At 37.8% G+C, this 144,179-nt stretch overlaps 3 protein-coding genes and 1 long non-coding RNA gene across 5 annotated transcripts; 3 read left to right on the top strand and 1 right to left on the bottom strand.

The window, feature by feature from the left end:
• The first annotated feature begins 31,132 nt into the window (after positions 1 to 31,132).
• Positions 31,133 to 68,429, top strand: KIAA1191 (KIAA1191 ortholog). Its single transcript, XM_031953720.1, has 9 exons — positions 31,133 to 31,472; positions 32,429 to 32,545; positions 34,678 to 34,756; positions 38,332 to 38,522; positions 40,481 to 40,598; positions 51,818 to 51,942; positions 64,334 to 64,440; positions 66,105 to 66,247; positions 67,495 to 68,429. The coding sequence occupies exons 3-9, from the start codon at positions 34,726 to 34,728 to the stop codon at positions 67,698 to 67,700; spliced, it is 921 nt and encodes a 306-aa protein (XP_031809580.1). The 5' UTR covers positions 31,133 to 31,472; positions 32,429 to 32,545; positions 34,678 to 34,725; the 3' UTR covers positions 67,701 to 68,429.
• SIMC1 (SUMO interacting motifs containing 1) lies at positions 68,414 to 99,366 on the bottom strand. 2 transcript variants are annotated; one of them, XM_031953718.1, is made up of 10 exons: positions 98,665 to 99,366; positions 91,838 to 92,539; positions 85,320 to 85,549; positions 84,978 to 85,047; positions 83,456 to 83,610; positions 81,027 to 81,170; positions 76,217 to 76,345; positions 74,607 to 74,763; positions 74,054 to 74,138; positions 68,414 to 70,403 (listed from the first exon to the last, which is right to left on the bottom strand). In XM_031953718.1, exons 1-10 carry the CDS (start codon positions 99,079 to 99,081, stop codon positions 70,156 to 70,158), a joined length of 2,337 nt encoding a protein of 778 aa, XP_031809578.1. In that variant the 5' UTR covers positions 99,082 to 99,366; the 3' UTR covers positions 68,414 to 70,155. The 2 variants fall into 2 exon arrangements, with proteins under 2 accessions (XP_031809578.1, XP_031809579.1); XM_031953719.1 differs by lacking the exon at positions 98,665 to 99,366 and adding an exon at positions 93,594 to 93,666.
• On the top strand, positions 92,295 to 94,266 carry LOC116421684. The gene is made up of 2 exons (XR_004232175.1): positions 92,295 to 92,491; positions 92,596 to 94,266. It is a non-coding gene; the product is annotated as an uncharacterized LOC116421684 (long non-coding RNA).
• A 27,170-nt stretch (positions 99,367 to 126,536) lies between the features above and the next one.
• THOC3 (THO complex 3) lies at positions 126,537 to 135,499 on the top strand. The gene is made up of 6 exons (XM_003756858.4): positions 126,537 to 126,929; positions 127,623 to 127,779; positions 129,171 to 129,375; positions 132,042 to 132,203; positions 132,546 to 132,646; positions 134,143 to 135,499. Exons 1-6 carry the CDS (start codon positions 126,663 to 126,665, stop codon positions 134,304 to 134,306), a joined length of 1,056 nt encoding a protein of 351 aa, XP_003756906.3. The 5' UTR covers positions 126,537 to 126,662; the 3' UTR covers positions 134,307 to 135,499.
• The last annotated feature ends 8,680 nt before the right edge of the window (positions 135,500 to 144,179 follow it).

Raw genomic sequence — 144,179 nt, 5'->3', positions numbered from 1 at the left:
CATCAAAATGACCTTGTCTTGAAGCAGCCATGAACTTGTAAAACAAAAACATTCAGTTATGAATACCTTGTAAATGTAAGTTATTCCTTCAAACAATAAAAGAAATTAAAGATAATCTTATTAACCAGCAAAAAAAGGGGATTGGGGTTAAGCTGTAGTGAGTGGAGTTTGTTCTCTTACTTTTAAGAAGCAGCCATATCCAATGCGGGGGGAGGATGAGTTAAATCTTCACAATTCCAAGCTGATAAACCTTTCCTTTTCCCCTTCCCCTATCCCATGTGGTGTCTCTCCTAATTCCACTTTGTTTTCTGACTCCACTTTTCCTTACAGTTAACTCTTTTAGGGTGCCAAGTCCCTTTCAAGATTTAGCCTGCCAGTGTGTTTCCTTTCTTCTGGCAAATGGCAAGTTCCTCCCATTAAAGAACTTGCCCTTTTTTCCCAACCTACTCCTCTTTCTGTTCTCACATCTCATCTCTCTCTCTCTTTTTAACATGCTGTCTCTCTCTCTCTCTCCCTCCTTATTTCTAAAATGCCATCTCCCCTTTTCTAATATCCCATCTCTCTCTTCTTCTGACTCCAACATAGTCTTCCTCTCTCTCTAACAACCTATCAAACCAATAATCCTTAACAATTTTAGGTTTCACTATTATGACAATAACCCCTACTCAATTATCAATTTCATGATTACCACAAACGATAGCCAAATAAACGTAATGTAGCCTATCACAAAAAATGGATAGGAATCTCATGCAATTTACTTCTCCAGTTTTAATATATATACTAATTAAAAAGTTATTTTTAAAAAATCAATACTTTACCTTGTGATATTCTAATTAGATGTTCCATTCAAACTATCAATTGTTTTTGCAAATCAGTCTTTTTTGTCCCATGTTTTTAAAATCATTTCTTTTTTTTCCTCTCTACAAAACTTAAGATTCACAATATAGCTATTATATCTAAATAACTTTGGACCAAATTTCATAAAGCATATACATATGTTCAACAGAGCTGACAAAATGTTAAAGCATCACTCATAATTTTCACAAATTACCCAATATACATTCAGAAAGCTAGACAGCATGTTAGAAAGCAACTTCATCTAATTAGGGTATTATAAACATGTGACCTCTTCAGGTAAGTTACTGGAATTTTGTTTTAACAAATATTTTTAAACTGGATCAAATCAAATACAGCTTTAAATTTCCAGTAGTAATGTGTTATGTGTTGCTTTTTAGAGCCCCCAAGATGGGGTGACGAAACATACCATTGCTTTCTAGAGCCTCCACACTGGGGTGATTAAGATAGCCCTTCCTAGTGGAGAAGTGATGAGGGGGGACTTCTGAGAATGGTGGGAAAATGGAGTCCATTTATTCCAAGGACTTTCCCCTTTTTATACTCTTATGTAACAAAAGAACAATGGGCATGCCCCAAATATATACTGCACACGTGGAACCACATGAACAACTTGTTATTGTATGTAGTTTTCCTGGTATCACTTTGCTTCAATCACAACACAGGTTGTCACTGCCCCTTGACTTCTCAGGAAGGCTGAGAGTCCTTAAGGGAGGTGGGGAGCCAAACCATACATTTTTAGCAGGTTCCCTCTGGGCTGAAGGGGTAAGATATAAAACCCAGAGTTTCCCCACTGTCTGTAGCCCTCTACAGTAATGTTTCAATATTCAAACAAGTTCAAAATAAATTTATTTATTTGTTTAAAATTTAGCACTTACCAATCCATAGTAATTATCTCCCACAATTCCAATTTAAAAATACACAGCCTCCAAAATTCAATAGTTGAGTCAATAAGCCATATCCTTTTTCCCACTTAAATAAGTTTCCCTAAATTCTAATTAAATGTTCCAGGCACACTGACTTACCATTTTCCAACACATACAAATGTGCTCCCAGAAATCTGATGCACAATAACTTAAAAGCAGGCTCAGAAGTCTGACAAAATAACTCAAAAGTAGACTTTTTATTGCCAGTGTTTTTATCAAAGCAATCTTCTCCCAATTCAGAGCTGTCTACTCTCAGGTCTCCAGACTTTTAAAATGCAAACCTGATCCAGTTAAGATTTTTGCTTTCTTTTCTATATTCATCCTAACAGGCTTGTGGATCAAGCTGTTTGCTGCCAGATTTTAAAAGCAGCCAAGTGCATTTCTGTTTTCCCCAAAGTCAGTGCAAATGGATTACAATCCAATAAAGAAGTTAACGATCATATAGCATTTATTCTATGCTAACCCCCTTTTAAATCTTTGAAATGACCAATTGCCAACCTCCTCAATCATTCTTCTTAAAACTTTTAGAATCTGCTAAGATATTATTTTAATTTTAATTAACTAATATTATTTCTGCAGCCCCTTGCTTGGCAGAGCTGAAGGAAGGGGTTTTACAGTAATTATGATGTAACAGAATTCCTTAAAGAGACAATCTAAACACATAACAAAGACAGACAAGGCACAAACAAACATGGTCTATACAAACACAATAGAATTTTTCAGTCAGACAACTTTACCATATATTAACAAGTACAAACCAGGGGTGAGCTCTTGGTATCTCAGGAGTGCTGTAAGGGAAGATTTCAGTTTGACCATCTCTCCCTCCCAGAAACAGAAATACCCAGACAGAGCTTTTTCAGAGATAAACCAGATTCCCAAGATCCAGATTAAAACTGGAGAGACCAGTTGTGACCTGTTTTCATAAGAAGGACCCAGATGTATTTTCTTGCTTTTAAACAAGAAAATACCCAAATCAAATGTTCCAAAAGGCACTCAAAAGTGTTGATTAACATTCTAACACCACCACCCATAAGTTGTATGGCTGTGTTCAGCCCAAAGTTTCAGGAAAAATGCTAGCAACCAGACCAGACAAACTTAACCTGCAGAGGTTTCAGACTAGATTCTCCACTTAGGCTGAATAGGGGTCTACAATGAGGCCAAATTTAGTCTCCCCAAGGTCCTAGAACATCTCAGGGACCAACTCCCCTAGGGGTGGATTAGGACTAGCAGATCCAAGGCTCCTCTCCAAGGCCAGTAGGTCTCTAATCTTGCTCTATATCCCTGTTGCACTTCCAAAAATTCAGTGCCAAAGTTCTCTTTGTAGTGGCAAGAAAATGGAAACTGAGTGGATGCTCATCAATTTGTAGAATGGCTGAATAAATTATGGTATATGAATGTTATAGAATATTATTGTTCTGTAAGAAACCATCAGCAGTGGAAATGGTTTGAATCATCTCATTGTTGAAGAGAGCCACTTCCATCAGAATTGATCCGCTTATGGTCTTGTTGTTGCCATGTATAATGATCTCTTGGTTCTGCTCATTTCACTTAGCATCAGTTTATGTAAATCTCTCCAGGCCTCTCTGAAATCATCCTGCTGATGGTTTCTTCCTTCTTGATCAGATTTTTCTTGTGTAGCAAGATAACTGTATAAATATGAATATGTATATTGGATTTAACATGTATTTTAACATATTTATCATGTATTGGACTACTTGCCAGCTAGGGGAGGGAAAGGAAGGAGCAGAAAATTTGGAACAAAAGGTTTCCAAGGGTCAATGTTGGAAAAATTATCCATGCATTTGTTTTGTAAATAAAAAGATTTAATTTAAAAAAAAATGTAGTGCCAAGTTACAAAAGGGAGTAGAGGCTGATTTAATTTAACGTGGAGATTTATTATCTGCCAACACGATCACCTGGGAGGGTTGCCCAAATCTAGCAATTACCCATCAGTAGGAGGTAGGGGATTTATAAAGGCTAAAACAAAGGGGAGAGGACTCTATAGTATAGGTGGGAATTACAGAAGCAAGAGGTAGAACAAAGTTTACATTCCTTAATGATAGGAAGAAACAAAAAAATGGCACACATGACTACAAATTTTGATTAATCTAAGCAAGACATGCTGAAATGTAAGGGTTAACCAGCGTAATCTTGAGCAAAAGGGGCCCAAGTTTGCAGTGTTATTTCCAGATTACAGGAATGTTTTCAGGGAGTTGCATATTCCAGGAAATACCAATCTTTCAACCATGAGAAGTCAAGGGACCCCAGCAGTTTCAAATCCCTCTCCCAGAAGCACAGAGAGTCACAGAATTCAGACTGGGAAGGTGGAGTTGGGGCCTCTGCATTCAATCCAGTATTTCCAAACCCAGTTTTTCCAAGAGATGGGTTATGGCCTATTATCCAGAGTCTAATAATATAGCCTATTTAGGTTAGTTATCAGAGAACCAAAATTTTAAACTTAAAATCAAATCAAATACAGATTTAAATTTCTAGTAACAATATTTCAATATCAATGCATACATTTCTAAAATCTTATACCAGAATAAACAAGTTCATAATTTTAGCACACACTTATAGAGGGCTGGAACTCTGGAGAAGTATACTTGAAGCAAGGTGTTAATTCAGTGGAATTGATGAGATAATGGTTCTCTAGTTCATTTATATACTTAGTACTTAATATGGTGATGTAATGGTTTTCTAAGCTCACACATAATTAGTGTGCTATAATGATATAATTACAATAAGATATATATAAGGGCTAAGGACTGGAAGAGAGACATTCTATCTTTGACCAACCTTGTGGTGGCTCTCATGCCTCCTGCATTAAGATCAAGACTGGGCCAGAATAAAGAATCTAGATTCTAGTCTTGACCATTCTCGTGGTGTCTATCCTGCTGAGACCAAGGCCCATCCAAAGGTCCTCCAGAAAGCTAGCCTGGATATTACACACACTAATTAATAATAATTATCTTATACAATTTCTGAATCAATCCCAATTTAAACACACACAAGCCCAAATTTAAGGTGGCAGAAAACTGCCCTTTCAAGTCCTTCATAGGGCTTTAAGAAATTGGCAGACTAGGACTCTGGGGGAAGAGGATCAGAGAAATTTGGACCAAGTGTCTGTCTGCAGGGTCTGTGGCACATCCTCCATGCCAGAAATTCAGGGTGGTGGTGGAGCAAGAAACATGTCAAAGATGTTGGGGCACTAAAAACCCAAGAAAAATTCAGACTAGTCAGGCACATTACTCTAGCCAAGATATATTCCACAAAAATAAGAGAAGCTTGGAAAATCCTAGAAAGGGCATTTTTTTTTCTTCTCAAGTTTTTTTTTCTGTAAGCCCCAAGTTCTGGCCCTTAGAAGATTTTTAATCATGTAAATTAGGACTACTTACAATAGATCATTTCAATTTAGCAGATGGGCAGTGTCAAGCTACTTAAAACTCAATCTCAAAAACCCCAGAATAAAATGTTTTAACAATTCTGTAACTTTTAACTAATTCTGCAGACCCAAATTGGCCAGCTCTAGGTCCACAGAAGTGTCTTTTTTTTTTTTTTTTCTTTTTGCTGTGGCAGTTAAAATCTTTCCCTATTTCAGAACTAACCCTCCCCTTTTCTAGCTAAAAGCTACTTGCATAAGTCTAAGTACAAAACAATCATTTTTAAAATTCCAAACAGCTAGATCTTTTCTTTTGTAATTTGGCTCAAACTTTTTGCAATTGGCTTTTTTCTCCTCAGCTGAATTAATCCTCTATTTTAGCTAGTCTACATCTGCTTTTCTCTGAGTGTCTCTCTTAGGGAATTTACTAGATCAGAGTGGGAATTCTCGAGTCAAGTCCAAGTGAAGGAATATAGCTTGTAGGTGAGACAGAAGGAGGGCAGCTCTCCTGACTTTGGAGTGCTTCTGTTCTAACAATCTCTCAGTGATTCTAAAGTCTTCTGACTTTGGAATCAATGATCCCAAGGTCCCCCTGACCTTGGAGTGCTATTATTCTGGCAATCTGTCTGTCAATAATTGTAAGTCTTCTGGCCTAGGTATATAATAATTTCTTCCCTTAGATTTTAGGGAAGATATATTAGTGATCCTAAGGCCCTCTGATTGTAAGATACATGATTTGCTACTCAGTGATAACCAAATTCCTGAGGCTACTCTTCAGTTCTACCTCTGAGCTATAAAATTAGTCTATCAGTGACATGAAAATCTGGATAAAAGTGTTTCCCTTTCTCTTGGTCCTTTGCTAAAATTCTTTTGGAATTTAGTTGGCTTCAATTGGTGTTACAATTACAACAAACTTTGCCCCTTGACTTGGATATGGGTTCAAGCCTTGAGGAACCTCATGACACCAGTCTGTGATCTCGAACCTTTTGGGGTCCTCTCTGAACCTCAACATAAGGACCACCAGAGAACTCTCTGGAGTTGCCTGCTCAAGGATTTGGTATAGGAGAGACCCTCAGGAACAGGAAATCTGGAACAACCTCCCAAACTGTGTGGGACATTATCGACCACAAAAACAGATTCTAAGAGTAAGTAAAAACGAAAAGGGGTTTATTACTGTTGAGTTTGGGAAGGGACCCCAGAAGGTTGGGGTTACAGACCTGCAAAGTGTCTCAAAAGAATTTGCAGACTTGAACCAATATCCAAGTGAAGGGGCAAAGTTTGTTGCAACTGTAATGTCAATTAAAGTGGGACTAAAGAACAGAAGATTCAGCTAAGAACCTCAAGAAAGGAGAAAAATTCATCCAGTTCATGACATTGACATGCTAATTTTATGGCCTATAGGTAGAACTGAGGAGTGATTTCAGGAATTTGGTTATCAGTGACCAGCAGATCTAGGACTATGCTAAAGCCAGAAGATTTTTAGAATCATTGAGAGACAAGCTTGTTAGAACAATATTCTCTTTGTAAAAAAAATTACCCTGGCATGGGTTGTCAATAAAAAGTTATTATAATAAAAAAAATTGAAAGAAAAAAAAGAAAAATTTTAGGCAGAAAAGAGATATGATAAAAAAAAATAAATTAAAAAAAAAAAAGAACAATATCCTCCTAACATTCGAGAGTCTCAGGATTACTAATGTATCTTTACTAAAGTTTAAGGGAAGAAATAGTATTATATTCCTAGGACAGAAGACTTTTACAATCATTGATAGAACAATAGCATTCTTAGGTCAGAGGGCCTCAGAATCACAGATTCCAAAGCCAGAATATTTAGAATCACTGAAAAATTGTTAGAATAGAAATCCACTAAGGTCAGGTTACCTTAAAATTATTGCTGTCTTCCCTAGAAGGTATATTACTTCATTATGATCTTGAGAGAAAGGGCGTCTCCCGTTTGACAAGGTGTTTGTCAATAAAAGGAGTGTGCAAAATAAATATTGTAAAACATAAGATTAAATAGCCTGGGAAGGAGGGGAAAAACTGGAACAAAAGGTATGGCAATTGTCAATGCTGTAAAATTACCCATGCATATAACTTGTAAATAAAAAGCTATTTTTAAAAAAAAGATTAAATAGCCTGAATGCAGAAATACCAAAATGTCACACAACTAGTCTGGCCTTTTCTCCCATTGTTTGGGGGAGAATAGGCTTACACCCTAAATTTGGAAATCTATCCCAGAAACAAAAGAGTACAAGTCAATAAAAATTAAACTCAATTTAATTTTCCCTAGAGAACAACTATATAAGCAGGTACCCTAGAATAAGAGAATTCAAAGCTGTCACCTTTAAAAGAAGTACTTAAATGCCATTTAAAAGCTGGTGGGAAACAGGAGGGGACAAACACCTGCAACTTTTGCAGCTATAGCTCTATTTGTCTCAAGTCACAATTAGGGTATAATTTAAGGCTATGTTCCCATGACAGTATCTTTCACTTGGTTAATTTCACACAGGCCTAAGGTTGTTTGTTTCTGTTCTATCCTCTTTGTTCTCCTCAGTTTCAGGTGCTGGAGGTGATCCCCACAAGCAACCATAGGAAGGTTGGAATTTGGATTGTAGGCCAGCAAACCCAGCATGGAAGCCCTGAGAATGGGGATGCCTGGGATCCAAGCCCTGGAACTAGGACTACACTCTGTGGCAAACAAACTAAGCTATGAACTTAATCATTTTCCCTTCCCCAAAGAATGAAATGGTGAAAAGGGGGAAAAATTATGCCTCTCATATGTTGAAGCTTTATCAAAGAAAGGATTAGTTAACAATACAAACCTTATGGATGTGCAAAAATAGTTATAGTTATTTTTGAAGTGGCAAAGAATCGGAATCTAAGGGGATATCCACAAGCTGGGGAAGAGCTTTAAAGTTGTATATATAAGTGGGATAGAACACTGTTGTACTATTAAGAAATGAAGGGGATGGTTTTAGAGAAACCCAGGGACATTTGAATAAATAAAGTGAACAAAACCAGGAGAACAATTTATACAGTGATAATAATATGGCAAAAATAAGCAATTTTGAAAGATTTAGGAACTTTGGTAATCTTCAGAACTAACTAACCACTTTTCCAGAGGACTAATTGATTGGAACTGATTGGAGGAAGTATTTGTCAGTATTGTCACATGATCCCTGTTTCTAGTTTCCTGGGACTTGGGGAGGTCATTTGATCTCTGGAGGAATGAACTTTGAACTTGTAGATACAGGAAGTTGCAGGAAATGACTTGATCTGTGGGAGGCAGTCGGCATTGGTGACTATTGGTCAAGGATAGTCATGTCCTTTTAATCTATCCAGTGAGAAGGATGGAATCTTTTGCTTTTAAACCCTGGACAAGATGGAAGCTGGCCAGGTTCCAGGAGCATGGTAGGAATTGGGATGGCTCTCTAGTGTGTCTGGGCCTCTCCCTGCAGGGATTAAATAAATGCTTTCTCTTTGTACCTGATGATGTCTCTGATTAGTTAATCGGGAAGGGGGTCTTGCACTCAACCTGTCCCACACATAATGATGAAATATTATGCTATTCATTTTCTGATAGAGATTATACCACCAATTGTTGAGGTGTAGACTACATGTTGAGGTCTAGATCTGGGGTACCTAAATGAAATTAGGGTTTAGTTAAGGTCTAGTGGCAGGTTTGGGGTACAGGGAGTCAAACAGTTCCCCTGCAACCCCCTTGGATTTGGCGCAAGGATAAGGCGGTATATGAGGTCTAGTAGTGGCGCGAATTCCCAATAAAAGCATTTCTTGGCCCAGAGAGCTAAATTGATAAAAGAGGTTTATTATTGAGTTTAGAAGTAGGAGATAGGTGAAGGTAGAGATAAGGAGGGCACTGGACAGAGGGTCCAGTGGACAGAGGGTCCTCACATGGCTACCATGTTTGGAATCTCTTGGGTGTAGCCCCAAAGTTAGCTCAGATCCGGGTGGGACTGGGACAGGTCCAGATCTTCTATTGGAATTCAAAGGGACCAGGATTTGTGAGTCAAAGGGTAATTTACATTAACTAGGGGGGGTTGGGAATCAAAGATTGGAATCTTTCCCACATCACAATGAGATGTGTGTGTATGTGTGTGTGTGTGTGTGTGTGTGTGTGTGTGTGTGTGTGTTTACAGGACATAGCCAATATGGAAGTTTGTTTTGTTTTAACTATATAAATTGATAAATGTGGTTTTCTTTTTCTTTGGTTCTCAATAGAGGGGGAGTGGTAAAATAAGAAGGTGGATTTTTGCTAATTGCTTATTATTAATCATTAAAACAATTTTATATGGTTATTCATTGTTTATAATTATTCTTTTTTAGAATATTTATATCCTTTGACTATCCATTGCCAGACCCCTCATTTTAGGGATGAGAAATCAAAGCCCAGAGAAATTAATCAATTTGCCCACTCAGATAGTAACAAACTCAGAGACTTCAAATCTAAATCAGAGCTTATTTTTATTTTTGGATTGCAAATTTAATGTTTTTTTCTTCATTCCTTTTTACTAAGATTAACTTTAATTATGTTGAATTTCAGGTAAAGGGCCACCTAAATGAAAGAAGTGAAATGGCCATAGAATTTAGCTGAATAAGGAAACAGGAGAGGTAAAAAGAGATGGAGATGGGAAGATAAAGATGGAAATATGAGCAAGTAGACAAAAAATTTATTTTAAAAATATAGCTAATGTTGAAGGGAGTGAGGTAGGAGAGTCAAAATATCAACCTATTTTTCATTTTCAAATTTAAACTTAGCAAAAATGTGAATATTTCAAAATATGAATAAGAAGATTATATTGCTGACTGTAAATTGTAATCAAGTACAGTCTGTTTTTTAAAGAATATGTTAAATTTAATTTGTCATCGTAGTACTGCTGGTAGTGGTGATAATGATTCTAACAGTGATGTTGAAATTCAAAAGGAGACCTAGAGAGGTTATTTCAAAAGAATCTGTAGGCTTGAATCCATCTCTAAGCTAAGGGGCAAAGTTTATTCTAATATTAAAACAATTTTATATGGTTATTCATATAACCTGGGATAAGTTTCAAAAGGATTTGGCAAAGAACCTGGAGGAAGAAGATAAGTTTATAGGAAAAAAAAAGAGACCAGGTGTGTTTCATCTCACTGATATGCTAATTGTATGACTTAGAAGTAAAATTGAGGAGCCATCTTACAGGTGGGATTGAGGAATGGTTTGTTATGCAACTCATTATTATCTCAGAAACTTTGTGATTACTGACCAACAAATTGTTATCTGACAACCAAAATTGTTTGTGGAACTGGAAACTGGTCAGGCCCTGTGGTCTCAGGGCCTTATTTCCCTGTATCCCATCAATGTTATTTTTGGTCCTCTTCAAAAATGAAAGACAACAACCAAAACTAACCACTTGGTGGTGGTAGTGATAGAAGTAGTTGCTAAATTTTCCTGTACACTTCTGAACTTGTATTTTCTTCTGCAGCTCCCACTGGCACAGACAAATCAAGTACCTCAAAGCAAAAGCAAGATTAGCTACATATCCTCTTAGGTTTCTTTGGGAGGAAGACCCCTGAGCAATTGTAAGAGTCTTTTTAATGCTATTAGATGGAGTCTTCCTTCTTTTCTCTACAATATCAATCACCAATTGCAGTTAATATCTCTCCTAATTGACCCAAGGATTAGCATCCCAATATCATTTAATTAATACTGATTAGCTCTCACAAAAGGACTTTTATATAGCCTTTTATTTTAATATTTGTGAAAAATAGATGGACATTTGTTTTCCACAGTTATGAAAATTAAATTGGAGAAATGAAACTTAAAATTAGAAAACTGAAATTCACAAGGACATAAAGGACTAATGAAGAGTGGAATTTATCTTCTCCCCAAAAGAATGTAAGCTCCTTGGGGGTAGGGACTGACTTTTGTAATCAGGAGTGGTGACCTGAGATTTGAAAAGAATCTTTTGATTTTTGCCCTTAGCCCTATTGGTACTTTTCCTCTTCTAGAAGGAAAGTTCCTTGGGAGCAGGGACTGGCTATGTAATGAGGGGTGGAAATTCATGATCTGTAACTTCTGTAACTTCCAATTAATACGGTAACTTCTGTAACTTCCAATTAATATGGAATCAGGGGAGGGACTTGTACTTCTGGATAGGAAATAAAACGCTTGCTGCCTTTGGAGTCCCAAAGGTGTGTCTATTCATCTAGGCACCCATTCTTGCAAGAATGTGAAATAAATCTTTCCTGCATTCATTAGTGAGTCATTGGAGTTCTTGGCAAGATATTTTGTTTCCTATAATACTTATATTCATATAGATTATATATATTTATATAGCATTCATATAAAGATATAGTAAGAAGAGAAATAAAAACACATTTATCATTGAAGAGAATGAGCTCAAACATAAAGAAATTGTTACAAAGTATTTATTCCACTGAATTGAATTCAAAATGCTTCATTGGGGTCAAACCCTGATAACAAATAACCAAAAAACCATAGCAGCTCTGCAACTGCTGTTAAATAAGAAAAACCTAGAAAACTCACAAAGATTATCAAAAGCACAATTAATTCTAAAAAACAAAACAAAACACAACACAATACATCCAAAGAGAGAACAATGGTTATAAGCAAAAGGTTTTCTTTATTTTATTGGAGGGAAACTAATTCTCTCTAGTGATGGGGGAATCCTGAAACTGTCCTTGACTTTTTGGGTGAGTCCTGAAACTCTCCTGACAGGAACCCATCCTTGGGGCAATTTACTAGTTTCATTAAAATTGGCCCAGGACCACTCTCTACTTAGCTCAAACTTAAATGGTCTCATTTAGCTGGAGATCTGGACCTGATATTTCTATTGAGTGGCTGGCTATATCCTCTATTGAGATGAAAATTAGTCCAGGATCACTCCTACTTAGCTGGAACTTAAGTGATCTAATTCAATTAAAAATCTAGGCCTGGAGGCTGTGGCAACATTGAAGTAATTTCATTCAGTTGAAACTTCAGTCTCAGATTTCCTATTTAAAGGGGAATTTGGGGGCTTATTTCTTTGCAGAGGTCTAAAAGCAGGACCATGCCATGCCAAGGGACCTCTCTTTGGCATAGCCGCCTGCCAGGACCCCTGCTTGCTATGAAGACATTCTTTTCTCAGCATCTATCTCTCTGCCAGGATTTCTCTGCTAGGACCTTTATCTCTGTCAGGACCTTGCCACTAAGAAAGCTGACTTTCTCAGTGCCAATAAACTTCCTTTTGTCAGTCTAATATTTCAGGTTTGTGAATTCTTTCATGTTGGAACTGCGCTGACCAAAGAGGGATTCCCACAACTCTGCACTGCCACTAACGGCATCATTTGGTTTCCTGACCGGGAATAACCTCATCATTGGGAGATCTGCTTTAGTGTGGGCAAATCTTGGTATAACAATGGCTACATAGTGAGCTGTAGCCCTGACAATGAGGGGTAACAGTAACAATGTGACAAGTTTGATTCATAGCAGGACTTCATGACCAGAACAGGAGTACTACAAGCGCTTGTCTGAGCTCCAGGACCACATGGAGCTGGTGAGAAACAGTTCTGGAGTTTTTCAGTTGCTAAGATCATCCAGAGGGTGAAAGCAAAGCTTGTTGTGTCAAATTCAAGGCACAGCTTCTTTGCTGGATCTTTGCTCTGGAAAACATTGTGTTTTCCTAATAGTAAAAAGAGAGCAAAAAAGTCTTGGTGATGTGAGTATGTGAGTGATGTAGACACCAGACAATGGAAGGCACCAAAAGTAGTTGGGGTTTGATTATGTGAAGAATTCACAAAGACCATTCTCTTTTTTTTTTTTTTTTTTTTTTTTTTATTTACAGGATTTATACATGGGTAACTTTACAGCATTAACAATTGCCAACCTTTTGTTCCAATTTTTCACCTCTTACCCCCCCACCCCCTCCCCTAGATGGCAGGATGACCAGCAGATGTTAAACACATTAAAATATAACTTAGATGCACAATAAGTATACATGACCAAAACATTATTTTGCTGTACAAAAAGAATCAGACTCTGAATTATTGTACAATTAGCTTGTGAAGGAAATCAAAAATGCATGTGTGCATAAATATAGGGATTGGGAATTTAATGTAATGGTTTTTAGTCATCTCCCAGAGTTATTTTTCTGGGCATAGCTAGCTCAGTTCATTACTGCTCCATTAGAAATAATTTGGTTGATCTCGTTGCTGAGGATGGCCTGATCCATCAGAACTGGTCATCATCTAGTATTGTTGTTGAAGTATATAATGATCTCCTGGTCCTGCTCAATTCACTCAGCATCAGTTCGTGTAAGTCTCTCCAGGCCACAAAGACCATTCTCTTTGGCAAAAGGTAGATTTATTTAGGGAAGAGGTTACAGACAAAATGAAGGGATAGAACAGACACCAGGAATGGTGAATATGAAACAAAAGTGGGAGAACACATGAAACCACAAATTCCTCAATGGAACTCACAATTACCCAGTAGAAAGAGAACACCCCATGAGGTTGGAGAGTGTTCTTAGCTGGTAGGCTAAATTCTGAAAGGGACGTAGCACCCTAAAAGAGTTATTTATAAGGGGAGGCAAAGTGGGGTCAGAAGAGACACGAGTTATGGTGGGATTAGGAGAGACATCATGTGACATAGGGGAGGGTTAAGGAGAAAGACATTGTCACCCAAAGGAAGGCAGCAGCCATGGGATGGCCCATAAGTAGATTTTATAGGGAAAATTTAACCTCAGGGCCATGACTGTGATTTCTGATAGGACATGGCAAGGTAAGGCTGTCCAAGACCCTTTTAGAGAATAGACCTCATGGGTTTGACATAACTTAGATTTCTGAATGGATGACTTCCCCAGAGAATGGAACCATGGAGCTAAACTGATCTCTCAGTACCTTCTCCCTGCCTGCCTTGGGGATTAATTTTTATCAATTTCTCTGCTAATCACACCCAAAAATGAAGACCTCATCTTTGGCACGGGGATCCTGACATTGCCAATGGTTGGGAACTCCCTCTTAGCTGCTATAAATTCAGTGAAGATCAAGTATGTAATTAAGATATTATTAATATCTTTATAGAGAACAATTTCAATTCAGTGAAAAAATCAAAGATATGGAAGAATTTGAGAATTTGAGAAGGTTGGCAGTGTTTTAGCCCATTATGTCAATGTATGAGATAAACTTAGGGAAGACCTCACATGGGGCTATGGCCTTGAGCCTTTACAATAACAAGTTGTGCTATAGCTAAAAAGATGCAAGTATTCAATTGTCCTAAATAAATATTCTCCTTCCTGTTTCCCACTAACTCTTAATTGGCATTTAAGTACTTCTTTTAAAGGCTTTGATAGCTTTGGGAATTTGGAAAAGAATTCTCTCATCTGCTGTAGTTCTAGGGGAATTTGAATTAAGAGTTTGCTATTTATTCTTTTATTTCTGAAATAGACTTCCGTGTTTAGAGAGTAAGCCTGGGGAGTTCTCCCCAATGGGAGAAAAGTTGGGGGAGTGGGGCCTCCTGCATTCAAGGGCTGTTTAATCTTGTGTTTTGCAGTTTGTGCTTTGTACTCCTTTACTGACACCTTGTCTGTTGGGAGCTGCCCTTTCTCATGAAATCAAAATAAATCCTTTTTTGCCTTTTTACCTAGAGAGTCTCTGATTGTTTTTATGGTCATAACTGCCCCACACAGATAACTTGCTAATAAACTGAAGTTTCTGGTGTTCTACTGACCTTTCTATTTCATAAGGTGGAGGCCTAATCAGTTTTACCCAATCCTTTGAATCAAGAAAAAACAGACACAACATAAATAGAAGCAGCAGTAGGACCTAGTATTGTGGCTTAAAGTAAATTAGGGTGGGCAGATAGAGTTGCCTCACCTGGAGATTTAGGATAACTATTTCCTTTTCACCCACATGCAGTCAGCAAAGAAAGAGGACTTACTTTGGCTAGTCAGTTAAAAGATGTAGGTATAAGGCCTACTCCCAGGATCGGCCCTCAGTTTTCTTCCATGCCCATGGGGTAATTACAGTACAGTGAACTAGTGTTCATCCCTGTTTTGCAGCTGCTGAATAACCCTGGGAACAAATATAGTTTAAAGAACACTGTCTGGGGTGGATTCTGGCCAAATCCACCAAGGACACATTATCTATATACTGGAACTTGCCACTACAGGAGTAAAGCTTCATTCTTGACAGACTCTGGCAGGCCTGGTCCCTCTTCTGGATTCACTCAAGAAAGTGAAGTCAGTATTGCTGGCATTTAACCATTTTTGTTCCCTGGACTATTTAAGTCATGATAGATCAATACCCAAATTGGAATCTTAGTCATGGAGAGGACTCTCTGCCTGGGACCCTCCCAGTTGGGACTTGCAGAACTGTAATCTGGGATTCCCCAGCCTGATGTCTGCAAAGCTGGTGCTTCCCCGAATTAGTGATATATTCTTTCTTCTCTCCTCCTCTTGATGCAGTACAAATGATGAAATGCGAGAATAGAGAGAAAGAAATCCCCTAACAGCAATGGGATCCCCTTAGCTAGTGGTAGGCTTTGTGAAAGAATTTGCAAACCCCGTGAATACAGGTATGAGGTTTGTGGCAGAGAGTCTGATTTAATTACACTAAGAAGCCAGCTTGCTAGGAAAACAGACTTTTTAGTGAACAAGGAATATAGCAAAGGTGGGTTACACTGAGAAGAAAATATCTTCAGTAGTGGGCAAGGTCCCATTAGGATGTCTGCAAGATAGGTTTGACCAACTCTTGATTATATCAGGTACATCTTGGCCTGGGCATTTGGGAGCAATTTGAGCAACTCAACAGAGGACTATTGACTATGAGATCTCCAATTGAATGAGATCACTTAACTGGGAGTTTGAGCTACTAAGTGTTGATTATGCCCCAGGCCTAGATTTCCAATTGAAAAGAAATTACTTATCTTGGGAGTTTCCTTTATGGACAGAAGCGAGTGTCCCTCCCAGGGGAGAGCTTGGAATCCCCTGTGATGACTTAGTGCCCCAGAGTCCCCAGAATCAGCTGGACTCAGGATAAGCAAAAGTCCTTAGTCCTTATTCTTGGTCTTTAGATATAGGATTGAACAGAGTGGAAGCAGAATCTCCTAGACCACCTTCTTCCTCATCTATGGCAAAGAATGACCCTGGCTAGTCTTACTCCACCCCTTAGTCTTTCTACAATCCTCTGTATACACCAATCATTGAGCCAGCACAGGATAGTGGGAAGGACCATTTTCTAAGCATTTGCCCATAGAGTATTGTCCAATCAGTAATTAGCCCTAAATGCTTGAACCTACCTCAGTGCAAGGACTCGAGTTTCAGCCCTTTACAATCCCTAATCACCCTTCTCTCACAGATTAAAGGGTACATAGCTTCAGGGCCCCTTCAAAGGTTAAAGAGGACACAGTTTATATCACTCTAGTCTATGTATCTCTTTCTATTATATTAGTTATCTTAATCATAATATGTATTAAGTGCTTTTGCTGTAAGAACTGCACTGGCAATTCTTGTTTTTTTTTTTTTTAATAATTCATTGTTATTATATTAATTTATTATTAAACATTTTCATACAACCTGGTATCTTAGGTCTTGTTGTAGGAGCAAGCCATTCCATAGGACAAATCATGAATCTTAACCTAACATAATTGGTGTCACAAACAGGATTACTGTACAGGATGTCACTCTTTAAAAAAATGAGCTCAAGAGAAAAGGAGATGTATATTCATAGTTAGGAAGATTTACCTTATTCGTCCCTGGCCAAAGTTTGGGTATGGGGCACTATGATATATGAGGATTGGAGGTCTCATGTAAAGCAAGGATCCCCCCACTGGTAACAAAATGTTTACAACAAATTCCTATTGAAAAAGGGAAACAAATGATAAGTAGTTGTAGGAGAGGTTGGGCTTTGTTAACTGCCTACTGTACTGTGATGATAGAGGCTGGAAAATATTAGAAAAAGTGGAACTGGAAAAAGAACTTGCTGAATTACAAGGAAAGTCATCTATGTTAAAGTGTCAAAACTTTATGTTGGGAGTTCAAACTAGAAATTATTGGAACATAGCAGAAAAGACTGCAGTAAGGGTGGTACAATATAAATATAAGAAAAGGAAGGGGAAGGTTAATTAGAAGAAAGTGCATACTGTGATAGCTTTGGCCCCAATTGACTAGACTCCAGATAAATGGGATGGTACTGTAATGGATGAAAGTGAGGAGGATGATTTAGAAAAGGAGGCATGAAAAGAGCGTGAGGAAAAATATCCAGATAATTTGACTACATGCCCAGTATATAGGAGGTTAGAAGAGGGCCCAAATGGGGCTTCAAGGATTTTACACAACAAATGTTACTGACATTATTGCCAGCTTCTCCAAAAAGTCAGGAGAGCACTTAATTACCTGGGTAGTCTGTCTTAGTGATGGAGGAGCAGGAGAAACTTGGCTACGTTCCAAAATTGTATCAAATTTATTAGTATATGTTCCAATCCCTTTGTAAAATAAGCTTTTAGAGACTGTCCTAATATAATGATGCTGCCTGCGCTCTCATAAACACCTCCCTTTTGGAGATAGTATGTGAGGTCTGAAGAACCAATATCCTAATACTATAATATGGCCAAACGAAGAGAGAGCTTGACACCCTGAAAGATGGTATTCAGAGGTTAATAAGAAGTGGTCATGAAAACTGCTATAATGAAGAGAGACACTGATACATACACTAACAAGTCTGGTAATAGCTCTCCATCACTACCCAATAATTAAAACTGCACCTCCTGCTTACAAACATGTTAACTTTGCTGTTAGTAGGTGCGGGAGAAAATTTAGGGGCAGTAATAGATAAAATATCCCAGTTAGGAGATCTGGGGAAATTCTGTCTTGCTCCTACAGGCAGTGGTGATCAGTCCAAGCCAACTAACAACACTTAAAACATATTATCTAGGTGAGAATTATTTTCTGCCTTATTAAAAGCAGGAGTAAAATGGGAAGAGATTGATAGAATTCCAGCCTCTGAAATAGATGTAATATATAATTGGCATAGATATGAGAGGAATGACCATTTGACTACCAGAGTTTGCTGTAAGAAAATTATGAGCTATGCTTTAAAGTTGTCAGCTCTGCTGGACATGTATATAAGCTTTATGAAATTATTTAGTTAACTATATTGTGGATCTTAAAAGTTTTGAAGAAAAAGAAAATAAAGGAAGGAATAAAGGTGATTTTACATACATGGGACAAAAAAAGATTGACTTGCAAAAACAACAGTTTGAACAGAACATGTAGTTAGAATATCACATGAAAAAGTGATTTTTAAAATAATTTTAATTAGTGTGTATGTTAAAAGAATTTGAGACAACTGTAAATTACATGGGATTCCTATGCATTTTTGTGATAGGTTATGTTATGTTTATTTGGCTGCCATGTGTAAAAATTGTGAAACTGATAATTTTGTAGGGGTTATTGTCAAAATATTGAAACCTGAAATTGTTAAGAGTTATTGATTTGGAAGTATGTTAGAGGGAGGGAGAGAGAAAAGAACAGCATGTTGAAAAAGGGGGGTGGTGAAGAACAGAAAGCTTTTGAGAAGGCGAAAATAACAATATAAACAGCCTTGATTTATGGCTCTTGAAGGAAGGGCCACTGGAATTACAAGTTTCTTTATTAAATGACTATACAAATTGGAACTTGTGGCAAAAACAGGGAAATAAAAATGTTCCATTAGGATTTTGGTTCAGAAAACTGCCCAGTGCAGGTTTGCACTACACACCTTTTGAGCAACAGTTGCTAGCCACATATTGAGCTTTAGTGTAAATAGAACAATTGACTATTAATCACAAAGTGATATTGAGACCACAAATTTCTATTATGAGTTGGATTATGGGCACCTCTATTTAAACATACAAGGTTTACTGATGGAACTGATAAATATATAGGACAGAAACATCCCTGGAAAGCTCATAATCCTGTCACAAAAGTTACACTTGAAACTACTGGAAAAGGGAGAAGCAGCCAGTGGACTGAATTAGTTACGATATATCAGGTGATTAAACAAGAGAAAGGACAATGTCACCTATTTACAAATTCTTGGGCAGTAGCAAATGGGTTAACTACATGGATGTCTGTATGGCATACAAAAAAATTGGGACTCATATAAGAAACAATTTTGGGGATATGAAATGTGGAAAGACATATGGAGCTGGGCTCAGAATACTAACATTTCAGTTTTTCATGTAGATTCACATACCAACGTGAACATTCCTAAACATGAGTATAATGCATATGTAGATGAGTTGGCCAAAATTGGAATTATGCAAATAAATCCTGAAATGTCTGAAGAACTATTGCCCTTGGCCAATTGGCTCCATGTAACCGCAGGACATTTGGGACGCAAGTTTCCTACAGGCTGGCCCTTCCCAGGTGAATATCTATCCCTATTTCTATATTGAGACAGATTACTGATCAATGTGTGCAGTGTCAACTATATAGAAAAAAACCTATTCCCAATACTCTACTAGGGGAAACAGGGAGAGGAAGTCTGCCTGCACAGATTTGACAAACTGATTATATTGCACCATTACCTTTGAGCCAGCGATGTCACTATGATTGCACTTGCATGGACACATATTCTGATTTATTAATAGCCTGCTCTTATAAAAGGGCAACCCAAAAGAACACATGTAAAACTTTGGATATTATTACTTTGTATTATGGTTACCCAGGGCAGATTCAATGTGACAGTGGTTCCCATTAAGGGGAAAGAAATTGATCAATATTATCAGGCCCATAATATAGAATGGCTATATCATACACCATACTATCTATAAGCTGCTGGCTTGATTGAGAGAATGAATGGCTTACTGAAAGAAAAACTGAAAAAGTTAGGTAATAATACATTGTTTAAGTGGAAAGATAACTTATTTGAAGCTTTACAACAGTTAAATAATTGCCCTATGGGTGATGGTACTCCACTTTCTAGAATGATGACCTCCAATTTGCAAATAAGAATTGCATGAACATATTTTAAGACTTTGAAATGATGGATATATGATAATTTCTTTACTTTGGCTCCCTATCAAGGGATGCCAGGATCATCTGGATATGACCTGGCTATTGTAGAAAACAGGGGAGACTGGCCTATATCATGCTGGTGTAGGAATAGAGATTTCCTTGGGATACTATGGTCAGCTCCTCATCCATTCCAATATGGTTATTAAATAAGTTCAAATAGTGGATGGAATTATTGACAGTGATTACAGAGGAGAAATTAAAGTGTGTCTCCATAATTTCAGCACCACTGAAGTATGTATGGCCTTTAAAGGCACCAGAATGTGTCAGTTAATTATAATACCTTACATGACTGTTTAGTGGGAAAAATATAATAGACCAACTACTAGCACTGTCCAAACTGGTGATTTTGGCTCAATCAATATGAAGGTCAGAGCAAAAATATAGGTAAAGAGACACCTTACTGATGCTCTAAAGGCCAACAAAATCATAGCAGAAGGAAGAGACAACACTGTCATAATTTGTTATTCAGGGAAGGACACATGGCATTCCTCAATCACAAGAATATTTACAGGAACAATTAGTGTTTTGTAGTGTTCCTGGGAATTGGTGGATTGACGAGGCATGCTCATGGGAAACTGCTGGAAAGTTGCTGGGACCGTGGTGGACTCATTTTGTTGCAGGATGGAGAAACTCTACACTACCCTGGACACATGGCAACTTTACTTACCCTCCTTATTCATGTTCCATCATAAATTGGACAGTGGACCCGATGCTGAACTGTGGGGAGCACCAATACCAACATTTTTGGCCTATTTGGTAATAACTCAGAATTGCTTAACACCACTGTGACTGTGTCCTCAGAAAAAGATATACATGTGACATGGTGTATCACACCCTTGGCATTCACTACACCACAAACATAACCATGGGTTCAACGAGCAGCATATGATAATTGTACCCAGTGGAATGTCAAGTGCCCACCTCTTAACCCATAAACAAGGCAGATGAGGGGAAATATTCTATGTGTGTTAATGCTACTCCTGTAATTAATATGACTGCCTGGGTTACTCACTATGCTCAAATAACACAGGTAACTGAACCAGCTGCAACCCCACCATCCATTGTTAGGATGCTATCTACTTGTAAAAATGTGGCTCAAAGAACCAACAAGCATATCCTACATTACCATGTTAGCTTTCCTTCTCTCGTGTTCTAGAGTAAAAAGAGGATGATTTGATACATTACTTGGTGGCGCAGGAACAGGTTTGAGTCTAGTAAATTCAATAGTTCTTGAGACCTTGGCCAGCAGACAGTGCAGTGCTAGACAAGATGTATCTCAAGATTTGACAGTTAATGCCTAATGGTTACCACAACCATCCTGACTCACCGACTTACTCTTGATTATCAGAAACAATTCCTTGTGGTATTTCATTCCTCTGTTATAGCCAATATTAAGATGGGTATTAACATAAGTCAGCTTATGACATTATGTTCTTTTCAAAACACATATACTCTCATACAAATGGAAAATCTGCACAGCAGTTATTGATGGATAGTATTGTTGATTTGTGGCATAATATTTTTGGAAAACATCTTCCTGAGGATCATTGGATTTCCTCTTCAGTGAAAGCCCCCCGGTGCACTGACGTCTCACACACCAGCACTATTATACATTTTATGGTTCAACATTGGGCTGTACTGTGCCAATTTCATGTTATTTCTTGTCTTATATACTTATTTTGATTTACCACATATTAAAGGGCAATGTATAGACTTGGATAATGTAGCCCATTCTTTAGATGATTGTGTTAGTTGCTATCAAGGACTTGCTGTGGAATGATCACCAAGCAGATGGAGCCCGGTCTGTTAAACCATTCATCAAATCTATGTGATTTCACTTTGTAGCCATTGTCTAACTTTTCTATGTTGTATGAAGTTTCCTCACAGCATATGTGTATATCCTCTAATGATATGGTTGATCTGTCTTCAATAGGGCAAAGTGTCCCTTTTTCTGGTTGCTTAGTGAATATTTTGTGTCTCCACTGGCAGGATGATGATTGGTACTTTTCCCTTGACACAGTGGATGAAGTTACTTTGGATTGGGTACCCAGAACTCTACCTCTACCTTATACTTATCTATCCTTGAGTCCTCTACTCTCTGTTCTCAAATCTTCTAGAATGGTATATCAACAATTACAAAAGAATCAGAAAGCTCTCAATGAACATTGCTAACAAACACACATAGTGGTCGGCGAACTAATTGAAGCTTCATGTTTAGTAACTTCTGATTGCAGTCATCCTTGGTATGATTTCATTTTGATATCTGCTACTGCTCAGCGACATTTCTCTATTATAGGCCATCCCCTGTTGCCAGTTGCTATATTGTTAGCACTGTTATCAATATGCAATATATATACATATATATCAGAATTAGAAGAATTTATACTCACTTTATATCACAAGTGGGGACAGCCTTTGCCACTATAATTGGAAATGGCCTAGAGCCTACATAATCTTAAGGCCAAATGAAAGAGTAGGTATAAGGATAAGATTCTGTAGGCCTTGGCTCTCAGTTTCCTTCCATGTCCATGGGGTAATTACAGTACAGTGAACTATTATTCATCCCTGTTTTGCAGCTGCTGAATAACTCTGGGAACAAATATAGTTTAAAGAACACCTCCCGGATGGATTCTAGCCAAATCTACCAAGGACATGTTATCTATATACTGGAACTAGCCACTGCAGGAATAAAGCTTCACTCGTGACAGACTCTGGCAGGACTGACCCCTCTTCTGGATTCACTCAAGAAAGTGAAGTCAGTATTGCTGGCATTTAGCTACCTTTGTTCCCTGGGCTATTTAAATCATGATAGATCAATACCCAAATTAGAATTTCACCCATTGAGAGGACTCTCTGCCTGGGATCCTCCCAATTGGGACTTGCAGGGCTGTGATCTGGGATTCCTCAGCCTGGGGTGTGCAAAGTTGATGCTTCCCCAAATCAGTGATGTATTCTTTCTTCTCTCCTCCTCTAGTCTATCTCTTTGTATTGTACTAGTTATATTAATCATAGGATTCATTAAGTGCTTTTACTGAAGAACTGCATTGTCAATTCTTGTTTTCCTTTTTTATAATTCACTGTTATTAAACATTTTCATACATCCTGGTAACTTAGGTCTTGTTGTGGGAGTGAGCCATGCTGTAGGAGCAAATCATAAATCTTAACACAAAGTGACAAGACTATTGGATTTGGCAACTTTGGAGAGATCAATTTTGCTGGGTTGATAAGGTTGGAAACTGGATTGTAGGGGGTTAAGAAAAGAATGAGAGTAAAGAAAATGGAAGCACTTAATATTTAGCCACAAAAGGCAGAAGATAATAGGATGATAATTAGCAGAGACAGCAGAATTAAATGAGGATTTTTTGAGATTGGAAAAGTAGGAAAGGACTAGATTGTAGAGGATTTTAATGCCAAAGAGAGAATTTTATATTTGGTTCTGGAGGTAATAGAGAGCCACTACATTTTGCTGAATAGTAAAGGGTAGTGACATAGTCATATCTGACTTTAGGAAGTTGATGGAGATTAGACTGAAATGGAAAGGGAAAGAGAACTGTTTAGAAGAAGTGAGGAATTGGAGGTAAAAATGAGTCCTGTTTGGACAAAATCAGATTGAGATGCTTATTAGACATGTAGTTTGAAATTTATTTTTTAATTGATGTTCTCTTAATTATCTTTATTTATTTTATAACACATTGCTTTATGAATCATGTTGGGAGAGAAAAATCAGAAAAGGGAAAAACCATGAGAAAGAAAAAAAATGGAAAAAAAGAAATGAACATAACATTGATTTACATTCAGTTTCCACAGTTGTTTTTCTGGTTGCAGACAGCATCTTCTATCCAAAGTCTATTGGGATTGACTTGGGGTTGAAATTTCTTTAAGGAGCTTATGGATAGTTTGTTCAATTTCTTTTTCTAAAATGTGGTTATTTAGGTGTTTTATTTAATTTTCTGTTAATCTGGGCAATTAATATTTTTGTAAATATTTATTTCAAAATATATTGTCAGATTTATTGGCATGCGATTAAGCAAAAATTATTGTTTTAATTTCCTCTTCATTGGTGGTAAGTTCATTTCCATTTTTGATACTGGTTATTAAGTTTTCTTCTTTTCTTTTCCTAATCAAATTAACCAAAGGTTTATCTAGTTCATATTTTTTGCCTCTCTTGGCTATCCATCCACTCAGCTCAGCTACCTCTGGATAATAAGAGCAACTTGTCTGCAGTGGACTTAAAAAGTGTCTGTGAGGTCACATACACATACAGCCAATCAGAGGGAGAGCTATCTCCCTTTACGAAGCTATCTCAATATGGTCAGGATCCCGCCCAAGAGGCAGTTCTTACCCACAGAAATTACTTCCAGGTCACTCAGATCTCCTGTTGCATTGTGGCTGCCCATTTAAAGGACCCTTACAATATATATGTGCAGAGCCATACAATTCTCTTGTTGCACAAGAAGATCAATTCTAATTTTTAAGGAGTTATATTCTTCAGTTAACTTTTTTTACCTCCTATTCCATTTGACTGATTCTACTGTTTAGAAAATTATCTTCTCCACCCCAAGTCTTTTATTCTTTCTTCATGTTTGAGTAATATCCTTAATCTAGCTTTCTTCAAGGCTTAAGTTTATAAGAAGTGATAGTTGAATGCAATGGAATTGTATTCTTGAGATGGAAAATGTGACAAATTGTCCTTTGCCTCTTTTTGTATCCTCAGCACATAGCACAATGCTTAGCACATAGTGAAGAGGGGATCCCCAAAACTCTTAAAAATCTTGAAGGATTTGCCTCAGTGAGAGACCACCCCAGGGAATCAGATAAAGTGGTTTACCTAGGTTGGGCTGGTTGAGTCTTGAGCTAGAGAATTCCAATCCTATTCAAATGTAGATCTTGCATTCAATTTAACTCAAGCTGTCCTCAGCCCCATCAAGAACAACCCCCAGCTCATAGATAGACAACTTGAGCTGTCCAAGCCCCCACTAAGACATTCAATACAAAGGAGCCAAACTAAAATCCTCTCTTGGCAGAGGTTCCAAACATGCCAATTATGCCATGCTTGGGACACCAAGGGCCTCTGTCCACTGGAATATTCTTTTCCAGTGCCAGCCTCTTTTTACCCTCACCTATTTCCCTAACCAGACTTTATGCCTCTCTGTCAGGATTTCTAACCTTACTTCCAATCCCAATAATAAGCCTTTTTATCAATCTAGGTTTTGGGGTCTGTAAATTCCTTTATAGAGAACCTCTGTGCGGCCAGAAGAAAGTCCCCAAAACTCCCTACCCTTGTGCTGAATTCTAAGGGGGTACAGGGGAGCCAAACCTCTCTGTTTGGTTCCTTGAACCCCAAACCTGCCACTAGATCTTATCATTTAACTCCCTGACCACCAGAAACCCTAATCTCATTTTGGTTCCCTAAATATAGACCTTATCATTTTGGTTCCCTAATTGGGAACCCCCGCAAAACTAGACATTATTTGGTGACTGAACAGAACCCCAAAACTCTCGACACTCAGAACCACGTTGGGTTTTGAGCTGTTGGAGCAGTATTCTCCCAGAGAGAATACCTGCATTAAGTCTGGACAAGGTAAGAGACCTTCTTTTTTCTTTCCCTATTCTGTAGCTAATCTAGACACAAGAGATGCTACAAGAATTTGGGAAAACTAAAAGTTTTTAACCTTTCCACAATCTAGAAACACCTCTGCCTCTAAAAATCCTTCCTTGAGCAGAAATACTTGGCTTGAGGAAGCTTCCTCAGCTCAGCCCCTCCAGAGACAAAGAACCTTCCTTTGCATCTTAAGGATTAATAATTAATAAATAAATAATAACAAAGATTAATAAATTCCTTTTTCTCTCACCAGAAAGCCCTGCCTCAAGCAGGAACTACAAGACACAAGAAGTGTCTCTTTAACTTCCCCCCCAGACCAAGGAGATACATGACTTTTCTGGGGCCCCCTCTCAGGGATCCCAGGCCAGCACTCTCTTTGATCTGCTTTGGGGAGATAAACGGAGAAACTTAAGAGAAGTCATGCTTGAGTCCTTCTCCCACTCCACTGTTACATCCAGCTCCTGGGGCCTTCAGTGATCAGGCTATAGCCACGAGGAGAAAGATCACTGAATTGGGGCAAGCTTGGAGACATCTCTCTCTACTCCTGGGAACTACAGGGGGTTGAGCCGTCTTCCATAATGCCCTGTCCTCCGACAGGAGCTTGGGGTTTGTTCAGCTCCCCCACCCTCAAGTTCCAATGTGGAATTGACAGAGGAACCCCTGGGTAAGGACATTGCATTTCTTTCTCTGCACCTCTGGTCTTTCTTCCCTCTTCCCCATAGAATGGGGATCACAGAGGAATCAAGGCCTTTTTCATACCTTTTTCAACCTCTCACATATGGCCTGATAACCTGTCATTTAAATGCTCTATCCTGTCCCCTTATTGGGGTACTATACAGTGGGGAGATTGGAGACTCAATCTTATCTTCTCAAATCTCCGGGAAAGTTTTCCACCAACTTTTAAATTAATAGAAGTTTACCTGCAATCTGGACAAGTCAGCCATGCCCCTCCCAGAAACTCTGTCTGGCTCTTAAAGGAGCCACAGCTTCCAGCTCTCTCAGGAAGCATGCTTGTCCCATACATTTTAAAACGGGATTGGTTTCCCTGATTTCTATCTATTCTGGCTTAGAGCAGTGCCCCCGTCACAGCCTTTTACAAAGACAGGGGATTCCAAACTGCTCTTGTTTTATTTTCCTTGTTTCAGGGGACAAGTGCCACTTCCTCAGCTCCTTGTGGAGAGATGAATAGCCTAGCTGTGGAAAGCAGTCTACATGTCCTTTCTCTCTCTCTCCTACCCAACTTTACAGGTGGGAACTTTTCAATCCTAACTCCTTATTTTCTCAGTCCCAAGAACTTTTGTTCTCAGCATATTCTCTCCTATTTTTTCTGAATTGGCATTCTATGCCCAGGCCAGCAATGAAAGGGTTCTTTCCTGTACAGTTCAACCCTGGCCAGGTTGCAGCTTCAAGTAAGACCTTGGGAATGATGGTTGGGGAATAAAATTCCAAACAAAATTTAATTAAATTGTTAAGAGAGTGAAGACAGCTTCTTTCTTTCTTTTCTCTTCTCATTCCCTGACTGCAGCAAGAAATGAGCAGTTAGAGGGAGAGACTGAAACTATCTGAAAATTCCTTAACTACTTTCAATTTGGTGAACACCTTTAAAGGAAAGAGACCTTTCATGTTGCTTTTTCTCTAGCTTGCAGAATTCCCTTGTGGGGATTCCTGTGGTGTCTCTCTCTAGACTTGTTCTCTATTCTATAGCTGATCCCTGACAAATTCTCCCTTGCTCTGGTGTGCCACAGTTCTCCTTTACTGTCTCAGTTTCCTTAAACTTATCTCTAGCTTGCCTCAGTTTCTCTGGCATTACAGCTCAAGGAGCATTTTGTTGCTCTTCTTTAGGGAAGGACGAGGGGCTATAGAATCTGTCTAGAGTCAGGTGAGGAGCTATTGAATGAAGAACACTAAAGCCTTTTTATCCTCTAGAAGTCAAGGATTTCAGTCTTTCTAGTGATGCCTGATTTCCCATTTAGTGACTGTTCAGGAGTTGTTGTTGTTGTTGTTGTTTTTTCCGTTAAGCCACTCCGCCCCCCCCTTTCTATAGCTTGACACCTGGGGGCATGGCTGACGCTGTCGGGAGCTTCTATGCCCAGCTGAGTTTTTTCATAAGGCCTCTTATGGCAAAAACTCCTGAGAATTGACAAAAATTAAGGTTTTTGTCATATCTTTTTCTCTCTTAGGGATGCCTATAGAGAACTGAAAAAGCTGTAGAACTGGGTAAGTTTGAGACCTGTTTCCCTATCACTAGAGACTCACCTTTAGGCTGACTCTTAATACAAAGACACTTTGGCTTGAAAAATACTTCAACCTCAAAATTTGAACACTGATTAGGTTAGCTGAAAGGATTCCAATCTCCCTCCACCCACCAACTCTCTGGAACCCTGGAAAGGAGCCTTTTTTGCATCTTAAAAGTGCACTCTTAAAATGCCTTCTTTTTCTTTCAAATCCTGGGACCGATTCTGACTTCTACCATCAGCCAGAAGTGGGTAGCCAAAATAGTCCCAGTTGAATTGTCTCTTTTAAAACTGAAAAAACTTCCAGCCTAAGGAGAAACCTGGGTACCAACCCCCAACTTTTTCAGGTGTCTTGTAATGCTGAAGAAACTGAGCAATAAAAGAGATTAGAGACCAATTCAATAGTTTATTAAATGGAGAGAAATACTGGGACCAATGGATCCATGTTGATCCCAGGATTAGATGAGACTATCATCTCAGAGTCTAGCCCCGTGTATTGGGGCAGCAAGCTTTTTATGGAATAACAAGAACAATGACATAGTGGAGGGACCTAGGTGGGGATAATCTAAAGGAGGGAGGTTACTGGTATTCTAATGACATCTAAAATGGATAAACCTTTATCTTGCCAAACATTAAGGAATGTCTATAAAACCTTTATCTCAAACATTAAGAGGGAAAGGTCATAACCTAAGGCAGAATAACGAAATAGGACAATTGGAGAAACTGGGTCACAACATTAAAAGGGAACTTTGGCATAACATTCCCCACTTTTTCTCTTGGAACTAATCAAATCTTTGAATTACCTTCCTCTAGAAGGTCTTAGCACCATAATTTTGACCAACCCTATGTGAAGTAAATAGACCAAATAAAAATCAAAATAAAGCTAGAAGAATGCAAGGACTTATGGCAAGGTCAAGTCTCTCCCTGATAACCCCAGAGTTAATCAGCAATACAAAAAGTTCCTTATTTCAATTATTTCTGACAATCAATTGTCAGATCCTTTGCAGTTGGGGAGTACATGGACATCTGTGCATGACTCAGCCTCTGCTTACAGAGCAGCAGGGCTCAAGGCAGTTGTGCTGCCCATTCAGAGGGTAACCCGCTTCAGGGGAGAAGGGTGAGGCTTGGAGTAGCTCCACCTGTCCTGCCCTGAGGAACAAACAGGGCTGCAGAAAGGATCAGATTTCTGAGCAGATTATGCACAGTTAGACCAAGGCAGGCAAACCCCAAACTTTTAGTGGCCTCGATATCAACAAGGTTCTTTTAAGTATGCTGAAATACTAATTAAGGAGCTGGGGTAACAGGAGTGGAGAAACAGCTCAGAGAGGCTGCCAGTCCCAAGACAGGTATCCAATTTCTGGTTGTTTTTAAAAAATAATCCCAAAAACTGAGTCTGCCAGGGCAATTCCAACAGAATAAGGGATTTCCAAGTTAAAGCACAACCAGCAAATCATAGTCTAGTAAATTTAAGCAAGGAGTAAAGGACTTCCAATTAAATTTGAACTGGCAAGATAGGAGGTAGGGCAGAAGTGCCTAAGAAAATACACCAGTTTCCCTAATTTCCTATTTGTTCTTCTCCCTTTTTTCTTTTGGAAAGGAATTATCAAATGACCATCTCACATATAAATCATATACATATGCATATACATAACAGACTAAAAGTCCCTCAAACATAACAATAGTTACACAAGTTTAACAATTTCCATCCCAAGTCTTAAACACACAGTAATAGAGTGAAATTCTAACAAGCCAACCACTTTCCCACTCCCCCATATCAGTCCAAATCCCTGCCACCGTGACCCAACCCCAAAAGAGCTGATTTCTCTTTTGGAAATTGGAGTGAAAGGGCTAAACTCTAGGCTACTTAACACTTTTACTATAGACAAAGAACTTTTTACTCGTAGCAGTTTCTCTTACACTTTCCTTTGGCATTCGATATTGTTGGGTGGGCCATCAGCATTCTTAAAAGCAGCCCACAGAAGGGACCTGATGTATTTCCTGCAAAACGGCCCCATTCCTAAACGTCCTCATTTCCATCCTGGACGACACCCCACTTTTAATCTGCTCCTGAGATCTGTTTTCTCTAGGCTTCAAACTTTGGGTTCTCAACTGCCTTTTAGCCGGGAGAACACGGCACGGCTGACTGGAGAAGACTGACCGGGACAAACACCCCTTAGATCCCTGCTGCCCCACACCTCACATTTCACCTCCTGGCGGGGACCCCCAAAATCTTACGGCCCTTACCAGCTCAGAGCAGTCACATGAAGAGATCTTTGCCCCTTTATCCCCAATGCCTTTGGAGGTGACTGCTTGAGTGGGGAATGAAGATGGGAACTTCTAAAAATCCTTGAAGGAGAAAATCCCCTTCTACCCTGCCTCAGTGAGAGACCACCCCAGGGAATCAGATAAAGTGGTTTATCCAGTGGGGCTGGTTGAGTCTTGAGCTGGAGAATTCCAACCCTATTCAAATGTAGATCTTCCATTCAATACAACTCAAGCTGTCCAGGGCCCCATCCAGAGCAACCCCCGGCTCGTAGACAACGTGAGCTGCCCCAGCTCACTAAGACATTCAGTACAAAGGAGCCAAACTAAAACCCTCTCTTGGCAGAGGTTCCCAACGTGCCAGCTATGCCATGCTTGGGATGCCAAGGGCCTCTGCCCGCTGAATATTCTTTCCAGTGCCAGCCTCGCTTTACCCTCCCCTGTGGGCCGGAAGGGAGCCCCCCAGCTCCCCGCCTCGCGCCGAATCCCAAGGGGGCGCAGGGGAGCCAAGCCCCTCCCTTTGGTTCCCAGAACCCCGAACCTGCCACGAGACCTTGTCATTTACCTCCCTGACCACCAGAAACCCTCATCTCATTTTGGCTCCCCAAATGTAGAGCTCATCCACAGTAGGCACTTAATACATGTTTACTGAATGACGGATAAGTGAAAATGAACGATGGCACATGCGGGAAGAGAGCCATGACTTGAGGGTTTTCCATAGCAGCCAGGTGCTCTGACCCCGCCACAATAGATGCTCAATAGCTAGCTTAAGGCCGGGTTTCTCATTTGGAACTACATTTCCCAGAAGGCCTCGGAGCGGCGTCCATACGTTTCTTCCGTCTCTTCCCTTCCCTCTTCCTCTCCTTCCCGAGAGCAGCCGGCAATTTCACTTGGCGCCCCAAGTCTCGCGATCTCCACGGCTTTTATAAGTCTGGGTTGTGGTCCCTGACCCACTTTGCTCTGCTTCTCCTAGCTGGGGTCCGTTTGGGTCTTGGCGCTACTTGCGTCATGGCCTCGGTTCGCCCCGTGCTTCGGCGCCTAGCGAGTGACGGGGGCCTAGAGCCTTGTTAGTCTCCGCTTTCTGTCCGTGGCGGAGCCTCGGGCTGCGGACGGCCTCTTTCCTCTTCCCTTTCCTCCATCCCGCCCCCTCCTCGGGAGACCCTGCTGGTAAGAGATGGGGGAGCGGGGGGAGGGGGAGGGAGGGGTGGGGGTGGGGGGATAGTTGGGGGAGGTGTCAGCGGGACAATACGGTGTGTACGGCGCGGCTAGGGACGCGATGCCGGGGGTTTGGGAAAAGGTGCGGAGGCCTGGAGTGGGGATGGGTGCCTGGCTATGTGTGGGGCTGCCTGCTGGGGGCTGCTGCCGCGAGCTGGGACGAGATGAGGGGCTTCCCGGGGTGTGAATGGGGGAGACACCGGCGTCCGAGTCATTTTGGTGGCTTCCTTGTGCTTAAGGGTAGTAAAGTTTATGAATGGGGGACCGAAGTTTTGCGCATATGTAGCTACATGGGGGGAGGTGCTGTGGATAGAGGGATGCGCAGGGGTTACAGTAGAGTGGGTCGCAGAGGGTGTAGGGGCCATAGGCCTGAGAGTCTGTAGGTGTTGTGGGATGGGGGAAAACAGATGGTCTCTGTCATCTTGTCCAGTTTATCCTTCTTGCCAGGGGAGTGGGGAAGTGGGGTACTTTGAGCTGGGAAGGGTCTTAGGTTTGGAAAATGGAATTGAAAGCTTTTTAATGTGAAGACTCTGGGCTTTCAGTGGCAAAGACCAGGCCCGAGTCTTTCTTTTAAAGATACCTCTGTACTGTCAGGAACCAATACCTATGGGACTTTGACTTTAGAGTGTATTGATTACTGGTGTTTCATATGGCAGGAGGTAATGTGACTATATTGTGATTCTTGAACTATAGCTGTCCAAAGTCGGTGTGTTTTTGGGAACTGTTTTAATGGGTTCTGTGGTAGAACCGAGTTAGAGCAGTTTTTCATAGAACTGTTATAACTCTAGGGAAACAAACTCTGATGTTGTCATTGAATCTGAGGTTTTTTGGGGTATAAATGGGGCTTTTTTTTTTTTTTTTTTTTGACGGGGAGAGAAATTAGTAAAAGTTTTCTTTCTTAATTCTAGCTGGAGAGCCTCTGCATGAGAACTTCTTGGGACTCTTTGCTAGTGCCACACTAGCTGCATAATGTTCCCTTTTGACATCTTTGTCTTATCTGCATAACTTCCATAGACCTCACCGTGGTAAGCAGATTAAACTATTTACACTACTGTTTAATGTGGAGGGGAACCAATAAGGTTAGGCCTTAGACTTGGTTTAAGGGTCCATAGTTTCCTCTGGAAGATAGTCTTTATGAATGTACCTTGGCTAAAAACTTAAACCTTTACTGCCAACTAGTGATAAGCCTCTCTGAACTTAATCTGGGCAAGACAACAGATGTCAATTGCTGGATTCTCACAAGGTACTAAGTCAGTGGAATTGATAGGCAATAATTTAGCATGGTTCCGGATGATTGATTTAATCCTTTTTTTTTTTTTTTTTTTAATAGCCTTTTATTTACAGGATATATACATGTAACTTTACAGCATTAACAATTGCCAAACCTCTTGTTCCAATTTTTCACCTCTTACCCCCCCCACCCCCTCCCCTAAATGGCAGGATGACCAGTAGATGTTAAATATATTAAAATATAACTTAGATACACAATAAGTATACATGACCAAAGTTATTTTGCTGTACAAAAAGAATCAGACTCTGAAATATTGTACAATTAGCTTGTGAAGGAAATCAAAAATGCAGGTGTGCATAAATATAGGGATTGGGAATTCAATGTAATGGTTTTTAGTCATCTCCCAGAGTTCTTTTTCTGGGCATAGCTAGTTCAGTTCATTACTGCTCCATTAGAAATGATTTGGTTGATCTCGTTGCTGAGGATGGCCTGGTCCATCAGAACTGGTCATCATATAGTATTGTTGTTGAAGTATATAATGATCTCCTGGTCCTGCTCATTTCACTCAGCATCAGTTCGTGTAAGTCTCTCCAGGCCTTTCTGAAATCATCCTGTTGGTCATTTCTTACAGAACAGTAATATTCCATAATTTTCATATACCACAATTTATTCAGCCATTCTCCAACTGATGGACATCCATTCAGTTTCCAGTTTCTAGCCACTACAAAAAGGGCTGCCACAAACATTCGTGCACATACAGGTCCCTTTCCCTTCTTTATAATCTCTTTGGGATATAATCCCAGTAGTAACACTGCTGGATCAAAGGGTATGCACAGTTTGATAACTTTTTGAGCATAGTTCCAAACTACTCTCCAAAATGGTTGGATTCGTTCACAACTCCACCAACAATGAATCAATGTCCCAGTTTTCCCACATCCCCTCCAACAATCATCATTATTTTTTCCTGTCATCTTAGCCAATCTGACAGGTGTGTAATGGTATCTTAGAGTTGTCTTAATTTGCATTTCTCTGATTAATAATGACTTGGAGCATCTTTTCATATGACTAGAAATAGTTTCCATTTCTTCATCTGAGAATTGTCTGTTCATATCCTTTGACCATTTTTCAATTGGAGAATGGCTTGATTTTTTATAAATTAGAGTTAATTCTCTATATATTTTGGAAATGAGGCCTTTATCAGAACCTTTGACTGTAAAAATATTTTCCCAGTTTATTGCTTCCCTCTAATCTTGTCTGCATTAGTTTTGTTTGTGCAAAAACTTTTCAGTTTGGTATAATCGAAATTTTCTATTTTGTGATCAGTAATGATCTCTAATTCTGCTTTGGTCATAAAGAGATTGATTTAATCCTACAGGGAGATGTTATGAGCCAGAATTTGAAACAAGGTACTGAGTGGAATTGAGGAGACAATGGTTACATCTAGTTTAGCATTGATTTAATCCTATAACAAGGTTTCCCAGTGATATAACGATTGGTGTATACTCAGTGTGGGGTATATAAGCTAGAAGCTCTCTGAGGCTGAGACAGATTCATTCCATTATCCACCTTTGTGGTGGCTGGAGGCTGAAGCACAAACCTTTGAATTGGGACAGATTCAGAGGGCAGAGAAGGAGGCAGGAGTTCAAGAACCTAGTCTTAGATTATAGGCTGAGAAAGAGATGACCTTTCAGAATGTATACATTGCATTTGTTAGCTTAAATCAATTTTACATAGTTTGTGTTATTTAAGAACTCTTTAGCATGATTAGATATCATTTTTTTGGCAATTAATCCATAATTGATGTGTTTACATTGTGCTACTCTCAAATTCACTTAAATTTGTTGAAGCATCAATGATAATTTTTGTAGTATGTTTTATATTCTCAATTCAGCACATGAATATATGCTTTATTAATTTATTTGACAGGAATCACCTGGATATCTATCTACAGAAACATCTGGATCACAGTCTTTCATGGAATCATCCAGAGAGCCAGACGTGCCTGGTAAACTCAGTTCTTTTTAGTAAAGTCATACTTTATCTGTTCATTTGTTTAAGTTATTATGGAAGGAATCACTTCATTTGAAGGTAACATTCCATTTGTAAATTATTTTGAGATTTAACAGGTTAGTATTTTTTAAAATGAGAAAAGTGATTATCCTAGTTTATATTCTTTCATGGACTCACATTGTTACAGCAAGAAGATAACTTGGAGGAAGCTAGTCCAAATCCCTCGTTTTTTAAATGGGGAAATTGAGGCCCAGACAGGGGCATTACCTGCCTAAGAATTAGAGCTGGTAATTTAGCAGAAGCTGTTTAGAACCTACATTATTGATTTTCATTTATTTTCCACCAAATTACCAAACCTCTCTTCCTTAATATATATTTACCTTTACATTAGATGCTATAGAAAAGTGTAGCCTATGCCAGTCCCTGCCCTCAGCGCTTCTTTACTCTTTCAAAATAGAGGGAAACCCAGCCTCTGAGAGCTTGCACTTTACTAGTCTACTATGAGTTTCTGACCATAGAATAAGTAGTTAGGACTGAGATCAGATATGAGGGAAAACTGACAGGTTATGAAGCATAGGGAACATTAGAACAAGTCAGTCCTGTCAATTGGGGATAATCTGGATTTGGTCAGAAGGTATGAAAAAGTACTCCTATTCATAGGAAGATGGATGAGATGAACTCCTTGTAGTGATTAGTAGAAAGATTTTAATGATTTATCCTGACATGGGAAAAAGGGAAGACAAGATTTTTTTTTTTTTTTTGTTCAGTTAAAGATTTGTGGGTTTCAAAACCTGATCCACCAAGATTCATTTAGAAGAACAATATTTGCTAATTTCAAAATGAGTATTAATAAACATAATCATTCATAATAAAATTCACAAATTCATTTTTTTGACCTACGTGGCAGGAATAAAAAAAAGTCTATTCAGATTGGTTATGAATTAGCTACTTTGGTTGAGATGATTGGATTTTTTATTGTTGTGATTTCTGGATATATCTTAGACTAGTAATTAAATTCTTAGTCCCTAGAGTCAACATATTTCCCTTTGTTATCTAATCTGCAAGCAGTATTAAATGTTTACTCTATGATAGGCACTGTGTTAAGTACTGGTAATACAAAGAAAGGTTAAAAAATGGTCTCTTTTCTCCAGGATCTCACAAATAGCAATAGGAGAGATACCATGGAAATAACCATCTGTCCAAACAAGTTATATACAAAATAAATTGCCAATAATAAACAGGAAAAGCATAGCTTTAAGGGGGATTGGGGAAGTCTTCTTGTAGGAAGTAGGAATGTAGGTAGGAGTTTAAGGAGGTAGAGATGAAGAAAGAACATTCCAGTAATGGAAGACAACTAGTGAAAAATGCACAGATTTGGGAAATGAAGTAAGTGTCTTGTGAGAGGAACAGAAACAAGTCCAGTGTCAAAAAAGAGAAAAGTTTGCGTGTGGTGGGGAGGAGGTATGTATGCATGTATGTATGTATGTTTTGCGGCTTTTAGGTTTAAAAAGACTGGAATTATGGGTGGACAAAATTAAAGGTTTTAAATGCCAAACAGGATTTTATATTTGATCTTGGAGGCTATAGGGAGCCACTAGAATTAATAAAGGGTTATTTATTTTGCTTTGTCTACTAAATTTAATTATTCTTGACTATAAGATAATGTGGAGAAGCTAGGTGACACAATGAGTAGAGTGCTTGCTGAGCCTGGAGCAGGAAGACTCGTCTTCCTTAGTTCAGTTTTGGCCATAGATACCAGTAATCCTGGGCAAATCATTTACTTTCTGTTTGCTTCAGTTTCCTCATCTGTAAAATGAACTGGAAAAGGAAATGGCAAGCTACTTCAATATCTTTTCCAATTGGATTCAATTCTTTTCCAAGAATGCCTCAAAATGGGGTCATGGAGAGTCAGACAACAGGAAAAGACTGAACAATGACTAAGATAGTGTTGTCTAGTATCAAAGGGTGTTAAACATTTAAATTATAGAGTAGTATCTTTTACAATTCACTCCCAAGCTTATCCAACAAAGTATCAGTATCATAGTGCTAGAAGGTCCCTTAGATGCCATCTAGTCCAAAGATTGTTTTACAGGAGCATTATTTTCCTAGTATGGAATCAACTCAAAATCCTAGATGACATCAACTTAGACTGATTTTTCACTCATTGACCACTTCCTCTGGGGTCAATCACCCTTGTTTATATTGTTTCATAGGATTGAAGTTTATTAGAACTAAAGTAATTTTTTGTTATTTTTATTTTTTTTTGCAAGACATTAGGGCTAGATGGTCTCTTCAGGGTCACATAGCTAGAAGTCTGAAGCCTTATTTGAACTTGGATCCTTCTGACTCTAGGACCATTGCTGTATCCCCTGTGCCACCCAGCTGCTCCAGCACTGAAGGAATTTTAAAAATCAATTGGTTGAACCTCTTAATCCTAGATATAGAGAAATTGAGGCATTGATTGATAATTGCTATAGTTATTATTATGTATAGACTGAAAAATATTTTTCAAATTGTGCCTTACTGTTAACTGTTTGGCCACCTGACAAAACAAAATGGAATCTGATGGCATCCTATATTTGGAAGTCTGTTCGTTTTCTAAGTGCTTTTTGTTGGGTATCTAGATGTCTTACTCAGTATAAGGTTAGAGTTAAACAGGCATTAAGCAGATTCATCTTTTAATCTAGAATTTAAACAAACAATCTTAATTTGAAGAGCAAACTAATTAAATGAACCTTGTATATCCCTGGTTAGAAAACATTTAAAACCCTGCCCACAGCATGAAAGGGGGAGCTGTCAACTGAGAATAACTTTTGGAATTAGGTAACAGTATTGTTGTTGCCTTGTTTCTCAGCCTTCAAAGGTTGAATCTAATAAAAGATTCCACCTTTATTTTGGATCAGTTTGGAATGTGACAGCTTTTACCAATGGAAGTGAACTTCGAATGGTTTTGAGATGTGTTCTCCTGCCTGGATAATACTGAATACTTAAAACAAGAAAATATACTGTTATAATTGAAGAAGGTTCTGATACAGATCATGCTGGGGTACTTTGCAGATGTCAATTTTTTGTAATTAATGTGGCTTTGAGAGCCCTAGGGAGTACTTATGGTGGAGTTGAAAAATAACTTGCATTTGGGTACAGTGATGTTTGATGAGGACATTTTATGTCACCTGCCATAGAATGATTCTTAATAAGTTTTTCTTGTGGACAACCTCTTATATAAGGCCATAGGATGTAGAGTTGGAAGGAACCTTGGTGATTGCCTAGTCCAAATCTCATTTTATGGTTGATGAATTGGGGATCCCGAGAGGGGAAGATAACTTGTGTTAGAATATTGCAAGTAGTAAGTATCAAAGCTGCTGTAATGTGAATCCTTGGAAGTACCCCTGGTCTTTACATTTGGGTGCTGCTGTTTTGATGTAGTAGCATTTGGATTTTCCATTTTTCTTTCCTCTACTTTGACTTTAGAAAGAATTGATATATTAAACTTGTTCAAAATGGATATGACTGTACATTAGCTAATGTATTACTACCTGTGTTCCTCATTATGGACATCTTTGTTCTTAGCTATTGAGCACAGTACAGGTGGGCTTCTAGGCAAGATGTCTTTGCCAATTGGAATGCATCGTCGGGCATTCAGTTATGATGATGTCCTGGAGGATCCCACACCGATGACTCCACCTTCATCTGACATGTGCAGTAAGGTTCTGTGGAAAAAGCCGGTCATCCCAGATCGGAAGTACCAACAGCTTTCCAAGGTATTTAATAGCTGTTGTTTTATGTAGAAATTAGTACATCTCTATCCTCTTAAGAATGGGAGAAATTTGAGGGTTAGAACAATTGGGAAGTGACATCATAACATTTAGGACAAACATTAATCATCTGTTGTATACAAAACACAGCCCGGCACAGGAGATAGATTCCTTAAGAAGCACTAAGAGTACTAGTCTGTTTGGTGACTGTGGCTCATCTATATCATTATAATACACAGTGTCAGGTCATGAATACATTAGAGAGGTGCAAAACAAAATTCTTTAGGCTTTGGGTGGAGATCGGTCTCAATTATGGGGAAGCCTTCATGGAAGTGGCATTGAAGTAAATTTTATATAAAGTTGGCTAGGAACTTAACAGGTTAAAAGTAGTTCATTATAGACTTATGACACAGCTCAAATAAAGGCATAAAGGGCAGTAGAGGACGGGTAATGTTCGGGGAATAAAGTAGTAGAACTTAATGGAAAGAGGTAAGAGTAATTTGAGAAGGTTGAGAAAGGTGAGTTGGTTCCAGTTGTGAATAACCTTGAAGGCCAGGCAGGAGTTTGGACTTTGCTTGGTAAGCCATGAAAAGGTGCTGAATGAGTAGGGCCAGACTCATTTTCCTAAGTTCAGTTGGTGAAGCTAGGGTTTTACCATCTTCACCAGGTTAGCTTTTTTCTTATTGTTTCTTACTTGCTATGTTCCATGCCAAGTCTAAAAAGGTAACTTTCAACCTGGGCAATTGTTACATCTGCATTTTAAAGATGAATAATTAGACCTAAGAGGTATCTGATCAGAAGGGAGTTATTTTGTATTAAATGAGTTTTGTGCCAAAGACATCAGAAGTACAAGAAACCCTTTCTACTTGTGGGGTCAGCTGCTGTTATGGTTCTTGGTAGCTTTTCCTGACTCTTAAAAAGAGAGATAAGGAAACAGAACAGAAAACCATGTCTGAGGATAATTTACCCATTTGTTTCTTGAGTAGATATGGAACATTTTTAAGCATGGTCAGGGATTCATGGGCAAATGAAGGGAAACATAAAATGAAGTGGACAGTTATCCAGTTTGGTGACATCTTTAACTTCACTCTTTTGAGATTGAGAAATGCTTTAGAATACCTTCTATCTCTTTTTCTATCTTTCCTCTTTCCTTCTCTTATCTTTGTCTTCTGAATCAACCTATTATTCCCTTCCTACTACTCTCCCCAAGATTTGAGCATTGTTAGGCATTTAGAACATGGACATCAATCTGTATTAAGGATGAAAAAAATCATAAAATTAAGAGCCAGAAGGAATTTTAGGTCTCACTTTGTGTGACTCTCTTTATAAAGTTTAGCATAGGTGCTTTTGCCCAGTGTCATACAGAGAGACAGACACTTTTGAGTCCCATTTTAGGCTTTTAATTGAGTCCTTCACTTAAAAATTACAAATTAGTGTTCTTAATGGTTTATGATATTTGATTCTACAAGTTATCTACGCCTATAGTATTTTTCCCTAATTATATCTCAATGGTTCTCTCAGAATTCCTTAATCACTGAATATGGACAAATTAGCCGATTTTCTTTTCTGTTTCTTCCCACATGCTTACAATATCCATTGTTATAATTTCCTCAGTAACTTCTCTCACCCTTCTTTCAATTCATTTCTAAAAATCTAGAAATTATATATAGAATTTAAGATAGAATTTATGTGTATTTACAATTTACAATCTAAAATAGTAATATTCCAATTAGGTATTCCAAATTTGTAAATAAAGATTTAAAATTAAAACTACTTTTTGGGAAAAAAAAATACACATCTTAACAAAATAAAAACTAACAATACATTTGTTCAAAACCCTATCATGGTTCTGTTTTTCTACTTATAAAGAACAGGTACATTTTAGTAGACCTTGCAAACAGAATTTGTGAATAATTTTCTTCCCTGTCCATTTCAAAAATGTTTCCTCACCCTTCCCTGCACAGGTTGAGGAAGGAGAAAATAGTTTCTCCATAACCCCCTCAGCTTCCAGTGATCAAATGAACAAGGTCCCAGTGGTGAAGGCCAAGGCTACGCACGTCATCATGAATTCTCTAATTACAAGTAAGCATGTGCTCTTAACCTTTTCTAAGAGTTGAGCTGGGAATATGGGGATGTTAGTTGGAGGTCAAAATACCTCAAATGACCCTTCAGGTGCAACTCCTCAAAGTACAAACTGTTTATTCTATAGAAGGTTAGCTTTGAGTTAGCTTCTCCTAAACTGAGTTTTTAAGCACCTTAGTTGATAAAATCAAATATCTATGTTTCTTTTTGCAGTTTAGCCAGCCTGTCTATTTTTAGAAAATATTTATTTGAATTTAATTTTTCTTTTAGGAGAAAGAAAACTATTATAAAATTGTGCTGCCTTATTTGTCCATTATGCATAGATAGTTGAGTCCATGGGATTTAAAGTAAGAAGGAATTCTAATCCTTTCATTATAATTTAGGAAACTAAGGCACAGGGAGATGGAGTAATTTGCCTGACATCACAGAGGAAATAAGTAGTAAGCCTGGAATTGAATCCAATTTTTCTGCTTTCAAATTTAGTTCTCATGTTTGTGGTTGGGGAGGTGGGTTTATAACAAAAATAATTAATAAATATACAAGTAATTAGTATTAGTAATTATTATATATTAATAATTAGCCTATTAATAATGAATATGTATTGATTTATCTGTGGTTTGAAGTTGTGATCTAGTTGGAGATCTTAGCTTTTTAAGAAATTCACACCTAGGCTTGCTTTTTATATTTTTTTATTAAGATAGTTATAAAGGGCAGTCTGAAAGTTAATAATTATTGGAATGGAATTTCACTCTTCTGTTTTTGATGTTTATTTATTGGCATAGACTTGACTTAGAGTTTGGTCAGCTGCTTTTTTGAAGCCAGGAATAAGGTACAAAGGAATGCTTCCTACTCACTGATTTGCACAATGTCATTTCTCTGATTTCTTTCCAAGGTCAGAAATATTTGTTTAAGCAGTTTTAGGAAACCAATATTGGAATAATAGCAGGACTCAACAGTGATTGAAAATCAGTGAAATCAAGTATTCAGAGGCCATGTTAGCTTTTTTACTTTATGCACATTGACACCAAAATCCTTGCTAATCAATGATTACTTCATTTTACAGAACTTGTAAAGATGTTCCAATGTTGATGGAAGAATAGCAGCAAACTAGCACAATGTATTTTATGTATCTAGTAGATAATGTTCTAATGTGGGAATTATGAAGTGTTTTAGTAACGGAGTACAGTGCAATGATTGCTAACATAGATCTTGCTAATTATTACTGATAAACTTTCTGAAGTTTAATGTCATAGAATTTTGAGCTGAAAGTAGCTTTGGAACTTATCCAGTTTAACCCTGGCAGACCCTACCCCCAGAGAGTAAACCCTACCCCCAGAGAGTAAACAGCTTAGACTTGAACCTAGATCTTGTGACTCCAATATTCTTTTTACTGTACCATGATGCTGTGATGAGAATTTTTTGCATTTCTAAAACTGTTTCACAGAACCTTTGTGTGCTCTGCAGCATGAATAATAATTTAGACGCAGGGGTCCTCAAACTATGGCCCGTGGACCAGATGCGGCAACTGAGGACATTTATCCCCCTCACCCAAGGCTATGAAGTTTCTTTATTTAAAGGCTCACAAAACAAAGTTTTTGTTTTTACTATAGTCTGGCTCTCCAACAGTCTGAGGAACAGTGAACTGGCCCCCTATTTAAAAAGTTTGAGGACCCCTGATTTAGAGCTTGCTTCTCCTTCCAGCCTAACCGGCAGAGCCCACTTATTTGGAGTGTTTTGTACTAGGCATTTAGTCTCCCTCATATTGTTAGCTTCCGCCCTAACTTTTGCATCCAGTCCCTTAGTATCTATTGTTTTTAGATAAGCAGTAAGTTTATACCTTCCTGCCCTTGCAGGAGCAGACAACCATGAAAAAAATCCAACTCTGTACATATGCATGTACACAGACAACTCAAACCCCTGAAATGTGAGGTTGTTTTTGGACCACAGCATATTAATAAGGTTATCTTTCCCTCCCCCATCCCACAGTCCCCCCATCCCACAGTCCCCCCAAATCAGAGGCTAATTTGCCCAGTGTCACACAACTAAATAAGTGGAACCAGGCTAAGTAATCTGAACCAGGGTCTTCCTGATTACAGGTCCAACTCCATCCCTTGAGCCACCTAGCTATACCTTAAAAACATGATGTATTAAAAGTACTACAACCCTACCTCTTCCTTATGATTTTCTTTTGCAAACAACCATCAGTGGGAGCCACAGTTAGACTATAGACACGTGTACCAGCTTCTTGGATGGTCCATGGATTTGACTGTGGACCTGTGCTAGCTTTCCATTGCTGTATTTCAAGCACAAAAATGCTTTGTGACCAAATGATGTTGGAAAGCATTGATCTAATCCATTGCCCTCATTCAACAAAGTAGAAAGCTGAGACCCAAAGAAATAAAGTGACTTGCTGAAGATCAAAGAAGACATTAGATTGATGCTCTAGATACTATAGAAGGATTTACATTTTTAGAAAGGTAGTCCAGTTTTAGTCTTTACATTACTATGAATATGGCAGTTTCCTAGGTTTAAAATATCAGTCACAGTATTTCACAAATTAAAAGGACATCTCTTGGTTGTTAACTGACTAGGAACTTATGTGAAAAGAAAGTCACATTTAGTGGGTTTTATTTGCAAGTCGAGATTAGTCAGTACTTTAGCAGCCTTAATTGTGTGTTTTTCCAAGTCTGGGAATGCTGACTATATTCATAGCTTATGTTATGGAAGATTTGATCTAATAGAGAATGCAGATATTGAACCTGGTTGAAAATGTTGAGTTGTCTTGCTAAATTATGGCTAGGTTATCTTGGTGCTTTTGGGGAAAGTGCGTTTCAGGATATTTCAGGAAGACCTGGACTTAAATAAAGTTAAATAAATATTATAAATAAATATTATTGAATATAACAACTAACATGCATATTATACTTTGGAATATACTTTGGAATGCAACCGAAATCTTTAGTACTTGAAATATTAAAATGCTTGTCTTTAGTGAGAACTGTTTGTATGTTAGATTCTTTTGCTGCACTTCTAAAATTGCTCTTGTTTTTATATACACTTAACACTATTTTGTGTACCTGGCTTTTGGGGGAAGGTTTTGTTTTGTGACCATATATTGTAATTCCATCCAGGAATTGCTGGTGTGGAAACTTCTTCTACTAACTCTTCCATATCTCAAAGTCTTAAAGAATTGCTTGGTCAGAGGCTTGGTGACTTGTTCACAATGACTTGGCCAGTGTCTATTATAGAGAAGAGTTGAGCCCTGGTTGTTTGACTGGAAGTCAGTAAAAAACATGTGGATAATGGATTTATTTACATATAAGAATCATGTTTTTGAACTGAAAAGAACCTTAAAAGATAGTCTAGCTCACTCCCTTAATATTCTAGATAAGACCTTGAGGAGCGCAGCACCTGTTGTGTGCCAGGTTACTCACTTTTTTTGTTTTTTGGCAAGCCAAATAAGTGGCTTGCCCAGGGTCACACAGCTGTCTGAGGCTAGATTTGAACTCGGGTCCTCCTGATTTCAGGGCTGGTCCTCTATCCACTGCACAACCTAGCTGCCCTGGGTAGTCTCTACTCTCAAGGGGCTCACAGTCTAGTGGTACAGACAGTGGGTAAACATGTACATTCTAGGTATATGTAGGATAAACTAGAAATGATCAACAGAGGGAATGCCCTATAATTAAAGAGGATCAGAATTGGATTTTGTAGAGGGTGAGATTTTAACTTGGACTTGAAAGAAACTAGGAAAACCAAGAGATTGAGATGAGTAGAGAGAAAATTCCTGGTGTCAGGAGATGTCTTTTTTGAGGAACAGCAAAGAAGTCACTGTCGCAGATTGCAGAGTACTTGGGGGTTGTAAGGTCTAAGAAGACTGTTAGAAAGGAGCTAGGTTATAAAAGATGTTGAATACCAAAGAAAGGATTTTAAAACAATGGAGAGGAGATAGGGAGCCACTGGCTGGAGTCTATTCATTGGGATTGGGGTAAAGGGAGGTGTAGCATGCCTAGTGACACAAGTGACAAGGTTTTAGGAAGATCACTTTGGCAGATGAATGGAGGATGAACTGAAGTGGGAAGAGACTTGGGACAGGCTGACAACCAGCAGTAGTATTATGTACCATAATGATAGCATTGTTGGAAAAAAGGGGACATATTCAATATTCATATGGGGGTAAGAATGAAAAATGTATTGTAAATGTAGGGAAAGAAAAAAAAAGCAACTATTTGAACATAAGGACAACAAATCTATACAGCAGCCATGAAAACTGTCTATATCGCTTTGTAGTTCATCATCTATCAGGAAATAGCTACTATGTTTCCTTATAGATTATTTGGAAACAGATGCCTGTAAAAAAATAGTGATTGCTTTTATTTTCATATCATCTGAGTTTCTTCCAGTCTTTTCTTCCTTCCAGAGAGCCATCTTGTATAATAAATACAGCAAAAGAGGAAGAGGAAAAAAACTCCAGCAAAACTTGTTTTAAAGGCTTTTCAGTTATTTTTCTTAATCAGAAACATTGAAAAAATGTTTTCTGCTTCCCTTCCAATCTTGGCTGCAGTGGTTTTGTTTTTACAAAAACTTTTTAATTTAATATAACAAAACTTTGCATTTCATTTTCTCTAGTTCTTCTTTGGCCATAAATTCCTTCTTTCTCCACAGATCTGAGAGGTAGACTATTCCTTATTCTCCTAATTTGTTTATAGTATCACTCTTCTGGAAAGTATTTTGGAAACGTGCTCCCACAGATATTAAAATGGGCATTTTCTTTGGTTCAGTGATATGTTTACTAGAACTCTCCCCCTAAAGAGATAGCTACTGTTTATATGATGGCAAAAAACTGGAAACAAAAGTGGTGCTCACCAGTAGGGACATGGCTAAACAAATTATGTTATTATAAATGTAATAGAATAGTATTGTGTTGTAAGAAATGAAAAAGGGACTAGTTTCAGAGAAATCTGGAAATATTTGTCTGATTTGTTGCAGAGAAAAGTGAGTAAAGCCAGTGCCTACTCTGTGTCAGGTACTTTGCTAAGTACTTTGCAATTATTATCTATTTGATCTTTATAACAGCCCTGGGAGGTAGGTGCTATTATCCTACTTTACAGTTGAAGAAACTGAGGCAAACAGTTTAAGAAACTTATCTATGATCATACAGCTAGTAAATGTCTGAGACTGGATTTGAACTCAGATTTTTCTGACCAGGCCTAGCCCTGACCAACCTGGCTGCCTCTAAAAATTGTTGTAGAGGGGATAATATAATTTAATAACATTTTTTAAAATGAACAACTTTGAAAGATTTAAGAACTTGGACAACTTAAGAATAATCAACCATAATACAACAATTCCTATTAAAACTCTAAAGAATATAAGGGGAATAAATGGAGCTTACCTTAAAATGATAAATAAAATTTACTAAAACTATTAGCAAGCATTATCTGTAATGGAAATAAGCTAGAAGCTTTCTAGAGTAATTAGAGTAAAACAAGGATGCCCATTACCACTTTTATAATTCATATTGTGTTGGCAAGCTAGGTGTAGCAATAAAAGAATTTTAGAATAGGCAATAGAAACAAAACTATCACTCTTTGAAGATGATATAATGGTATACTTAGAGAATCAACTGGAAAAAATAGTGGAAATAATTAACAGTTTTAGCAGAGTTGCAAAATACAAAATAAACCCACATAAGCCGTCAGCATTTCCATATATTACCAACAAGGTTCAAAAGAGAGAAATTCCGTTTATAATACCTGTAGATAGCATAAAATATTTGCGAGTCTACCTGATAAGACAAACCCAGGAACTATATAAATAGAATTACAAAACACTTTTCACCAAAATAAAGTCAGAAGTAAACTGGAAAAATATTAATTGCTCATGGATAGACTGAGTGGATATAATAAACATGTATAATATATTTAATATCCATAATACACATACACATACATACATACACACACACACGTAATAAAAAATAAAAATAAAAATGACAATAATACTTAAATCTGGGAAAACAGGAAACAGTATGGCAGAAACTAGGTATAGACTACCATTTCACATAGTATGTCAAAATAATATCAGAATGGCTACATGATTTGTACATAAAGTAAGATCCCTAAGTGATTAGAAGAGCATGGAATGGTTATTTTTGTGTTTGGTCATAAATTCTTCCCTTCTCTATAGATCTAACAGATAACAAACAAAAAAGCATTAAAAAGCATTATAAAATGTAAACTAGATAATAGATAAATTTGATCACATAATATATGTATTCTTACATATTTACATATTCTTACATTTAAAAAATTTTGTGCACAAAACAAAACCAATGCAAAGTTCTAAGGAAAGCAGAAAACTATGGGAAAATATTTACAACAAGCATCTCTGATATAGGCCTCATTCCCCAATTCGAAATGATCAAAGGATATGAATAGGCAGTTTTCAGATAAAGAAATGAAAGCTATTTATACTCGTATGAAATACTCGTGAAAAAAATCACTGTTTAGGTGATTACAAATTAAGATCATTCTGAGGTACCACTTTATACTTGTCAGATTAAGTAATATTACAAAAAGGGAAAAAAATAATAATCCAGCAACACCATTGCTAATTCTGTATCCCAAAGAGATTTTTAAAAAGGGTGGAGGGCAAAGACTTGTATATGCAAAAATATTTTATAGCAGCTCTTTTGTGGTGGCTAAGAATTGGAAATTGAGGTAATCCCCATCAGTTGGTATTACTAAACAAGTTGTGGTATATGATTGTGATGGAATATTATTGTGTTTTAAGAATGATTTTAGAAAAACTTGGAAAGATTTCATGGACTGAACAGAATTGGGAGAATTATACACAATAATGGCAATATTGTGCAATGAACAACTATGAATAACTTATTCTCAGCAATACAGCAATATGACTGTCCTTAAAAGACTTATGATGAAATATGTTGTCCACTTCCAAAGAAAAAATTGTGTCTGAATACAGCCTGAAGCATACCATTTTTCTTTTTCTTCTTTCCTTTTCTCTCTCCTTAGCCCCTCTCCCCAAGTCTTGTATAAAATGAATAATAACATAATGTTCTCTGGACTGCCCATGAATAGCTTATGGGATTGCTTACTCTTTTGGAGAGAAGAGAGGGGAAGAAGGGAAGCGGTGTAGACGTTGGAACTCAACTTAAAAAAAATGTTAAAAATTGTTTTAACATGTAACTGGGGAAAAAAGAATAATACTTCTGCTTTCCCATCCCCTCTAACAGGGTTTTCAGAGAATTTAATTATTGATTCCTAAAAAATGCCCTTGATCTTTTTTTCCAGGCCAGTTCTTGATATCAGATTTTATATTTTATTTTTTCAATTTTTTTTATTTTCTCATCAGCCGCAATTCCAGAAGACTGATGATAAGGCATGTCCCCCCTTCCTCCCTTTCACACAGAGTATTGGACTAAATATGTAGAATTTTTGGATATGACCAGTATAGGAGATTTGTTTGCTTGACTCAGCAGGTTTGTTATTATTATTAATTTTGTTTTTCTGTTTTTCCTATTGGGGAAAAGATGTAGGAGAGAGAAAACAAATGCTTAATTGAAAAATTAATTTAAAATGTTTAAAAGTTGCTGTCCTTATATAAATTGTTCTTGTTTTGCTCTCTTTATTGTCAGTTCATACTAAGGATCGTCTGAAATCTCCTTCATAATTTCTTACAGCATGATACACTTTTTGTTCAACCATTCCTCACTTGTTTAAAAGGCAACCCAGGAGCATCTCCTAGATTTTCTTTTCTTTTCCATGTGTAGCTATTTTGCTCCTAGGGAATAGCCTCCTTCATAACTCTTCCTCGCTGCTGACTCTCCTCTCCCCCATTCTTTTTTTGATTTTATTTATTGATTGTGTTATATTTCTATATAGCTTTTTTTCTTTTTGTATATAAGTTTGGTTTTTTGTCTCAGATAACAGCGAGGTTTTGATGCTTATTTTCCCTGTTCCATCTCTTAATGTTTTCCTACCCATATATGCATTCAAATTTTGAGAAATAATATTTTACCTGCTTTTTCCTTTCTATACTGGAGTATTTTTCTATACTGGAGTATTTCCTTTCTATACTGGAGTATTCTTTTTACTTTAGCTTTTCTTTCCCTTCTTAGTTTAAGAATAGACTCAAAAATATCAACAGGATTGTTTTTTCTTATTCACTCTTTAATAAATTAAGGTTCTGAAGGGACATTTGTTTCTTTCCTTCTTAGAATGGTAGTATTATATCATAGCTTCTCATTGTTCAAGTAACTTTTCTGTGTTTTTGGATTCTTATGTTCCGTATTTCAAAGTTCCTACTTAGCTTTGGACTTTTGATCAGAATGCTTGAAAGTTCTCAATTCCATTAAAAGTTCATCCTTATCCCCCCAAAGCATCATATTCAGCTTTGCACAAGACAAGTTCTGGTTGCAATCCTTTCTCTTTTGCATTTGCAATATTGTATTCAGAGATCTCATTTTTTATTGAAACTGCTAGGTCTTGTGTGACCCTGAATATGGTCTCTTGAAACTTGAACTGTTTTCTTTCTAGCTATTTGTAGTATTTTTTCTTTGATATGGGAGCTCAGAATTTTGTCAGTGACATTCCTGGGATTTCTCCTTTTGGGCATACAGGCAGGAAGCATTTATCAGACTTGCTCTATGCCAAGGCACTGTTCTAAGCACTGAGTATACAAATACAAATGAAAGGCAGTCCCTGTCTTTTTCAAGGAACTTAAATTCTTATTTATTCAGTAAAGCTTTTTATTTTTAAAATATATGCCTAGTTTTCAACATTTCACCCTTGCAAAACCATGTGTTCCAAATTTTTCTTTCCACTCTTTCCTCCATCCCCTCCCCTAGAAGGCAAGTAATCTAATATGTGTTAAACATGTGCAGTTCTTTACGTATTTCCACAATTATTATGCTACATAACAAAAATCAGATCAAAAAGGAAAAATGAGAAATAAAGTAAAATATGAGTAAACAATAACAAGAAAAGGTGAAAATGCTATGTTGTGATCTACAGTCAGTTCACACAGTCCTCTCTTTGGGTACAGATAGCTTTCTCCATTCCATCATTGGAATTGGCCTGAATCTCTTTGCTGTTGAAAAAAGCTAAGTTCATCAGATTTGATCATTATATAATCTTGTTATTGCTGTTTATAGTGTTCTTTTTATTCTGCTCACTTCACTCAGCATCATTCATGCAAGTCTCTCTAGACCTTTCTTTTTCTTTTTCTTTCTTTCTTTTTTAATTAAAGCTTTTTATTTTTCAGAACATATCCATAGATAATTCTGCAACATTAGATCTTGCAAAACCTTGTGTTCCAGTTTGTCTCCCCTTCTCCTACCCCCTTCCCTACATGGCAAATAGTGGACTATATGTGGAAATGTGTTTAATCCAAAAATTTTTAGTCTTTTTTTTTCCCCTGAGGCAATTGGGGTTAAGTGACTTGCCCAGGATCACACAGCTAGGAAGTGTTAAGTGTCTGAGGCCACTTTTGAACTCTGGTCCTCCTGATTTCAGACCTGATACTTTACCACTGTGCCATTTAGTTGCCCCTGATTGTTTCTTATAGAATAATAATAAGGGAACTTACTTTCTAACAGAGGAAGACCACACAGAAGAGAACTGGAAAAGGGAGTGGGGCAGAAACCTTTGGGAGGATGGTATTGAAGTATAGAAAGTCAGAAGCAGAACATCAGAAGGAATGGAGGTTCTAAGAACTGAAAGAAGTTTAGGATGCAGCATTTGAGCCATGGTGCCAAAATAGATTCCTTCACTTTGACTTTTAATTGATAGTTTTCATTTGATTTCTTTAACTGCTTTCCCATCCCCTCTAACAGGGTTTTCAGAGAATTTAATTAGTGATTCCTAAAAAATGCCCTTGACCTTTTTTTCCAGGCCAGTTCTTGATATTAGATTTTATATTTTATTTTTTCAATCTTTGATTTTATTTTAATATTTTTTTATATCCCATGAAGTCATTGATGCTTGGTCCATTTTTGGGGTACTTTTTTTTTCTTTTATTTCAGTTTTTTTCTTCTAAGAGTTTTTATTTCATTTTTATGTCTTGCTTCATTTCTCCTATGTGTTTATGTAGTCCTTGTAGGAAACCCTTTTTTTTTCCCCTCTGAATTATCATTGCTTGCAGTTATTACAGAATTACTCTTTTGGGGGATCTTTAGATTTGTGATAATTTTTGATGTTGCTTGATATTTTATTTTTTCATCCGTCCAGCTTTAGTTCCTGAACTGGAACTTTGTACTCATTCTAGGCTCCCCTTCCTGTTTCTTCTGAGTAAAATTGTGGGTCCTGTTTGGTCTTGTTTTGAGATCCATGAGTCTCATACTAATCTCCTCCTCTTATGGGGTAGGTCTTCCTGGATTTTTTAATTTCCGAGTATTGGACCTTTAATGTCTCTCATACAATGTTGGGAACTTTAGGATCTCTGGCTCTTCATCCTTTCTCAGAATTCTTGGGAAAGACCTCTGTTTTTGCTACCCAGATTACAGTTCTGACTGTCTTTAAGTTTTGCTAGAAGGCTGTGCCCATTTGGTGTTGGAGGGGGCCCTTTCCTATTCTTCTGGTTGATTTTTAGGGTGGAAGAAGTCACTAAAATAGTTTCTTATTGGATTTCTTATATTTAAGATGGTCTTTAATACCCATGTGGGGATGATTAATCTGTCAAAAAAATAAAAGCGGTTCATTTCAAACTTGCATCAGTTGGTACACAAAAGCTTAGGAAAATTCAACATAAATATTTATCCCAATGTTTATACTAATAGTATTCTAAAAATCCTGCTTTTTTTGGGTATATTTACCTTTTTTCCCATTGGATTATTCAGTTTGGTGAGAATTTCATTGTTTTGCTGGGGAACCTTCTTTTTCATAGAGCCCTATTGGAAGCTGCTTGAAGAAACCGTTTAATTTCAAGTGCTCTAGAAATAGAATTGAATTGTTACTTGATAAGTAATCGTTAGGTGATTTTATTTTTTTCTCTATCTCGAAATTACCTGTTTTTGAGATTATTAGTAGTTTCAATTTTTTTATTGATAATAGTGGAAAAACTGGAGCAAGTTGACATCCTCAGTTGTAGAACTTTTTTCATTAGTCACTCTTCTTACTGCAATCACATTTTCTTGCTAATGTATGGAGCATCTTTTGCTTCTTTCTATGTGTTTGCAAACTTGTCTTCTATTTCAGAACAGACGCAAGAGAGCATCCAGCGCTTTGAGCAGCAGGCAGGGTTGAGAGATGCAGGATACACTCCCCATAAAGGCCTCACCACAGAAGAAGCCAAGTACCACCGTGTGGCAGAGGCAGTCCATGTGAGTATAAAACAGCTTGAACAATTTAAAAAGTCACTTGTAGAAGTTTAAAAAAAAACAACACAGTACATAATTTCACCTAACAAAAGCTGATTTCTAGATTCCTTAATAGTCACAACTACCCTGTGAAGAGAAAGGTGATGAAATAATCATTCTCATTTCATGTAATATAATAGTCCAGCTTTTATTCTGTAGAATGCCAATTGACTTGAGGTCAATAGATGATGATCATTTTGTTATATTTCCCCTTCAGGCTGAATTTGTTGAAGTGTCAAATCTGTTGGTGTTTTCTCATCTCTTTTTAAAATTTTTATTTTTATTAAAGCTCTTTAATTTTAAAAAGATGCATGGATAATTTTTCAACATTATTCCTTGCAAAAATTTTTCCTCCTTTTCCCCACACCCCCTTCCCTAGATAGCAATCCAATATATGTTAAACATTTCATCTCTTTCTATATGAAATTGGTTTTTAGTCTTAGGTTATGTTATAGAATTTGGTGCAAAGATTAAGTGTCCATAGCTAGCTTGATATCAGTGCAGTGTGATACAGTCACAGTACTGCTGTGATGAGCAATTCAAATAACTGGATGCATTATTAAAACCATGGGGATCAACAAATCTTAGGTAGATGAAAATACTGGACTTTTGAATACTTGATAAAGTACTTGGTAAGGGAGAGGTGTTTTTTATGGGGTTTTACAGTGGTGCTCCAGATTTGTTGGCACACTGTTTAGTAATGGGATCAAGGAAAATGGGAGATTTTCCTTTGGAAAAAGAAATACTATTAAGATAGTTTTGTTCTTCTCATGTTTGAGCTGAAAGATCTCCGTGGAAATCTTGTCTAGGAATACAAGGGTTCAAATAGTAATCTCATTATTTGATTGATCTTCATTGTGCTGTTCTTTCAACTCTTGGCCATCAAATTCTTTGCTAATGCCACCAGATTTCTGTGTAAAATGGTAGCAGTCAAGTAAAGGAGCCTGTCCTTGTTTAATTTCAACATGATTATCTAGAGGGTAGGGAATATTTTTTTTCTCATTGAGTGCTACTGATGCAGAAGAGAAATTAATTTAGAGCCACATACAAATAAAACTGTCTACCATGCCCCGTTAGAAAGCATTAGAAAGCTTTTTAAACTATCTACTTTAAAAGTACAAATTATTTAATTTCCATATTTATTATGACTATTAATCATAAAAATGATTATGGATTATATATATGATTATATGATTATGGGACATTTGATTCCTACTTTAGTGGCTCATTGTATTATGGAGTTGACTCTGGTGTCTTAAATGTAGTACCAGAGAACTACAAACTGGCAAATCAGATAAAGGTTAAAGGGCTTCAGGTACCATGTTGGTGATATTGTCTCTTGTCCAACCTTGTATTTTTAACAGAAAATACTGCATTCCTGATCTCTTTTCTTTCATTGGCTGTATCTTTTATTCCCCATATATATTAGGAGAAGAATAGTTTCCTCACTGCTCCTTAAGATTCTGCTAATTGGGGGCAGCTAGATGACAGTGGATAGAGCACCGGCTCTGAAGTCAGGAGGACCCAAGTTCAAATCTGTCCCTAACACTTCCTAGCTGTGTGACCCTTAGAATTGCCTCAAGGGGAAAAAAGATTCTTCTAACCATTACATTCTTTTAGATTATTTTGTCTATTATTAATGATCATATCCCATTCTTAACTGTCATTATCATTTCAAGATATTTTGAATCGGGGTAATGTATGAAACAATCTTTCTCTACCCCAAACAGCTTTTCTGTTTGAGGATCTTTATAGACTTGTTAACATTCCCTCAAATAACCTCTCCTCCCAATACCATCAACTACCTCAAGTTCCACAATCTACTTTTATTTTTGCTCATTACTTTACTAATCCTTTGTTAGCTCTGTAAAAATTATAACTGTACTACTGTGTGTGTCCTATCACAACATTGAAATTTTTCTCTCTGGAAATGCCTGCAATCCATAGGATTTAACCTTTTTAAATTTTGATTAATTTTCTTTTTTCTTGCAATATTTATAATCTGGACACTTTCAGCTGATAAGGAGGCCATATTTATTCCCTTCTGTTAATATCTTGTGTCTTTGATCCCATATGTTTTTGTCTTTGCACTGGCTGCCCCTCATCTCTATAATGCATTTTTTCTTCACTCCTATTAGAATTAATCCTTAGTTGTTTTTTTAAGGCTCAGGTTCTATCTTCTGCATAAAATCTCTTCTGATTCTGTTGGTTGTTAATGGATTCCTTTTCCTCCAATTACTTTGTATTTATTTATATATGTGTGAGATATATGTGATTCTCCAGGAAAATGTAAACTCATTGAAGACAAGGGTACTGTCTTTTCCTTCTTTGTGTCTCCAGTGATAGCACATGACACACATTTAAATGTTGAAACAAGGGCCAAACCAGATAAATAAGAAGAGTCACCATTAGAATTTGAGGGGAATGAATTCTTTTTGAGTACCTCAAACCCTGAAAGTAGCCTTTAAAAAAAAAATTTAATATTGATGTCAGTTTTATGTTGGTGTATTTACCATGTATCATCGCTCCCCTCCCCTGAAAAAATTAAAAAAAAAAAAGAGAGAAAAAAGTAAAAAGTAATATAGCAAGAACAACTGCATTTATTTTCTGCAAAAAGAATTAGGAGGACATATCTTTCCTTTCTGGGGGCCAAGATTTGTCCTTATATATTATATAGCATTCAGTTTTGTTACTAACTGGACCAGAACTAGCCTTTAACCTGTGGGTTGTTAGAGCCTTACAAAGCATGCAAGAGGCAGTAAAGAAAGGGCATAAAAAGTTTTCAAAGAGTTGAAATCAAGCACACTTGCAAGTGAAAGCTTCCCTCCCTGCCCTCACCAGAGCAAGGCAGTGCCTTTATATATGTGGACAATGCATGTGTCCTGGGTCCTGTGGGGACAGTCTCATAAACACAAACTGAAGCAGAGTTAGCATGGCTGGCTAGAAGGGGACTTTAGCACCTAATTTAGTTCACTTAAGGATTGTGAGCATGTCAAGAAAGGTGATGGAGGCTTTAAGCTGTAGCACATTGGCTCTTGGTTCCTGGGAAATAGGGGGCATAAATCCTTCAGTGAACACCCTGTGCTGGTCAAAGTAGTGAACTTTGCCCTGGGATGAGATCATCTAAAGCACAACGGATTGTTAAGCTCAGGGCTCAACCTGCTTGCTGGCCCTCAGCTCTGACTCCACTTATCTTGACATTACTGTTCTCTGCATTTATGTTTTTGGAATCACTGTCTGTTTTTCTGTTGGTTCTGCTTATTTCATTTTATATCACTTGTATAAATTATAGGAAAATCTTCTAAGACAGGAGATGCTGTTGTTTTGTTTGATTTAAGAATCTACACTGCCGAAATGATTTTTTTTTTTTTTAAAGAAATGAAGTAAAGCAGAGGAATAGTGAATAAAGCAGTATTTCTGGCAGGGGAAGAAGAGAAGAGAAAATAATAATAGTACTAGTAATAGAAATTAGTAATGGAAAATAGAAATGTAATAGAAAAGGAGGGAAACTTCCACTTTTGATCATTAACCCTGTTATTTGGGAGCTATAATTGTATCATTGAATACTTCTATTGCTATAAATTTCAATCCTTCAAAAACCAATACTGTTTTGATTTTTGGCTTTGTCTCTACACCTTCCATAAAACATATGTTTAGTATTTCGCCATTACCTCTAGGATCAATTATAGAATCCTCTGGCTTTTAAAGATCTTAAATAACTAGTCCTCTTTTTGCCTTCCTGGTATTCTTACACTTTATTCCTCTTTCTAGTGACTGTCTTCATGCTTATTCCTTGAACATGCATGCCATCTTCTAATTCTGTGAAATTCTAATGTCACTGGATTTCTCCCATGCCTGGAATTATCTTCCTTTGCATCTTCATCTCTTGGCTTCCCAAGTATCCCTTAAGTCCTACCTAAAATCCCAGTTCCTTTAAGAAATCTTTTTCAGTCCCCCCTTAATGGTAGTGCCTTCACTCAGTGATTACTTTTAGTTTTTCCAGCATAGATCTTGTTTGTACAGTTGTATGATGTTTCCCTCATTAAATTGTGAACCCCTTGAGGGTGGAGACTGGTTTTTTAATTGCCTTTCTGTGGATCTCTAGTGCTTGACGCAGTACCTGATATGTAGTAGGCAGTTAATAAATGCTTGTTGAAAAGGAGATCCAAGATGGCAGAATATCAAGAAAGTGTAACTATTCTCTCTAACTCTCCACAAATAACTAGAATTAGTCTGGATTGGTAAATTAAACAACTCACATTGCCATAGGGTCACAGAAAGGGGAGTGTGGACAGTTGAGGGATGGGTTCTATCCAGGAATGGTTTTGTGGAGCATTTCCAAAAATGAACTAAAAAAGGACCAAAGCTTTGCACCAAGGCAAGAAAAGATCCAGGCGGGAGGGGAAGAGAGCTGAGAGGAGAAGGAAGAAAAGAGGATGCTAAGTTCAGGATGCAGGAATACAGTACTAATTGGCAGCTCTGTCATTGACATATCTAGTTGAGACACTGATTAGGGACAGGGTGGAAGGGTTGAGGTCATTCCCAGTTAGGGAACCAAAATAATGAGGTTAGTGGCACCAAATGATGAGGTTCTAGTAGCAGTTGAGTTGTGGGAACCCCTTTTTGGTCAGCACAGTTCCAACATGAAAGAATTCACAAACTCGAAATATTAGATTGGAAGTTTATTGTCACTGAGAAGTCAGCTTCCTCAGTTGCAAGGTCCTGACAGAGATAAACGTCCTAACAGAGAAATCCTGGCAGAGATAGAGGGGTTAACACTGAGAAGAGAATGTGTTCTCAGTGGGCAGGGGTCCTGGCAGGCAGCTATGCCAAAGAGGTCCCTTGGCATGGCATGGTCCTTTTAGGCCTCAAATAAGGCCCCAAATTTCCCTTTAAATAGGAAATCTGAGAATGAAGTTTCAATTGAATGAGGTTCCTTCAATATAGTCACTCTCCCCTCTCTCCCCCACCTAGATTTCCAATTGTATAAGACCACTTAAATTCTAAGTAAGAATGGTCCTGGACTAGTTTTCAGTTCTGTCAGGTTCAGATCTCCAGCTAAATGAGACCACTTAAGTTTGAATTAATTAGGGAGTGGTCTTAATTAAACCACTTAACTGCCCCAAGGGTGGGTCCCTGTCAGAGTTTCAAGTTTCACCCCAAAAGTCAAGGACAGTTTCAGGGTTCCCCCGTCAGAAGCACCAGAGTAACACTCAATTATGGCCTTCTGGGCCATAATGGAGAAAGAAGAAAGGTCAGAAGCAAGCAGTAATGTTTCTCTGACCTTGGGAAAGAGCTGGGTCTCAATTCTGGCCTTGAACCCAATTTGAAACCTGCATCAGAATAGAGAGCAAAAATCTCAAACCAAAGGGGAGGAGCCTGCAGTTGTCATTCCAAACCAGCAGAGCAGGCTGATAGAAGCCAAGTTGAGTTATCTATAAAACTATTGTAGATGAGGAACTTTCAGAGTTCATCCTAGAAAGTGAGTGATCAGACTTTGCTTTAGATATCAGTGAGAGAGCAGTTTCAGTAGGGAAGAATTACTTTGATGCTTGGTTTCTCTATTTTTTTTTTTTTTAATTAAAACTTTTTATTTTCAAAACATGCATGGATAATTTTTCAACATTAACTCTTTGCAAAACCTTGTGTTCCAATTTTTCTCCCCCTTCCCTTTCCCTAGATGGCAAGTAATTCAATATGTTAAATATGGTAAAAATATGTTAAATCCAATAACATTATACATGGTAATAATTTCATACATATTATACAATTATCTTGCTGCACAAGAAAAATCAGCTCAAAAAGGAAAAAAATGAGAAAGGAAATAAAATATAAGCAAACACAACAAAGAGTGAAAATGCTATGTTGTGATCCACACTTAGTTCCCACAGTCCTCTCTTTAGGATTAGATGGCTCTCTTCATCACAAGATCATTGGAACTAGTTTGAATCATGTCTCGTCAACAGAGTCATTTCTTTTTTATTTTTTTTATTTTTTTATTTAATAGCCTTTTATTTACAGGTTATATGCATGGGTAACTTTACAGCATTAACAATTGCCAAACCTCTTGTTCCAATTTTACCTCTTACCCCCCCCACCCCCTCCCCTAAATGGCAAGATGACCAGTAGATGTTAAATATATTAAAATATAAATCAGATACACAATAAGTATACATGACCAAACTCTTATTTTGCTGTACAAAAAGAATCAGACTCTGAAATATTGTACAATTAGCTTGTGAAGGAAATCAAAAATGCCGGTGGGCATAAATATAGGGATTGGGAATTCAATGTAATGGTTTTTAGTCATCTCCCAGAGTTCTTTTTCTGGGTATAGCTAGTTCAGTTCATTACTGCTCCATTAGAAATGATTTGGTTGATCTCGTTGCTGAGGATGGCCTGATCCATCAGAACTGGTCATCATCTAGTATTGTTGTTGAAGTATATAATGATCTCCTGGTCCTGCTCATTTCACTCAGCATCAGTTCGTGTAAGTCTCTCCAGGCCTTTCTGAAATCAACCTGTTGGTCATTTCTTACAGAACAATAATATTCCATAATATTCATATACCACAATTTATTCAGCCATTCTCCAACTGATGGGCATCCACTCAGTTTCCAGTTTCTAGCCACTACAAAGAGGGCTGCCACAAACATTCGTGCACATACAGGTCCCTTTCCCTTCTTTATAATCTCTTAGGGATATAATCCCAGTAGTAACACTGCTGGATCAAAGGGTATGCACAGTTTGATAACTTTTTGAGCATAGATCCAAACTACTCTCCAAAATGGTTGGATTCGTTCACAACTCCACCAACAATGCATCAGTGTCCCAGTTTTCCCGGATCCCCTCCAACAATCATCATTATTTTTTCCTGTCATCTTAGCCAATCTGATAGGTGTGTAGTGATATCTTAGAGTTGTCTTAATTTGCATTTCAACAGAGAGTCATTTCAGAATTCATCATTGTATAATTGCCATGTAGAATGATCTCCTTTACTCACTTTACTTCATGTAGTCTCTCCAGGTCTTTCTGAAATCATCTTGCTTATAGAATAATAATATTCCATATTATTCATATACCATAACTTATTCAGCTATTCTCCAACTGATGGGCATCCATTCAGTTTGTTGGACTGATTTCTCAAAGGAAAAGACTTTCTTGCCGTATAAAGCAGGACAGAACTAAACAGCATAAAGAGACTGACTGGTCTGAACGGAGTATTCTAGGGGTGGGTATTTTATACAGAAAGGTAGGGGTTTAGGCGAGATGTTTACTATTTGCTCATTATTAGACTTTCTACAGAGAAATATTCATTTCTTAACCAAGGCCAAATTTTGAGAAGTTATAGAAACATGTAGTAGGTCCCAAGCTTCCTGATATCCTATCTACTAGAAACGAAGGCCTTTGCATCTGGGTGCAAACCATGTCCTGTTTACCACAAACCACTTGCACCTGTCCTAAATACAAGCAGAGGCTTTGCTGGGGCCTATTCATTATCTTTTGAGATTGGGAAGGGGGGGTCTCTGGTTGGGAAGTCCCACACTGTTGTTGCGAGGCTTGAACTTATCTAGTCAAAGGTCAAAGTAATGTGATGCTATTACTGAGCAGACTGAATTATAAGGGAATTCACTAAAAAAAACTGAAGTAAGGAGATGACCTCAAGATATGTTAATTCTACAGCCCAAGGGTAAACTAGGGAATAATCTCCAGATAAATTCGATTATCACTGACCAGATCATCAGTCTGCAGTGAACTGAGTAGTCCTCTATTCAGAATCAGATGGATTGAGTAAAGGAGTTTCCTGAATCAAGAAACTATCTGGCCTTAGCCATAAGGAGTGTTCAGAATCAGATAGATTGGGAGTTTCCTGGGGGTAGATTCCAAAGCCAGAACATCTATCTATTCATTAATGAATTAACTATCCCATTGCATGCCAGTCTAGGCAATGTGCAGTAGCATTTTTTGCTTTTCGGATTGTTGGTTATCTATTGAGTGACCATGATCTTGTTGAGGATTCTCTAGTTTATGGAATGCTTCTTTTTGGAGTTTGAATTCAGAATATCATTCATGACAGTGGTGCACACTTTTGGTCAACATTTGTTTCCCTGTTCGTGATTTGCTGGGTGCAGAGGATCATTGAGTATAACCATTAGAACAGAAGCCCTTCAAGGTCATGGGACTTAAAAATCACATTACATCAAGACTACTTTGGGAACATTGTAAGACTGTAGGTCCTAGCCTGAGTTGTTCCTAAGATCCTGGAGAATATTCATTACTCTAAGAAACTAAGACCCAAGACCATCAATCCTTTGCTCATTTATCAATTGGGGAATGACTTGGAAGCATAGTTTTAAAAATTTTATTCTTTGGAGTTTATTTTTTTATCTTTTATATTTTGCATTCTACATAATTATAACATATCAAATTGCATGCCTTCACCATGAAAAGGGGAAGGAGGGAGGGAAATTTGGAATTCAAAAATGAATGTTAATTGATTTTTCAGGTAATTAGGGGAGAAAATTTAATATATAAAAAATTAAACAAAAATGATCAGATCCTGGCCCTAATGTAAATTCCAAAGTCAAGAATCGGCCTGGAAGAATGAACCAAAAAAATGTCACCATAAAAAATTATGATGATGACAGATGATCAAGACACAAATGTAAGAGAATGACTCCAGGTATCTACAAAAAAGCCCTCAAAGAGAAACAACACAACTTAACAAGTTCAACTAGATTTCCTGGAATAGATCAAGGATAAGTATAAAAAAGTTAGAAAAAAATTTTTAATAAGTAAAATGAGAATTTTACAGTAAAAAAAAAAGTTCTACAGTATATTAATATAATGGAATACTGTTTTGCTATAAGAAATGAAGAAGGGTATTACTTCAAAAAACTGAAGAACTGATGCATAGTGAAGTAAGCAAAGTCAGGAGAATATTTATAGCAACAGTAATATAAAGCCAACTCAAAATTAGAGATTCTTTTTAGTTCAGTGATCAAATCACAATTACAGAGGACTCCTGCTATAGCACCCATCTTCTGACAGGTAATGTAGTTTGAGACATTTTTCTTTTTGGATATAGCCAATATAGGAGTTTTTCTCTTCTTTTCTCAGGAGGTGGTAGTTAATTGTTGAATAAAAAAATAACAATTTAAAAATAATGCATTGCAAGGTTTCTTTTAGATCTGTTAGGAGAGCTGAAAGATACGTTTGTGTTATTTAGGCACTTATTCTGTAACTTATTAAACTTATTAAACATTGGTATAGGGATCCTCCTATTAATGCAGTTCAGGCAGTTCTCTGCAACTTCTAGTTTTAGAAGATTATTTTGTGTCTTAAATGACTAGCCCAGGGTCATTCAGCTAATATATCAGAGGTGGAACAGGAGGTCTTTTTGGCTTTGAGGTCAGCTTTCTATGCATTATGATAAGTTGTAAAAAAAAAAAACAAAAAACAACACATTAGTTGGTGTTTTAATTCTTAGCCGATTTGTAGGGCTGGGTGAACTGGCATCTTGGCATACAATTAAGTATTTCATCTCTGTTACCCTTGACTAAGCTTAGTTGTTATGTAACTTACTTCTCTGGTCATGAATAGGAGTACTTTGTTCCCTGCAATTACCCCTTTATGTATAACCTAATACTCATACAGTAATAATAGCATTTACTTTCTTCTAGAACCAAAGGGTTCTTTTATTTCATCGTTTGATCACTTAAAGTAGGGTATTTGCTTAGAATGCATAGAATCAAATTAGAAGGGACCTTGAAGATTATTTAGCCCAACTTCCTTATTTGACATAAGAAAACTGAGATCCAGAAAGTTTTGGAACTTACTTTGAGGTTACATATTTGAAGTTACATCTGATATAGCTGCTTGAACTTCAAGTTCAGGGCCTTTGCTACTTATACATCATCAATTAGAAATTGGTGCCTTTGCTTAACTTATCATATTCATTTCTAAATATATTCAGTGAGTCTTCCCCTTTAACAAAGATTTAGAAAAATTCAGCTATTAACTTTTGACAGTATAAATAGTATTCCATACTTCAAATAAAGGGAATCCTGCATATTCTTAGCTCTTCCCTAGGACCAGAATTGGTCATCATCATTACACAGTATTCAAGTTTTGCTTTATAATTCTTCCTATTTATGTATTGTATTGTAGTCACTGTGGACTTTTCTGTTCTGAATTACTCTGTATGAATAATTCTATTAGTTTGTACATTTGTTCATGTTTCTGTGAATTCTTTATATTAATTGTTTCATGTAGTTCCATTACAATAAATCAGGTGCATATACTGTAAATGTTTGTCTCTTGTGCATTGTTTATTGTGACAGGTTATAAGAAACATTTTGATTTCTGTTTTCTCATTCTGAAGAACTAAACACATGCTTAGAGGAATAGACCCTTTCATTCAGCCACATTAGTGTATATAAATGGATCATTCAGGAATTTTGGGAGGACACATAAAAGTAAGTCTCACTTTTCTGGCTTATATATCAATTAAAAAAAAAATAACCCTGTGAGGCAGGTTCTATGAATGTTATCCTCATCTTGGAGGAAACTGAAAAAGATTTGTCTAAATATAAACAAATTACAAACAGGATTTCATTCCAGTATGAATTCAAGGCCAGGATTCTTCTTAATATATGATATTGCCCCATCTTGCAATAGTGCTCCTTAATAAATGTTTTTTGGGAAATGCTTTTCAAGAATCAAGAATTCACTTGGACTTAGATGTGTTTTCTTTTTTTCAAATATTTTCCTATTTGGAAGCATATGCTTTACTCAGTCTCCTAAACTGTGATATGTCTGAAGCTCTATTCTTGGTAACCATCTTCCTTTCTACTGTGGACACTTTTTGTTTCTGTTCAAGTTCCTTGGGCACTTTGCTCCCAGATACTTATCTTCATCTTTAGGATGTCTTGGTTGTATTTTATCAAGGTCAAATATTCTTCCATTTTGAACAGCTTCTTGTCTTACACCTTTCACCTTCTTACCCCACTTATGTCAGCACAGTACATGTATTTATCTGTAGAGTTGAGAAACTTGCTTATTTGCTTCCAGACTTCAGATAATTGCTTCCTACTAAATAGGACTTTAAAGACCTCAAATTTAACATTTCTTGTTTGTTCATTAATGCCTTTGTGAAAATGACTTGGCTGCCTCAAAGACTGGATTAAATGCATATGTAATGACAACCCTCATTTCTGTAGTGCTTTAAATACATTTTTTAAAATTAGATCTTGTTTTATATTAAATTTACCATTATATTGCTCTACCTTCTTCCGGAGAGTTATCCTATATACCAATATTTTTTTAAAAAAGGAGAAAAAAACAGAATGAGGAGATATCCTTTCTTCACTTCTGTGTTGGAGGGGAAAAAAGAAAATAAAAAGTCATCTCCACATCATTCCTTTGCAAGGATATAGAATAGTACATATATTCAGACTTTTTCAATGTATTAATTGTTTTGATGTTTCCTCTCTCCTTTTTTTTTTCCTCTTTAAGAAAATGAAATATCAGATTGGGGGAAAAGGAAGGGATGCTGGAAAAAGTTCTGGTGATGTTGAAAAATGTCAAGATAAATTTATTTTAAGAGAAAAAAGTAAATAAAACTGATCAATATATTGAAAAATAATCTGACAATACATACATTGTTCAGTACCCAAGAACATGCCTTTTTGTAAAGAAAGTGTGATGCCTTTTCATGGCTCTTTTGGGGGGGGCATTCTTATTCTTTTTAAATTTTGCAACATTAATTTTGATTAATTTGAGGTCATTCTTTCAATTATATTGTATTGATTTTGTATATTTTTATGGCTTTGCTTACTTCATTTTGTATCATCTCATTATAAATTAATACTTTACAAGAACTTGGAAGAAGATGATACAAGTATCATGATCTTTATTTTATGGATAAGGAATACTCAGATGTAGATTATATAGCATGAAAAGGATGAGGTTTGGAGTTCACTCTATATAGTTCAGTGCTTCTCATTATCTATGTGACTTTGGACAAATCATTTAAATTTTCATAGTCTCAGTTTCTCAGATGAGAAGGGAATTGAATTGGAAGACCTCTTTTAGCTATAAATGTTAGCATTCCATGGAGGGGAAAGCAGTGCAGTAAATGGCAGAACTGAGATTGGAACTCGGCTTCTATGACTTGCAGTTCAGTGTTTTTTCCTTATTTTATCAACTGAAGATGCATAGTGGGTGGGTAGTAAAAAAATGTTTTATTCCAGATCATAATTCCCCATGTGAACTTGAACCAAGAGATTAGATTATACTTCTTTAATAAGCTTATAAATCGATGTGAATTCTTTTTCCCCCCTCTTTCAAACAGAAATTGAAGTTACAAAATGGAGAAATAACAAAAGAAGATAGACTGATTGCTTCAGCCCAGTCCACTCCAAGTAGTACACCCCATTCTTCTCCAAGGCAAAAGCCCAGGTATGATGATTCACCAAGATTCCTCCCTACAAAATCATCACCAAAATTTTCAGAGCTATAGTTAGTCTCATAGACCCTAAAAACTTAGCTCTTTGGATTTTAACAATGACCTGTCAAATAGATGCTTTTATTCCACACTAGAGATGAAGAAATTCAGACTGAGATAGTAAATGAATTGTCCTGGTAAGTTTGTACTAGCCTTATTTATAAATTTATACTCGGGTCTTCCTGAGTAGTACAAGTCCAGCACTCTATCCACTGTCATCTAGTTTCATTTGATCGTTTTCTGAATTTAGCATTGTTGTTTCATCCTACTCTCATTCTCCTGTGCAGTTTCTGAATGGATTACATTTGGAATTTGAGATATGTAGCACTACAGTAAAGAATGTGTATCCTGTCACACCTTGCCTAAAGTTTTAATTAGATCTTTTGAAAAGTGAAGGTAGAAAAATGAGGTAGATTATGAGGGAAATTAGTGTCATAGGGATACTTTATATTTATTTAATTCTGGTGGGGTGTGGTTTTATATTATGTCTTCTGTTGCTTTTCATTTGTGCCTGAGTTGACTACAGGTATAGAAAGGCATAAGCTTAATTGTTGTATTCTAGATAAGTCGGGGAGGCTTCTTTCTTGGTGATTTCTTACAATAGAAGGGCCAAGAAGAATGAATATATATTTGGAGTTAGGGCAACATAAAGGGTATAACTGTTACTGAACAGTGGCAGTGAGCTGTTGGAATCTTTACAAACTGTTAGGTCATTAGAGTTGATAGAGACAATAATTATCTAATTTAGCATGGTTTAGTATGATTGATCTGATCCTACGAGGAGATGTTATGGGCCAGAACTTGAAACAAGGTACTAAGTACAACTGATAGAAACAATGCTTGTGTTCACACCTTTAGAGAGCTCATATAAGCAAGAAGTATTTAAGTACTCATTGGAGTTCACACGTTTGGGAGATTTCAGGGTTTAGTATGAGATATGCTAATTCACACCTCCCTTGAAGCTCTCAGGGCCAGAGAGCACTCTGGGAGAAACCCATAATCCCATTCTCTCAGAAGAGATCATATATAAGAAACAGAGGCTCTCTCGGGGAGTTGAGCTGAAAACTTTGAGAGGGGAATGCCAAGTCAGTTCAAGAGAAGCCCACTCTCGGAGGCGCAACCAGATTCACTCCATCTCGCACAGCTGTGGTGCTGGAATCCTGCACTTCCCCCACTGAGACCAATGCTGGTCTGAAAGGCTCTCCAGAAAGCTGCCCAGCCCCAGGCAAGGAGGTGCTGGCTAGAGGCTGAAGAAAGCAGAGGCAGAAGCAAGGGACAATCTGCAAGAGCTCTTAAAACCAAGCAGACAGATAGGCCTCTAAGAAAAACTAACCAGACTATTTTGGAGGAAGCAATAAAAGATCTGAACTTTTAACACCTGGCCGCATTTGGGTGATTATTACTTTTAACTGAAACTAAGGCTGCCTCCAGAAAACCTCCCCAAGAAACCTGCACCCAGAGAGAACCATTATTTTAAAGAAAAACACCCACAGTGAGCCATGATTTTCATTTTCCAGTTCTTCACTAGAAGTTTGATCATTGGATAGGATGCTATAGGTTTTTATGGGGCCTTTTTCTTGTGTGCCTTATGAACTTTGCGTGTGACTTTTCCTTTCAGAGGCTGGTTTACTCATGGATCTTCTACTTCCTTACCGGGCCTAGATGTCAGCAGCATGGACTCTGGAAATGGAGATAGAGACAAACCCTCATCTGAAAAATGGAGCTTTTTTGGAACAAGAACGCTTCAGAAATCCGACTCGGGTATTATTTTGGGGGCATTTTTTTGGGATAAGAAAGAGGAAACCTACATAGTTAAGATGCTTGTGTTGGCTCTCTGGATAGTTCCTTATTAGTATTGGTAATAACATTAACTGGTTCTTAATAGCTGTCATTAATGTAGCACTTAAGGTTTGCAAAACACTTTATGTACAGCATCTTATGTGATTCCTTAAGACCAAAGGGCCATAGAATTAAGGAGTAGAAGAAGGCCTTAGAGGTAATCTAAACCTTCTCACTTTATTGAGAAACTGAGGTAGTGTCACTTGTCCAAGATTGCAAAGGTCATGGTAGAAGAACTAGGATTCATGCTCAGATCTCCTAATTCAAAACTTTTTCTACTATGCCAAACTGTTTCTCAAACACTAAAGTGATGTAAAGCAAATCTTTGCTTATGAAAATAGCCGATTCTGAGTTGGAAGAATTTTGGATTGTTTAAAACAGGTTAGACTTAGGGAGGATATGAGGGATGGAAGTGAGAATTTTTTTGAAGCAATTAAGTTTGTGAAAAGGGAAACAAACAAGCATTTATATAGTGCTGACTTTGTGCCACATATTCTGGTAAACACTTTGCAAATATTGTCCCATTTGATTGTTACAATGATGCTGAGACTTGGGTGCTATAATCTCCATTTTACACTTCAGGAAACCGACGCAAATAGATTTAAGTGATTTGCTCAGTCACATAGCTAATAAATGTCTGAGATCATATTTTAAACCAATTCTGAGCCTATTGCTCCATCGATCCACCTTATCACCTAGCTATTTAGATATTCTGGGATAGTACCATTATTGCTTACATTGGTAGGCATTATATTTGTTAACTGCTTATAAGAAAGGTAATTTGATATAAACAAAAAATTAACTTGGATTTCTTGAGGGTTTTAGGTTTTTACAGCAAAATTTGTTGAGTACTATAACATACCAGTTTATTGTTGGAGAAAAGAAAATTCAAAGGTAAAATGACTTACCTTACAATCACAAAGACTCCCAAGGACCACTCTCCTCTTTATCCCCCTCCCCCCCTTAGTTCTGAGGTGCTGGGGAGTTTTTCCACTATACTGTATAAATAATCTCCAAGGATCTTTTGAACTGTTTCAATGGCAATTTTCTAAATCAAAATTGTGGGTATGTTTATAGCTTTATTTGATCTTCCTACCACAGTTGTCTTAGGCTTCCAGTCTCAGAAATGGAAATAATTTGTTTTCTCTGGTTGTAATTATTTCACTCAGGTTTCAGTGTCCAATCCTTCAGAGGTACTCAGAAACCATCACCAATGGAGCTCATTCGAGTTCAGGAAACTAGAATTGCAGAAGACCCAGCAACCTTTAAGCCACCTAAGATGGACCTCCCAGTGATGGAAGGAAAGAAACAGCCTCCACGAACCCATAACCTTAAACCAAGGGATATGAATGTGTTGACTCCTACAGGGTTCTAAATCTCCCTTTTCATATGAGCAAAGTTGCTTTCCCTGGTGAACAACTGTTATGTAGAGAGAGTATCTTAGAATTTTTTCTTCCCATCCACCTTGCACTTGATATCATCCATTCATATCCATTCACGATATTTCTGGGGAGATGTGATTGTTTCTTAAAATATTTGTAGCAAAGCTTGAATCTTTCTAATGTAGGAAGACTTATTCTGTAATGTCCCCAAATTGGTTTGAATAACTTCTCAAAGTACACAACCACAGCCAATTTCTGATCTATAGAACTAGATGGCAGAGGGAAAGGGAAATAATTAAAATCTAGTAGACTTTGTTCTGCATATTTAAGATGTTTGTTTGGTGGTACTTTTCTTTGATAAACATTTCTGCTTTCCATCTTGGGTGCTATAGCTAATAGCTTCTTATAGAACACTTAAATTAGAATCAAGGCACTGGTTCAAGAGCCCTGCTTCCTGGTTCCTAGAGAAGCACTAGCGTTAACAGGAGATTTCTATTGGAAGTAGAGACTGCTGTTGACAGTCTCCTGTGACACATGTAAAAAATAAGGATTGTGATTTGTCATGGATGGTGAAATCATAGTCTCCAATAGATAAATAAGTGATCTCCATTCATTTTAGCAATAGATGGCAAACTAAGCATAGAGACTAATTACTGATTTTGTTAAATTCTTAAGGGAGATTCTGTGCAATGTTTTGTGCTGTAGAGGACTAGTTGAAATAACATTTTAAAAAAACTTTTAAATTCTGAGATAAATCATCCTGTGAATTCATTGGTCTGAATCCTTTTCTTATTAGAAAAGGATGAGCTGCTAGGAAAATAAAAGCTTTTCTCTTTGATAAGTTTAAAAAAACCTAAATCATCCCTTTGTTCTTTCCCTTCCTCCCCAAAAAGATGATTATGATTTTAATATCCTTTTACATCTCTATGCTTCTCTTGGAAGCCTTTTTCACCACTTATCTCCCGTTTTCTGGTTTGGTTTTGTTGAGTGCTCCCTAAAATGCTGTTTGAGGGAGAAACACAATTATCTATTGGGCCCCTTGTATTTTATGTGTGTGTGTGTGTACTATTCCTTTTTAATATGATGGATGATCTTGATTTGAGAATAAAATTCTCTGCATTATAGGTTTTTGAAAGGAAAAAAAGATAGATGCAATAGGGGGAGATAATTTGTATTTTGTAATTTCTTTGTGCCCAATAATAGTAGGGAACATAGAATTTATATCTGGAGGACTTTACATTAAAAGGGGTGGGGGGGGGAAGGAAAACCCAGCCCCTTCTCATTTAATAATTTGACTATAGTCTTGTAGTCTCATATTTTCTGTGGTTCTTTGTTCTATAGCTGTCACTTCTGGGGAGATGGACAGCTACATACAATAAAGGGAACATCTAGATGTAAACTACTAGCTGATTCTGAATAAGCTCAGCACTAAAAAGAGGGGCCAAACATCAGTTCATGTGTTCACATGGAGCATGGAAGTTTGGAAGCTATATAAACAGAATAACATTATGGATCCCAGAATTAAAGGAGGCTGAAACCTAGAACTTGGGTTATTCCTCTCCTACCCACTAATATATTTATGGAGGGTCTTAATTTTTGGTATAATACTTTAAAACCTTTTAAGATTTAATCTCTATGTTTCTTCTACTGCCAGTTTCTTTGACAATTGTTGGTCTTAATGAGATCTATCAAATTTGGTGATGTAGCTTGTCTTTAAATGTCAAAATCCGATCCTGAGCCCCACATTTTAAGTCCTTTTACTTCAGGTGGTGGTTTCATAGCCTTTGTTGGGACTGAAAACAGATCTTCCAACTCCAAGCTAGAACTATGCTCATCAATTATGCCTTCTCCTTTTTTGTAGTCAGTTTGGTACAGGTTTAAAGATGAAAACAGGCAATAGGCCTGGAGAGGGGAAATGGTTTGTCTGAAGTCACAAACAGAGCAGTCATATTCCTTTGGTTTTGAAGGCAAGGAGATCACTTTCCATGTTTATCTGTCCCTTTGCTCTGGCAGATGACGAAATAAAACCAGGGAACTTCTGATTATCTGTGAAACCAAAGACAACTTGGGCCAGACCAAACTCCATAATCTAGTGAGAAGAGGCTGTTTGTGTATCGTTTTCTTTCAGTAAAAGATGTTGCCCAATGAATCAACTTGCTCACTAAATACCAAACCTAATAGGAATAATGCTAAGAAATCTTAAGTTCCTTTAAAAAAAAAAAATCCTACACTTGAGAAATTTATTATAAAATAGATATAATTTGTGTATCAAAATCACATTTTGAGGAGTAGCTATGATGAATTCATAAGGTTGAGTTTTCTGTAAAGGGTTGAAAATAGTTGACCAAAAAAAAAAAAAAACCTGGACAGAATAGATTGTAGTAACCTACTCCTTTTTCTGCAAAAACTACTATGGTTGTGTTGACTTGGGCAGTTGAGACCATTGCCCTATGGGACCTGGTTTTCTAGCATCAAGTTCCTGTTAGTTGCACAGAGGAGTAGTAGTTTGAGGAGGAATATCTTCTCCTGGAGCTGAGGCACTAGGGGCTCCCCAAGCTCTCTGGCTAGTCGGACTCCAAAAGCCTTGAACTCTATTTCCACATCCACTGAAGTGATATCATCACCTTCCTGTAGATGGGGCTTGATCCTTTTGATAAGCAGATCTTTCCTTTCAATGACTGAAGTCCTCAGGTGCTCTGGAAAGAGAAATAATTTGGAGAGTGTCAGCTAATCAGGACATCAGAGACATGGAATGTCTGTCCAGTACATAAACACTCTGATGGTTTTCAAATTTCTAGAATTTGACCTAATCTTTTTATTTTTATTTATTTGGCTGAGGCAATTGGGGTTTAAGTAACTTGTAGCTAAGAAGTGTTTGATGTTTGAGGCCAGATTTTAACTCTGGTATTCCTGATTTCAGGGCTAGTGCTCTATCCACTGCACCAACTAGATGCCTCTAAATTTGGCCTTATCTTAAAGGATCATAAAGAATGCTAGGCTGGATCATTTGAGTTTTAAGGTAACAGGTAATTGTAAATTCTGTGTGCTTCCTGTAGAACAAATTTCCTTAGACATCATTGGGTAACATTTTTTCCTGAAATAAATGACATAGAAACAAGCCTCTTCCCACCAAATTATGGAGCTTGCTTGGCCCAAGTTGTCTTTGAACATGGCATTTGTATCACTTGGATTTCATAAGAGCAAAATCATCCCAATGACCTTTTAACTAGGATTTTGTAGATCCTACCTTCTTAATCTGGTTCTTGATCCCACGTGGTGTTTCATAGCAATGTGGGAGTCACAAAATTATCAGTAGTAAGTTTTTAATTTGTATACACTAGAGGGGTCACGAGTGGGGGAAAAAGTTTACCCCAGTGTAGATGAATATAGTAAAGTAAGATTTTTTTTTTCCAGGTAGTCTAGAACAAACATGAAATACTATGTGTCTGTCTTAAATATTTATTAAGGGCCTAATATGTGCCAGGCATTGTGCTAGGAACTAGAAATACAAAAAAGAAAAGACAGTACCCTGCCCCAAATGAGCTCATGGTCTTACTACAAATATATCTAGACTCTAAATCTACATACAGAAAAAAATAGGCAGTAATTAGAGGGAAGGCATCAGAATTGAGAGAAGTTGGGGAAGGCTTCCTGCAAAAGACTTGGAGGAGGGAGATCATCTGAGCCATGGGAAATGACCAAAGAAAATGCCCAGAGATGGGGCGTCTTTTTTTATAGAAGAGTCAGGTGGTCTGTCACTGGATTGAAGAGTACACATTGGTGAGTAAAGTGTAAGAAGGCTGGAAAGGTAAGTTATAAATGATCTGGAATGCAATCGGATTTTGTTTGATCCGGTGGAAGCTATTGGGTGGGGTTGGACCTGTGCTTTAAGGAAATCACTGTAGTGGCTGAATGAAGCTTGGATTGTGGGGGTAGACGAGGTGGGGTGGCTCCCCAGCAGCCACTGCAGTCGTCTAAGCATGAAGTAATGAGGGGGCCAGTGTTAGAGCTATGGTAATGTTGGGAAGGAAAGGGGGCATATTGAAAAGATGTTACAATGGCACACATTTGGATGGATATGGGTGAGAGTGAGGAATCCAGGATGACTGGTAGGTTTGTAAGCCTGACAGACTAAGATGGTATTGCCCAGGAAAGTGTGTGTGTGTGTGTGTGTGCGCGCGCATGTTTAGTTCTAAAACTATGTCTGAAAGGCAGTTGGAGATGAGAGTCTGGAAGTCAGTGGAGAGGTTGGTTACCTTTTCCTTCCAAATTCTGTGGGTCTCTTTTATCTAAATACTTAAACTGATATTTAATACCTTGGTTCAAATTTTGAAGCTCCTTTCTGTTTCAAATAAGGAAAAGAAGAAAAAACTATGAATTAATATGTGTGTGAAATAAAAATTCAGAATTTAAGACATCACTAAATAGGTGACTGGTACAAAGTTAATTTTCCCTCAAATCAATTTAAGAATAGAGTGAACACCACGAAATACAACCAAACTGATAGGAGAGAACTCATGATGGGGTTAAAAATTTTGTCCTATACCCCATTCTTGCTCTCTGCAGACTTTGGGGAAGCATGGTCAAAGATAAACAACTGTACACTTTGAATCAGAAAATGAAGGTTTAAGCCCTATAGTTGTGTGACTGGGACAAGTGTCTCAAATGGTTCTCTTATCTGCAAAATAGGGACAGGCAACTTGTACTTTCTAAATTAAAACATCATGCTTTTAATACTTAGTAATGTCAATACAGAGGAGTAGGCATAAAGCAGAACGGTCAAACATGGAAAAACAGTTTGGAATTAAGAGTTTTGCTCTGAGTTTAGTTGAGCTAATTACATTTATGCTTCTAATTTAAGAGACTAGTTTTCCAGATCTTGAGGTTATCAGGGCTACAAACATTTAGGAATCCTTTTCCATTTGCTTTGATTTCCATCTACTGGATATCCTTTGTGAGAATGGAAAATATTTTGGGTAGCCATTTCTGTGTTTAATGCCATCTACACAGAAAGTAGTCTAGGAGCTTGAATCTAGTAAACCTTGGGATTGGACAGTGTCTCTTATCCCTTCAGCTTTTTTCAAACACAACTAGTAGTGGTACATGACCTGGCAATTGCCTTTGCAGGTGTTTACAACTTTAATCCTTGACATCTTATTAAGTGGAAATGATTCTAAAGACTGGAACCTTGCTTATTTACAGATGAAATTTACCTTTCTTTCAATTAGTCATTCATAAATTGTAGTCCTGTGGACCATACGGGCTAGAGGAGTTATAGGACCACCCCATGATGGGTTTTTGTATGTTTATAAAAAGTATGATGAAAGAGATGGGACTTGAACAAATCTTGGGAGAAAGATAGCTTAAATAAGCTTAGTAATGTGGCATTCAAAGGTTTGTAAGGTGCTTTCCAACAGTCCTGCAAAGTACAAGTGTTCTTTTCATTTTAACTGAAGAACCTAAGGCTTAGAGAGGTAAAGGGACTTCCTCAATGCCACACAACTAAAGTTTGAAAGCCAGCTCTTCCCAGTTCAAGGTGTGTTATATACCACATCAATCTTTCCTCAGAGGCCAGCTTTGATGGAGTAGAGGCATCACACTGGAAAGCAGGGACAAGTGGAAGAGGATTTTTTCAAAACAAATGAGGGTCTGAAAAATAAGGCTAAAGCATAGGAATGATTGTAAGGGAGCCATAGTGTGTGTGGAGGACAAAAGCATGTTTTGAATGACAGACACCTTGGCCAAGTCATTTAATTTTGGTTTCAGTTTCTTTATCAGTAAAATAAAAGCAGGAAAGAATAGATGACCCCTAAGATTTTTTTTTAGTACTAATTCTATCATTCTATGTCCACATTTTTTATCACTTTTGAATAGTTCTTTGTTAATGTGATGGAATTATGAAATGTGATTTTAAAGAAAGCTCTGATAGTAACTATGTGACCTTGGGCAAACTTTCTTGAGCCTTAGTTTGCTCACATGTACAATGGGAGTCCTTCCCTGATTCCCCTGCTTGGTAATAAATCATGTTAGAGTTGGAAAGGACCTTAGAGGTCACTTAGTGAACTGAATAAAGACTTCAAGCTTTCAAAGAGATAGGAACATAATTTAATGAATACCTGCCTTTCAAAATAAAACTATTAGTGCCAGCTTGCACTATGCTAAATGCTTTATATTCTCATTTGATTACAAATAGCCTAGGAGATAGGTAGGGGGTACAATTATCTCCAGTGTACAGATGAGGAAATGGGCAAACAGGTTGAGTTGCCCAGAGTATGCCACCTAGCTACCCTTATAAGCCTCTGCACCTCTCACAATCTGTTCCAAATATACAAAATGGGCTGCTTACCTGTTAATACGTGCTGATAACTAGATAAGAGAAACTGCAGATGTTCAACCAGCTCATCCCAACTCTGCCAGTTGCTTTTTTCAGACTGAAGGAAATAATTGAGAGCCATCAGTTACAATTGCTTGTGATCACTCAGCACATCTATTTTTCAAAATGCTCAAAACTTTTTGGGGATAAAGGGAACAGGATAAAGTGCGGATAGGAAATATATGAAGGACTATTAAACTGAAGAGGAATTAGTCTTACTTTGCTCCAGAGTGCAGAATCAGAACCAATGATTAAAAGTGATAGGAAGGCTGATTGTGGTTCAATGGAAGGGAATTTTTTTTTTTTTTTTTTAAACAAAGAGCTGTCCAGAGAGCTTCATTGTTAAGAGAACAGCCACGCCATGTGGTAATGATCGGGATGCCTGCTTCAGGCAGGAGTTAAATTTGATGCATTCTGAGGTTGCTCTTCAGCATTATTTCACATTATTTTAGGTAATACTCAGGCTAGTATCCAGTGTCCAGGCAATAAGTGGAATAAAGTGTTGGAAAGAAGGATCACTATGTACCTGATTCTTGAGCAGTGATGTTGAATGGTTGAGGAAATAGAGGGTCTGGGCGAGAGAAAGTGGTAGGGGAGTAGGCTTTTCACAGCTGTGAAGGAACAGAACCTCTAATACTTTGCAGCGCAAAAGATGACTCTCCATGGTTGTAAAGAAGATTTCCCTGCAAAAGGAGGATGGAAGAGAAGGGAAAGGAGAAATGGAAGAGAAAAGGGTACATGAAAGAGATTAAATTATTGAAAATGAAACAAAGTTAGGGACTGATGGTAAACTGGGTAATAGATGGGCCACCTCCCGACTATTCTGTCTCTTCCTAAGCTACCAGTATCCTAGTTCACAGGGGCTTCTTGATCTCAGAAGCTTGTGGGGATGTAAGCTCTGAGAGTACAGGAACTGTTTCATCTGTTTCTGTCCAACGCTGAAATACAGGGTCCTCCACACAGATGGCATTCAAACAAAACCAGCGTCAGTCAATAAAAGATCTGTCTTTAGTTTTATCAGAATTCAGTAAAGAGGATGACAGCACTGCATCCTCCACCCTGGACATACTGCATCTGGACTGTTGGGCTTAGTGCTGAAAGCCACTTGTAAGAAATATACTAACAAAGGGGAATGTCTTTCTAGCAATAGCTGAACAAGTGGTAAAAGGACTGGGGCATGTATCTTGTGAGAACTACTGAAGGAACTCTTAAAACTTTTCCTTTTCCTCCAAACTTCCCTATTACCATCAAGGTTGCCTCCATTCTAATCCACTGCCATCCTCAGCTCCTCACTCTCTTTCCTCCATGTGTCACAGAAGCCAAAGGTGGATGATGTTACTTCTCCGGGTCCTGTGCCCACTGCCATGTTTGTCTCCCCGTCACAAGTCTTACCCACTCTGGGCTACCCCCACACTAGCGAGAGGGGATCTTCCTGGAGTCCGGGTCTATGTAAATCTCTCTTCTCAATGTCAGTGAGTCCCTTTCATCTCCAGGTCAAATACTGTTTGGCATTCAGTGCCCTTCACAACTATGCTTGCTCTAATTTTAGTCTTCCAGCGTACCCCACCACGCGTTTGGACTCAGTGGCCGGTGTTGCTGGCTTCCTTGCTGCTTCGTGCCCATTGCCCTTGCCTGGAATATTCTTCCTCCTCATCTCTGTTCCTTGGTTTCAGGAAACCTTTCCTGATCCCTCTAAATTCTAGTGCCTGCCTTCTGTTCATTCCAATTTATCCTGTTTACATTCATGTTTGTACTTATGTACTTGTTTGCATGACTCCCTATTAAACTGAGTTCCTTGAGGGTACACTGTAAGGGGCACATTTCCTCCCAGCTTTCTTGGCAGAACAGGTCAGAAATGGCCTGGTGGACTGGGAAGAATATTGGCCTCACAGTAAGGAGACCATAGACAATCATACCCCCTTTCTACATCTCCATTTACTCATCTGTGAAATCAGAGTAATAATACTTGAGATAACTATCATACTTTTTGGGAAACAGTTTTTATGATGCATAAAAGACTACAGAAATAATCATTTTTAATATTGCTAGGTTCCCTTTTCCTTTATGGAACAGGCACAGGAAATAAATCTGAGAAAAGTGAGGTTCCAGAAATATCTAAAACCTAAATATTCTCACCTCTGGCTCCTTTCAGGAATGTTCAGCACGAATCCAAACATCATTTCTGCAATCTTATTTGAGCTGCAGGTTGGGGTCCTGTCCACCTCAACGGCCAGAGACAGCATCCTCTGGAGATATAAAATTACCCTGGATTCAAAGTACAGGGCAGTTAGGAGATATAGAGGAGAGTAAGGACACAGTTTGAGGCTTTAGGAATGGAGTCTTAAATTCAACTTATCTAACTTAGCCATCTTTGTTTCTAAATTTGCTCTTCCAGATTTCACTATTCCTGTCTGGCATCACCATTCATTTAGTCTTCCATGTTCAAAACCTTGAGGCAATAAAAACTCACATTTATATATAACATTTGATGGTTTATAGAATATTTTACCATAACCTCAGAATACAGGTAATGAAAAATTTCACACAGTTCATAGATAAGGCAACACAGACTTAAGAGTCTCATAATTAGTGTCAGAATGAGGAGCTGAACCAAATCTTTAATAGCTCTATTATGCCTTAATGAGTCTTCCCTCTTTTTCAGTTACCAAATTCTTTTAATTACATATCCATAGCATCTTTCACATTTGTCCTTTCTGCTGCCACTAGAATCTATGCTCTTATGTCTCAACTATTGCAGTAACTTCTAATAGGTCTTCCCACCACTTCTCTCTTCCTCCACCCATCTACATTTCAAAATATACTATAGATATAGATAATTCCTTATTTATAGCTCAAATCATGTATGTTCAAAGATGTTCAGCAGTTTCCTATTTCTTCCCAAGAGAGTTTCAAAACTCCTTTGTGCCTTCACAGGAAAAGCTTGGTAGTAGAAAGCGCATGAATCTGGAGTCCAGACAAACATGGGTTAAAATCCTAATTCCAACATTTTTTGCCTCTCTTGATAAACAAGAAGCAGCCTTTCTCAGTCTCAGTTTTCTAATATCTAAAATGGAGAAAACTATTGGGATGAACTACTAAAGTGGGTTATTTTGAGTAAAGAGCTTATATATCCTCTACTGAAATAGCAATTATTTTTATTGAGACTCCAATTTTCTGGCCTCATAAAGCCTTTCTAGCTCCAAATTCTATGAAATTGGCATTGTAGTCAAAATTCTAGGTTGATTCCTTGCTCTTAAAAAACAAGGCCAACCCTCTACCTTTGCTCATACAGTCCCCATTCTTAGAATGTCCTCTCCTTAATTACCGTATAATTCCTCTGCTTCTTTCTAAAATCCAATTTAAATACCATGTCATTTCCTCCAAAAAGTAATACCCCTTTGGATCTTGCATTCCATTTTGCAACTAATATCACATATGCTAGTTTTGTACTGATGTCTCATCTTTCAGCTAGATTGTTTCATGAAGACAGGGACTGTGTCTTAGCTAAATTTTGTAATTTTCCTAATGATGTCTTCCGAAGTCCTTTGCTTACTGGAAGGACCTTAATATGTTGAGTGAATAACCATGTCACTATTGTTAGCAAATAACTATCTGCCCATCTTGTGGGATGTGAAGACAAATATCATTCCTGGATACATGAGAACATTACACCCTTGTGGAATTGCTTCTTCAGGCAGGATTGCTTAGTAACTCACCAGGTCATAAGACTTATAGCTAGAATGGCCACTAGAAACTATCTAATCCAACCTCTCATTTTATAGATGAGAAAAAGAAGCCTGTTCAAGGTCACATAGCTAGTAAATAGAAAGGGGACTGAATCCTCCTTTTCTAGATCCAAATCCAGCAATCATCACACTACAAAGCTCAGATTTTTAAGTGCCAGCATATTCATTTGAGATTCTCTGCTCGATTAATATTAATATGTATGGCATGGACATGGAAAGGAATAGGGTTGGGATGAATAAGTGAAGTCTTCATGGATAACATGATTAAAAGTTTTATGTAAAATTAAAGCTATTGAGAGCAGAAAGTGAAGTGGAGCCAAGAGCCAAGCAGAGCAGCAGGAAGAAGTATAATGAACTTTACAAAGCTCCAGACCTTAAAAACGTAGCAGAATGAAGCCTGATGGGGCAATCTGGGACAAAAAGTCGCTGTGAGTCATTTGTTGTATGTTGTTATGTTAACATGGGGAGATGAGAGGTCTTCTGAGTACTGAGTACATGGGACTGTGCACCAGGACTGGAGAAGCAAGGCAAGGGACAGGAACTGGTGTTCCATACTAGCCATGGCCGAATATGCCGGCAGACCGAGGTGTCTGCAGTGCTGTCACAGCAAGCATCTACTGTTGCTCAGATGCAGACCCAGACTAGGAGTCTGAAGAGCTCAGACCACAAGGAGCAAACTAACTGTCCTTGATCACACCATTTGGGGAACACTGAAGGCTGCAGGTTGTCTGCTGGCCCAGAGCTACCAGAATAACACTCAATACCCCCAACACAGTAGCTCTGGGCCCAGCCTACACCTCTCCAGAAGTACTCAGAAATAGGCTCTCTCATACCAAGGCTAAATAAAGTCAGAAAGTAGTCTTGGAGAGAAAGAGCAAACAAAAAGAATCCCACCAATAAAAAAGCTATAAAATGACAGGAACACAATCACAAACCCACAAGAAAAGAATGACTCCAAAACATCTAAGAAAACACCTTGGACACAAATTTACTAGACTTCCTAGAAATAATGAAGCAAAAGTTAAAAGTTTTGTAAATGAAATGAGAGTGCTAGAGGAACTATCTTAGAAAAGAAAGGAGAGCCATGGAACAAAGAATCAGAAAGGGAGTTGACAGTGGCACAACATGTTTTGTTGTCTAAGCAACAAATTCCCTGAAAATCACAATGGGCTAAATAGAAGCCAATGATTCCATGAGGCGACAATTAACATTAAAACAAAGTCAAAAGATTGACTATAAGGGAAAAAAAATGTAAGGTTTCTTACAAGCAGAAAGAACTGACCTGGAAATGACAGAGAAGAAAAAATTTAAGCATTATTGGACTAAGAAATCTTAAAAGAAAACTGCCCAGATTGTTTAGAAGAAGGAACCAAAGTGGAAAGAGAAAGAATTTACTGATCACTACCTGAAAGATCCTCCAATCCAAAACACTATAACCAAAATCCAAATTCTAGGTCAAAAAAAAAGGACTGCAAGTGGCTAGAAAGAATTTAAGTATGGAGGAAACCACAATTAGGTTTCCACATAATTTAGCAGCAACCACTATGAAGGAGCCCAAAATATGGTATTCCAAAGGCAAAGGATATAGGCTTACAGCCAAGGATCAACCTATTTAGAAAAAAGAAATTAATAGTATTATACAAGGGGAAAATGAATTTTTAATGAAACAGAGGGCTTCCAAGTATTCTTGGTGAATACTTGGTGAAGCTATGGAGAAACTGTAGTTCAAGCAAAAAGAGTAAAGAGAAATTATTAAACAAGGACAAAATGCTTGGGAAGTTTGAAGGAGAGATGACAACTTTCCTCTGAATTCTATCATCAGTAGGGGTCAAAGAGTTTAATAAGACCTGGTTCTATTATGTCCTGATGACCTTAAGAAAGGAATGGAAAGGGAAAAATGAAGAGGAATGGAAAGAGGAACAGGGGAGGAAAGGAAAGAAAGGTTAGGGAAAACTCATATAATCAGGATATGCAAAACACATAAAATCAGGTATGATTGTCCATACCAAACAAAGAGAGGGTGAGGGTAGAAGCTGATAATCAAATCTCTCATCTTGCACTGATGAAAAGACACATACATAGTTGGTACAGAAATACATCTCAGGGAAACAGGAGGGAAAGGACAGAAAGGGGAGTTACAGGGAAGGATTGGTCCTAAGCAAAACAATTTTTGAGATGTCAGAGAATGAGTATCAGAGGGAGTGGCCCTCAACTAAACAAGGTATGTTATATAAATGTGATCTAAGAAATGAAAAATGGGATAGTTACAATGAAACCTAAGAAGAATGTATGACCTGATGCAGAACTGAGTGAATGGGACCAGAAAAACAATGGTACACACAGCTCTAAGAGCATTAGTTATTCTGATCCAGGTAAGGACCAGCGACTCTAAGGTACTAATGATATAACATGCTACCTACCTCCTGAGAGGGGAAAGGCCAGAGTGCAGAATAAGACAGTATGTGTTGTTTGTTCTTTTTGGGGGAAAGAAGGAAAATTAGTAAGAATGCTACTTATAGGGAAGCGAAGGTGGAAATAACAGTTGAAGTCAGAGGACCTAGGTTTTTGATGTTAGTTCTTACACATCTAAGCTATGTGACCCTGGGGAAGTCACTGCAACTCTCAGCCTCCAGTTTTTTCATTTGTACAATGAAGATAATACTGATATGAGGCAGTATCTGGTGAGACTATTACTGTGTGGCAAGGACTTTGTCAACTTTAAAAGAGGGATCAAGAGATGGTAGCTCTTTTTTTTGATTGTCCCCCCCAAACCAGGCCCAGATTATCCACAGAACTCAATGACCTTATAAAGGAAGTGCCTGGAAAGTTAATTGTACGTTTAGCCCCAATCCCATCTGGCTCACAGGCTATAGAAGGGAAGGCACCTTAGATGGTACCTAGCCCTTTTACAGAGGAGGAGAGAGAGTGCAGGTACCTCTGGTCACAAAAAGAGCTGTTATAGGGCACAGCTGGGTTTCTTGACTCTAGCTCCCAGAGTCTACACCATCTTACCTTACTGAGAACAAGCTGTGGGATAGAGACACCCTCAGACCCAAAGGCTTTCTGTCCCTGGAATGACTTGGATAATTTAAAGAATCATAAAAATAAAAAACCTTCACTAGTCTTCTTGTATGAGAGAAAGCAGCCGCTTCCAGCAAGACCTCCCCACTGCCCTAGCAAAGGAGGCGCCTTTTCCTTACAAATGATGGTTACTCCTTCCAGGGAAAGGTTGGAGAAGGTGGTCACCACTCTTGTCCTGGGGACTTCCTGAAAAGGTTTGATTATCTTCCTTCTGATCAAAGCCGAGCCTGGTCACAGCACCAACTAGCCACTGGATGATGTCCCTACAATGGAAAGAGAAGCATTCATTTAGCAAATGAGATGGCTTCTTACTGGGTTTCCTGACAATCTCTCTGGAGGACAGTTTCAAAACACACACATTAAGAGAATGGCTGGTGATGACAACTGGACTTAAGAGCCAGAAGACCTGAGTTTGAATTCTCCCGTTGTCACTTAATTGCTCTGTAACTGTAGGTAAGTTACTTTGCCCTGTAAAGGATGAGATAGCAAGCATAGAATTCTTAAACTGGAAGAGATCTCAAAAACAACCTAACTTTAAATAGTCCTTGACCAAGGATCCCTTGTACAACAATCCTAGTGAGTAGTCATCCCTCCTCTTCTGAAGGCCTCTTGTAAGGTAACCTGCCCTGGACCATTTCAGATACAATTCAATAAAGCTATGATTAGCCTTATTAAGCTTCTGGAGAGGCAGCATGGTATAAAGCAGTAATGTAAAACTCAAATAGAAACAGGCCCCTTGAGCCAATTAAAATTTTCTGTGTTGCAGTGTATTTTATTTTGTTTTGTAGAACAATTCCCAATTGGATTTAAATTTGGTTTGGTCACAATCTGGAACTTTGTAGCAAGTGACCAGTTTGACATATCCGCTGTAAAGGACAGAACCCTGGCACTAGGTTCTAGATCTGCTCCTGACATATACTAGCTAGCTAGTCATTTGATGCCTCAGTTTTGAAGGCAGCTCTATATGGTTGTAAATTGGAGAGTGGTTGCCAATCTGTATTGCTGTTGGGAGTTTCCTCATAGAAGTGCTATGCCAATAAAATTGCAGACTGAAACAGAAGCAAAACCTCCAAAAAGCTGCTAGGGGCTTGTGGAGGCTTGAAGATAAGGTATGTTTTCTCTTGTCCTCAAAAACTTCATACTCTAATAGGGAATGCTCGTGACTAGTTTTATAAAAGTAATAGCTGAAATTTATATATATTAAGGTCTGCAAAACATTTTGTGCACATTATCTTAGTTAATTCTCACAAGTGTATGAGGTGAGTTAGTGCTTAGAGATGGTATTTGTACTGATTACCAAGAGAAGTTTGGATGCTGCATGTAGGACTGTATCTTAAAGTACACCATCAGTTACTAGTAAAATTATGTTATGAAGCGTGTTAACTTCCAGGTCCTAATCTCTTTGGTCTTGCTGGATCACTATACTTTTGGCTCAGGCAGATACCTGACAAGTATGTTAATAAACAAGAGAGGAAACACATGAAGATATATTAATGCCATGGATGTCACAAACTACTGATACAGTCCTGAGTATAAGACAATGATTTCTCCTTAATTCAGACTGCTACTCTTAATCCTAGCATTCAAAGTCCTTTACAACCTCACATCTTGTTACCTTTCATTCATTGCCTTACAAAAATTAAGTTCTATAGCCAAATGGACTACTGTCTATCTCCTAACATGCTTGTATCTTTCACACAAAATAGGTGTATTTGCCTTTACTCAAGCCCATCCTTGCCCTTGTAAATGATGGGACCTGGCAAATAAAAACTATGCCTTTTGAAGTTGAGCACTGGGCTAAGAACTATGAAGGAAGATACAAAGAAAATAAGACATGATTACTGCCCATATATAAGTTTATCTAGCAGAAAAGCAGACATAAAAAAACAAAACAAAACCAGAATGATACTTAATATATTCCTGAGATCACATTTCTATTTATAAAACCCAAAGAATGAACTTAGACTCAAACTGGTCTTGTTACTAATACAGACAATTGAATTGATCCCTTACATGAAGGTCTTAGAAACTCTAGGACTCAATTCTATAGAAAGACTGCATGTCATACTCTTAACTTTCCTTTGGTTCATCCAGTAAGCCATTTTAATCCTATTTAAAATTTTTTAAAAATAGCTTTTTATTTTCAAAATACATGTAAAGATAGTTTTCAACATTCACTTCTGCAAAATCTTGTGTTCCAAATTTTTCTCCCTTCTCTCTACTATCCTAGACAGCAAGTAATCCCATATATGTTAAACATTTAACACTATTTTTTTTTTGTACTGATGGATGAAACCATATTCTAGAAAAGAACTATTTTTTCTTAGGTTATTATTCCCATTTGCAAAAAAGACAAAAGGAGATCAGACTATGTGATTCAACAATTATGGATTTATTTTGAACATCTCTAGAATGAAATCATTCCCTCTGCAAAACTAGTTTTATAAATTCAGCACCCTACACAAAATGAGTTTCCTCTCATGGCTGCTTTCCTCTAGCTTCTCCTATCTTTACAATGGCTGTACTCGATCACAATAAGGCTAATTACCTGATATTATGGGGCTGCTTATCACAGGAAAGTACATTGCATGCAATGGATTGTTGGAGGTGATGCCGTTGACGCCTCAGGACCTGTTGAAAATCATCCTCTAGGGTCTGCACTACATAGCGCAAAAAGAGTATTCGGCCAGGCAGTTCTTCCTCCTGGGGGAAAGCATGAGGTGAATTTGGGCAGACTTATTCCTTGCTTATCAGAGAAAAAGAACGAGTCATGAACCAGGACTTCCCCCTGGCTTCCAAGCTAAGGTCAGGTCAGGTGCTTGTAACAGACCAAAGAGGCTACTGGCCACACTGGCCAGAGCTGTGCCCTCAGTGGAGCTGAGTCTGTGGCCCAGTGATTACACTGGTATGAGAGATTCCAGTAAGGGGCTTCCTCCATCAAACCATACACTGATTAGGAATATTGTGAAGTGATTTGGCCAAGGTCACAGAGTCACCATGTGGCAAAAATAGGATGTGAATACAATTTTCCCTGACTGAGGATAATTCTTTATCGGCTACAATCTTATTTTTAAAAAAGAGAAAGAAAAAATGTAAAAGCTTTCTTGATTATTCAAAAAAGTCTCTGATTTTAATCAGTGTTAAACACCCCCTCCCACCACTACAGATCCTCCACGCTAGTAGATGGTTCCTTAAGTTGCTATGGCCAAAAAAATCCATCACATGATAATGTATCTCTTTTCACTTAGCTAAAGTAGTCTTCACTCGAACTAGTCTCTCTCTGTACTTGTACCTGAAGCTTTCCTGCCTTGACAAAAGGGCCAGAATCTTTCTACTAGCATAGCTTTGGAAAGGCCCTCCTTTAAGGTCTCAGCAACCATGTTCTTGATTTCAGTTTCCCTCAGTATAACTGTCCCTTCCCCTCCACTTTTCCTCCTATCACTTAGGGACATATCTTTTATTACAATTCTTGACAACTAAACTCTCTCTAATGTTATTACTAAGTTTTGGGATCCATACCAGGTCACATCCACAGAAAAGGTAAACAAAAATATGTGGAATTTGGGCAAATTCATCAGGGGCTGACTGTGTCCCCTTGTAAATGGCAAGAATGTTCTAATGGGCCACTCTGCTTTTAAGTCTTAAGGATACTTTTCTCCTTCAACCATTTGGATTCAGGGGCCTCCTGATAGGAAGTCGGTACACTCAGTGCTCAGTCTCAACATCCACAAAGGATAATAGGGACCAGAGTCCACAGGCCACAAGAAATAACTTAACTGAAATTCTGTGATTTATTTCATGGTTCTGTAGAAATCTAATAAATTTAGAGACCAGAGAATGGCTTAACTGGGCTAAGATGAAAAAATCACAGGAAACTTAAATGTCACAATAGTCCTATGTTCTAATTTTGTAGAAAAGGAAACTAAGAGAGTCTATGAGATTGTGATCTTCCCAAGGTCATAGGGCCCCCCTCCTAAGTGGGGAGGCAGGCCTTGAACCCAGGTCCTTTGACTAAGTCACATACTCTTTGTATGCGATACTTGCGCACACACATCTGTGTTATAACATACCTGTTTTCCCATCACAGAAGTGAGCAGCTTCCAGTCCCATTCCACAGAGGCAACATTGGCTGGATGAAGCCTAAAAATCACAAGTTATGTTCATTAGAGTTTTGGAGAACTTCCTTGACAGTAGAAGCCTAAAAGATAATGTGAGGAAAGGATCAGCTTCTCAGAGCTCTCTCATTAGGATCCAATAAATATGTTCCATCTTGTCTCCCCAATTTTCACCCTCCCTGGATCTAAAAGTACATCTCTATTTATGCTATTTGAATCAGCAAATGCTATGCAAAGCCAAGGATCAAATTTTGGGCCCCTGGAAAATATATTAAAATAATCTGCAAAAGTTCCTACTGTTGAATTTTCATTAGCAGCATGTAGGCCTCTTTCCTGACAGCCATACTTTCGGAACCCAGTAAGATATTCTTGATGACATGTGATACAATATCCTTGGGTGGGTAATGCTGGGGGGACACAAAGTCCATGAGGAACTGCAAAGTCTCTCGTGGAACGTTCTCTTCAATGGTGCTGAACACCATCCGTAGTCTTCGAAAGGGAATGGGTTCTTTCTTTTGTTCCTTGTTCTGTAGAGATAATGGAAAATGACAGTGTGGGTGGTTTTCAGGGCAGACAAAAACTACAGAAACAGGACGTTCTTAAGAAAGTAAAAGCCTATTTAGAAAGGTCATCTTCCAATAGATTTACAATCCTAAACTGTTAAAACCATAAAGTTTGTGCAACCCACGGGAAAACTAACTTCAGCATCTCCACTGGGGAAGTCAACAGTAGGGAACTGATTAAGGTTTGATGAATGTTCGGCAGGCTTTAAGTTTCTAGTCAGCTGAGAGCTCCTACTAAGCATTTAGGGAAGGAAGGAAATCAGCATATATAAAGTATCTATTATGTGCAGGCACTGTGCTAGGTGCTTTGGCAAATATCTCACTTGTCCCAAAGGCTTATCTATCTATAGAGACTTAGGATTCAAGTATTTACAAATTTTCATTTCTATAAGAATATGTAATTTACAAAGTGTTTTCTAAAACACTCCTGGAGAAGTAGTGTATGTATCTTTATCCCCAGTCTACAGATGAAGAAACTTAAACTGAGGGTAACTTATAACAGGGGCGAAAGGTGGTAGGTGGTGAGTGATGAAAATAAAAGAGAAGTATTGATGAAACATTAAAAATAAAAGATTAATGGGAAAAATTTTTCTCTTTCTCTGATAAAGGCTTGGTGATTATATAAGCAATTAACAGATTATCTATATAAAGACCAAAAATATTCCCCAATATTCTGATGAATTGTCAAAGGATATGAAGAAAAAAATTTCAAAAGAATTGCAAACTATTAGAAACCACATGAAAGAATACTCCAAATCACTAACAATAAAGAAAAATGCAAATAAAAATAATACTGAGGCACCTAGTATAGTGGAGAAGTCCTGTGATCCCAGAAGGGTAAGTATAGAAATAGGCAAGCGGGGGAAAAAATCGGGAAGGGCTAGTCTAATCACTTTCGTTTTTCAACCGAAATGAGGCAAATACTAAGAAAAGAGCCTCTCTCTGAGGGAAGAATGAAGCAGGCTTAGGTTAACAAAGAATCGAGGTTTGTTGGTAACTTGGAAGCGGATCACTGGTTCTCAGATGCTCTGGAGTGGTAGTCTCCGTGGCTTTGTAAGGAGAGTTTGGAGCCAGATATGTGGAAGGTAGTGGGAGAACAACTAACTGAATACAATGGATTAAAAAATCCCACTATAATCAAGAAAAGATCATAACTTGGGCAGCCAGACAAGGAAGTATGAGGAGATAAGCAAGCAGAGAGGTGGTGCCCCAGAGGGTACAGCACCTGGGCAGAGCTAAGGAAGTTTTTTTTTTTTTTTTTTTTTTAGCATTTTACCGACTTATTTTGCTGGTTATTGCTCAGCAAGGAAAGGCCATTTGGGAGAAAAGAGAGTTAAGTATCTTAAGTACTATTGCAGGTAGGGTAGAAAAGGAATTAAGTACCTTGCTGAGGAGCTTGGTTTTCACCTCCAAAGTTCATTTTCAATTCTACACCTGAGTGCATGTCCCTCCTCCCTCAACTCAACCTAAATGGGCAGGAGGAGGAGTGGGAGGGGCAGTGACACCATCAGCACCAGCAGCTGCACTCTGTGCTGCCCCTTTGGGGTGGGGATGTGGTGATGGAGCAGGGGATTTTCCTCCTTTTTTAGTGTTAAAAAAAAAAAAAAAGGTTCCCCATCAATCTATGGGAAAGAGGTATCTTACAACAGTTAGGAAACAATTAAGTACTTGGGCTTTTCAGGCAGGGCTGCCGTAGGCCCCTTGCCAGCACTCTCACCTGTTTCCATTCAATGGAAAATTAATGTGGGTGGTACAGTGTTCCTTAATCAGTGAAAAAATTCAGGCCTACTGATACACAGTTGAAATGCAATTTGGTGATATTTATCCAGATTTTGACTCCCAACAACAGAATCCAGGATCAAGACACTCCTCCAAAAACTGGAGAGGAGGAGCCACAGATAACCCTAGAGAACTTCTAAATTTAACTATGTATTAAAAATTTTTTGATTTTTGACAAAGATGAACTGGCTCCGGCAGACAGGTTTTATAACCCACCGGAAGGGCAATGTCCAGTGTGAGCATCTCCACTATCTGTAGATCTCTCCACTATCTCTAGATAATCGCCAGGTGATGTGGAGACATCCAGAAAGTGGTGAATGGAAGGGACCAGATAGATTAACTGCTTGGGGGAGAGGGTTTGCTTGTATCTCTACTGATGAAGAAGGAACCCGATGGGTGCCAACAAGCCGTGTCTGCCTTGTCCATCAGAGAGACAGAAAGGGACAGGACCCAGGGAGCTAAAGAGGGGACCGGAGGCATCAGGTAGTTCCATTGCTGACTGTGCCCACCACTGAAAGAACCTGGCAGTTAACCCTTTGTGTACTTATGAACATCAGAAATAATTCTCAATGAGACTGATGCAGGACTTCAAAACCTGCAGGAATCATTGTATTCCCTGAGACATGAAGTGATGGACAATATTGGACTATTTCTTGACTGCTGAAGGAGGCATATGTGTGGTTGTGAATTGATAGTCAATTTTTATACTTTCCTTCTGGGACTCATGGAAATCTTTATAGTATTTTGTTTATTCATATTGTTTGTTCTGTTACTACTTGCTTGTATGATATTACAACTTGCCTGTGTGATTCCTCCCATGGTTTAACGGTTATATACCTGCTTCAATTAAAACAAAAGAAAGGGCAAGATGTAGAAGGTCAGTTCGTGGGGAAACTCTGGGTAAGGTATAAGACTCTTCAGCCCAGAGGGAACCTGCTGACAATGTCCCCTAAGGGCTCTCAGCCTTCCTGAGAAATCAGGGGCAGTGACAACCTGTGTTGAGATTGAAGCAGACTGATACCAGGTGGCAAACTATGTACAATAGCCAGTTGTTTATGTGGTCCCACATGCACAGTGTTTTTGTTACATTATAAAAAGGGAAAGACCTTGAAATAAACAGACTCCATTTTCCCACTACCCTCAGGAGTCCCACCTCATCACTTCTTCACTAGGAGAAGGTATATTTTAATCACCCCAGCGTGGGGGCTCTAGAAAGCAGGACACAAGGTTCTGACAAGAACAAGAATTCCTTGATACACCAAAATATTCATAGCACATTTTGAGATACCAGAGAATTGAAAAAGTATATGATTATCAATTGGGGAATGGATAAATCAATTATGCCACCAAATGTAATAGAATATTACTGTGCTATAAGAAATGACAATTATGACAAATATAGAGAAGCAGGCAAAGATTTACATGAACCGATTTATAGTAAAGCCAAAGAAGCCAAGAAAACATACTACAACAATGTAAATGGATACGACAAACATCCCCCTCCCAAGTAAATAGTGCAGAATAAGCATAATTCAAAAGAAGATATATGAAAAGATACCCTTCATATCACTCCTTTGCAGAGGTGAGAGGTTCATAAGTTTAGATATAATGCACACTTTTTTGGTGTATGGATTATGCATACTGATTTTTCCCTTTTTCTTTGGCTTTAAAAATGTTATTTTATATATATGCACATAAAACAATGGTTTTCTGAGAAGGGTATGTATGTTAAGGATACCAGGTAAAACACTAAAAAACTTTAACAGGATTTCAAAGTTTCATATATAATCCTCCATTTCTGTTCTTTAATAAATTTTTTGATAAAATGTTTAGTCTTATTTAAAAAATAAAAAACAAAATAAGATTTAGAGAAGTACTTAGTCTAGAGTCATACCACTACTAAGTAACAGAGTTAGAATTCAAATCTAGATCTATGCCCCCAAGTTTAGCATTCTTTGCAGTATGTGAAGCTTAAGTCAGTCAAAAAATATTAATCTAGGTCCCATGTACTGTGAACAAAAATGAAATAGTATCTGCAGTCAGAAAGTTCTATTTCACTGCTTTAAAGTACTGGATTATAGTGTTGATTAAGAGACAGTTGGAAATCTTGCTCTGCTTCTGATTTTTGCTATACCTCTGGACAAGTCACCGAGTTTTCTCTCTATACTCATTTCCCATCCATAAATGGAAGTAATTATTTACAACATTCTTTGATATCTCTATACTAAAGGTAAAGGTGATTAAGAACTAAGTCAAATAGAAATTATTCAGTGCTTACTGGAAAAATTAAGACTTCCTGAAAAGATTAATAACAGCAGATGTAAAAAATATTTACAATTTGGGAAGACTTTTTTCATAGTAACTCTCTGAACGATAACAGATTTATAGCTAGGACTTAAAAGAGGTCATCTAGTGCAGCCTTTCCATTTTATATATGAAGAAACTGAGTCCCAAAGAAGAAGTAATTTATTCTAAGCCACATAGGCAATTAGCAGCAAAGTCCAAATCTGAACCCAGGTCTTTGGACGTTGGCTCTTCCCATTGTGAATTACTAAAATGTATGAATTAACAATCCCCATTTTACAGAAGAGGGACCTGGCTGATTAGAATACCAGTGGCAGGGTACCAGCAGCTACTGAATCCCAAGGTCATGATCCAAATTCAAGTATTTTAAAGCTACAGTCAGTTATTTCCCCCCATCTTGGATGCTTTTTTTACATTTATATTCACTGATAATAGTTCTTCTATAAGAGACAAGAATCAAAGAAAGGAAATATCCTAAGCTTATTAAAAATAAAATCCAAACAAAGCCCATTAATTATCTTCCTAAAATTGATTGAAGGAATAAGACCCATGATTAAAAAAAACAGCTGGGGAATAAATATCAGAAAAGCTGTGAGAGTTCTTCTCCCACAAAGTTATAATCCTTTAAAAATGTAGAATATAATCTCTCTGAGAGCAAAGACTATTTTTCATTCTAGCTTTGTATCTCTGTTGCTTAAAACAGTGCCTGGCACATAATAAGTGCTCAACAAATGCTTGCAAAGTTTGAAGATCTTGAAGATTTCTTTGGAAGCCACTCTGTGATTAGCCATATTTTTGTTTCTTAGTGCTATCAGGTCTAAATTGCTAGGAACTTCAAAATAATTTAAGAGTAAATCAATTTAAGGCTTATGGTACTTTACCTCCTACGTTCATGTTATTACTTCAAAAACCCTGGAAATGGCTCCCTCTTTTCACATCAATTTCTTGGATAGCTCCTCCCCCGCACCATGAACAATGGTAAATTTACAATGCATCATAATTATGACCTCTGAGGATTTAAGGATTCTTTTAACCTCCAATACCAGACTACCATTAAAAGATGGAGAACAAGGGACAGGTGAAGTAAGACTGAGTCAGGCCATATAAAAGATAAGACGGTATGGGATTTGAGAAGGTCAGTCAAGATAACAGGAAAGATAGCTATCTGGGATAGAACCATTATGAATTCCTTAATCTTGTTCAGTACTGGCCTGGCCATTAACTGATGAAGCGATGATAGAAGTCAATTTAAAATGTGCATCCCTCCTCTCCCCACCACTGATTTTAGTTTGCACATAAAGGTAAATAATAAACATTTGTTGAGTTGAATTTCCAGGCCATTTGATTAAGACACTTTCTAAGATTTTCTGAATGCTGGGATCGGCTGGCAGAGGGAATGGAAGCAACCTTCAGTCAATGCAACACAAGTTTTCTAGCCAACAAATTCGGGCCTTACTAAGTACCTAATCTGTGAAGAGCACCCTAGTTGGTGCAGGGCGAGAAGCAAAGATTAGACACAAGAGGGCCCAGCCTGCTCGCAGCGTATGGTTTGGAAGAGGGCAGAGAGCACATACACAATGTTCATCAGAGAGGCGCAGGCCAAGTACCAACATTTGGCACCAAGGCGGGAAAGGGGTGTTGCTAACTGATCTGTCTTGACCAGCAGAACAGAATTAGCAGCTGGACTCCTCCCAAGGGCTTTCCTTCCCGTAAGCTCATAAAGCGAGTAGTATCTCCGCTGGCAGATGACTCGCCTTCACCCATTAAAATTGCCTCCTAAAAACGCCGTCTTGTTCTAGGAGAGGCTAAAACGAGAGCTGATTCTTGCACAAAAAGGAGATGGAATCGAGGTTCGCGCGGACACAGACACTGTCAGTATGCCCAGCCCCGCCCTCCTAACTTCAGTTGGGTTGCCCATAACTCAGGGGTCCTCAGACCCTTTAAATAGGGGCCAGCTCTTGTCCCTCAGACTGCTGGAGGCCGGACTGCAGTAACAACAGAAACTCCGCTTTGCGGGCCTTCGAATAAAGCCACTTCCTAGCCCGGGGTGAGGGGGACGGCCGTCCTCAGCGGGCCGCAGTTTGAGGACCGCGGAAGCCTCGGGCCATGGCCACCCTCACCCCATTTCCCTTGGGACCAGCGGGCGATGTTGGCCGGGAGGAGGCTTACCTCGGGGACTTCTCTGTCCTGGACCAGCGCCTGGAAGAAGAGGTGGTGCACCGGCGGTCTGAGGAAGTACCTGAGTCTGTGCAGGCAGGGCTGCCTGGGCAGCTCCGCCGCCGGCCCGGGCTTCTCCGCCCCGTCCGGGCTGGCCCGCTCTGCGGGGAGCCGCTCTGCGGCGGGGGCCCCCTTCGGGAGCTGGCCCGCGGGGGCTCTCTTCTTGGGCCAGCCACCCGCGCCCCGCCCCGGGGACTCCTTCGGGCCCCCGCTGTCGCTGCAGCCGCCGCCGCCGGCCGGGGAGGCGGAGGAGGAGGAGAGCCGCGGGCTGGCCGCAGCGCCCAGGTCGCAGGGCAGGCTGGCCGTGCCGCAGCTGCGCTCCGAGCTACACCGCGAGTCCTCGCCTCCCGCAGGCAGGCCTGCGCCCGTCTCCTCCTCCCTCCGCCGCGACAGCTCGCATTTGATAGGATGGCCGGGCTCTGCCGCACAATGGGAATGCTGCTTCTGAGAACAAGGGCCGGGCTCCAGATCCAGGCTCGCACTGTTCTTGCAAGCGCTAGCAGAGCGAAAGAGGCCCCCCGCCTCCTCCTTTTCCTCCTCCTCATCCTCGTCCTCCAGCCCAGTCAGATCTATAAAGCTAAGTCCATTGGGAGTCCTCCCTACTGGGTAAGTCTTCTCTACGGGGTCAGTGTCTTCGGTCAGATCGATGAAGTCCTGTGGGGGAAGGGAGAGGAAATGAAACATCAACTAATGATTCTGAACTCTCTCAGTGAAGAAGAGACCCAAAACTACGGCCCGGGAATTTGGCCCGATAAGCCACGCAAGGAAAACCAAGCGGGAGAAGATTGTCGATCGCCCAGATTAATCGGACAGAAGGAACGGACAATGAGTTGCGCCTTGAATAAGTAGAATGAGAACAAAACAGACTGCCTTTAAGAAATTACAAAGTCTCTGTCAACAAAAAAGTTATTTAAAAAAAAGAAAGAAAGTATAAAGTCAAAAAATTTAGCAGATGAAAGGAAAGAAGGGTCAAGATTTCAAAGAAACCAATGGAAAAATGTAAAGGAAGGAAATACAGCAGTGCCAGACCTTAAACTACATTGAAAGGCAGTAAATATCAAAACCGGCTAAGAAATAGAAAGATGGGGTTAGTGGAACAGAATAGAAACATAATTCATAGCAATGAAAAATTTCAGTAATCTTGTATTTGATAAATTAGAGATTTAAGCTTTGTGGGTAAGAATTCCTTATTTGGTGAAAATTTCGGGGGAAGCTGGAAAGCTATCTGGCAGAAATTGAGCACAGACCAGTATCTTAGACCATGTACCGAGATAAAACCAAAGGGGGTACATGACAGATATGAAAGGAGATACCACAAGAAAATCTGAAGTATATGGAACATGTTGCCCAATAGACTCATAGTTAGGAGAATACTAAGAAAGAAAGAGCACCGTGAGGATAATTTCCCATTATTTTCAATTAGATGAAAAGAAAATTTATACAAATAAAACCAATGAAGCCAAGATTAGAAGGAGAGCAGAAAATTGGGAGGTAAGTTTAAGAGAATCTATTAGATAAAGGTCCTATTTCTCATACATACAAAGAACTTTGTCAAATTTATAAGAATACAAATTATTCCCCAATTGATAAATGGTTAAAGGATATAAACAGGTAGTTTTTCAATGAAGACATCAAAACTATATTGTCAAGTGAAAACATGCTCTAAATCATTACTGATGAAATACAAATTAAAACAATTTAAAGATACCATTTTATACTTATCAGAGTATCTAAAATGACAGATGCCCTTCAATTGGAGAATGGCTAAACAAGAGTAGTATATGACTGGGACAGAATACTATGGTGATGTAAGAAATGATGAGCTGCTCAACAATGAGATGATTCAAAACAGTTCCAATTGTTCAGTAATGAAAGGAGCCATCTATACCCAGAGAGAGGACTGTGGCTACTGTGTGTGGACCCAACATAGTAATCTCACTCTTAATGTTATTGTTTGCTTTTTGTTTTCCTTCTCCAGTTTTTTTTTTTTTCTTTCTAGATCTGATTTTTCTTGTGCGGCAAGATAACTATATAATTATGTATACATATATTGGATTTAACATATTTAACATGTATGGGACTACCTGCCATCTAAGGGGAGGGGGTAGTTTTGCAAAAGTCATTGTTGAAAATATTACCTATGCATATGTTTTGTAAATACAAACCTATAATAAAAAATGATTGAGTTGGATGATTTTAGAAAAACATGGAAAGTCCTGCACCTATAAAAGAAGATGCTATTCATCTTCAGAGGAAGAACTGAGAAGTAGAAATATGTATAGTATAGTATGGTCTGACATATATGCATATGTATGTATACATGTATACACATAATTGTAGCCTTCCCTAAGGCAGGCTGGGAAGGAATAAAATAAAATTGAGAAAAAAAGAAATTATAAAGTCTCTTGAGTAAATTTCTACAAAGCCTATTAATACTAATATACTAACATGTTATGTAGCTCTTAAGACATGAAACACAATATGGTCTTCAGTGAACTAAAGATGTGTATCACACAGCAAGCAAAGAAAGATATAGTAACATGTAACAAACTTCAAAGAAAAAGAGTCGAGAATGTATGTATGTGTGTGTATGTATGTATGTGTGCACATATATAGAGACAGAGATAGATAGAAATTTTTTAATCAGCAAAAGTCCACCTTCTTTCCCTCCTATTCTAATCCTACTCCCTTCCCCCCCCCCTTACTCCCCAGATAACTGAGAATAAAAGAAAACCAAAATCCCCATTATAAACATGTATAGTCAAGCAAAACAAATGCCTAGACTGGCTATATCCAAACAAAATATGTCTCATTCTCTATTCTGAGATCTTCATCTTTCTTAGGAGATAGATGGGTAGCATGCTTCATCACTGGTCTTCTGTAATCCTAGTGTTGGTCATTATGGCTGATCAGAATTCCTAATTTTTCCAAAGTTGAAACATCTTTACTATATTGCTACCACTGTATAAAATTGACCTGGTTCTATTCACTTCACAGCATCAATTCTTCAGGTCATATAAGTCTTAGCAGATTTCTCTGATCATTTCTTACAGTACAACAGTATTCTATCACATTTATATATCATATTTTGACAGTTCCCCAGCTGTTGGGCACTCCCTCAGATTCCCATTCTTTGCCATTTAAAAAAAAGTTATAATTATTTTTTATACATGTAAGAGTTGATTTTGCTTAGGACTAATCCTTCTTTGAATCTGCCTTCCCTCTAATTCTCCCTTCTTCCTTTTCCCTCCTGTTTCCCGACTGAGTGACATGAATTTCTTTATCTAACTCCATGTGTATGTATGTGTTGTTCTTTTTTGTCACTAGTAGATCATATAATCCAGTGATTCCCAGGACTGGGCAGGAATGTCCTCCATGATATATTAACAAAGGGTCGTTCAACTGTGTACTGAGGCCAAATAATAGAAATTATTGCCTGAAACGGGAGCTCATTAAAATTCCAGACAACTCAATTTCCAGGAAATTATTCTTTCTATGAACTTGGAATTTTCTATCTATCTTTGGATATTCTGAATTTGAAATAGGCTCATCTAAGAGTCATATGCATAGAGATGATAATTAAAGAGACTAATATAGAGAAGAAGGCCCAGATGTGGAGGTGTGTGTATGTGTGTGTGTGAACAAGGTCCTGTAAAAAAGATAGAGAACAACAAATAGCCACATGGATAAAGGGAGAATCAAGAGAACATAATGTCACAAAAACACAGAAAAGAATAAACCCAGAAGTTGGTCAATAGTGTCAGATGCTATAGAGAAACCAAGATTGAAAACTGCTAAAAGGTTAGCAAGAAGTAATGAGAAGGGAACTGTTTTGGTTCAGTTGATGGTATATCCAACTTTTCCTATACGTCAATTAAGAAATGGAGGAGATAGCTGTAAGACACTAATTTGAGAGGACAATTAGGTCCAATGGTTTGCTTTAAGAATGAGAAAAAATTGTCATACCAAACTATGAAAATTTTATAGACCTAGAAAAAAAATCAAAATTCATTTGGAAGAACAAAAGGTCAAGAACATCAAGGGAGTCAGTGAAGGAGGGTGACCTCATAGTACCAGTTCTCAAAGTTATAAAGCTGTAATCAAACAATCTGGTACTGGCTAAGAAATAAGAGTAATAATAGATCAGTGGAACAGATTAGGTACACAAGACACAGTAGTAAATGATCACAATAATTTAGCATTTGAGAAACACAAAAAGCCAAGGTTTTGGGACAAGAACTCATTATTTGACAAAAATTGCTGGAGAAACTGGAAAACAGTATGGCATAAACTAGGTATGGACAAATATCTCAAATTGTATAGCAAGATGAGGTCAAAAGGGATACATGATTTACATATAAAGGATGATATCATGGGCAAATTAGGAGAAGAAATAAGTTTACTTGTTAGACCCATGGAGTAGGGAAGAATTTATGACCAAACATGAAATAGGGAGTATTACACATAGTGTAAAATGGAAAATTTTAATTATATTATATATAATATGATATTATATATATTTTGCAAACTATATATTTACACAAACAAAATCAATATACATATATAGTGCAAACAATATATATTTGCACAAACAAAATCAATATATATATATATAGTGCAAACAATATATATTTGCACAAACAATGCAACCAAGATTTTAAAAAAAGGCAGAAAACTGGAGGAAAATTTTTTACACCAAGGATTTCTGATAAAAATCTCATTTCTCAATTATACACAGAACTGAGTCAAATTTATATGAATATCAGCCACTCCCCAATAAAAGTCAAAGGATATGAACAGGAAATTTTTAGAAGAAATCAAAGCAATTTATAAGTCATTTAAAAAAGTGCTCTAAACCACTCCAGATTACCGAAATGCAAATTAGAACAACTTTGAGGTAACTAACTCACACTTAACAGGTTAGCTAGCAGAAAAAAATGACAACTGTTGGTGAGGTCATTAATGCATTCGTGAATCGACCAATATTTTGAAGAACAATTTGGAACTATAAACAAAAGGTTATAAAACCATGCATATCCTTTGTTTCAGCCACACCACTGGTAGGTTTATAAGCCCCAAAGAGATTTTTAAAAAGGGGGAGGGGAAGGGAAAGGACCTGTTTGTACAAAAATTTTTATGGCAGCTCTTTTTGTGGTGGTAAAAAATTGGAAAATGAAAGGATGAGTTTCATTATTAATTGGGGAATGGCTTAACAAGTTGTAATATATGATTGTATCGAATAGTCTGATATTTATAAAATGATTAGTAGGAGGCCTTCAGAAAAATCTAGTAAGATTTACACAAACTGATACAACGTGAAGTGAAAAAAACCCAGAAAACTCTTGCACACAACAGCAATACTGTATAATGACTAGGCCATTTTCAGCAATAGTGATCCAAGATAATTCCAAAGGTCTCAAGATAATAGATATCTACAATCTAAAGAAAGAATCGAGGGAGTCTGAATGCAGATTGAGACATACAATTTTTCATTTTATTTTTTCATGTGTTTTTCTTTCTTTTATGTCTTCCTTAGTAACAGGATTAATGTGGAAGTACATTTTGCATAACTACACATGCAAACCTATATCAAACTGCTTACTATGTGTATATGGGAATGGAGGGAAAAAAATTGGAATCCAAAATTAAAAAAATAAAGAACGACAAAAACTGTCTTTACATGTAATTAGGAATAAAATATTTTTAAAAGAAACTACTGGATAGAAGACTGCAGTGGATGAAGTCAGGAGTTAAAAGATTTAGAGCAAAAGGAGTTAAAAGATTGGAAGGGATAAAGTCGGAATTAAAATATTGAGGATAAAAATTATCTTAGAAATGATCCATTTCAAACCCTTTCATTTTATAAATGAGTAAGCTGATCTTTGACCTTTTACCTTGTTACTTATAATCTGATTTATTAAGCTAGTGGTATTAGGATCAGGAAGACTGGAATTCAAATCCGACCTCAGACACTTAGTAGCTGAGCAAGTCACTTAACCCTGTCTGCCTCAGTTTCCTCATCTGGAAAAGGAACTGGCAAGCCTCTTCAGGATCTGTATCGAGAAAACCCCAAATGGGGCTATGAATCCACGACTGAAAACGACTCAACAGTTACACGATGTTTACTTGCTTCATAGAGCTAGATGGAGAAGCGATAAAGCAGATGCCGCTTAATATTTAAGGCAACGAAGTTTGGAAAAAGGAGAGCGGAGGCCCTGGCCCTTCATTTCTTCAAGCTTTACAGTAATGATGGGTAAAGGGGAGGAGCGGCAGAGGTGGTGGGCTGGTAAGAAAGGGAAGGGGAAATGGAAGGGGGAGAGAGGGAAGAAAAAGGTGAGAAAGGGGAGCAGCAAGAGGATAAGGGAGGAAAAAAGAGGAGGAGGGCGGGGAGGGGAGAAAGGTTACCCCCTAGGCTCTCAAGGAGTGCGCAATGCAATAATAAAGGGTGACAGCGCGTGCAGGCAAGAAACACAAACAGATGAGAAAGAAGCGAGGGTGATAGAGGGAGGGCGTTAGCAGGGGGAGGGAGGGGCGGGAGGGCGTTAGCAGGGGGAGGGAGGGGCGGGAGGGCGTTAGCAGGGGGAGGGAGGGGCGGGAGGGCGTTAGCAGGGGGAGGGAGGGGCGGGAGGGCGTTAGCAGGGGGAGGGAGGGCATTAGCAGGGGGCGGGAGGGGCGGGAGGGGCGGAAGGGGCGGGAGGGCATTAGCAGGGGGAGGGAGGGGCGGGAGGGCAGACGGGAGAGCTCGGAAAGCCGCGGCTGAGGAGCGAGCACGGACTCACCACCACATTGCAGGTGGAGTCGGCTTCCCGGATCCAGCGCCTGATTCTGATGCGGTGTATTCTTCTGTTCCGAGACCCGCTTTGGATCCGGCCGTGCCAGGACCCGCGGGCTCGGCCAGCGCCGGAGCTTCTACCAGGACTGCAGCGCTCGTCGTCGCTGCCATCCGAAATCACAATGGGCTCCGTCATGGGCTCGGCTTCGGAGGAGCCTAGGGCCCCCGCTCGCGGGGGCCTGGGGCTGCGGCTGCGGCTGCGGCCATCCCCGTCCAGCCCGGGCCTCGCGCTCTCCGTCGCCTCCGCCTCTTCCCGCTCGCACCCCCGTCCGAATTTCCTCTGCAGCGGGGGCCGGGGCCCAGGCGGGCTGGGAGGGGCCTGGCGAGCGCTCTGAAGCGGACAGGGCGGCCCGGCCCGAGTCATGGATCCGCGGGCAGGGCTCGGGCTCGGGCTCGGAGCGGGCCCCCGAGCCTGGGAAAAAGAGAAAGGGCGCTCGGGGCGAAGGCGGGGCCTCCCGACGCGACGCAGCCGGCTGCTTCCAGGCCTCCCGAGCGAGGATCCTCGGCTGGGCTGCGGGGTGGAAGGGCGTGAGAGGGCGGAGCCTGGGCGCGCCGTCGGTGGGCTGGGCCGCCGGAGAAAACGGCGGCTCTGGCGGCGCCGGGGCTGGCGCCCGAGCCTCGGAGCAGCCTCTCCGCTCCGCCCTGAGAGCACGCAAGGAGCGGCTTTCGCGGGCAGCGCTGCCTGGTGGAGGTGGCTTGTTTTTTAATAAATTGCTGGGGGCGCGGGAGCTCGCAAAACAGCTAATAATTCTCTTTTTCTATAAGAGCTTTTTATTTTCAGAAGCTATACGCATTGTTAATTTTAAACATTCACCCTCGCAGAACCTTGTGTTCCGAATCTCCCCCTCTCTTCTCCCCCACTCCCTTCCCTAGATGGCACATGATCCAAGACATGTTAATTAATGGGAATACATCTTTCCACAATCATGCTGCAAAGAAAAATCCTTGCGAAGGCTCTCAGAAAGTGAGTTGGGTCAAGAAGGGAGGAGCCTGGCTAGCTGGGCTGGGCTTGTTTTTCTGTTGCTAGAAGTTCCTTGCCGCTTTGAAGGACTGGGAGGGGAGAGATGCTCAGGCTGTGGACCGAAGATGTACACCTTATGAGAAAGATCAATTCCATACCTGTCGTTTTCATTTTCACCACTTGTGTCTTCTGAAACCAATTAACAACCAGTACCAAGGTACCACTGAAATTAGAAGGGGGAGAGCAGAACAACCAACCAGAGGAGCATCAGAAAAGTGACAGTTATTCTTAGCTGTCTTACAATTTAGGAGACCAAAGCTAAATGCGGAAGTCCAGCATGTGCTATTCATCCATTCAACAAAGATACAAGTACAAGAGATGTTGTGAAGGCAACATGGATAAGACAGTAGTTAGTTGATGAGATTTGGGAGATGGGGGGAGAGAAAATAGTAGGGCCGAGTCTGAGAATATAGAAGAATGATATTACCCTCTATTTATAATATGTAGTCTCTGTAGTTCAATACTCCTGTCAGTGTATTTTTCCTATTTAAGACCTTTGCAACTGTAAATGCTAGTCTCCTTCTCTAAATATAATAGAATTGTTATTGTTTTCTAGCTAACAGAACACATGTATATATAGGTAGACAGATTGGTTAAGTGAATTCTTTTTCTCTTTAGTGAAAATTCTATTCATCTCACATGTAGAATCCAAACAAAAAGCTGTAACTATTTTCTTTAGCATCTGTTTGTACTTGTTTTATGGAGCTATTAATTTTCTTTTCATAATTTTTTTTTGCATCACTCATTTCTTTCATCAATTTTTCCTTTACATTCTTAACTCTTTTTTTAGCTCCTCCAGGAATTCTTATTGGACTTATGTCCAATTTAAATTCTTTTTTCCCCTTTTAGGCTTTCCTTGTCGTTTTCATGTTATAGGCAGCAATGAGGCAGAGGACCTGGGACTCCTGGCAACCTTGAGCTCTAGGCAGCAGCCAGAGCCCTGGATGGTACAGGGTGAGGGACTATAGCTTTCACCCACATATCCTGTGGGTATGAAATGATATAGTCTGGTGTCTTAGATTAGGTAGTATAAAAGGGAGAAGTATATGGAAACTGAGTGGATGCCCATCAATTGGAGAATGGCTGAATAAATTGTGGTATATGAATGTTATGGAATATTATTGTTCTGTAAGAAATGACCAGCAGGATGATTTCAGAAAGGCCTGGAGAGACTTACACGAACTGATGCTGAGTGAAATGAGAAGGTCCAGGAGATCCTTATATACTTCAACAATACTATATGATGATCAATTCTCATGGACCTGGCCATCTTCATCAATGAGATGAACCAAATCAGTTCCAATGGAGCAGTAATGAACTGAACCAGCTATGCCCAGAGAAAGAACTCTGGGAGATGACTAAGAACCATTACATTGAATTCCCAATCCCTATATTTTTGCATGTCTGCATTTTTGATTTCCTTCACAGGCTAATTGTACAATATTTCAGAGTCCGATTCTTTTTGTATAGTGAAATAACTGTTTGGTCATGTATACTTATTGTGTATCCAATTTATACTCTAATATATTTGACATCTACTGATCACCCTGCCATCTAGAGGAGGGGATGGAGAGAAGGAGGGGAAAAATTGGAACAAAAGTTTTGGCAATTGTCAATGTTGTAAAATTACCCATACATATAACTTGTAAATAAAAAGCTATGAAATAATAATAATAATAAAAAGGGAGCAGTATAGTTTGTTCAAAACACCTATTATGAGAAAAATTAGTTCACACACTAAGTTTATGTCTTGATTATTTCTGTCACCATAGTAGTTTTTCATGGCCAACTTTTTTTTGTTTGTTCATTTTTTCTAGCTTATCTCTTGACTTATGTTAAAATTGGGCTCTGTTCCCAGCACTATCCCAAGCTTCAGGTTTTTTCCTGAATGCTATTTTCAGAGATAGTTCTGTGGGTTAATTTTCAGTGCTTCCAAGGTAGTGCAATCTGGGGATAAGAAATATGGTCACTGCTCTTCTTATCTGAGCTATAGACTTTCCCCAGCAAGGACCTCTGCTTTTCTGCAGCCACAAGAACCAGTGCTTCTGTTGAGGTCTAGATTTGGGGCACCTAAATGAAATTAGGGTTTAGTTGAGGTCTAGTGGCAGGTTTGGGGTATAGGGAGTCAAACAGAGTCCCCCCCCCTTGCAACCCCCTTGGATTCAGTGCAAGGATATGGCGGTAAATGAGGTCTATAGCGGTGCAAGTTCCCAATAAAGGCATTTATTGGCCCGAGAGCTAGATTGATAAAAGTGGTTTATTATTGGGTTTGGAAGTAAGGAGATAGGTGAAGGTAGAGATAAGGAGGGCACCGGACAGAGGGTACTCACATGGCTAGCATGTTTGGAATCTCTGCAAAGAGGGGGTTCCAGCGTCTCCCTTTTATAAAGGGAGATTTAGTTCGAGGGGCTTTTGGGTGTAGCCCCAAAGTTGGCTCAGATCCAGGTGGGGCTGGGACAGGTCTGGATCTTCTATTGGAATTCAAAGGGACCAGAATTTGTGAGTCAAAGGGTAATTACATTAACCAGAGAGGTTTGGGAATCAAAGATAGGAATCTTTCCCACATCACTTCTCTCTGCCCTGGAACTGCCTATGGACAATGCAACAGAACTCTGCATCCAATGCCAGCTCAGGGTCTGGTCTTCTTTTTCTGAGTGTTGTTCAGTGCCCTTTCTGTCTTTAGCTTCTGCTAAAGCTGGTGGCATTGTTATGTTGGGCTCTTGGCCAGCCTCTACCCCAGTGTCTTAAGTTGACTGAAGATGGAAAAAGTCTTGGCCCCAACTTTTGTTGGCTCTACCAACAAAATTCTACAGATTTTAATTTGTTATGTTATTTTAAAGTTGTTTGGAGAGAAATGTTAGAGAGTTCACTTGGGCTGTTGCCTCTCTTCCACTATCTTTCCCACTGTAACTATTTAAAACAAAGGCTTTTTTTTTTTCTTTGCAAAAATAAGCCTCAAGGCTATTCTTCTTGGCACCGGTCAAACTCATTTGAAACAACAAAAATTCCTTAGGATACTTTGTTTTCCACTTAACTACACAATTTTACTGATTTGTCTAAAAATCCTTAAACTGTTGGGAAAATCTCTCCCTATTTCTAAAATTGCAATAATGTTCAATTCAGGCGAGTGAAGTAATTTTTTGGTAGCACTCTAGTTCTTGTAGATAATAGATTTCTACTATATGATAAGATAAGAATGAGCCTTTGGCACTATTGTCTCTATCATATTCAACCAATCACTGCCTTGGGATAGCTGGGAACTACAAAACCAACATCTCTAATGTATATTGGAGATGGAATAATTCTTTTGTTTTAAAGGGGAAATTTTTGAGACATCTTGGGAAGAGGTGTTTTGAACAACTATACTGCTCCCTTTAATACTAGCTAATCAAAGACAGCAGCACTTCACACACAGCATAGAAAGCCATTTCTGTTCTTACAAGCTTTCTATAGATCCTGTGTAACTACTTTCCCACTAGTCCCTTGGGGAACTACTTTTCCCTTTATATCCTGCTCTTTATTGATCTGAAATTACAAGTCCTCTTCTTGCTCACATAACTGGAGGAAAGCCAACTCAAAACATAAATCCAAGATATGTCGCATCCAGTCTCCATCTATCCTAGTTTTTCCTCTACTGGATACAAAGATTTCCTCTTGAATTGCTAATTTTTATGCCTGAGCATGGCAGTTAATTTATCACGAATTCCTTATTTATATAGCAGTAGCCACTAAGTGGTAATCTCAAAGAACTGTTATCATTCTTCAGTTATTTTCTACAAACTCCAACTTTGACTCTTTTTTTTTCTCTCAATAGTATTTTATTTTTCCAAATACATGTAAAGATAGTTTTCAACATTCATTTTTTTTTAAGATTTTGTGTTCCAAATTTTTCTCTCTTCCTTCCTTAGCCTCTCCCCCCCCCAAGACAGAAAAGCAATCTGAAATAGATCCTTTTAAAAATATTTCAATATTTGTTATGTTGTACAAGAAAAATTAGACCAAAAGAGGAAAAAAAAAACCAAGAAAGAGAGAAAAAAAAGAGGTTAAAATATTATGTTTTGATCCACAGTTGGTCTTCATAATTTTCTTTCTGGATGTGGATGGCATTTTCCATCCCAAGTCTACTGGAATTATCTTGGATCACTTGGAATTATCATTTGGATATTGCTGAGAAGAGCCAAGTCTATCACAGTTGACCATCACGTAATCTTGTTATTGTGTACAATGATCTCCTGATTCTGCTCACTTCAGTCAGCATCAGTTCATGTAAGTCTCTCCAGGCCTTTCTGAAATCATCCTGTTGGTCATTTCTTAGAGAACAATAATATTATAAAACATTCATATACCACAACTTATTCAGCCATTCCTCAACAAATGGGCATCCACTTATTTTCCAATTTCTTGCCACCACAAAAAGAGCTGCCCCAGATTAAAATGCTTCCTTCTATCATCTCAGATTGCCTTGTATTTATTTTATGTATATTGTGAATATGTTTATATGTTGTACTCCATTACTTTTTTCTCTAGAATATAAGCTTCTTGAAGGCAGGAACTGATTTTATTTTTTTCTTTTTATCACAGACTTAATCTAGCACAGAACTTAATGCATAGTCACTTAATCTGCTTATTTATTGTTGATTGATTGATATATTCTACTACTAATGAGATAAAATAAAAAAAAAACTGCTTAGCATGGTGCCTAACATGTGGGTGATTAATAAGTGCTTATTCCCTTCCCCTTCACTTATAGTATGGAATGTCATGCATGTACTACTGCTATTTATGCATATGTTCTATTTCTGCATTGTAAAAAACTGTTCTATATGCTATGTATCACATAAGTATGAGCCATAAGACATTCTATACTATATGAATTTTAATATTAAAGTTCTTACATGCTGTAATTTTGTATTCTAATATATATGTTGCATGTCCCATGATTAGTGGTATAAAGTTCTAATGTGTCAGTCATGTACAAAATATCTGCATGTGCCCATCAACCCTGTGTTAATTATATAAACTATGTGATTTGCAAAGTTCTTTATACTATTTTTATGCTCCCATACATTTCGTTGTTCCCTCATATGATTTGCCAGAGAAGATCTCAATGTAAACTCATAAATCCTTTAGGATTTTGCTGGTGGTGTCAGACAGATAATGACTTCAAATCAGCTTCTCATATCTATGTTACTTGGAGGTGAAAAAACTGGGGAAACCACAAATCCCAGAGCTATTAGTCAAATACATAGCTTTTATATAGGAGATAATCAAATATATCCTGACTGTGAAGTGTATGCTTACAATAATTTAGGGTATAGTCTGTTACAAGGAAAATTCTTTGGGCTTTTACCTTGAATAATGAGACAAAATTCAGGAAAAAGAGAATTAAAAGGAATTTGACTAAAAAAAATACATCAAGGTAGCAACATTTTGATGGGAGAGATCAGCCAGGAATTCAAGATAGAACCAATTTTGTATTGATAACTTTTGTAATGAGATAAATTCAGATACATTCATGTTAGCAAAAAGGAATGGGCTACTGTGACTCAGCTCTTCCTCAATTGTCAGGATGAGCTGACAAATAAGTAGGGGGTGTTCTGCTACTATGCTTAATAGCAGATAATATAAAGGCTGCAGTCTAGGGGACACCTTCCTCAGCAGAGCCTACCTCAACACTGAAGAGTAGGATTGGGAACAGTCACTAGAGTCAGCATAACTTTTAAAATAAGTCATTCAAAAATTACTAAACCCAGAGAATCGGGAATTCAGGTCAAAGAAGGGAGAATAAGCCTGAGGACATTAGCTAGCTAGAAAGACTCTGTTCTGTGTCCCAAATACAAAAGCTAATAATATTCTAGAAATTATTGGATCACAGATTTGAGCAGGAAGTCACAAACCTGGAAGTCAAACATTTTTATTTTATAGTGGAGAGATCAAGGCACAGAAAACTTAAGTGACTTACTTGTCCAGGGTCATATAGCTAGTATTTAAAGGGAGATTTAAATTGAGGTTTTCCTAACTCCAGGTCTAGTGTTTCATCCATGACACCATCTTGCCTCTCTAAAGATGAAAAGCTTTCTAGAAAAGGGAAAACAAAAGGCTGAGAAAGACTTTGTCTTTTCGTTTTTTTTTTTCCTTTAACAAGGTGGTACATGATTCTATAACTGAAGCAAGAGTAATTTAAAAAACAAAACAAAAATTTCCAGTTTTTTGGTTAAAAAGTCATGGTAGAACTACACACCTGTCAGACTGACTAGAATGACAGGGAAAGATAATGATGCATGTTGGAGGGGATATGGGAAAACATGGACACTGATGCATTGCTGGTGAAATTGTGAATACATCCAGCCATTCTGGAGAACGATTTGGAACTATGCTCAAAAAGTTATCAAACTGTGCATACCCTTTGATCCAGCAGTGTTTCTACTGGGCTTATATCCCAAAGAGATACTAAAGAAGGGAAAGGGACCTGTATGTGCACGAATGTTTGTGGCAGCCCTTTTTGTAGTGGCCAGAAACTGGAAACTGAGTGGATGCCCATCAGCTGGAGAATGGCTGAATAAATTGTGGTATGTGAATGTTATGGAATATTATTGTTCTGTAAGAAATGACCAGCAGGAGGATTTCAGAGAGACCTGGAGAGACTTACACGAACTGATGCTGAGTGAAATGAGCAGGACCAGGAGATCATTATATACTTCAGCAGCAATACTATATGATGACCAGTTCTGATGGACCAGGCCATCCTCAGGAATGAGATGAACCAAATCAGTTCCAACGGAGCAGTAATGAACTGAACCAGCTACGCCCAGTGAAAGAACTCTGGGAGATAATTAAGAACCATTTCATTGAATTCCCAATCCTTATATTTTTGCCTGCCTGCATTTTTGATTTCCTTCACAGGCTAATTGTACAGTATTTCAGAGTCTGATTCTTTTTGTACAGCAGAATAATGGTTTGGTCATGTATACTTATTATGTATCTAATTTATACTTTAATATATTTAACATCTCCTGGTTATCCTGCCATCTAGGGGAGAGGGTAGGGGGGAAGGAGGGGAAAAATTGGGACAAAAAATTTGGCAACTGTCAATGCTGTAAAATTACCCATACATATAACTTGTAAATAAAAAGGTATTTTAAAAAATATTTCTTAGAGAATGTATTTCTACAAAAGTTTGAGTTATGATTTCTTTAAAAAGTCCTTTGTTTGGAATTTTTTAAAAATTACTTTTGCTTTCAGTTACTGGGCATTTAGTTTTCTTCTTCCTATCTCCCTCCCTACAGAAGGGAAAAAAAGAAAAAAAAAAAAAAAGAAAAAGCCCAATAAACATAGTCCAACAAACAAACAAAAAAATCCTGTATTGTTTATGTCCAAAAATATGTATTATGCTGTGGTTTTGGTTCATCATCTCTATCAGGAGGTAGGTAGCATGGTCCTTTGGGATCATAATAGATCATTATGTTATTCAGAGTTCTTAAGTTTTTCAAAATTGTTCATTTTTGTAATGTTGTTATAGTATAAATAGTTCTCCTGGTCTGCTCATTTTATTTTAAATCTGTTTACATAAATATTCCCAATTTTCTCTTAAACTGTCTCCAACATTTCTTGTAGCACAATTAATATTCCATTATATTAAATATACCATCATTTGCTCAACCATTCCTTAGTTGATAGGTCCCTTCTCAATTTCTAATTCTTTGCCAATATAAAAAGAGCTTTGATAAATATGTACATATAGGTTCCCCTTTTTGGGTATTTTTGGAGGTAAGTAGGCCCAGTAGAGCTATTACTGGGTGAAAAAGTATGTACCATTTAATAACTTTTGGAGCATGTTTGTACATTATTTTCCATGATTTCTAAAACGATTCATATCTTCACCAAAATATATTAATACATCTAGTTATTAACATAAACTAACACATCTTCAGAAATTCCTAAATTATTAGGTATTCTAGCATGTATTGAAATGAATAATTTTTGACCATAACATTTGATTATATCCAATATCAACTTGTTGGTACTGCCATCTAGTGTTCCTATAGTAGATTAGGCTTTCTTCTTCCTCTTATGTATGTATGTATAGGGTTTTTGTGGAGGAAGGCAGAAAAATGGGACATGGATATCCACTCAATAGATTGATGAATATTGTATCATGCCTGGAAATGTGTCTTTGGGATGTATAATTAAAATGGTTAGTCAATAAGCATTTTTAAAACACCATGTGCTAGGTACTATAAGTGCTGAAGATATATAAAGAAATGCAAAAGACACTTTGCTCAAACTACAAAACACTTTCCACACAAATAAAGTGAGATCTAAACAATTGGAAAAATATCAAGTGCTCTTGGATAGGTCGAGTGAATACAATAAAGATGACAGTACTATCTAAACTAGCCTACTTATTTAGTTCTATACCAAACTCCCAAGAAATTATTTTACTGACCTAGAAAAAAATAACAAAATTCATCTGGAAGAACAAAAGGTCAAGAATTTCAAGGGAACTAATGAAAAAAAAAATCAAATGAAGGTGGTCTGTTCTAAAACTATATTATAAAGCCGCAGTCATCAAAACCATTTGGTACTGTCTAAGAAATAGACTAGTTGATCAGTGGAATAGGTTAGGTTCAAAGGACAAAATAGTCAATAACTTTAATAATCTAGTATTTGACAAACCCAAAGACCCCAGCTTTTGGAATAAGAATTCACTGTTTAACAAAAACTGCTGGGAAAACTGGACGCTAGTATGGTAGAAACTAGGTAGAAACTGTGACCTACACTTAACACTGTATACCAAGATAAGGTCAAAATGGGTTCATAATCTAGACATAAAGAATGATGTTATAAACAAATTAGAAGGACATAGGATAGTTTAAGATAGAACATAGGAAGAACATAGGATAGATAGAAGAACATAGGAAGGAATTGTGACCAAGAAGAACTAGAGATCATTACTGATCACAAAATAATTTTGATTATATTAAGTTAAAAGGTTTTTGTACAAACAAAATTAATGCAGACAAGATTAGAAGGAAAGCAATAAACTGGGAAAACACTTTTATATTCAAAGGGTCTGAGAAAGGCTTCATTTCCAACATATATAGAAAATTGACTCAAATTTATTAGAAATCAAGCCATTCTCCAACTGATAAATGATCAAAGGAAATGAACAGACAATGTTCAGATGAAGAAATTGAAACTATTTCTAGTCATATGAAAAGGTGTTCCACATCACTATTGATCAGAGAAATGCAAATTAAGACAATTCTGAGATACCACTACACACCTGTCAGATTGTCTAAGATGACAGGAAAAAATAATGATGATTGTTGGAGGGGATGCGGGAAAACTGGGACATTGATGCATTGTTGGTGGAGTTGTGAACGAATCCAACCATTGTGGAGAGTAGTTTGGAACTAGGCTCAAAAAGTTATCAAACTGTGCATACCCTTTGATCCGGCAGTGTTACTACTGGGATTATATCCCAAAGAGATTATAAAGAAGGGAAAGGGACCTGTATGTGCACGAATGTTTGTGGCAGCCCTCTTTGTAGTGGCTAGAAACTGGAAACTGAATGGATGTCCATCAATTGGGGAATGGCTGAATAAATTATGCTGTATGAATGTTATGAAATATTACTGTTCTGTAAGAAATGACCAGCAGGATAATTTCAGAAAGGCCTGGAGAGACTTACATGAACCGATGCTAAATGAAATGAGCAGGACCAGGAGATCATTATACACAGCAACAACAAGACTATATGAAGATCAATTCTGACAGACGTGGTTCTTCAACAATGAAATGGTTCAAACCAGTTCCAATTGTTCGCAATGAAGAGAATCATTTACACCCAGAGAGAGGACCGTGTGGACCACAACATAGCATTTTGACTCTTTCTATTGTTGTTTGCTTGCATTTTTGTTTTCCTTCTCAGCTTTTTTTCTTTTTCTGGATCCAACTTTTCTTGTGCAGCAAGATAACTGTATGGATATGTATACATATGTTGGATTTAATATATATTTTAACATGTATTGGACTACTTGCTATCTAGGGGAGAGGGTAGGAGGAAGGAGGGGAAAATTTGGAGCAAGTGGCCATGTTGAAAAATTATCCAAGCATATGTTTTGTAAATAAAAAGCTATAATAATAATAAAAAAGACACTTTGCTCCCAAGTTAACAATTTAATGGGGCAGATAATACGCAAACAACCATGTACAAAACACGATGTGTTTAAACATGTTAAATTGGAGATGATCAACAGAAGGCACTAGCATTAAGGGGAACTGGGAAATAAATTTTGTAGGAGATGGGATTTTAGAAGGACTTGAAGAAATGCAGGAATGCTAGAAGTGAAATCTAGTGAAAATGCATAGGGAAATGGAGTGTCTTATGCAAAGAACAGCAAGGAGACCAGCGCTAGATCACAGAGTATGTGGAGCAAAGAGGATGTAAGGAGGACAAGACTGGAAAGATAGGAAGGTCAGCTTGTGAAGGGTTTTGAATGCCAAACAAGACTTTATATTTGATCCTGGAGGTGACAGGGAATCGCTGGAGTTTACTGAAAAGGGCGGGAGAAATGGTCAGGTCTGCAGTTTAGAAGATCATTTTGATAGCTAAATGGAAGAATGAACTGGAGTGGGGAGAGACTTGAGTTAGGGAGACCAAACAAAAGGGTATTGCCATTATTCAGGCAATTCAGGTAATTATTCAATTATTCAGGTAATGAGGTCCTGCACTAGATTGGTGGTCAGAGGAGATGTGTGGTGAAGGTAAAATGGACAAGAGTTGGAAACAGATTGTATATGGGAGATAAACAAGGATGACATCTATATTGTGATTCTGGATGACTGGGAGAATGGTAGTATCCTTTTTTCCCCCTTTCCCTTCTTTATAAAGAAAAAAAGGGAGGAGAGAAAAGAGTATGCTCAGCTCCAATGCCATCTGCTTCTGTTTTTCTGTCCTATCCCGGCTCACAGCTTGATCTATATGCCCACCTGTCGGTGGCCAGCTCACCTGCCTTTGGGCTACAACCTGGATCCCACAGAGACAGATTGACCAGGAAGTAGATGTGAGGTTGGGGAGTTTATTTTTAGCACAGTCTCTCCAGATTAGAGGATCTCTGGACAGGACCTCCCTCTAGGAGCCAGAGCGGTTGGGCCATCCAAGGATTGGTCCATGGAGAAGGAGAGAGGTGTGCAAAAGCTTCCTGAGCACTAAAGAAGGAGGGGGGCACTTGGCAGTGGCGAGTGCCGCCTCTTAGGGCTAGCCCTACCTCCACAGAGCACTCGCCTGCTCTCGAGAGCTCTTACATACCATCCCTGTGCCCTGTTCCACATTCTGCACCAGTTACACTGTCCTTTTCTTACCTTCTCCCAAAGCTTTTTCCTTCCTTTTAAATTGCTTTCTTGATCCACTCTCTGTAGAGTTTGTTTTGCTTAGGACTAATCTCTCATCTCTTTACTTTCACTTGGCTGTTTAGTCTCCTCTCTTCCATCTCTTTTTCCCCCTCTTGTTTCCTTATTGAGGGAGATTTATTTCTGTACCCAATCTTCTTTTGATTACTCCAGGTGAGATAATTCAAGTGTTGTAAATTTCCCCTTATATTTTTATCCTTGTCTTCTACTTGCATTTACTGATGATATAATTTCCCTCTTCCATGGCTTTTTCTCCTAATGTAGTCCTTTCCTTTTCCCTTTCTTTTCTTTTGAGATCATTGAAACATTACCAAAAAAAAAACTTCCAGGCACTCTTATTTGATGTCTATGAGCCCTGATGATTTAGGGTTCTAAAATTTTTTTGTATAATCTCTTAATTCAAATGTAAATATTTTGTCCTTGCTTAATTCCTTGTGATTTTTAACTTATATTTGCCTTTTTATGTTTCATTTGACTTGTGCTTATGTTTAAAAGTTTTAAATTTAGTTTTAGTCTTTTCATCAGGAATACTTGGAAGTCCTCTTTTTGATTAAAAGTCTATTATTCCCACTCCGGACTCTTTTTGAAATTATATCTAGTTTTGATGGATGTTATTCTTATTTGTAAGCCTAGATTTTTGCCTTCTGGAATATCATATTCCTAGCTCTTTGCTCTTCATGGTAGTAGCTGCTAAATTTTTTGTGATCCCGACACAGGAGCTATAGCTCCTTATGGATTAATGCATTTCTTCTCCTTCCCCCCTGATTCTTCCAGGATTTTTTCCTTTAAAGTTTTGGATTTTGGTTATAATATTCCCAACAGATTTCCTTTTGGGGTTTCTTTGAGGAGGTGACAGGTAGATTTTGTCTATTTTTACTTTCCCCTCTGGTTCTTATCAATCTTGGAAGTTTTCTTTTGTGACTTCAGGCTAGGTTTTTATGATCATAATTTTCAGCCAGTCCAGTGATTTTTAAATGATATCTTCTTAAATTATTTTCTGATCAATTGTTTCTTTTCAATCTTTTGATTTTGTTTTATTATTTTTTGTTAACTTCCTGTAGCCTGTATCTCTTCTTCTAAGCTGTTAGTTCTCTTTCCAAGTCTTTCTTCTATAGTTCTCATTTCTTTTTTACTCCTTCATCTAGTGTTTTTATTTAATTTATGAAATTTGTAAAATCAATCAAAGTTGGAGGGCAACCTATGACAAAGTGATCGTGAACTGAAAACTTCATCCTGGGCAAGTAACAAGAACAAAAATGAGCAGTAGCTGTGTGACTCTGACCCCAAGAGTGGCACAAGGTCTCATATTTATTTTCCAGCTAGTGTGAAATCTTCTTTGGAATAACTAAGGCAGGGAGCTCAGGACAAGGGGGAGTCTGTAATTCTGTTGCTCTGAACCCAGTGAGCCTTCCAAATAACTGACAATGATAAGATCCAGCAGCAGTCTATTGCAGCTCCAACCATGAACAGACCTAATTACTCAGACTCATACCTGGTTCAGGAACTTGTAAACCTTAGGATAGGTGGCAGCAATCAGATATTTCCCTGGATCCAGGAGCTTTTATCACACTGAAAACTTTCAAATGTCCAGTTTGTGTGCCTCTAAGATCCCTAAGGAATATAGCATTCCAAAAACAAAACATTAATAGGACCCAAGAGATCTAGGACACAGGGCCTTGCCCTAGTAGAAAGTCCAAATTTAGAATGTAAGGCTGGAAGAATTCTTTAAAAAAAAACAAAAAAACAAAACCTTAAAGATCTATTATGGTGATAAGCCCAGTCCAGATTCAAGAGAATGACAAAACACAGATTAAAGAAGAAAATGGCTCCAAAATATGTTCAAGAAAAACCTCAAAGAAAATTAATTTGTGCACAAGTTCAAGTCAAGAATTTATAAAATGCTGCTTAAGCTTTGATTGCAGGCTTCTTCTTTCCACATTATTAGGAACTTTCTGAAATGGGGTGACCAAATGAACACATTCCCAGAATTGATCCTTCATTGGCCAGTCCACCCTCCCCTTACTACTAACAAATGAGAAGAATGAAATTAATAACTCCCATTTTCATAGTGCTTCAAGGTTTCCACAGTGCTTTTTCTCACAACAATCCAGGAAGGTAGATTATTATGCCCATTTTACTCATGAGGAAACTCTGGCACAGGGAAGTGACCAGGCCTAGGTCACAAAGTGGAGTCAAAGCCAGGACTAAGACCTATTCATTTATTCATTCATTCCTTCATCTAACCAACATTTACTAAATGTCAATTGTGTATTAAGCATTGTAATGGATTTTTGAGGAATGTTGTTGATCCTTCATTTTTGAAGAGGGCCAGTGATATCATGGGACGATATCTTAACTTGCTCATGAATTAGTTAAGTAAGGCAGAGTCGTACAAAGTTGTCAGCCTTGCTTTCTCTTCTGGAGTCATCAAAATCCAAGGGCAAGATAAAAGGAAAGGCTATGGCCTGGGATGCAATAGTTGACCTTGCCATCTTTGATGTCTGACCAAGCTCTAAGTGCTCTATAGTGCCGCCTTCAGTCGCCTTCATGGCCATTAGAGAAAATTCTTTCATTCAGGCAGCAGATATTTATTAAGTGCCTTGTTATGGCCAGAGTACTGTGTTGGGTCCCCCAAAATATTGCATAATTATAAGACAAGGTTCCTGGTCTTAGGGAGTTTACTGCAATTTATTAAAAAAGAATAGACTTTTAACACATGAAAGCAAAGGGTGGTAAAAGATGAAATGATTAAAACATTACATTCCCCAGGAATTTAAGGGAGGAAGATTAATAATATGCCTGAAAAAGTCACATGGCAAGAAAGATAAAATGAATATCTAGGGTTTCAATTCCTTCTTTGATAGTTCTTAGCTTCAAGTAATTTCTCTTAACTTCTATAAAAAGGGGATGCTCCTAGTAGTATCCACCTCATAGATTATTGTTAAGCTAAAATAAACACATTTTAAAGTTCTAAGTAAATTCTGAGATGATGATTACAATGATGAATGAATAAATGGAAAAAGATGGATTCAAAGGATATTTCAAAGGTGGACTATTATCTTGAAATGAACACCCCATAAATATCTTGAAACTCAACATGTCCCAAATTGAGCTCATTATTTTGGCCTGTTCCCCCTTCCTCCCATTCTGTGGGCTGTGATGTGAAAGCTTGCCAAGCCCTTTTTCAGGCCTTTTCCTTCACTTTCGGTGTCCACCTTTTACTCCTCTTATTCGTGGCAGAAGCTGTAGCAGCATAGAATCATCTCATCTAAATCAGGTTTAGGGTAACCAAAGGCCTCAAACCTATCAATGAATGGGTGGATATTTTTACCCTAAACATGTGAAGACTTCCACCAACAGAATAGGCTGATGAGAACAATTTCATGAACAAGTTGAAATAAGGCAAAGTCCTTTGGGTAATATAGCACAATGTAGTTGCTAATAATAGCTACAAAGCTCTATAAGAGTTTAAAACTACACAAAAATTGTTGGGATAATACTTATAATAATAATAATAAATAATATGTATTGTATGTAATTTATGTATATTTATATATAATAATTATAATAAGAATATTCAAAGTGAAAACAAAATCTCATCTGAATTCCTAGGAGAACTCTTGTTTTGGGAGAGGAAGAAAGGTGTCATAGAGGAGGTAGTATTTGAGTTAATCTTCAAAAGATGTGTAGAATTTCAGAAAGTGAGCAGTGTATCATATGCATCATTGTGTATCATGTGAAGCCTATGGATCCCCCTTTCAGAATATCATTTTATATGCATGAAATCAAATGCATAAGATACAGAGGAAACAATTATATTGAAATAGTTATCACCACATGTTTAAAAAAAACCCAAACAAACAAGTTCATGGTCCCCAGGTAAAAAAACCCTTGGAAATGATGATCAGCTGTGAATGACAAAGTTATTCTTAGTAATACAATACTCTAAGACAACTCTAAAGGAGTTATGATGAAAAATGCCATCTGTATTCAGAGAAAGAACTGAAGGTGGTTGACTGCAAATTGAAGCATAGGGGGTTTTTCTAACTTTATTTTTCTTTAGGGTTTGAGGCTTTTTTGTTTTGTTTTGTTTTGTTTTTTTGGCCTATGTTTTCTTTTGCAACATTATTATTATGGAAATGTTTTGCATAACATGTATAATATATATTGAATTACTTACATTTTCAATGATGGGGAGGAAGGAAAGGAAAGAATTTGGAACTCAAGGTTTTAAAAATGAATGTAAAAATTATTTTTACATGTAACTGAGGAAAAATAAAATATTAAATTAAAAAAATTTTAAAAGGAAAAAAAATTTGTAATCACTGAAGAAGAGGAAGGGAAATTCTAGGGATAGAGAATTGTGTCAAAAAAGACACAGAGGTGGGAGGTTTGAAAGGTGTGTTCAAAGGTGTGGGAGTCTTATACTTAGAAAGAACATTTATCTGAGCAGCTAGATGGCCCAATTGAGTACTGTGGTAGATTTGAAGGTATATAGAGGTGAGTTCCCTTCCCCCTTGGGGCTTACAGATTGGTAATACAAGATACAAGCACAAATAAACTATATTATGTAAAGTGGATAAAGTGCTGGACCTGAAGTTAGAAGACCGGAGTTCAAATATGGTTTCAGACAATTGCTTAGCTGTGTGATTCTGGACAAATCACTTCTTGGTTCAGTTTCCTTATCCGTAAAATGGGGATGATCATTGAACTTACCTCTCCTGATTGTTGTGAGGATCAAATGAAAAGATATTTTCAAAATAGTTAGCCCAGAGCCTATCACATGATGAGCATTATATGAATGTTAACCATTATTATTGTTATTACATGGAAGGGGAATATTAAGAGATAGCAAAGGTAGGGTGGTGCCAGGTTGGAGAGGATCTTAAATGCTAAGCGACTGACTCATTTTCAGTTTTGTGACTTGGTCTCTTGAAACTCTCACTGATTCAGAATTGTTATATTATGAATTTTTATTTCCTGGAAGCTTGTTTTCCAGCAGCACAGGCATAAGTAAATGCTTTATTGACTTCTGAAGATAACATAGATACCAGCACTATGAACCAGCACAGATTTTATGGTTTTGACATGTCCAGCCACAAAAATTTATTGAATGAATAAATGAACTGAATTAAACACTGGGGATATAAGTAGAAAAATAACATAGTCTCTAGTTTTAAGGAACTTGAATTCTAATAGGAGAGATAATACTTTTAGAATATTTTAGCTATAAGGCAAATGGAAATGTCTCATGATCCTTAAGGGGTAACAGTAAAATAATGCCTCTTTTAAAAAGTACTTTTCTTTTAAAATTATTTTTTTAATTAAATTTTTTTTTAGAAATTCATTTTAAACTTCAATAAAAAACAAGAAAAGAAGAGAACATTTCTGTGTACACAGCAGAACATGGAGGATTCACGATAAAATCATGAATTTCCATTTCAGAGTGCATACTTTAAAAAAAACAAAAACAAAACTTATACTTGTTTTCAAAGCTACCCAGTTTTTCTGTGCGTCTTTCTAAGTTTCTCTGCTGTGTACTTTTTTGGTCTTTCACTGGGCCACCCCACCCTAGAGGAGGCTACAATTAAACACAAATATGTATATAATATACACACACATACATATATGAACACATATACATATATGTATAACCATACGATGCATATTTCTATTTATGAGTTCTTTCGTTGGAGGTGGATTACATTTTCTTTCATGGATCCAAGTTTTTCATTATTTTTCTAAAATCAACCAGCTTATTATTTCTTTTAGTGAAGTAGTATTGCATATCACAATCCTATATCAAAATCTGTTTAGCTATTCCCCAATTGAAGCACATCTATAATTTTAACTAATATGATAGGTTTAAGATCAAAGTTGTTTTAGTTTGCATTTCTCTCATCAATAATGATTTAGAGCATTTTTCCCACATGAATGAATATAATTTTGATTTCTTCATACTCTTTGACTATTCATAAATTAGGAATGAATTGTATTCTTATAAATTTGACAAAGTTTTTTTATATATTCGAGAAATATTTATCTGGGAAACTGAAAGACTTCTCCAAAATTTGTTTTCTTTTTAATTTTGACTATGTTTATTATATATATACATATATACATATATAATATATATGTGAAACACATATATATTATATATATATATATTACAACTTTTTAATTTAGTACAACTGACATTATTCCTTCTATGTCTGGTTTATACATAAATGCTTCTCATATCCATGAGTCTGATAGGTAATATGTTCCATGTTCTTTTAATTTTTTTTGTGATATTTCCTTTTATATATAGTCATATATTCATTTTGACTTTATCTTGATATATAGTTTATGACAATTGTCTGTGCCTAGTTTTTGTCAGACTGCTTTCCAGTTTTTTCCACAATTTTTTAAATGAAATAATGAATTCTTTTCTCCAAAATTTAAATCTTTTTCATTTATCAAATAAAGTTACTATAATCCACAGTGTATTATGTCTATTCTTTTCCACTGATCTACCTTTCAATTTCTTAGCCAGTTACTGCTTTACCAGTAGCCAGTAATAGCCAGTAATAGATATTTAGCCAGTAATAGATATTAGCCAGTAATAGATATTTTTCACATTTACTGCTTTATAATATAGTCTAAGATCTGATACTACTGAATCTCTTTCCTTTACATTTTTATCCCCATTAGTTTCTTCAAGATTCTTGACCTTTTGTTTTTCCAAATGAATTATTTTTTTTCCTAACTTAGTAAAATTATTTTTAGTAACTCAATTAGGATAGCATTGAATAGATTAGTTAGGTAAAATTGTCATTTTTATTATATTGAGTTTGCCTACCTGTATCTACCCATTACTGTTTCTCCAATCACTTAAATCTGACTTTATTTGTGTTTTATAATTATGTTCATGTATATTCTGGCTCTGTTTAGGTAAGTATACTCAGGTATTTGATACTGTCTACAATTATTTTGAGTGAAGTATTTCTTGCTATCTCTTGTAAGATTTTGCTAGTGATATATAAAATGCTCATGATTTATGTGAGTTTATTGACAGTCTTAATGACAGTCTTAAGAGTACTGATATTTTCAATTAAGAAGTAAACAGATCTTATTTTTTAAAACTTTTATTTTTTTATTTATTTGCTGAAGCAATTGGGGTTAAGTGACTTTACCAGAGTCACACAGCTAGGACAGTTAGATCTTACTAAATTTCATAATTAATCTTTAATATTTATCTTATGTTTCTCCTGATTCTCATATGTAGAATTTTCCATTGAGTTGTGATCTTTTTGCCACAAATATCTAAGAGTCTTTCAGTTCATTGAATGACCATTGTTTTTGTTTGTTTTTGTTCAGGATTAGACTCAACTTATTTTTTTTTGTTGCAATCCTAATTCTTTTTCTCTTTGAAATATAATGTTCCAAGACTTAGGATCTTATAATGAAGAAACTGATTATAGCTCTGTGTTATTTGCATTTTTTCCCCTGGTTGCTTATCATATTTTCTCCTTAACCCAGGCTCTTTAAAACTTGGCTAAGATCTTTTTGTATATTTTTATCCTAGAATATCTTTTAGGTCGCGATCAGTAGATTTTTAAAAATTTCTATTTTATCCTTTCATTCTAATATTTCAGAGCAATTTTCTGTGACTTCTTGTAATATTATATCAAGACTATGTTTCCTTGATTGAAACTCTCAGATAGTTCAAAGATTCTTATATTATCTCTCCTGAGTCTGTTCTCTAGATCAGTTGCAGAGGGATGGAACTCTGAAAAGGTGTACTTGAATCTAAGACAGCAGAGCACTTAAGGCTAAGTACCTACTCAATATGAGATAATGGTTCTATAAACAGATACTTAGAGATAGAATGATGTGATGGCTCTCCTCATGATTGGCACCTGCTGAATGTGATGGAAGGCTGAGGGAGAGGGTCAGAGTCTCTGGCTGGCTGCAGTACATTCGGCAGGGAAGACTTCAGGCTCCAGACTCCAGAGTCCAGGATTCATCTTCGCTGAACCGCATGGCAGCTTGCCTGCCTCCTTCACTTCTCCTAAAGACCAACGACTTTGATCGATCCTGAGGCTCTCTAAAGAGCTAGCTCGAACATTACAATCAGTTATTTTTTTAATAAGAGGTTCCATTTTCTCTTCTATCTTTTCATTCTTTTGATTTTGTTTAATTATTTCTTGGTGTCTTATGATATCATTAACATCCCCTTGCCCAATTCTACTTTTCAAGGAATTATTTTTCTTTAAGTTTTTGTATCTCTTTTTCCAGTTGTCTGGAATTTTTTTCAAAATTTTCTTGATTTTCTTGGTTTGTTCTTATTTTTTCCCCTAATTTTTCCTTAATCTCTCTTATTTGATTTTTGAAATCCCTTTAAAGTTCTTCCAAGAACTTTTTAGGGGCATTGTGACCATTTGGCTATGTTTTCTTGGATTAAAAGTAGATTTTTAACTTCATTATCTCTCTGTGAATATAAACCCAGATATTCTCTATCCCCACAATAGTTTTCTATGATCACGTTCTTTCCCCTTTGTTTTCTCACTTTCATTTTTGTTTTATTTTATTTTTAGTAGGTTATTATTATAATTGGCTCTACTCCTGCGTGTGAAGAATAGTGTCCCAAGTCTCAAAACCTTTTTACTACTATTTTTTCTGAGCTCTGTCTTGGGGACCAACCTTGAGCACTCCTCCCACCACCAAGCCAAGGTTAGAGCCCAAGCCATATTGTGTTGAAAATGTTCTATTTCACTGCCATCCCTCTGGAGGCTGCAAAGTTCAGCATTTCCCTCTGCCCTAGAACTGAGACCAGGAACTCAGCTTTATTGCAAGTGTCCACAACCATCAGGGTCCCTGTCCCTCTGCCACCACATTCACTGAGTATGTTCTTGCTCCTCACCCACAGCTATTATTAAGATCTTGTCTGATCACAATACTATATGATGACCAATTCTCATGGACCTGGCCATCCTCAGCAATGAGATCAACCAAATCATTTCCAATGGAGCAGTAATGAACTGAACCAGCTACCCCCAGAGAAAGAACTCTGGGAGATGACTAAGAACCATTACATTGAATTCCCAATCCCTATATTTATGCCCACCTGCATTTTTGATTTCCTTCACAGGCTAATTGTACAATATGTCAGAGTCTGATTCTTTTTGTACAGCAAAATAACGGTTGGACACGTATACTTGTGGTTTATCTAATTTATATTTTAATATATTTAACATCTACTGGTCATCCTGCCATCTGGGGGAGGGGGTGGGGGGTAAGAGGTGAAAAATCGGAACAAGAGGTTTGGCAATTGTTAATGCTGTAAAGTTACCCATACATATAACCTGTAAATAAAAGGCTATTAAAATAAAAAAAAATGATTAACAGAAAAAAAAAAAAAGATCTTGTCTGGTCAATACAGCTGGGCCTGACATCCTGTGTCCTGTGTTAGGGAAGGGTCTTCCTCTGTCCCTCCAGGGGGCTTCTTGTTTGTTGATTCAATGGAGTCTGCCTGGAGGTTTTTGCACTTCTATGCTGGAACCTCTACTCCTGGAAGTAGAGTCTTTGCTGAGGCCCTCTCAAGTTGTCTTGTAAGGAACAACTGCTTTGAGCTGTTTTATTTATTTCTGCAGCTCTATATTCACTATGAGATCATGATCTTCTGCCTTTTTTTTTGTGGAGGAAATTTGGAGAGTCTGAATTTTTAAAAATTACTCTGCCATCTTTCCAAAATGCTTTCCCTTTTAAAGTCATTTTTACTGATACTGATAATATTTTCACCAATTACATGTAAAAACAATTTTTACCATTTGTTTTCTAAAATTTTGAATTTCATATTCTCTATCCTTCCCTCACTAAGATGGTAAATAATTTGATGTTATACATGTGACATTATACAAAACATATTTCCATGTTAGTCATGTTGTGAAAAAAAACAGACAAAAACCATGATAAAAATAAAGTGAAAAAAATATGTTTTGATCTGTGTTTAGACATTTTAGAAATAATTAACATTTTTCATTTTGGACTCATAATATCCTTTGGAATTGTCTTGGATCATTGTATTTCTGAGAATAGTTAAATTATGTACAGTTGATCATTGTACAAATTACTCTTATTGTATACAATATTCTGGTTCTGCTCACTTCACTTTGCATCAGTTCATATAAGTTTTTCCAAGTTTTTCTAAAATCTTCCTGCTTATCAATTCTTATAACACAATAATATTTCATAACAATTATGTATTATTACTGGTTCAATCATTCTCCAATTGATGGCTATCCTCTCAATTTCCAATTCTTTACCACTACAAAAAGAATTTTTGTATAAATAGATCCTCTCTCTGTCTCTTTATCTGTCTATTGGGAATTGATCTATAGTTTTCCTCTTCTGTTTTGGCTCTTCCTGGTTTAGATGTCAGCATCCCATTTGTGTTGTAAAAGGAATTTGTTAGGATTTTATTTATTTTCCCAAATGATTCATATACTATTGGAATTAGTTGTTCTTTAAATCTTTGGTAGAATTCACTTGTGAATCCATTTGATCCTGGGGATTTTTTCTTAGGGAGTTCATTGATGGCTTGGTCAATTTCTTTTCTTTTCTTTTTTTTAAATGGGGTTATTCAAGTATTCGATTTCCTCTTCTGTTAATCTGGACAATTTGTATTTTTGTAAATATTTAACCATTTTACTTAGGTTGTCAGATTATTGGCATGTAATCAGGATGAAATATGCTCATTTTTTAACTAGCTTTAATCAGTGAATGAACATTGTTTTAGTCAAACTGAGATCTGAGAAAGAACTTAGCTTAAAAAAGCCAAGGTCTCCCACTGTATTTGAAGTCATCCTGACCTATCCAAATAATTGCTTAATTTCATCTTTGTGAATTCACCCTTTAAATATTTAATACTGGTTAACTTTTTTTTTCCTTTTCAAAACATCAGTTTAACCAATGACTTAACCATTTTATTGTTGTTTTGTTTTCTCCCCTCCCTCTATAAAACCAAGTCATAATTTTATTTCCTAATTCAATAGTTTTCTTACTTTCAATTTTATTCTCTCCTTTGATTTTCAGGATTTCTAATTTGGTGTTTAATTGGGAGGTTTTAATTTGTTCTTTTTCTAGTTTTTTTTAAATTTCATGCCCAATTTATTGATTTATTTAATAGTTCTTTCTCTATTTTATTGATAAAAACATTTAGAGATCCAAAATTTCTCCTAACTATTGTATTGCTGCATCTGGTACATTTTGGTATGTTGTCACAATGTTGTTTTTAAATGAAATTTATTAAAGAATTTTTAATGAAATTTATTATTTTTAAGAATATTTTTCTCTTTAATGAAATTATTCTTATGATTGTTCTTTGATCTTCTTATTCTTTAGGATTTATTTATTTAGTTTTCACTATCTTTTCTAAAATTCTATTTACTTTAATGGCTTATTTTTGGTTGAATTTATCTAGTTCAAATAGTAGAAGGTTGAGGTCCTACACTAGGAGAGTTTTACTGTCTTTCCTCTTGTAATTCATCTAACTTCTCAATTTAAAATTTGGACATTTAGCGCATATATGATTAGTAATTACTTTATTTTTGTCTATAGTACCTTTTTAGCAAGATAGTTTCCTTGTCTCTTTTAATCAGATCTTATTTGCTTTTACTTTTTCTGAGATTATGATTGCTGTTTTTTTTTTTTACTTCAGCTGAAGCATGATATATCTTCATCTTTATTCTATATTTCTCTCTCTGCTTCAAATGTGTATGTATGTAATTGTGTGAGTTTGTGTTTTGATATTCTCTGTCACCACAATAACTTTCTATAGGATTCTTTTTTTGTTATGGTTGTCCCAGCTTATTCCTTAATTTTTAACTTGATGTTAATATTGGGCTTTGTTCCTAGTATGTAAGAGACACGTGGCAAGCTTCAAATTTTATTATTATTATTATTATTTTTGGTGCTGGTCTCTTCAGAGCTAATTCTGTGGATCTATAAAGTTTTCAATTTTTCTAAGGTGGTATGATTTAAGGAGCGGTGAGCTCACTAATCTCCTGCCTCTGGTGCCTAAAGTAACCATATGCACTCTTTTTTTATCCTGGACCTGTGACTAAGACCATTGCTCCCCAGTAGCTGCAAGTTCTAACATGCTTGTGCTCCTCCTTGGGACTGTGATCTATGTTTATGATTCAGATCCCCATTTGCACCATGCAACAAAGTCCTGCATCTAGAACCAGCAAAATGTCCCCTTTATTTTTTTCTTCTTCTTCTCCCTCCATCCACATAGGATATAACACCCTTACCTGCAGGTGCTATGCCCAAAGGAATGTAAATGTTGATCACTGAAACTTTGCAAGACATGTTGGGGTTTAGGAGATTGAATCCTTTCTTGAGGACCATGCCTTAAGCCCAGATCAACCTGGGTGTCATTGATTGGCCAACAGCAGGTCCCAGGCCAAGCCTTACTTGGTCACTGTTTGGGCTATGATGATTCAGAGTTAATGTAAACAGTAATTGCTTCTCGTTTTGGCCAGAAACCCTGAGGGTCTTTCCCTCAAAGACTGATTTTTTTTTAAACCATTCTTTGCCTCATTTCTTACCTAGTCTTAATCATTGAATGGGAATTGTTTCAGTCAATCATTGAAGGGAAAGATCTTAGCTTAAAAAGTGCAAGATCCTCTATCTCATCCTGGGCCATCTCCAGTCGTTCTGATCTATATCTGGTCACTGGGCCCAAATGGCTCTGGAGGACAAAGTGAGGCAGGTGATTTTGCATGGCCCTTCTTCACTTAAATCCAATTCATTTACATGTCACGGCATCACCTTCCTGATGTCTAGTCCTCTTTGATAATGAAGGACAAACAATAACTGGGTGAAAAGCATCTGAGTCATGGTGGCAAAATACAGAGTTGAAAATACTACGGGGAGGCGATTCATCCGTTGGAACCAAGGAATCAACAAAGCACTTATTTATTAAGCACCTACATGATCCACACTGGGTTAACTGCTAGAAATCAAAGACAAGAATGATATGGTCCCTGCCTTTGAAGTGTATATATTTGTAACCTACATTTTTAGACCTGGGATGTTTTGCATGCCTTTGCATGTGCAAGAGAATATTCCAATTACTGGAATGATGACAGGATAGGAAATATCTGCAGGAGTTGTAGTAGAATTGATGCAAGAGCTTTGGGAAAGAAATATATTCTTTGAGAAACACTTTTGGATTTATAAATTCTTTGGGAACCTTCTAACTTGGAGAGAAAGACTTTGAAAAAAACTTTGAATGTAGGGGAAGCCAGCTCCTTAACATGTCATCAATTTCTACTTAAGCTTCTTAAAGATTTTGGAGAGAGAATTTCCTTTTAAGTGAGATCAGGATTTTTCTCTCTTGGTTCAAACTGAAATATCTTACTTCCATCAGAAGAAATCATTTACTTTTGTGTATTTTTCTTGTTTGTTTTAATTTTTTTTTTTTTTTTGCTTACTTGCTATTCAATATTTATAACAGTCTTTGTGTGACCAACATTTGATGGGAAGGAGCCAACCTGACAGATGTAAATTTGGAGATATCTTTTTCTATAAAGGACTAATGACCAGGAAAGTGATTTTGTTTTGAACTCCTGTACAACAACTTTTAGGCAGACACATATATGGTTGGTTCTCATCATTCATGGTAGTTAACTATTAAGTTATTGTGAACAAGGAATTGGCAAATACTGAACCATTGCTATGAGAGGCAATATAGATAAAGATAAATAAAGGGTCCTGAAAGCCTGAGAGCACTCTCCAGAGCTGCCTCACTTACAGATGAGTGAATTTTTAATTTTTCTGAATGTATCCTATTGTTGATTCATTAATGCTGAACCTATGACCAGGATCACTGAATTTGCCTGAAAGGTGTTTATCCAACACCTCTTTTCTCAATAAGACATATCATAGCTTTCTCGTGCTTAGATACATTGGGAGACATTTAAACAGTGAAATCACCAACCCCAAACCCACAAAAGTACAAAAAAAGAAAAAACATGACATTTAGCAGACCATATAAAGAGAAGTTATTTATACAGTATGAAACTGAAACAGGAAGTCGGATGGTTGCCAGAACTTTGCTGGGCCTCAGCTAGAAACGTGGCCACTCAAATTCTTGTCACTATGTTCAGGTGGAGGAATGATGATAAAAGTGTGAGTGTTGTTCTTTGGGTTACAAATACATTTTAGCAAGTTGGTGAAGTTGTAGATTATCAAATCTATACATAATGAAGATCATTTAATTCTAGCCCAGTGCTCCGCTCAGAGACTGGTGGGGAAAGTCTGTTCCAATTCCTGATCCTTTTGCTCCTTTTAAGGCAGTCATCATAGTCTCTTTCCCATAGGCATAGAAGATTCTAGAGACATCATTGGAAGCCCCTGGAAAGAACTATCCATTTTGACTAGCCATATCAATATCCGTGTCTTAAATGGGCACACACAAACATATATGAAACAAAATATTCATATTTAATTTGAATATATGCATATGTTATACATGTATTCAAATTCATATCTAATTTGAATATATGCATATATTATACATATATTCAAATTAGATATGAATTGATCTGTGAAAAGAGCTTTGGGGGTGATCAGGAATAGAAGTGAATCTTGAAGTCAGAAGGAGGGAAGAAATGCGTTTCAGGCGTGCTAGGCAATATCAAAAAAGGAGGAGAAATAAAGAAAATTTCATTGGCCTGCGGTACTGTGAAGTGGAGAAAAAATGTCATCTGTAAAATGGGAATAATACTAACAGCACTTATCTCCCTAGAGTTTTAAGGAGATTGAGGTGAGATGTTGGCAAGGCGCCTTCAAGCGCTACGCAAATATTAATTATTTATTAATGTCCCTGGAAAGCAGCCATTAAAGGTCTAGCCTAGGCTTTCTCCTCCGCACGCACTCACGCAACCACTATTGCCGCCCTACGCCTGGTTTACTGTCTCTTTCTGCTGGGTCCTGTACTCCCCAGAGCAATCAACGTCTTTTTGTTTCCAGGCTATTTCTAAGCTAATCAGTCCCGTTGGCTTAAGGCATGAGGAGATTTTAGCACTGTCAGAAGCAGAAGCTGAAGGGATCCAAAAAGATGGTTAATAGTTAATAGGGGTCATAGGAGAGAGAACGCTGAACGATGGGATTTGTAGTCTTTAATCTTTTGCCGTCCTTCCAGGGGCGATTGGGTTGGTGTGAACGCGCTTGCGCCATTTGGCCCCCGAAGCTTCCGGGACGGCTCTTGCCCGACCGGCGGACGGGCGGGATGAGTGCGCATGCGTATATTTTTGAGGCGGCGGTTCCTCGCTCCTTCCGGGCTAGGTGAGTGCGCTTGCGCGTCTTCCCCCGGAGGCAGCGGCTTTGCTTGTCTCCCCCTCTGGCGGTTGAGCGGAGGGAGTGCGCTTGCGTGTCCCCGCCCCTGCCTCCCCTGCGACGCGTGGGTGGCGGTTGGTCTCTGCTCTCCCGGGCGCGCGGCCCGGCTTTCGGTGCCCGGGATGGCTAGCGCCTCGGCCCTCGCGGGGAGCTCTGCTTTGGGGTTGGGTGCCGTCGGGGGCCCCGGGCCTTGGGGCAGCTCGGCCGGGGGCCCGTCCCGCTATGTGGCCGGCATGCAGGAGCTGTTTCGGAGCCACAGCAAGACGCGCGAGTTCCCGGCGCACAGCGCCAAGGTGCACTCGGTGGCCTGGAGCTGTGACGGGCGCCGCCTGGCCTCGGGCTCCTTCGACAAGACGGCCAGCGTCTTCTTGCTCGAGAAGGACCGCCTGGTGCGCTCGGCCCCGGGGGGCGGGCGGGAGGCTGGCGTTGAGGAATTGGGGGGCCCAGGGGGCTCCGAACGCCCCCTGGAAGGCCCGAGTGGTCTGCTTGATTTTCCTTGTACACTGCGGCGTTCCATCTCCCACCACCATGCCTTTGCCTAGGCGGCCTCCCCTCCCCCCTTCCGTTACATTGGGGCCCTGTCAGGTCCGCCTCACTGAGCTTTTCTCGACCTCCTCTCCTCACGTTCTCATTATTACAGTTCTGCTCCTTGACAAACTGCGCGCACTGGTTTGTGGACCAGAACTCCGACTCTTTGGCCCTTGCTCATGTACATTTGAGGACAGCGACTTTGTTGTTTCTGTTTCTGGTGTACATTCTTATCACAAATACCCGTTGCTTTAGTAGGCGGTTAGTAAACACATTTTCGAGCTGAATTGGAGCTTTGGGGGATTGAAAGTAATGGGAGTCTGTTGACAGGATGGAGTGAGAGGATCGGGAAGTGGGGGGCGGGGGGGGGGTGGGGCACAAGAGCCGAAAGAAGGAACGTCCGGGACTGGTCGGCCTTATGCGGGAGAGGGAAGACGTGATGGGCATCTTTGAAAGTGTTCTGGGGCCCTGGCTCTTAAAGCCACTCTGCACTCCCCAAATTCCCAAGTAGCCCATGGAAGTATTTGAGTTAACAGATACCGCCCTCATTTTAGGTAAAAGAAAATAACTACCGAGGACATGGGGACAGCGTGGATCAGCTCTGTTGGCATCCAAGTAATCCAGACCTCTTTGTCACTGCGTCTGGGGACAAAACTATTCGCATCTGGGATGTTAGAACTACAAAATGCATCGCTACTGTGAATACTAAAGGTGATTCTCAAGAGGGAAGAAGGGACTGTCATGGTGTAGTGCATAACATTATTATTATTATTTTTTTTTCATTATAGTAACTTTTTATTGACAGAAGCCGTGCCAGGGTAATTTTTTTACAACATTATCCCTTGCACTCACTTCATTATATTATTTGGAAATTGGAGTTGAAGACAGGGTAATGTCCCCAGGCTGGTGACCTGGGGAAAGTAAGTGCACTCAGAGTCTGTTTCCTTATATTGAAATTGTGATAGAGCAGGACAGAAATGGGAGCTAATATTTTCATGCAAATTAATTTACAAAAATGATTACAAAGCATTTTTTTTCTGCCTTTGCATCCAATCATTCTTTTATCTAATATGCTTTCTCAATCTCTTTATAGATCTATCTGTATAGCTATATATTAAATATATCTAATGATCTAGTGGAAAGAACATTAGATTTTAAAGTCAAACAAGTTGGACTCAAGTTCCAGGTCTATTGCTTATTACCTGTAACTTTAGATAAATTATTTGAGCTTTCTGGGCCTCAGTTTTTTCATTTGTAAAAGGAGAATAATTCTTGCACAATCTACTTCAAAAAAAGTACCATGAAAGCTAGGAAAACAAATTCCACCATGGCCTCTGAGACAAATGACTATCACTTGGGGCAAATCACTTAGCTTATCATTGCTCTAGATCCATGGTGTCATACTCAAATAGAATCTCCATAGGTGCCATATTGATTTAGAAAATCATAACTAACGTTTTTTACTATTTTGTTAAACATTTCTTAGATTTTAATCTAGTTGGATAGTGGATTTGACATCTGCTTTAGGTAGCTTAAGACAGTAAATTGCAGAAGAGATGCTGACTTGTATTTTGCAGAGGGAGTCTATTTACTCCCTTCTCACTATGTTCTGAATGAAATCACAGAAGTCCACTTATGATCCTTATAAATTTGTTGTGAGGAAAGTGCTTCTTTGTTTCTGTAAAGATGAGTTTAGACTTATTTTATTTGATAAGTGGTCATTGAGTTTAGAATATTTAGCAGCTTATGTGATGTTTCCTGATTAATATCAAACTGAATATGGTATTCAAAGAAAAGTTTTGATCTTGTATTATAATAAACCAACTTGCATTTATATAGTGCTTTAAGATTTACAAATTACTTTCATCACAATAAATCTTAGATGTGATAGTGCAAAAGATTACTGTCTTCATTTTATTGACTGAATCTTGGAAATAGTGATAAGCCTAGGATCACATAGCTAGTAAATATCATAATTGATATTTGAATGCAAGTCTTTGAATTTCATGTCCTGTGTCCTTTGCATTGTACTACAGCTATTCCTTAGAAAATTTATTTGGTGGTTCTTGGTCAAGTCAGTTTGCTTATTTATTTCTTTATAGGAGAGAATATTAACATTTGCTGGAGTCCCGATGGGCAGACCATTGCTGTGGGCAACAAAGATGATGTGGTAACTTTCATTGATGCTAAAACCCACCGTTCAAAAGCAGAGGAACAGTTTAAATTTGAAGTAAATGAAATCTCCTGGAATAATGATAACAATATGTTCTTCCTGACAAATGGCAATGGTTGTATCAACATTCTCAGGTAATGGGTATCATCCAGCTCTCCTATTTCTCTCCTATTTATAGCTGCTACAGACTTGTAGAATGTTAGAACAGGAGGGAGTTTTAGATCCTAGAATGTCTTACTGATTTGGTTAATCAATTCACATTTAGCGTTATACTTGCTAGGCTTGTGTTTTCCTCTTATTTCTTTTTACTGATTTTTTACTTACCTTTTAAATCAGTACTTTGTTCTTATGATTACTTTTTCTAATGCCACCTTGATATTAGTCTTCCCATTGGTTCTTCATTTGCTTCCATTTAGCTGTCCAATCCCAAATTCCTTGAATTTACTTAGATTAGAACATAGAATATTAGAAGTAGAAAAGGGACCTCAGAAATCATCTAGTACAATTTCCTCATTTTATGGATAAGGAAACTTAGATTCAGAAAAGGGACTTGCTCTAAATCAATTAGTGGTTGAATGGAGATTCACACCCAGGGCTTATTTCATTATACCATGTTTCTGAACATTTCTTTGGAGGCTGGGATCTATTGGATCTGAGCTGTACAATGTAGATCTCTGCAGTAATTAGGCTGGAGTTGAATGCTTAGTGAGATATTTAAGCTCTTTTCCCTGTCATGAGTTTCTTTAAAGTAGTCATTATTTGGAGAGAGAATGTTTGTCATTGTGACTCATTTGCAGATTTATAGAGAAGGCAGCATGGTTTAGTAAGAGCAGTTGAAAGAGTACTAGATTTAAATCCTAATGACTTGGATATGAATTCCAACTCTGCCTAGTTAGCAGTTATCCCTTTGGAGCAATTCACTAAACTGATAAACTAAACCCTCAGTTTCTTCATCTGTGAAATGAAGGGATGTAGTGCTTTTCATTTTCTATATTTTGGTTGCTTTTTTTAGACTTCATGAAGACATTCTCACCTTATGATCATAACTTAAGATTTATGTGGTACTTTGTACAATATATATAATATAAACCTAGTGCCAGTATTATCACTCAGAATACATCTGGTAACTGGTTCCAGTCTACCAGGCCATCACATTATACTCTTACTCATTAAATATTTGAGAGCTTATTGTATAAATTGTACTATCCTTCTGAGAAGGATAACATATAAAATAAATATTGTTCTTTCTCTGGGAGTTGAGTCTAGGGTTAAATGAGGTATGAACATAGTCATAATGTAAGTGGCATGTGAATGATACAAAATGTTCTTTAGGAGTTCAGAGAGGAGAGAATGATAACTTTATGTTGATTGCATAAAAGGAGTATAAACTAAAAAAAAGCCAGGTGAAATTCAGGGAAGCAAAATAGGTAGAGATGTGCCTTTCTATCATTTATCATGCTCTTTTGGATGGAGAGTAGGGCATGCTCCCTATTGATAGGTGGAAGAAGCAAAGATAAGGATCTAACTAACACCAGCAGTGATACCTTAAGAGGGTCATTCCCCACTCTAATGTTCAGTTTTCTCTTTTGTTAAATGAGGGGTTTGGACTAAAATTAAGATGATATATTTGGAGCTGGAAGGCACCTGATCCTTTTATTTTACAGATGTGGAATTTTACAGATTTTATAGGCCAGAGAAGTTACGTGACTTGTTCAAGATAGCACAGTAGTAGACCTAGGATCTTAAAATTAATTATTTTTTAGACAGGATTTGAACCTACATTCTTTGACTTTAAACCCAGTGCTGCTACTACTCTACCATGATTCACACCACCATAATTCAGATCTTCATTTTTTCTTGTTTGAATTGTTTCAGTGGCATCTGTTGAGGAAACTAGATGGTACAGTGGGCTGGATCTGCAGTCAGGAAAAATCTTGTTTCAGATGCTAGCTGTATGACCTTAGACAAATCACTTAAATCTTTTTTAGCCTAGTTTCCTGATTTGCAAAATGGGGATAATGATGTACTTCCCTCCTGGGGTTGTTGTGAAGGGAAAACGAGGTATTTATTATAAGTGTGATATGAAGTTGAAGTTGATAAGGTCAATGAGAGATGCAAAGTATTCTGTGAAAACATGAAGAAGGGAGAAGTAACTTTGCGCTCACATATATATAAAACTGCTTTATAGTTTAAAAAACATTTTCCTTAAAAGAATCATAAGAGATAAGTAATCAACAAGTATTTATTAAATACCTACTATATGCTGGGCACTGAGGATGTGAAGACAGACATGAAATAAACCCTGCCTTCAAGGAGCTTACTGTGCATTTTATTGTAGAGATGATGGGGACATTTAAATAATATGCATAATAATTGCAAGTTAATTGTGGAAGGGGGAAGGAAAGACTAGTGGCTGGAGGAACATCTTCATATATAATTGTTGATGCCTGATATAAGCTTTGAGAGATAAAGTATTTATGAAGTACTTATTATGTGTTAGAGGGGATTCTAAGAGGTAGAGGTAAAGAGGGAATAGATTTCTAGTTATGGAAATGGGTAAGGAGAGTGAAAAAGAACGGGAATTATGAATATTATCTCTTAATGTGATGGTGAGGAAAATGTAGCTCAGAAAAGTTAAATGTAATTGGTTGGGTTGCCCCACATCTCAGTTAAAATTTGGGTCAACTCCTAGGCCAGTACCTTTGCTGCTAATAATTTAGATCCAGGTTGTCAGTGGGTTGCACTTTTGAGTATGTGGATAAATGATCTATGTGCCTTGTTCTGTGTTTTTTCTTTTTAGCTATCCTGAGTTGAAGCCTGTGCAATCCATCAATGCCCATCCTTCCAATTGCATCTGTATCAAATTTGACCCCACTGGGAAATACTTTGCCACAGGAAGTGCTGATGCACTGGTTAGCCTTTGGGATGTTGATGAATTAGTGTGTGTGAGATGTTTTTCCAGGTCAGTAGTACTTCTTGATCATTCATCTCTTGTTCCTAACTATGCTACAGTATTTTGTGCCATTTTCATTTGTTCTTTACATTTCTTAGATGGGGTTCACATAGTGAAAGATGGAAGCTTTTTGGTTCTGTGTAATATGTGTACATATTTTGAATATCAACTCAGCACTTAGACTGTCCATTTATTCTTGCTGGGAGAAAAGTTTCCTTTTCCAGTTATATATATATATATATATATATATCACATATATGTGTGTGTGTTTGTGTATGTATGTTATACATAAAAAAAATTATATTTAATTTAATTTTAATTTAATGATGAATAAAAATCCCTATTCTACAGATTGGATTGGCCAGTGAGAACCCTCAGCTTTAGCCATGATGGGAAGATGCTTGCATCAGCATCTGAAGATCACTTTATTGACATTGCTGAAGTAGAGACAGGTAAAAAAGTTCCACTTAAGGAAATTAGCATTATGTTTAATAATGTGAAACAGAAGGTACAGCTGGCAAAAACTTTAGATCAGTGTTTTCCCTTTAATTTTTACAGCTGATAAAGCTGATATGAAATAACTTATCCAAGATATCATAACTAGGCAGTGGTAGAGCTGACATTGAAAAAATTTCTAAAGTTAAGAATCCCAAAATCACTTTCTGAGTGAGTTGAATTATCTAAACTGTTCCTCTATCCCAATAGTTTTATGCCAAAAGAAACAAATTTGTGGTGGTGGGAGGTACGTCTAGAGTTGCATTTTGCGTCTATTAAAAAAATTCCTTAGTGGTTTATTTTGTGTGTGCCTTTCACTTTAGCTTCTAAAGCCTAAAAATGTTCAATATTTTTAGACAAAAGATTTTATGAAATTACCTTTGACATGATTTTAGATTACTATTGACAGATATGCAGTTTTAGAGTTCTTTTGGAAGACAAAATAAAAACCTCAATCAAAAATATAAAAAAAAAAAAATTGATTAAAGCACTTTGACAACCCTTTGAAATGCCAATGCAGTGAATGAATAGCCACTAGCTTAAAATTCATAATTCACTGTTATATCTGGAGAGAGAAAGCAGATCTGTAGATCTCAAGAAATCCATACTGAGGAAAGCTTTGAATCAACTTGACATTATTCTCTTTGATTCATCTTAATTTGAGGGAATAATAAAAAAACACAGGGAGGAAGATTTTTTTATTCATACAGATTTGGATCATATCCATTTTGCAAAGGAGGAAACTGGAGCTAAGAAAATTAAGTGACTTATCTAAGATCACATAGTAAGCATCCGAGACAAGGCTTTGAAAACCCAAAGTGAAAGCTACCTTTTCATGAAGTACAGATCCACTTGTCAAAGTTCACCAATGCAAAATGAATGATACAAGGAGGACCTACTTCAAAGGAGTATTAGTAAAGCATTTTATAAATTTTAAGGCTTTACATGTGGACTTTTATTGACCCATGTTGCCCTCTGTTGGAAAATTTCATACCTTTAAATATTATCAACATTTATTTGAAAGAATTTTAGTTCTTAATTTCCTTTTTTTGTGCCTTTATGTTTCAAAGGAGAAAAAACTTTTTGTTCTGTCTTGTTTTTGATTCTTACAAGTTTTTGTTAATGGAATAACATTCTTAGAATCATCTAGTTCAACCTGTATTTGGGAAACAGTGGGATAGAATGGAAAGAGTAATGGATTTTATCAGGACACTTTAGTTTAGATCCCAACTGTAGCATTTCCTAGCTCTGAGCTTGAGGACATAGTTTTACAAACTCTTTGAGCCTTAGTTTTTATATCCTTTACCTAAGGATAATCCTTATGTAGTTCAAGGGTAATTGTGAAAAAGTACTTTTTGGGTCTTAAGGTGCAATAGAAATAAGAAATTTTATTTCTGATCAAATCTGTATCTGAATATATTTGACTTTTGTTTTCTGTGTCTGTTGATTGTAGGTGATAAGCTCTGGGAGGTGCAGTGTGAGTCCCCAACATTCACGGTGGCTTGGCATCCCAAAAGACCTTTGCTGGCATTTGCTTGTGATGACAAAGATGGCAAATATGACAGCAGCCGGGAAGCAGGGACTGTGAAGTTATTTGGACTTCCTAATGACTCTTAAAAGGAGGCTTGGAGAGTCCAGTCTGCAGAGGGGAGCCCTGGCTCAGAAGAGAAGCTGGGAGAAAGGCCTGGGAAAGTCAGGCATTGTTTTGTCTAGTTTGTTTGCTCTGTTTTTCCCCAGAGTACATTCTCCCCCATTACCAAATATCCCAATAGAAGAGAAAGTTGTTCCATGTCCACCCATTTGAATAAGATAGTACGACTTTTGGTGGCAGTATTTTTGTGGGAGTGGGGGGTGTCAGAGTTTCCATTTATAGTAATCTGTTAATGCAAAGAGCACTGAATTAAAGAGAGCAATGGAAAGAAGACTGGATTTGAAATTGGAGGCCTCTATTTACAGCTTAGTTCTGCTATTACTTAAAACTTTGCCTCTCTGGGCCTTAGTTTCTCATTTTTAAAATGAGGGATTTGGATGATCTAAATCCTATTATCTTTCTGTCTCAGGGGACTGTCCTGTATTGTTCAGAAATCCTAGGAATTTCTGCAATTGGAATTTTGTTAATTCCAATTGCAATAATTAATGGAATTTTTGTTAGTTAAGTGGAAATTTTTCAATTTCCTCCCTTTTTTTATTTCCTTGAATTTTGAGAAGGTGTTGTAAACTTCATAACCTTTGCTGACTCTAAAAGGTTGTTGGTTTTAGGAAGTGACAATCTCACTTCTTGATTAAATATTGAATGGCCCATATTAGTAATTTTATCTTGAATAGAGATAAAAAAGACTGGTGCCTTAGTACCACAGTCCTGAAAATAATAGCTCACTCCTCTATAAAGAGAGGGGCTTGGATTAGATGACTTCTAAATTCCTGTTGATCCATTTTTAATAGCACTTGGTTTGCAAAATAATTTCCTCACAATAACCCTAAGGGGAGGGCAGAGAGTTTTTTATTCCCATCTTAAGGTGATAAAACTGGCATAGAGAGGCTTAAATAATTTACCCAAGGGGTCACATGGCTAGTCAGGTATTTCTTCCTGGGTGATTGGTGTTATAACATAATTTCAATTTGCTACCTCATTTGGGTGTCCCCATATGTGATGTATGTCTTGATAACTCTCCTCTGCTCATACTCATTCTACTTGTGGGTCCAGGGTTGATGAAGAGGAATGTAACATTTTGGGAAAAGTATTTTTTAAGAATGATTTTGATATTTTAGCTTTTAATAAAAGTTAAATTTTGGGGCATTCTTACAATTTAGTAAGGTGGTACTGGACTTTTTTATTTTCTTTATCTGTGAGAGATGTATAAAAGTGCTTGCTCTTTACCATTTTGAATCCTGATTTAAATCCTCTGAGAAGTTGAAGCTGATTGGTGATCATTTTAAGTTGACATTTGCTACCTTACAATAACAGTTTCCCATTTCTTTGATGAAAGTTTTAAAAATACTGTGAAGGCTGCAGGGTCTGGAGATTGTCATCTTTATTTTATAGGGTAGGACTAATTCAATCTGGTCAGGAGGTATCCATTGGAGTACCCTAGAAATCTATTTTTGGTCCTACACTTAAAAGATTTTACACCTAGATTTTCCTTGGTATTCTTCCCCCATCCTTTTCTAGAGAGCCATCTAGGATTTAGAAAAGTATTTAAAAAGAAAAAAAGGAAGAAGAGAAAAAAAAATCTGTCAAAACTGTTAAATACATTGAAGAAATTTGACATACTTATTATTTCATACTTACAGACTCACCTCTGTTCTGCATCTCTGCTAAAGAGTGAAAGATGTCCACTCTTTTTAATGTATTCAGTGAATTAAAGGTATAGATTGATATATTAATCAGATTTGCAGATGGCACAAATTTAGGAGAATAAATAGGACTTAAAAAGATGTTGATAGGCAAAGATATAGAAATGACTAATAAGATGAAATTTTAAAAGAATAAAATTAAAATCTTACATTTAGAACAAAAATCAATTTCATAAGTATAAGTTGAGGGGAACATGTTTGGAAAGAAGTTTGAAAAAAATTTGTGTGTGTGTGTGTATGTATATGTATGATTTAATTGAATTACGTTGTGAAGCAACGGGAGGCCACCTGTGATAGTTTAGATAATCCTCCAAGTATTCAGGTGGTCTGCCCTCTTCAGATCACACTTTAAATATTGTGTTCAGTTCTGGGCATCATAGTTATAAAAAAAGTGATAAAAAGTTGTAGCTCAAGAGACTGTGGAGGAGGGCATGCAGGTTGGTTTCTGCTATATGAGGACTGAGTAAAGGAACTGGAGATTTAGCTCGAAGAGGGGAGTATTTGAGGGATGATTTTGGGAGCGGTGCTGCAAGGTTGCCATAGCTGTCATAAGTGTCTATAGAAGAGATTATACTTGTTTCATTTGGCCTCAGAGGACAGAATGAGCAGCAGTCTCTCTGGGACTCCCCTTTACTCCTCCAAAGCATTCTTGAGAGGCAGAAATATACATTGGAAAGAACTATGGATTTGGAGCCAGAGGACTTGTATTCTTAATAGTGCTCCTCTACTTGCTATTTGTGTGACCTATGATAGGTCCTTAAATCCTGTGATCCTCGAAGCAAAATTAGATTTGAAAAGTATATATGAAGCATAGTAAGGATTTTCTTTTGGGGTGTAGTTTTGATAAGATGGTCCTTCCTATCAGACTATAAAATTCTCTTATTCTACCAGGCTGGAAGAGAAGCTTAGTAATTTGCCCATGCTTATGGCAGGATAATGAGAAACAGGGCCAGGACATAGATAGAGTCTCTGAATGTTTGATCTAGAAGACGCCTTGGATCCTTTTTTTGATGTTCCTCAACTTCATGGTTGAGGGGGTAACAGGCTTAGATGTTTTATGGGGTCTCACTGGCTGAGGCATTGCAGACCTTTGATGTCTCTGGTGTGGTCTTCTCCTGGCCACTGTGCCTTTGTGGCTTTCAAAACACTTTTCATATCCATGACTCCTTTTGTGTCCTGTTGGGGCAGATAGAGGAGGTAGCTTTTACTTCTAATTAACAGATGAGGAATCTAGCTGAAGTAGAGAAGATAACATGCTTATGTCATATAACCAGTTATTAGCAAAATATAAACTAGAATCCTAATTTTTCGACTCATGGGTCAATGTTCTTTCTTGTCACTGCACTTCATTACTTTGTGATCACACAGTGTTGTAAAATGGGAAACGCCACTGAATTGAGATTCCTAAAATTTACAAATTTTAGTTTTCGGTCCTGGCTCTGCCTGTCAATTTGTGTGATCTCGGGTAAATTATTTCCTTTTTCTGCGCACAAATTTCCTTGCTTATAAAATGGGGATAATCATTGTTTCTCTATGTATAAATATAGAGTATTACATACCCTTAAGTATTATATTGTGGTGAGGAAAGTGCTTTGTAGTCCTTAATGCCATTAAGAAATAGGGATGGTTATGAGGGGATTCATTTCTTAAAAGACATGTCATTCTACTTGCAGAATAGATTGACCTGACCATTTATGCTGCCAGCATAGTCAGTCCTTGAAGAAATTTGTACTTTGTTAAGAACTTTTTGGGTTATTGGCTTTTCAAGTAGATTTGAAAAGCCATAACTAATGTTTTCAATTGTGTCTGACTGACCTCATGGACCATTTCTGTTCATGGGGCTTTCTTGACAAAGATAAAAGAGTGGTTTGTCATTTCCTTTCCCAGCTGATCCTTTCATTAGGTTAAGTAACATACCCAAGAGTCAGACAGCCAGGAAGTATCTAGGCTAGATTTGAGTTCAGGTCTTCCTGACTGAACCCATTGTTCTATCACTAAGCCACCAGTTGCCTCAACTGTTTCCACTCAAAAATGAGTATGAAGTGAAGATTATAAGTGGCAAGCTAGATAAGATTAAGGGTCCATAAGGGATCATCATTCAAAGGGGTAGGATGGGGATCTTACAGTTTATTATCTTATAATATACCTATTTTAATGCTAAGGGGGATATCAGATGTCAGAATGATGTAATTTTCAGACCTGATAAGAAGATGCATAAAAGTCAGGCCTCAGCTTTGATACTGGGTTTGGAGTTGGTGAAGACCCTTATAGTATCATAACCATGTTTGGTCCAACAATAAGGGTAGGAACAAGAATAACGCATTTCTAAATTGCATTAGGGTTTACAAAACACTTTTCCTTACTTCAGTCCTATGAGCTGGGCCACCCCTTGTACCTGAAATGTGTTTGATTTTTATCTGACTCTGAAACATTCTCACCTCAGACGCCATTTTTCTCCAGGAGACATTTGAGAATAACCCTTTTCTTTGACTAAAAGTTCTCTTTCTGAAATTTCCCTGGAATACTTGGTCAGATCTTCCTTTGACCTTATCACACATTATAATTATCTTTATATAATCAATAAATGTTGTTCCTACTATGTGCCAGGAAAGGCATCTAATTTAATGCAGTGGATAAAGTGCTGAGCCTGGAGTCAGGAAAACCCATCTTCCTGAACTCAAATATGGCCTCAGATACTAACAGATCCTGGATAAGTCACTATACCCTGTTTGTCTCAGTTTCCGCATATCAAAATGAGCTAGAGAAGGAAATGGCAAACCACTCCAGCATCTCTGCCAAGAAAATCCTAAAATGACATCATGAAAAGTCAGACAACTAAAAAGGATGAAACAGAATGGACATGTGCCAGACACTGCTAAGTGCTAGGGATGCAAAAGAGGCAAAAGACAAGCCTTGCTCTTGAGGAGTTTGCCATTTAATGAGATAATATGCAAATATACACACAGTAAACTATATACAAAATAAATAGGAAATAACAGGAAGACACGAATTTAAGAAAGGTGGGGAAATCTCCCTATAGGTGGGATTTTGGCTGGGATTAAAAGGAAGCCAGGAAGGTCAATAGTTGGAGCAGAATTGGGAAGTTTGGGGGTGGAAGGGACAGTCAGAGCGATTGGCTAAAGCTGAGAAATGTATTGTCTTGCTTATGGTACAACTGAGAAATATCATAGGATCAAAGAACAGGTGTCAGGAAGTAAGGTTTTAAGAAGATTGGAAAGGGGGGGGCAGCTAGATAGCAGTGGATAGAATACCGGCCCTGAAGTTGGAAGCACCCAAGTTCAAATGAGGCCTCCCCTAACACTGACTGTGGACCCTGGGCAAGTCATTTAACCCCAATTGCTTCACTCTCCCCTCTCCTCCCCCTCAAAAGATTGGAAGAGTAGGAGGAGGTAAGGTTAAGAAGAGCCTTGCATGTCAAATGGCATCTTTGTATTTGCTTTTGGAAGCAATAGGGAGCCACTGATGTTTATTGACTAGGAGGATGAAATGATTGGACCTGTTTTTTAGGAAGATCAATTTGATGACCGAATGAAGACTGGATAGAAGTGGGGACAGACTTGAGGCAGGCAGACCCATCAGCATTTCAGTAATCCAAGTTGTGAGGGTTTGAGGACCTGCACTAAAGTGGTGACAGTCTCAGAGGGCAGAAAGGAGTGAAAACGGCAGACCTGGCAATAAAAATATGAGCTTGAAGGGCTGAGAGAGGAGAATCGAGGGTGACTCCTGGTAATAAGTAGCGCTGGTCACTTGGCTGTCCTCAGTCATAGGGAAGGGAGGAGGGAAGGGTTAGTTAGACAAGATGAGTTTTGGACACAAGCTTGAGAATGTCTGAAAGGCAGAGATGCAAAATAGGAGAGATTGGGACAGGAGAGGTAGAGATTAGTTATTTGTGGTAATTGAATCCATGAAAGCTGATCACCAAATGTAGTATAAAGGGATAATAGAAGATCCAGAACAGAACCCTAAGGGACATCTAGGTTAAAGGACAAGATTCAGATGAGATATTTTGGTTTCCTTCATCCTGTGGTTCTCTGAACTTGGTTATCAAATGAAACACAGTTTACATACAGGCTCAGAATATAAACTGCTTGACAGAGGGCTTAATGATTTTATTTGTATAGTCCTGAGGCATTTCATACATGTGTACATGTATACACATATGTAAATGTGTATGTGTTTCTGTTTTACTGATTACAGATGAAGGTGATGAAAAGGGTGCAAAAGCTGTGACTTGGCACAGGCCACAAAATAAGGATAGCTCAAACAAAGCACATTCATATACTTCATCTTCAGAGACCCTTGGGTTGGCAAGAGGGATGGTTTTAAATTGATAATACAGTACAATGGGAAAAGTATAGGACTTGGAGTGGGAAGGCCCTGGGTTTGAATTCCAGTTCTGTTTACTACTCGTGTGACCTTGGTAATGGCTCATCCTCTTTGAGCTTCAGTTTTCTTTACTATAAAATGAAGGGGTTGGACTTAGATAGTTTAACATCTCATTCATCTCTAAACCCTATGATCTTATTCCTTTATTGACCTCATTTTGCTTTCTTCTTGAGTAGAGCAGAGTGTCTTTGAGTTTTAAGTATGGATCCACAGTAATTCAAAGAAAATTTATTCAGGTTACACAGGGATTATGAATGCACATTGCTACAACGAAATGATGTTCTGTATAATACATTATAAAGCATCTGCCTAAGGTCATTTTGTAGAGGTACCCTCATCAACTATTGGACAGGATTGCCATGGCAACCATGAATTTTACTTGTTATTCCAGGATTGGCTGCTCTTTGTTAGTGAGGTGGGGGGGGGGGGAGGCAGGCATGGATTTTTAAGAGGTTCCTTGGTTCTCAAAAGTATTCATGTTAAAGTTTTTTTGGGCTTTTTTATGAAGGAAATTTTGAAAGTTTAAAAGAATCGTATTTGCTAGATTCATAATTCTATCTGGTGAACACCCATTTTTAACTTATTAAGGTTTTCTTTATAAGTATTGCCCTTAGGAACTTTATTTTGAACCTGAGAATAGAATAATTTGAACCTGGTCTCCTTACTTCTCTACCCTCTGGATAAGGATCAGTAAAATGAATGCCTTATGTAATTAGAAAAAGTAGGAGTTGACCTTGAAGGTGTTTAATCAGAACACCTGCCTGTTTGCTTTTTGAGATATTGGAGTATAGAGACAACTGCATTAAAATTCTGACCCTGTCATAGCCATGTAACCCTTGACAAATTCTTTAACCTCACTCACTGGTCTTTACTTTCATATGTAAAATGTTGATCCTTCTCTGACCAAGCTCACAGTTTCACAGGATGAAGGCACCCCAGATAATCTAGTCTGTGCTTCTTACTATACTTGTAACAAGAGCAGGAAGAAGGAAGGGACTTTATAAGGCTGAATGAGGGCTATCGTTACTCGTATGTTGGGGGATGGATTCCTTTTCAGGTAGGTGCTTGTCTAGAAAGATGCTTTCCGAGGTCCTTTCATCAGTGGTACTTTCCTGGTCCACAAAGTCATTTCAAGCTGTGGTGGACCTGACCGATCTGTGCAACGCTGTCCACCAGGGGGCAGCATAAGCACAGCAACCAGCATCAGCTTGGCTGGCAATTATGGATCTGGGGGCCTCTGGCTTTGTGTATCAATCACTACCCTGGGATCATTGTGATAGCCACAGCCTTTCCTCTCTCCGTGTCTCCCACGTCCCCCTTGCATCCTGCCATTGCTGTGTGGATGGGTTCCCCTTTGTCCTTCTGGCTCAGGCGTTGTTGATGCTCTTGGCTGGGGCCAAAGCTTTCTGAATGCAAACAGCTGTGTTTATTTCTCAGGGGCAGCAGAAAAAACAAGGCGCTTTTTGCCTCATCGCTCCCAAGTCAAAAAATAACCAACAGTTGCTCTTCTCTCAGTGGAAAACTTGGATTATTTTGTGTTTAGTCCTGATTCTCTAGGGATCAGGACTACTCCTCTTTGATCGTGTTGGGGGAGGGAAAGGGAGAGAAAGAAAGAAAGAATCCCATTGGACTGAATTGGAATTTTTGTAAGTGGATCGAATAACATTACAAAATATCACAGACAATGGTGGTGGTGGGGAAGTAATGGAAAGAGCCTGAGCCGAAAGTCGATAGAACTGGGTTCAAATTGGGAATCTACCATTTGCTTATTGTATGATCTTGGACAAACTATTGGTTTTCTTATCTCCTCCAGCCTAACCTAAAGCCTCATGCATTTGTGCATATTTGTTGAGTAAATATAAATGAGGGAGCCAGATGATTGAAAAGGACTTGTCCCTTTTGGCGTTGGTTATTACTTTATGAAATGAAGTTCAGATTACATGGAATCTAGGGGAGAAGATGCTGCATTTGAAATTGGAAGACCTGGGTTCTAATCTCAGTTCTGATGACATCTTAGTTGTGTGATCTTGGCCAATCATTTTATGAGCCATGTAGAATGGAAATAATATTCATCTTACCTACTTTACAGATCTATTGTAATCTTAAAACACTCCAAATATAAGAGCTATTATTGGATCTTCTCTAAAGTCCTTTGTATTTCTAACATTCTATGGCTATTTAAAAACTGAAGGAGAAAAATTTACGGTCCTTGACAAATCAAAATCTATTATGATGACATTGTCTGCCCAGCTCTCTCCAGGAATCATTAATATGGAGATATCCAAGGTAGAATTACTGAACTGCGAATGTTAGAGCTGGAAAGGACCTTTAGAGGTCATTAAGTCTAATTCTTTCATTTTCCAGCTGAGGAAACAGGTCCCAGGTGGAGAAAGGTCATGATCGGGGTCATGGAGTGAGTTAATGGCAGAAATGAGATAAGAACTCATAGTCTCTAGCTCCCAAACAGAGCTCTTAACTGTTCCACCATGACCTTAATATAAATGAGGTTAAGAGACCCAATAAACATTCGGTGTCACTTGTTTACTATTATCTGCGGGAGCTAGTGCTGTGGAGGGGGAGTGCTATGAGTTCCCTATTCTGCCATCCCACCAGGAACGTAGTGGGATGTGGGAAGCAGTGACCTAAGAGTGCAGGTGCCAGTGCAGGGAGACTGCAAAGCAGGGCAGATGTTCCTGGCTGTGAAAACAATTAGAACCATATCAATATGGATTCAGAGCTGGTTTGGCAGGTGGCCCATGTACCCAAAGAACAATTTCTCCTGGCTCAGGTTACTAACTGCCTCCATTTCGAGTGAAGCCACTTTGAAGTTTCATCTTTTTCTATTAATTATCCTTCGTACTTTACAACCAGCCTGCTTTTTTCTTTGCCACAATAAGGATTTAAGCCAGAATGTTTGAACAGAATATTGTTTTTTCCATGTCAACTGTTCCTCCCATTTGCTGGCAAAGAGCTAAGGCTTAGCTCTGGCTTAGGACAAGTTGTAAGTAAACATGGACTTATTCCCAGCACAGACACTCCCATCTCAGCCTTACCCTCACCCTGTATTTGGATATGCAGTACAGTTTCTAAGCTTAGTATCATACCATTTTAGAACTGGAAAGAATCCTTGATTCAATTTAATTCAACTCATAGTTGTGGCCACGATTAGACTATTAAGCCGTTCAAAATCATGTCATTGGAAAACTTTGCATCTTCCCCAGCACTTAGCACAATGCTTTGTATACAATAGGCACTTAATAAATAGATGTTAAAGGAGTGAATGTTTATTGTGTTCTAGGCTTAAAAAATCTTCTAGCCCTGCTCTCTTAAACACAAAAGAGGAAGCTAAGGTTCAGAGAGGGTAGGAACTAACTCATAGTTGAATTTTCTCCATTATATTCTTGTCTTCCACTGGTGAGTTTGTGTCAGAACTTTCCTGTGACTTCACTTAACTCTATGTGGGTGAATCTAAAATTTACAGCCAGCCCTAACCTATTTTCCTGAACTTGAGACCTGCTTCTTGAATTGTTTATAGGATATTACCAGTACCTAATACTTCAGGCTCAACATGTTAAAATCTGAGCTTTCCCTCTAAATTTGCTCCTTAGGATTTTACTTAGGAAAAACATTCACTCTGCACCTTTTATTTAAAACCTTGGCACTATCTGTGACTTTCCCTTTTCCCAGACCATGTTTCAGCTTCACGTCAACCTAGTTACCCAGGTCATC

Source organism: Sarcophilus harrisii, chromosome 2 (genome assembly GCF_902635505.1).
Source record: "Sarcophilus harrisii chromosome 2, mSarHar1.11, whole genome shotgun sequence".
Lineage (NCBI taxonomy): Eukaryota > Metazoa > Chordata > Mammalia > Dasyuromorphia > Dasyuridae > Sarcophilus > Sarcophilus harrisii.
The sequence above is the reverse complement of the archived record's forward strand: the minus strand, read 5'-3'. Positions and strand labels throughout refer to the sequence as shown.

Excerpts from the sequence above, each read along its gene's own strand:
- SIMC1 (XM_031953718.1), bottom strand. The coding sequence starts at position 99,081 with ATGACTCGGGCCGGGCCGCCCTGTCCGCTTCAGAGCGCTCGCCAGGCC. Across the intron at positions 81,171-83,455 it reads AAGCAGCCCCATAATATCAG|GGACATCATCCAGTGGCTAG; the intron begins GTAATTAGCCTT and ends TTTCCATTGTAG. Across the intron at positions 76,346-81,026 it reads GGAAGGAGTAACCATCATTT|GGTAATTTTATATCTCCAGA; the intron begins GTAAGGAAAAGG and ends CTTTGAATCCAG.
- KIAA1191 (XM_031953720.1), top strand. The coding sequence starts at position 34,726 with ATGGAATCATCCAGAGAGCCAGACGTGCCTG. Across the intron at positions 34,757-38,331 it reads CAGAGAGCCAGACGTGCCTG|CTATTGAGCACAGTACAGGT; the intron begins GTAAACTCAGTT and ends CTTTGTTCTTAG. Across the intron at positions 40,599-51,817 it reads CATGAATTCTCTAATTACAA|AACAGACGCAAGAGAGCATC; the intron begins GTAAGCATGTGC and ends CTTCTATTTCAG.
- THOC3 (XM_003756858.4), top strand. The coding sequence starts at position 126,663 with ATGGCTAGCGCCTCGGCCCTCGCGGGGAGCTCTGCTTTGGGGTTGGGT. Across the intron at positions 127,780-129,170 it reads CGCTACTGTGAATACTAAAG|GAGAGAATATTAACATTTGC; the intron begins GTGATTCTCAAG and ends ATTTCTTTATAG. Across the intron at positions 132,647-134,142 it reads CATTGCTGAAGTAGAGACAG|GTGATAAGCTCTGGGAGGTG; the intron begins GTAAAAAAGTTC and ends TGTTGATTGTAG.